Source organism: Lathyrus oleraceus, chromosome 2 (genome assembly GCF_024323335.1).
Source record: "Lathyrus oleraceus cultivar Zhongwan6 chromosome 2, CAAS_Psat_ZW6_1.0, whole genome shotgun sequence".
Classification (NCBI taxonomy): domain Eukaryota; kingdom Viridiplantae; phylum Streptophyta; class Magnoliopsida; order Fabales; family Fabaceae; genus Lathyrus; species Lathyrus oleraceus.
The window spans coordinates 46,349,752-46,493,930 of NC_066580.1; the positions used below are offsets into that span (position 1 = coordinate 46,349,752).

The window sequence follows — 144,179 nt, forward strand, 5'->3', positions numbered from 1 at the left end:
ACAAACAAAGCAAAGAAAGAAAAGCGGATATCGGATGCCAATCAATGGTCTTATACCAATCTCCTAAAACAAAACGGGATATCAGAGGCCACTCAATGGACTTACACTAATCTCCTAAGAAGAAAACAAAAATGAGAAATGAAAGTCAACTGCCAATCTGTCCGGACTTAGGTTAACTCCACAGTATGGTCCTAGGAAATCCAATGCCACATTGCCGGGACTTACAATGGATCCTCACATACAAGAACAAAAGCAACAATATGATCACAGGAATGCAAATGCCAACTTACAGGGACTTATAATTGCAACCTCTCATACAAACAGATAAAACAAACTATGATCACAGGAAAGCAGATGCCAACTTACAGGGACTTATAACTGCAACCTCACATACAACGTCAAACAGATCATATTATGATCATAGGACAACAGATGCCAACTTACAGGGACTTATAACTGTATCCTCACATACCATCAAACAGATCAAATTGTGATCACAGGATAACAGATGCCAACTTACAGGGACTTATAACTGTATCCTCACACACAAACAGAGCAAACAGAAGATATGAGTGACCAATGAGGTCTTACACTCTATCCTTCCATATCACAGGAACAAAGGCCAAAGCAATGGACTTACAATTGTCCTCAATGGGCAAACAACAATAATAGCATCACAAAAGCAAATGAGATGATCATGCATTAATGGCAATTGATGATGATGATAAATGCATAACATACAGGCAAACAAGTGCACATGAAGCAATCAATCAATCAATGAATATCAAAACAGCACACTCTATAGCCAAAACAAGGGGGCTCACACAAGAGGGTTTGACTATGAAAGTCCACTGTAATAGGTAAATGTCGCTCTTAACCTTGCCATTGAGAGGCTAAGGTGAAGCAGATGAAAAGGAGATGAGGGGTGTGCCTCATTGCTTCTATCCCTGATCAGGGAGAGCATATAAGAAAGTGTGGGAGTTCAGAAAGTAGGAACTCTCTCCACATTATTGACTCGATTAGATCTTGGGTATTTATCTCAATGCTTCAACCATGTAATGGGAGCAAAGAGAGGACACACTGAATAGTGGGGGATAGATTACTTATCCCTACCTTCCACCAATTGCCTTACTTGAAGGACTTTTCCTGCTTGGGACAATTTTAAACACACACAGGCATTGCCTCTTAAGGAGGACTTCAGACAGTTTGCCCGGTCAAATAACAGACCGGGTCTCCAGACTACATGAAGAAGAAAGGTTTATACCTCAAAGCAAATGCTAAATAGCAAAGCAAGCAAGTTCAAAGAACTTAAGCAACTAAAGTACCTGAAAAAGTCAAACTTATTAGTAAACAAGTCAACAGTTCAAACCAAAAGAAATGGATAAACAACAGTCAACCATAAACAGAGGTGCCAAGGCACAAAGCCAAACTCATATGAGTCACACCTACAAAACAAGGGTTAGCACAATATATAATCCAACTCAATCAAATTTGAATGATCTTTGAGGCATTGGTGCTTAACCTGAAACAATAGCTCAATTGTAAGCTCAAAAGACCACTAGGACTAGCCTAGGGTCAAAGATGAAAGAAAAAAGTCAAAACAGCAAAGGAAAGTCAACCCAATTCATATTAAAACATTTAAGAAACAATCTCAATTGGATTCATAATCAAATCATGCATCATTGTCATTTCATACTCAAAAGAATGCAAAGCATGGCAAAGGAAGCATACAAAAAGTCAACAGCAAAACTTCATTCAAAAGTCAACCCAAACATTCTCAAAAATTATCAAATAAATCACACTCAATCCTAACATCTAGCATGGCAAGCATGTCAAATTTCATTGCATTAGGATGAGAGGAAGGCAGTCAATAAAAATCATGAAGTCAAACCAAATTCAAGCATGCACAATTAAGGTCAACAAACATGGGTCAACTTCAAAAAATCATATCAAATTGAAAACAGAAGAGAAATGAATGAGATTAACACCAATGCAAAGCTCAAGATGTCTAGTTATCACATATGAAATTTCATGGTCATACAATAAAATTTGAGAATTTCACAAAAGATTTGGCAACATGTAGCACAAAAAGTCAACAAATGACTAAGCATGGAAGAAAATTCTCAAATAAATGGAAAACAGCATCATTAATTCCAGGAAAATTCATACACAAACTAGACATGTAAGAGATCATTCATGCAAAATTTGGGGTCATTTGGATGCCAGGAGACATGTGAACAAAAATCAAGAAAATGCACATCATTGGTGTGACACAAATTGTCACACCCTAGTTCAAAAATTCATATCTAGCAAACCACAAATGATAAATGCACAATCTTTATACCAAAATGAAGATGAATGAGTCTAGTTTCACCACAAAAAATTTCAGGGCCAAAGGATGCATCATGAGTATTTCACAATTGAAATGGCAAAGGGTGTCAAATGTGCATACATGTCAAGAGATCAATTATCAATTAAAATCCAGCCAGTGAAAAATTAATTAAAAATCAAAATCAAATACTAGACATCCATGTGAAGATGATGGAAAAATTTTCATGATTTTTGGATGAAATTTGAGAGAGAAATGAATTGTTGAAGTTGGGTGAATAATTGAAGCAACATGAACAAAATAACATGAAAAGGTTGGTCAAAGCAAAGTCAGCGTGGCAATTGTGTAAATACCCGCCTCACTAATTGAAGCTGTGCGTTTTGGGGGGAGGGAACGAAATGTTCCCATTGGTCCAAACCCAATGGAACAGTAGCACGGCCAATGAACTCAAATGTTCTGGGTTTAAGAAAAACCCTAGGGTTTTAGCAGCATGGTTCATCAATCATCATCAAAAAACATCATCCATCGACACTCAAGCAGCATGGCAGCGAGACAACAAATATCATGCAACAACAGACAACCAATAAACCCAAACACAATTCATGTAACTTTGCTGGAAAACCAATTAGGGTTCATCATAACAGAAGCATATGTTCATCACCTTCATGTAACTCAAAAATTCAACATGCCCAGAATTAAAAAACGAGCATAGCAATAGCATCAGCACACATCAAGCATCACAAATATGGTGTTCATTTCCATTAAAACAACCTAAACAAACCAAATCGAAGGAAAACATATTTATGTGCACAAGATAAAATCCAGATTTCTCATGATATAGTTAACCATTTTGGACGATACAAGTTGCATTCAAACCAGCATTCGAAGACTTACTTAACACATAGCATGGATTGGAGAATGAAGATAGTCGAAAACTTACTTGTTTTGAAGAAAAAATGAGATGCAGTGTTTGTTTTGGTGTTGCAGCCCGATACAGATGTTCACAATGGTGTATAATGATGGATGCTTGATGTAGGTAAGCTCAAGAATGCTTGGAAGCTTCCACAACTCGAATTGCCATTAACGGATGCTTGCAAAAACAGAGCTCAATATGATCTTCCAGTTGGAGTTTAATGCTTGCCAACAACTCACAAAGGTGGTCAGGTCATGGCACAATCAGAGCTAGCTCGAGGGTTTGAAGCTTTTGCTCAGAAATCACCTTTGGCCAAAAATGCAATTGAAAGAAAAGAGAGAATTTGGTCGTGGAGGCTGTAGCTAGTTTTGTCTCTAGGGTTGTGAAAATGAGCAGAAAAGTGTTTATAAAGGTCTGTTTTAGGTTGGTTTAGGGAATGGTAAGCTTGCTTAACTTAATGAAATGCAAAATGCCAATTGCTAAGTTTGGAAAAAATGAACATGGAGGTGCAAAGTCCTGCCACGAAATGGGCCTCAAACAGGCTGCACATGGTCTTCACAATTGCTGTTTTTGGTCTGTACATCAATTGCCAAGTTTGTTTTGCTTATGTGAAGCTATTTGCCAAATTTACTAATTATGAGCATTGCATATGGAGGGTGTATGTTTGTGGTCGAATGGGCCTTAAAACAGGCTGCTAGCAGACCATCCAATGCTGTTTGAACTCTGCTCATGAATTGCTCACTTGGTTTTGCTTAAAATGAAGTTATTTGCAAAGTTTCCAATTTTGTACCTTATGCCAAAATAGTGATATGATGGTGGTATGAACATGAATTTAAGCTTGGAGCAAGTTTCAAATGACATATGAAGCAAATCCCAATTGGCAAAATGGTGAAAAAATCAATGAATCAAAAAGTCAAAGTTTGGTCAAACTTGATTTTTAAATGAAATAGGTCCAAAAATGCCATTTTGATTGGCAAGGTTTTGATGAATGAAATTTATATTTTTGGAAAGAGGAGGAAAAATGTGGTTTGTAGGAAAAAACCCCACCAAATTTGGCCTTATGGTTCATGAGTTATGGCTCTTTGAAGTTCACAAATTTCTGAAATTGAATTGATCATATCTTGACAACCACACATGGGATTTGAGAGTTCTTGGACTTTTTGAAAATGGGAGAACAAGATCTTCAACTTTCATGTTGGGCAAAAATTCATTTGGAGCTTGTATCATGATGTAAGTTTAAGATCAAGAAGTTTCCATTTTTGGCAGTTGAAATTACAGGTCCACTTTCTATTTCTGGAAATTTTCTGATTGACTTGATTTTCTTCCATGATGAGGTTGGACATGATACATGAGGCTTATACAAGCATGAATGAGCTCCTTCAAATCAATTCTATCCATCAAATCACTGATTAAATCCACAGTTGACCAAGTTTGACTTTTTTTAGGGTTTTGGATGATTGATGCATTTCTGATGAATTCCAAACCCTAATTCCTTGAGAACTTGACCTCAAATGATGTCATAAGATGTATGAACTCTTGATTATTGATCATGGTGCCCAAATTCTGCAAGAATGGCCACCATCCATTGCAATGACTGACTGTTGACTGTCTTTGACCTAATTGCTGATGATTGCTTCAACTGCAAGCAACAAGGTTAGACTGACAATATTTTTGTACTTTTTGGTTAATAAACACATGAAAAGCAAAGATATACAAATGCAAAGTATGCTTGGTGATCAAGAAACAAACCACAAGGCAACCTACCCACTAGGAGGGAAACTAGGGCATGCAGTGATCCTTGAGGCCATGATATGATATGATATGGGCCATGAGGGATCTTAGGGCCCAAAATTGGGGTCTTACAGATGCCCCTATTTAAGGTCATTCTAGCCGGAGAAGTGAAGTTTAGAAATCTTCATCTCGACGCGGTAGAATGGGCTTAAATAACAGTAATGAGACAAATTTTGGTCCCTAAGAGACCTCATGATGCAAATGTATGCATGCAGAAGACACAAACTCTGTGGGGAATATGATTCACACAGAAGAAAAGACGATCCATCGGAGTAATACACTCACCAGGAACAGAGACTCTAACAAGACTCTATGGGGATAATAAAAGAAAAAGAAATGTGTGAACAAGACACGACTCCAAACTGGGGAAAAACAAAACTGACACAGCGTGAACAAGACACGACTTTGATTAGGAAATACAGAAAACAGACATAAAGGCCTCACTGGGGAGTGAAGGACTCACACTGGGAAAAAGAATTCCAAAGGAAAATAAATCCATTGGAGAGACACAAACTGACTCCTGGGGAGAAGCCACAAAAAGTTCCACTGAGAAAACACCAAAGAAAACGAGATGTTACCAGGCATACGGGTAACAAAACAACAGGAAAATCTGACTCCACAGGGGGACCGAGGTCATAATAGGGAGCAGAAAGGAGGGAGCACCAAGGATACCGGTTACTGGGTATATAATAGGTGACCGACCAAAGCGTGAATTGGATTTCACTTCCAAAACACTCATCATCCTGAAGAAAGCTAGATAAGCAAACTTGTTTATAGGATGGACATTCAATTCCACAAGGAAAAGGAAATCTTACTCTGAGGGGAAAACAATCAAAAGATTGACTCAAGAGCGCACGAGATATAATATCCATTACCGTCAGAACGTGGATAGAATACTCAGATGAGACATATTATTCATTACCGGCAGACCGTGAATAATATACTCGAAAGGAAAATTATCCTGAACCGGTTACTGGGTTGTTTATAGGATAAAATCCGAAAACGTGAATTGGTTTTCACTTCCAACACACTCATCATCCGAAAGGAGGGCTTGAAAAAGCAAATCGACTTACAGGATGGGCATTCGAATCCACAACGGGAAAACGAATCTTACTCAACTGGGGACACAAACCCAAAGAGTGCATGAGATATAATATCCATTATCGGCAGACCGTGGATAAGATACTCGCATGAGATATATTATCTATTACCGTCAGAACGTAGATAATAAACTCGCATGGTAAGAAACACCAGAGATACCGGTTACTGGGCATATAATAGGTGATATACCGAAACGTGAATTGGTTTTCACTTCCAAAACACTCATCATCCAAAACACAAACTGGTTAAGGATGGCTATTCGATTCTACAAAGAATACGAATCTTGCTCAGTTGGGGAAAATCAACAAAGGATTCCAACTAAAGAGCGCATGAGATATACTATTCATTACCGGCAGACCGTGAATAATACACTCGGAAGGAAAAGACACCAGAGATACCGGTTACTGGGTATATAATAGGTGACTAACCAAAAAGAGAGGCAATCGATACCAAGCATACGGGTAAACGAAAGACAACTCAAAGGGATAAATTGCAAGCATCCGGCAATTATCCAACAACAAGAATATTCGACTCCGCAAAGGGAAAAAACGAATCTTACTCGACTGGGGAAACGCAAAAGGCTTCGACTGAAGAGTGCATGAGATATATTATTCATTACCGGCAGACCGTGAATAATATACTCGCATGGAAGACTATCCACAACCGGTTACTGGGTTAATGAAGGATAAATCAACCGAAAAGAAAGGCATCGGAATACCAGAACAGGCATATAATGACAACCAATCAAAAGGAGCAACAGACATTACCAACAAAAGGGTAAATGAAAGGCGATCTGCTGAGGATAAATTGCAAGCATCCGGCAATTATCCACAGGGACTAGCTGGGGATGCACTGGTAAACAACCAATGATCCGGGGAACAAATCACTAGCATACGGTGAAAAGACCCACTGGGATAAAATTGCTAGCATACGGCAATTATCCACAAAAGACTTGCTAAGGACATAAGTGCTGATCTGAGCAACTTATCCAAGCAAAGGAAAATCAACATCAAATATTGAATGAAGATAACCACAAAATTAGGGTTTACATCTACCGAATACGGGGTAGAAGACCAACAACTCCGCGTGGGGAAAGAACAAATCGCAAATCCGCACGGGAAACCAAAATAGGGTTTATAACAAACCACAAACTGCTGAAGAGCAGGAAAATAGGATTTACGACTACCGGGTAATAGGTAGAAAACCAAAAACTCTGGCTGGAGAATAAAAGGTGTATAACCACAAATTTTGTCAAGAAAGCCAGGAAAGATAGGACTTACAACTACCGGTATGAGGGTAGAGGCCCAAAAACATTCCGCTGGGGAACAACCCGCTGGGAAACACAAGACATTTGACAAATAGCCAATTCGGGAATGATCCGAAAAGACAGACTGAATAAAGACACGTCCTAATGAGGATATAACTCAAATAGGAAAATCCATCCCAATATATGTGTTGGGAGGAAACGGAAGAAACCGTCATCCACGAGGATATATCTCGGTGGGGAACTGCAGAAAGAAAGACAGCATTTTCTGCTTATGGGGCTGACTCTATATGGAGAGATTTATAACACCCGACATCTGCTTGGGGAGATCTGTAAAGAGATCTATATCACCATAGCAGGAGACACGACAAACAAAAGATATATGACAAGAAATGTAATATGAATATCTGAATGTTTTATGAATATGCATGAATATGCGTGATTTATGTTTGATGAATGCTGACAAAACAGACAATTCTAACACAAACAGGTTCAGGAACCAAACGTCCGGTATTATACTTCCAGGGGAAAAACCAGCTGGAGAGCCAATCTGCGGAGATCTACGTGCTGAGAAGCAAAGATCTGCAAGTACTGCTGAGGAAGCAGAGAATCAAAAGATATCAGGAAACAACCCAATCAGGGTACAGAAAGTCACAACGGGCAAAACAGCCACCAAGACGAATCTATAGGGGAACAAGAGAACCCAAGATATCTGCAAGGGATCCCAGTGTCAACTGAGAAACAAAAAGGGTGCACAAGCACAAACTGCTGTAGAAGCAAATCCACATAACTCCGCTGGGGAACAACCCACTGAGGGAGAATGAAATCATCCAAATAGAATCTAACTGCATAAGCAACTCTACTGGGAAAAACTGTCGGCTACTCTCTTGAGGAATAAACCACTGAGGGAGGACAGATCAGGCAAGAAAATTCTGCAACGAACCACTCCACTTGGGGAGAATATGCATAGCAAACTGATCACAACAAGTAGATTCTGCAATATGAGCCACTCTACTGGGGATCACAAACAGTCAGGAAATCAATCCGTTCACTAGAGGCTAGAGCCATCATCCGACCATACTGGGGATTAAAGGCGTATTCAACAGGTAAAAACCGCCACAACAAGCACTCTGCAGACTATGCTGAGGAAAAGATGGTTGAAAATACTGGGATGTCAACCCAAATCAACCACTGAGTAGGAAAATAAATCCTGCTCTGCTGAGAAGAAAAACTCTGATGGAGAGATAGCAATAATGCCGCAGACGACTTCGCCGGGGAAAAGGTAAAGTACCGGGTATCAAACCACTGACTTACCGAATCTTCAAAGAGAAAGCGATCGTGCTGAGGAAACAGACAAATCCTGCTGGCACACTGCATGGGGGAAAAGTGGTAACAACTCCACTTGCAACTCTGGTGGGGATATTAATGACAGCTCTACTCGCGACTCCGAGGGGAGTATCAGTCAATGGCTATACTCATGACTGTGCTGAGGAGACAAATAAAGTCTGGGGCATACGACCCACTGGAGAAAGTGACGGGGCACCAAGATGACAAACCATCAACCGCCGAAACTTCTATAAGGAAACACCCATGCTGGGAAAACTGCTGCTGGAGAAAACGAAGTCTTCAACAACACTCTGCTTGCGACTGTACTGGGGGACGACCCCAACAACAACATTGTTTGAGGAACAACCTCAACAAAGATCTGAAGAAAGAAGATACAACCAAACCAGGAATATGAACAAATGTCTTACCTGTTGGAGATCATGCCACCCTCGGGAGAGCACTGAGATATTCTTGAGTATCCTTTCAATCTTGTGAATGTTCACTTTGTTTACAACAAAGATTTTGAAAAAATTTGATTTGTTTAAAACAATGACATTTTATCAATTTAAAACATGCCAAACATTTGTTGAATTGAAACAAATAGGAGTGCAAATAAATGGATAAAAGCTCAAATTGATTTGATAGAATGGTAGTCTGCGAATGGCAAGACTCCATAGATCTGTACAAGTTTGAAATCAGTGATATATATTGGAAGAGGGCTACATTGAACATAATGATCCTTTCTCTACCAATTTGAATCTCGATGTATCCGAAGCTTCGGTTGACGACGAATCGAGAATCTTCTGACGAAATGACGACTGATGAACCAGAAAGTCTTGTCAGGATGCAGTTACTTGCCAAATCCCTAATTTTTGCCTAGATTGCCCCAGGGTGAGGTACTCAATCTAGCGGGATGCAAATATATCTCTTTTTTCAAGTCTCTAATTTTTGCCTGGATTACCCTTGAGGGTTCTCCACCGAGACGCTCATTTTTGCCTAAGCCGCCCTTTCGGGTTTTCAACTTAGCGAGCTATTCTGTTTTTTCATCTGTTTTTTCATTTGCATATACTTTTTTTTTTTTAGGCAAAGTATCTCTTAACTGCATCTGAATTCACAGGACGAGTGAAATCCTCCCCATCCATTGTTGTAAGCATCAAAGCTCCGCCTGAAAAGGCTCTCTTGACAACATATGGACCCTCGTAGTTTGGAGTCCACTTGCCCCTGGAATCGGGCGCGAAAGACAAAACTTTCTTGAGCACAAGGTCACCTTCTCGGAACACGCGAGGCTTGACCTTCTTATCGAATGCTTTCTTCATTCTTTGCTGATACAACTGACCATGACACATGGCAGTTAATCGCTTCTCTTCAATTAAATTCAGCTGGTCATAACGACTCTGAATCCGTTCAGCATCAGTCAACTAGGGGCTTGAGGGTATAATTCTTCTTTTTTCTTTTGGAAAAAATTTTGAAATTTTTTTTTGATTTTTGATTTTTTCATTCTTTTTCACCCTCTTTTTTTTTTTTTTTTTTTTTAATATTATTATTATTTTTTTATTTTTTTTTATTGCATTTGCAATGCCCCAGTTTGACTGCTTTGCTGATTCTCATGATACAGCTGAATGAGCTCCTCTTGTGCTCAAGAAGGCGGGTAATCTCGTCAGGAATCCCCTTCAACATCATCTTCCTCTGCCTCAGATACAAGGACCTCAAGATTAGGAGATGGCGTTGGATCATTATGTTCAATGGGTTTTAGGATCAACCTGCATAATGATTCTGGATAATGAAAAGCTTTTGTATTTTAAACAAGCAAATCATTTATGCAGATGAAAAATGTTGTTTTTGTTTTTCATGGTTTTTTGTGATCACTGATTTCATGCAAAAAGCAAAAAGTGAAAACAAATGGAAAAACAAATGTTAAACAATGCATTAATTGAATGAAAACATCATTGTATTAAATGCTTTGCCAACAATGCCATCACTTCTCCTTTTGGCATGGGAGAAGGGTTTTGAACAAAGTGAACAAATCACGCTGATCTATGGATGACTGTAGGAACATCCACAGCGACCCAATTGTGGCAGACACCACCAGGAATAACAAAGTTGTTCAAATCTTCTGTTTCCTCTTCAATGATGGCAGCAGCTTCTTCTTCTTCAGGTTGATCAGCATGGATGAATCCTCCACTTGTGAACAAACCTTGCCCATTAAGTGCCCCAGAACAGTGGCCAATGCCAGCCCGGGATTGATTAACCAGGAATAAATCCACCAATAGCACTTAGGCTGGCAAAATCCTCTCTGAATTCACAGCTCTCTAGCTCTAGATGATCCATCAATCTGGCAGAGATGACTCTGGTATAATACCGGCGAGGTGCGTCTTCAAAATAAATGAAGATCGCAGGGTCAGACCACAGGACAGGAGACCGGAACAAAACACCTGCTTATGCAAATGATGCATGAAGTGTTTATGCATATGCTTGTTTTTATATCAAAGGAACCCGAGGGTTTTATTTGCAAACTTTGAAATATTTAAGCATTTTGATCATATATGAAAATATCTCATCAGATATATCAGGTGAAAAAATTTTCCCGGTTTTTTCATGTTTTGAAAATTTTTGCAAATAAACTCCTTTGAGTTCCTTGAAAATTTTCTTTTTTTCCTGATGATATGAATGCAGATGAATGCATGAATGTATGAATGCAACAATCACACTCAAGGATCAAGCAAAGCACACCAAACAAAGGTCGTGGGAAAGCTCTATGTATCCCTAATATCAATCATCCATTTTGGTGGATTTAGGTTTTCACCTTATCGACACCCAAGTTCCATTGATATTAACGGTACATGAACCGGCTCAGACATTCTTAATATCAACCAGCCGCTTTGGTGGATTTTAGGTTTTACACCTGATCCGGGATCCATTGATATTAACAATGTTTGAACGACTCAACCACGAATCACGGGTTTGTTGAGAGTCACGAGCATGGAGTCTCGGTTAAGAACCACCCAAAGGGAGTGTACTAGGGTTTAAACCTGCCAGACATGTTCTACCAGAGGTTCCCATAATCATCGTTCCATCTCTCGAATATTATCGGAGGAACGAATACTCGTATTCCAAGAATATTCTCAAGAGAAACTCTTATGAGTGTAGTATCGCGTAATAATCGCATCAGAACTGACATCTGAACGACCTCCGCACTACGGTCCTAAAAATAGGCCAAGATGGGTTTGGTAAACTAAGGTCCTTGGCTTCTGCGGAACATGATTGAAAGAATAATGCCTAACCACAAATAACTTGTGTGACATTATTAGTTCAACATGACCTCCACCAAGTGAATGGACTCGCAAGTCAACTGGCTAAGGAATACTCCACACCAATCGACAAGACTATGCCATTCTCCTATCCTAGAGAGCACTCGAGTTCGGGTACAGAACTCATCTCACAGATCACCAAAGCAAACAGCAATTGTATATCAAGCAATTCACACATTACAATCAATACAGTGATCCCAAATTGTACAAAAATATGTCACAAAACAAATAATAATATATCATACAACAATGGTGAAAAGTAGGCAATACCACCAAGGATCGATGTTTTTCCCCAGCAGAGTCGCCACTTTTCTGTAGCGGTGTATTCGTCGCTATATGATCTATCGATTAAACCATAAGCTAAGAGATACATTGAAATTTCGAGTCGCCACCGCACTTTTATTTATCCAAAGGACTGGCTAAAAAGCGAACAAAAGCCTAAGAAGTTTTACACGTAGAAAACTAATAAAAAGATCAGAGAGTCTGGGTAAGGGGTAAATTACGCAATGGGAAGGTGTTAGGCACCCACTACGTCCTAGGTACTCCTAGGGAGCCCTTTTCACACTTGTTGTATTAAATTGTTATTTGTTATGACATAAAGATTGTGCAAACATGAGTGGGATGATGAGAAAAGAATGTACAGTTAATTATTTTTGTGTTATTGGGTTTTATTTATTTTTGTGTTCGAACGGATGAACCCGCTGCCTACGTACCTTCCATCAAAGGTAAGGATCAAAACGCCGTAGTTCGGCTAAAAGATTTCCAAAAGTTGGTGGATTCAGTTTTAAACAATAGCACTGAGGCTTTTCATTATCAATGGGAGAACACTCGACCAAAAACAACATCCACCATGCGAGGATAGCTTCGACGTACTAGAGGGGTTAGCCCTGTTTTCAGTACGGAAGTCTTACTGTCGACTCACTAAGGATAGGCAAGTTTTACATCAACCACAATGATAATTGAAGCCTATGGCTAATGCATGAAAAGATTAATGGACAAAGCCAAAACAAGTGAATGAGTGAAGTTAATTGATTGTGATTATGAAAAGTGAAGTCAGAGTATGATTAAGATTGATTTGAAAGAAGTATTATGAAATGGAGTTTGAAAAAAAGTCAAGGACTTGGGGTCCAGGTTTTTAGTTAGAAAACATGAAGATGTTTGCACAACACTTATGTCAAGTTTGAAAGATAAAGTGTGAAAAGGTTTAGGACATAATGAATGATGAATGGATGAGGATGGAAAGTAAAACTTCTTAGAAGGTTCACTTCTTGAAATCATATAGCAAATGATTCAAGTGTGTCCTTTGGAATAGCAATGGATAATAATAAACAAACAAAGCAAAGAAAGAAAAGCGGATATCGGATGCCAATCAATGGTCTTATACCAATCTCCTAAAACAAAACGGGATATCAGAGGCCACTCAATGGACTTACACTAATCTCCTAAGAAGAAAACAAAAATGAGAAATGAAAGTCAACTGCCAATCTGTCTGGACTTAGGTTAACTCCACAGTATGGTCCTAGGAAATCCAATGCCACATTGCCGGGACTTACAATGGATCCTCACATACAAGAACAAAAGCAACAATATGATCACAGGAATGCAAATGCCAACTTACAGGGACTTATAATTGCAACCTCTCATACAAACAGATAAAACAAACTATGATCACAGGAAAGCAAATGCCAACTTACAGGGACTTATAACTGCAACCTCACATACAACGTCAAACAGATCATATTATGATCATAGGACAACAGATGCCAACTTACAGGGACTTATAACTGTATCCTCACATACCATCAAACAGATCAAATTGTGATCACAGGATAACAGATGCCAACTTACAGGGACTTATAACTGTATCCTCACACACAAACAGAGCAAACAGAAGATATGAGTGACCAATGAGGTCTTACACTCTATCCTTCCATATCACAGGAACAAAGGCCAAAGCAATGGACTTACAATTGTCCTCAATGGGCAAACAACAATAATAGCATCACAAAAGCAAATGAGATGATCATGCATTAATGGCAATTGATGATGATGATAAATGCATAACATACAGGCAAACAAGTGCACATGAAGCAATCAATCAATCAATGAATATCAAAACAGCACACTCTATAGCCAAAACAAGGGGGCTCACACAAGAGGGTTTGACTATGAAAGTCCACTGTAATAGGTAAATGTCGCTCTTAACCTTGCCATTGAGAGGCTAAGGTGAAGCAGATGAAAAGGAGATGAGGGGTGTGCCTCATTGCTTCTATCCCTGATCAGGGAGAGCATATAAGAAAGTGTGGGAGTTCAGAAAGTAGGAACTCTCTCCACATTATTGACTCGATTAGATCTTGGGTATTTATCTCAATGCTTCAACCATGTAATGGGAGCAAAGAGAGGACACACTGAATAGTGGGGGATAGATTACTTATCCCTACCTTCCACCAATTGCCTTACTTGAAGGACTTTTCCTGCTTGGGACAATTTTAAACACACACAGGCATTGCCTCTTAAGGAGGACTTCAGACAGTTTGCCCGGTCAAATAACAGACCGGGTCTCCAGACTACATGAAGAAGAAAGGTTTATACCTCAAAGCAAATGCTAAATAGCAAAGCAAGCAAGTTCAAAGAACTTAAGCAACTAAAGTACCTGAAAAAGTCAAACTTATTAGTAAACAAGTCAACAGTTCAAACCAAAAGAAATGGATAAACAACAGTCAACCATAAACAGAGGTGCCAAGGCACAAAGCCAAACTCATATGAGTCACACCTACAAAACAAGGGTTAGCACAATATATAATCCAACTCAATCAAATTTGAATGATCTTTGAGGCATTGGTGCTTAACCTGAAACAATAGCTCAATTGTAAGCTCAAAAGACCACTAGGACTAGCCTAGGGTCAAAGATGAAAGAAAAAAGTCAAAACAGCAAAGGAAAGTCAACCCAATTCATATTAAAACATTTAAGAAACAATCTCAATTGGATTCATAATCAAATCATGCATCATTGTCATTTCATACTCAAAAGAATGCAAAGCATGGCAAAGGAAGCATACAAAAAGTCAACAGCAAAACTTCATTCAAAAGTCAACCCAAACATTCTCAAAAATTATCAAATAAATCACACTCAATCCTAACATCTAGCATGGCAAGCATGTCAAATTTCATTGCATTAGGATGAGAGGAAGGCAGTCAATAAAAATCATGAAGTCAAACCAAATTCAAGCATGCACAATGAAGGTCAACAAACATGGGTCAACTTCAAAAAATCATATCAAATTGAAAACAGAAGAGAAATGAATGAGATTAACACCAATGCAAAGCTCAAGATGTCTAGTTATCACATATGAAATTTCATGGTCATACAATAAAATTTGAGAATTTCACAAAAGATTTGGCAACATGTAGCACAAAAAGTCAACAAATGACTAAGCATGGAAGAAAATTCTCAAATAAATGGAAAACAGCATCATTAATTCCAGGAAAATTCATACACAAACTAGACATGTAAGAGATCATTCATGCAAAATTTGGGGTCATTTGGATGCCAGGAGACATGTGAACAAAAATCAAGAAAATGCACATCATTGGTGTGACACAAATTGTCACACCCTAGTTCAAAAATTCATATCTAGCAAACCACAAATGATAAATGCACAATCTTTATACCAAAATGAAGATGAATGAGTCTAGTTTCACCACAAAAAATTTCAGGGCCAAAGGATGCATCATGAGTATTTCACAATTGAAATGGCAAAGGGTGTCAAATGTGCATACATGTCAAGAGATCAATTATCAATTAAAATCCAGCCAGTGAAAAATTAATTAAAAATCAAAATCAAATACTAGACATCCATGTGAAGATGATGGAAAAATTTTCATGATTTTTGGATGAAATTTGAGAGAGAAATGAATTGTTGAAGTTGGGTGAATAATTGAAGCAACATGAACAAAATAACATGAAAAGGTTGGTCAAAGCAAAGTCAGCGTGGCAATTGTGTAAATACCCGCCTCACTAATTGAAGCTGTGCGTTTTGGGGGGAGGGAACGAAATGTTCCCATTGGTCCAAACCCAATGGAACAGTAGCACGGCCAATGAACTCAAATGTTCTGGGTTTAAGAAAAACCCTAGGGTTTTAGCAGCATGGTTCATCAATCATCATCAAAAAACATCATCCATCGACACTCAAGCAGCATGGCAGCGAGACAACAAATATCATGCAACAACAGACAACCAATAAACCCAAACACAATTCATGTAACTTTGCTGGAAAACCAATTAGGGTTCATCATAACAGAAGCATATGTTCATCACCTTCATGTAACTCAAAAATTCAACATGCCCAGAATTAAAAAACGAGCATAGCAATAGCATCAGCACACATCAAGCATCACAAATATGGTGTTCATTTCCATTAAAACAACCTAAACAAACCAAATCGAAGGAAAACATATTTATGTGCACAAGATAAAATCCAGATTTCTCATGATATAGTTAACCATTTTGGACGATACAAGTTGCATTCAAACCAGCATTCGAAGACTTACTTAACACATAGCATGGATTGGAGAATGAAGATAGTCGAAAACTTACTTGTTTTGAAGAAAAAATGAGATGCAGTGTTTGTTTTGGTGTTGCAGCCCGATACAGATGTTCACAATGGTGTATAATGATGGATGCTTGATGTAGGTAAGCTCAAGAATGCTTGGAAGCTTCCACAACTCGAATTGCCATTAACGGATGCTTGCAAAAACAGAGCTCAATATGATCTTCCAGTTGGAGTTTAATGCTTGCCAACAACTCACAAAGGTGGTCAGGTCATGGCACAATCAGAGCTAGCTCGAGGGTTTGAAGCTTTTGCTCAGAAATCACCTTTGGCCAAAAATGCAATTGAAAGAAAAGAGAGAATTTGGTCGTGGAGGCTGTAGCTAGTTTTGTCTCTAGGGTTGTGAAAATGAGCAGAAAAGTGTTTATAAAGGTCTGTTTTAGGTTGGTTTAGGGAATGGTAAGCTTGCTTAACTTAATGAAATGCAAAATGCCAATTGCTAAGTTTGGAAAAAATGAACATGGAGGTGCAAAGTCCTGCCACGAAATGGGCCTCAAACAGGCTGCACATGGTCTTCACAATTGCTGTTTTTGGTCTGTACATCAATTGCCAAGTTTGTTTTGCTTATGTGAAGCTATTTGCCAAATTTACTAATTATGAGCATTGCATATGGAGGGTGTATGTTTGTGGTCGAATGGGCCTTAAAACAGGCTGCTAGCAGACCATCCAATGCTGTTTGAACTCTGCTCATGAATTGCTCACTTGGTTTTGCTTAAAATGAAGTTATTTGCAAAGTTTCCAATTTTGTACCTTATGCCAAAATAGTGATATGATGGTGGTATGAACATGAATTTAAGCTTGGAGCAAGTTTCAAATGACATATGAAGCAAATCCCAATTGGCAAAATGGTGAAAAAATCAATGAATCAAAAAGTCAAAGTTTGGTCAAACTTGATTTTTAAATGAAATAGGTCCAAAAATGCCATTTTGATTGGCAAGGTTTTGATGAATGAAATTTATATTTTTGGAAAGAGGAGGAAAAATGTGGTTTGTAGGAAAAAACCCCACCAAATTTGGCCTTATGGTTCATGAGTTATGGCTCTTTGAAGTTCACAAATTTCTGAAATTGAATTGATCATATCTTGACAACCACACATGGGATTTGAGAGTTCTTGGACTTTTTGAAAATGGGAGAACAAGATCTTCAACTTTCATGTTGGGCAAAAATTCATTTGGAGCTTGTATCATGATGTAAGTTTAAGATCAAGAAGTTTCCATTTTTGGCAATTGAAATTACAGGTCCACTTTCTATTTCTGGAAATTTTCTGATTGACTTGATTTTCTTCCATGATGAGGTTGGACATGATACATGAGGCTTATACAAGCATGAATGAGCTCCTTCAAATCAATTCTATCCATCAAATCACTGATTAAATCCACAGTTGACCAAGTTTGACTTTTTTTAGGGTTTTGGATGATTGATGCATTTCTGATGAATTCCAAACCCTAATTCCTTGAGAACTTGACCTCAAATGATGTCATAAGATGTATGAACTCTTGATTATTGATCATGGTGCCCAAATTCTGCAAGAATGGCCACCATCCATTGCAATGACTGACTGTTGACTGTCTTTGACCTAATTGCTGATGATTGCTTCAACTGCAAGCAACAAGGTTAGACTGACAATATTTTTGTACTTTTTGGTTAATAAACACATGAAAAGCAAAGATATACAAATGCAAAGTATGCTTGGTGATCAAGAAACAAACCACAAGGCAACCTACCCACTAGGAGGGAAACTAGGGCATGCAGTGATCCTTGAGGCCATGATATGATATGATATGGGCCATGAGGGATCTTAGGGCCCAAAATTGGGGTCTTACAGGAACCCTGCCTACCCGGAGAATTCAGAGTAAAGAAACCCTGAAGGCAGCCCATCTGCACCGAAGCCATCGCCGTCCAATTCCCGCTGCCTAACTTATTCCGATACTACAAGTGGTCAATCCCTTCAACCTTGAATTGGCAAACAGGTTTGCGTATCTCTATTGTTTATGCTTTCAATTGGCCATATCTATATATATAATGCATCATGATTAAATGTTGATATATAATTTGCTTTCGTATGGGAATTTAAATATGCCTGAATACCCTGAATGTTTGACCATGTTATTCCTGTGATAAAATGCCATAAAATTCAAAGTTCCTAACATGGGGCTGTTTTCAAATTCAAAATCTGTGGCCTTCGCTAGGCGAGGCAGAGGCGAACGAGACAGTACCTGATTCTTCTAGTCTGTTTTTTTTATGTTTTTATCATAGCCATGCATTATTCATCCTATCCTATTTATTGTTGTGATATTTCTCCGGTGTAATCTTCGATTGCACCCTGATTTGGTGTTCTGACATGTTTCTTTTTTTTGAGTTTCGTAAAGGTTCACATATCCCAGGAAAAGGTTATTGGCTAGGTATTCCACTTTATTTGTGGGATACCCTTGTGGAGTTTCACCCTAAATTAATTTTTTAATGTATTAATTTCTAATGTATTAATTTTTTAATATATTATTTTTAATAATTTTAATGTGGAGTTTCATCCTAATTATATAATTAATTGTAAAACTTTGCCTTTGAATAAGTGATCTTGGACCTCTCTTTGTTGCCTTACGATTACGATATTACGGTCATGTCCCGCGAACGTGGGGATACCCTTAGCAAAGACCCTTAGGTTAAATCATCATAAAATAAATTATAGTCCCTCAGATGTTGCCTTCGAATATACAACTTTGTCCCTCGATGACCCTCCGATGTTGCCTACGGTTAAATGATGATAGTCCCTTCGAATGCTAAGGTATCCTCATAACTGTTGCCTTCAATGACCAATCGATGACCCTACGATGACCCTTTTACATCCAAAGGATAAAACTACTTATTTCTCAATAATAAGGACAGTTTTACCCTCATAAGGATAGGAAATGCCCGTAAAGACCTTGGGTCGGTATAACTCTTAATTGCTGGCTCACAACTTAAAACATTTTTTTCACACCTCACACCTTTCAAAATACCTTCAGAAAATCACCACTTGGTATACATTCATACTAGAATCATTACCGAGTTATATTTTTCTAAACAATTTTCAAAACTAAACGAGATAATCACTTTGTATACATTCATACAAGAATCATTACAAAGTTAAATTCTCTTTTCAAAACAATTTTTCTAAACAATTTCCAAAACTAAACGAGATAACTACTTTGTATATATTCATACAAGAATCATTACAAAGTTAAATTCTCTTTCCAAAAACAATTTTCCAAACAATTCACAAACACTTTTTTTCAGACAAAAATAATATAAGTGATCGAGCAATTAAGAGCCCATGGATACAAAGGGTGCTAACACCTTCCCTTTGTATAATGTACCTCCCGAACCCAAAATCTAAATTAAGGTCTTTCCTGTTCTTTTCCACCTTTCCTTATTGGATAAAAGAAAAGTCGGTGGCGACTCTTGCTAACCGCGACATTGCGATTAAAACCACAAAAAAGTCCAGTTCACCGTATGACAGAACTGGCGACTCTGCTAGGGACCCTAAATATTTAAAAAGAGAGGTTACCTTAAAAACAAGATCACTTATTCAATTTGTCTGATTTATTTTTAAGGGATTGCTTGGGTATGTTATGCTTGAGTGAAAGATCCTACACCCGGATCTAGTGTACCTTAGGTAAGTAGCAAGAGATCATCGCGACTGTCCGGCGTATACTGGAATGGTCAAAATGATGGCTACGGTTAATGTGGCACTTTGGATGTCCTGATGTTCCTCATGTTAGTTGAGGAAATATTTGGCATTCGCGTGGTGTCATAAAAGCATTAACCAGACCTTTAGAACCCTAATTGACTCATCTTGGCCATTAGAAAGTAGTGAGATAACTGGCTTCGGTTCCGACTGGAGTTGGTTGAGACTCGATACTACACTCTTTGAGATTGGACTTTAGGGAAGCTTCGGTCAACCACTTGGTGTTGCACTGAAGTGGACTTAAGGAAAGGTCAATGATTTGAGATCCTTCTAGAACCCGGTTACTATTCTAAGACAGGTTGAACCAACCAAACTTCAGTGGGGAGGGTATTTACCTATGGAACTCACGCAAGCCTTAAAACCTAGGAATGATTGTTGTGTGACTTGCTTGTGCTTGTTATTTATCTAACAACATGACATCATAACAACATAACATCATAACATCATGGCATTGTATTAACCATTTCAAGGATTTAGGGATTTAACTCTGCTAAAAAAAAAAAACAGAAAAAACAAAAACAAAAGCAAAAACAAAAGAGAAAAGAAAAAAAAAAGCTCTTTTTGTTAGTTTATGCAAAGTTAAATCCCGAAAGTCCTTGAAAACATTTCATACATTGCATTGCATCGCATAACAGGTATTCTAAAGGATCAGTGTTCTCACGATTTTCCTATCAAACAGATTCCAGCAGATTCAAACAGATTGAACAATGGCTCTCGAACAAACTGTCAAAGATCTCCAGGCCCAGAATGCTCAATTCCAGGAAATGATGCTGAGCTTATCTAAGGGGCAGGAAGAACTGAAAGCTCTTTTGATGGAGAAGAAGAAGGACCAGAAACCTGTGGGTTACATCAACCCGGGGAGAAGGCTTAAGGGACAGGTTACAGGAGTCAAGATTAGAATTCCGAAGGATTCAGAAGAAGAGACCGAGAATGATTTGGAAGATGAGAATCCTAATCTCGTCAATTCTGAGGACGACGATGAAGATTATGAACATGAACAGTACTCTCCGAAGGATGATAAGTACAAGTTGCTGGAAGAACGTATGCTAGCTATGGAGGGGCAGAAAGTGCCCGGTCTGGATTTCGAAAACTTGGGTCTGGTCTCTGATGTGGTCATTCCCCGCAAATTCAAGGTTCCCATTTTCACTAAGTATGATGGTGCCTCTTGTCCTCAGATGCATCTAAGGGCTTATGTGAGAAAGATTCAGCCGCACACTACTGATAAGAAACTGTGGATCCATTTCTTCCAAGAGAGTCTGTCTGGCACACAGTTAGAGTGGTATTATCAGCTTGAGAGCTCTAACATCCGCACATGGACTGATTTAGCAACAGCTTTCTATAAGCACTACCAGTATAATTCTGAGTTAGCGCCTACTCGGCTACAGCTACAAAATATGACTATGGGCTCTAAAGAAAGTTTCAAAGAATATGCTCAAAAGTGGAGAGATTTGGCTGGCAGAGTCAAACCCCCTATGACTGATCGAGAGTTAGTGGACATGTTCATGGGTACACTGACTGGCCCATTCTACAGCCATCTACTGGGAAGTTCCTCGTCAGGTTTCACTGAACTTATCTTGACAGGTGAACGGGTTGAAAGCGGCATTCGAAGTGGAAAGATACAGGCAGCTACTTCTGCAAGCACCAAAAAGTCCTATCAGGGAAAGAATGAATCAAATGCTGTGTACAGTGAGAGGAAGCATAACAAGAAGAATCGTGACCATACTGTTGGGGCAGTTACAATTGCCGCACCGCCATCTCAGAACTTCCAACACAGACAAGACAGGTCGAGAATACAGTTTACCAAGATCAATATGACTTTAACCCAAGCACTGCAGAGTATGTTAAAGGCCAATTTGATTACCCTCAGAGGCCCTCCTGCAAATCCCAACACTACTTCTCCTCGTTATAATCCCAACGCCAGATGTGCCTATCACTCCGATAGCCCCGGGCATGATACGAATGATTGCTGGTTGTTGAAGAACAAGATTCAGGATATGATCGACGCTGGAGAAATTGAATTTGATCCTCCGGCGACCCCCAATGTCATCACAGCACCTATGCCTAATCATGACCAGAATGTTAATGTTGTGGACGACAATTCTCACGTTACTGACGTTGCTGATTTAGCATCTCCTCTCCTGATCGTTAAGAAGAATTTATTGCAAGCTGGTTTATTTCCAGGTTGTGCTGAAGATTGCGATCTCTGTGTACTCCGACCCAATGATTGTTTGAAGTTGAAGAACGACATTCAACGGCTGATGGATGATCGTACAATTCTATTTGAAAGGGTTCCTAAGGTGGACAACTCTATTGAAGAGGTATCTGTGATTGCTAGGTCCAAAGCTCCAGTGAAGATTACCGCTACTAGAGTGCCTGTGAAGATTACCGCTGAGCCCAAAGTGGCTCCCCTGATTGTTACCGCACCTGGCCCCGTGCCATATTCCTCCAGCAAAGCTATTCCGTGGAACTATGGAGGCGACGTTTACATCCATGGCATAAAGCAAGTTGGTAGTTCTGCTAATCCTAATGATATTGTGGGGACTAGTAAAGTTACTCGAAGTGGAAGGATCTACTCCCCAGAAATCTCACCTCCCGCTCCCGAAATTCGAGGAAAAAGACCAGTCAATCCTCCTCAGTCAGAGACATCGGTCGAAGTTACTTCTGAAGATATTGCCAAACAGGAAATGGAAGAGATGCTGAAAATCATCCGTAAGAGCGATTTTGATGTAGTGGAACAATTGGGGCATACTCCGTCTAAAATCTCAATGTTGTCCTTGTTATTATCCTCTGAATCCCATGCCAATGCATTGATGAAATTCTTGAAGACCGCTCATGTGCCTCAAGAAACATCCGTCGATCAATTCGAACATTATGTTGCTAATTTGACTGTTGACAATGGCCTAGGCTTTTCCGATGCTGACCTGACGCCAGCAGGAAAGAATCACAATAAAGCTCTGCATATCTCCATCGAGTGTGAGGGGATCACCCTGGCTCACGTGTTGATCGACAACGGCTCTTCCTTGAATGTGCTCCCGAAAGCTGTACTCGATAAATTTGACTACAAAGGCATTGAACTGAAACCTAGTGATGTTGTGGTGCGTGCTTACGATGGTGCGAAGAGTGTTGTCTATGGTGAAGTGGTTCTCCCTATCAAGATAGGACCTCAAGTCTTCAACACTACCTTTCACGTGATGGACATTCGTCCCGCCTACTCCTGCTTGTTGGGGCGCCCTTGGATCCATGGGGCAGGTGCGGTAGCTTCGTCGCTTCATCAAAAGCTGAAGTATCCAATAGCAGGCATGGTTGTCACTATATGTGGAGAAGAAGAGTATATTGTCAGTAGTGTGCAAGCCTTCAAATACGTCGAGATGGATGGTGAATTCTTTGAGACTCCTTCTCAGTCATTTGAAGTGGTTCCTCCACCCAGTCCTGTCCTTAAGCCAACTCCCCTTGTGCCCAAGGTTGTTCGTGCTCCCCCTGTCATGATCTCTCTGAAAGATGCTCAAGCCGCGGTTGAAAATGGTGATCGTGCTGGTTGGGGTCAACTGATCAATGTACCGTACAAGTCTGATAAAGCTGGCCTGGGGTTTAACTCTGGAAAGATAGTCAAAAATCAGATTAATGCTATGGAAAATGCTGATAGTGATTGCGACTTGGATAGCTGGATTTTCCCAACAATTGGTGACGGACTCAACAATTGGAAGACTGAAGACATTATCCCGATTTCCTTTAGTCAGGAGTAATTGTTATTGTTTATTCTAGAATTGCAAATTTTAATTTTCTTTTACAATCAAACTTCTTAAAGCATTGTGTCTATGCCCGAGGCACAATAGCTAATTTGTTAAGGGTTTTGTCATTTTCATAAGCATATTTATATTCAATAAATCAATGGACGTTTTGCATTCAAATATTGCGCTCTTTGTCTTTCCTATTATCTTTCAAACGAGCTATGTTTTCTTACACACACGCACGTAACGAATTGCAGATCCCTATCCACTCTGGATCCTGTTGATAATAGTTCTACTACTGTTCATTATGACTTTGAAAATCCGATCTACCGAGCCGAAGATGGAAGTGAGGAAGATTGTGAAGTACCTGAAGAACTTGCCAGAATGTTACTACAAGAAGAAAGGACTATACAGCCGCATGAGGAGTCAGTTGAGACTGTAAATCTAGGTACCGAGGTGGACAAGAGAGAAGTCAAAATAGGAGCAGGCTTGGAAATCAGTGTCAAAAGAAGATTGATTCAAATGCTACATGACTATGTGGAGATTTTTGCTTGGTCTTACGAAGACATGCCAGGGCTGGATACCGATATAGTAGTGCATCGTTTGCCGACGAAGGAAGATTGTCGTCCTGTTAAGCAAAAGGTTCGTCGCATGCGTCCTGAAATGTCCGAGAAAATCAAGGCCGAAGTCATGAAACAATTCGATGCTGGTTTTCTGGCGGTTACTTCTTATCCTCAATGGGTTGCTAATGTGGTACCAGTGCCAAAGAAGGATGGTAAGGTGCGAATGTGTGTGGATTACAGAGATTTGAATAGAGCGAGTCCCAAGGATGATTTCCCACTGCCACACATTGATGTTCTGGTAGACAACACCGCTCAACACAAGGTATTCTCCTTCATGGATGGATTCTCGGGTTATAACCAGATCAAAATGGCACCTGAGGACATGGAGAAGACTACGTTTGTGACGCAATGGGGCACCTTCTGTTATAAAGTAATGCCGTTTGGTTTAAAGAACGCAGGAGCAACGTACCAGCGTGCTATGGTGGTTTTGTTCCATGACATGATCCATCATGAAATAGAAGTATATGTGGACGATATGATAGCCAGGTCTCATACTGAAGAAGAACATCTCGATCATTTATACAAACTGTTTGAGAGGCTGAAGAAATACCAGTTGAGATTGAACCCGAACAAATGCACCTTTGGAGTAAGATCCGGTAAACTCTTGGGCTTTATTGTCAGTGGTAAAGGTATTGAGGTTGACCCGGCCAAGGTGAGAGCTATTCAAGAAATGCCAGTTCCCCGTACGGATAAAGAAGTCAGAGGTTTCTTGGGACGTTTGAATTACATTGCCCGATTTATTTCCCATTTGACCGCTACTTGCAAACCCATCTTCAAGTTACTGAGAAAAAATCAAGAGATGACATGGAATGATGAATGTCAAGAAGCTTTCGACAAAATCAAGAAGTACCTCCAAGAACCTCCAATTCTGGTGCCACCAGTTGAGGGAAGACCTCTAATCATGTATTTAACCGTTTTAGAAAACTCAATGGGGTGCGTGTTGGGACAACATGACGAGTCCGGTCGAAAAGAGTATGCCATATACTACCTTAGCAAAAAGTTTACCGACTGTGAAACAAGATACTCACTGCTCGAGAAAACTTGCTGTGCTTTGGCCTGGGCTGCTCGCCGACTAAGACAGTATATGTTGAATCACACCACTTTGTTGATTTCTAAGATGGATCCTATCAAATACATATTTGAGAAACCCGCCCTCTCCGGAAGAATAGCAAGATGGCAGATGATTTTAACAGAGTATGATATCCAGTATACCACCCAAAAAGCAATCAAAGGAAGCGTGCTAGCTGATCATTTGGCTCATCAGGCAGTGAATGATTATCAGTCTATGAATTTTGAATTCCCAGATGAGGATGTCATGCTTGTTACTGATTATGAAGAACCTGGACCAGAGGAAGGACCTGAAGTGGGATCCCGATGGACTATGGTTTTTGATGGATCGTCTAACGCATTGGGCAACGGTATTGGCGTCGTGATCATTTCCCCCAAGGGTGGCCATACGCCTTTCACCGCTAGACTATGTTTTGAGTGTACCAACAATATGGCTGAGTATGAAGCATGTATTTTGGGACTCAGAGCTGCTATAGACCTGAGAATCAAGTTTTTGAGGGTGTACGGAGACTCAGCCTTGGTAATCAGTCAGGTCAAAGGAGAATGGGACACTAAACATCCGAATCTCATCCCTTATCGAGAACGGGTGTTGACATTAATCCCATACTTTGAAGAGATCACATTCGAACATATTCCCCGAGAGGAGAACCAGTTGGCAGGCGCATTGGCTACCATGTCATCTATGTTCAGAGTCAGATGGGACAATGAAGCTCCCCGGATTACCATTGAACGACTAGACGAACCAGCATATTGTTATGAACTTAACGCTGATGAAGTAGAAGAGAAGCCTTGGTTCCACGAGATAAAAAGATATTTAGAAGCTCAGGAATACCCTGAAGGGACATCCATCAATGACAAGAAATTTCTGAGGAAGTTCTCCGCTAAATTCTTTTTGAGTAATGGAATATTGTACAAACGTAACCATGATTCGACTTTGCTTCGCTGTGTGGATAGAAAGGAATCAGAGAAGATTATGGAAGACATGCACGACGGTATCTTTGGGACTCATTCTAGTGGACATACAATGGCCAAGAAGATTCTGAGGTCAGGGTATTATTGGTCTACCATGGAAACTGATTGCCACCATCACTCCAGAACTTGTCATAAGTGCCAGATCTATGCGGATAAAGTACATGTGCCTCCTGCTCCATTAAACGTGTTGACCGCGCCGTGGCCCTTTGCAATGTGGGGCATTGATATGATTGGCGAGATTAAACCTACCGCCTCTAATGGACATCGTTTCATCCTTGTTGCTATTGATTACTTCACAAAGTGGGTGGAGGCAGCCTCATTTGCTTCTGTTACTAAGAATGTGGTGGCACGATTCATCAAGAACAGCCTCATCTGCCGATACGGCGTCCCTGAGAGAATTATCACTGACAATGGCACTAATTTGAACAACAAGATGATTACTGAACTCTGCACGCAGTTCAAAATAAAACACCATAACTCTTCTCCGTACCGGCCAAAGATGAACGGCGCTGTAGAAGCGGCTAATAAGAATATTAAGAAGATTATACAAAAGATGACGGTAACATACAAAGACTGGCATGAGATGTTACCATTTGCTCTTCATGGTTATCGTACTTCCGTGCGAACTTCGACAGGGGCAACTCCTTTCTCTTTAGTCTACGGAATGGAAGCCGTTTTACCAGTGGAAGTTCAGATTCCCTCTCTAAGGATCATGAAAGAGGCGGGCTTAGACGAGGACGAATGGATTCAGACTCGACTCGATCAGATAAATTTGATGGATGAGAAGAGACTTGCGGCTGTATGTCACGGGCAGATATATCAGAAGCGCATGACCAGGGCATTCAACAAAAAGGTCAAGAGACAAGTGTATCAAATTGGCGACTTGGTAATCAAACGCATCATCCTACCACAAACTGACCCCAGAGGCAAATGGACTCCCACATACGAAGGGCCATTTGTAGTTAAGAAGGTATTCTCAGGTGGAGCCATGATACTCGCTACAATGGATGGTGAAGACTTCCCACATCCCGTGAACGCGGACATAGTTAAAAAATACTACGCATGAAAGAGACCCGCTAGATCGACGTATCTAGGCAAAAGTAAGGGCATCCCGGCGAACCAAAAGGGTTCGGGCAAAAATTAGGGATATATAAAAAAAAATGTACACCCGGCAAGTCGAAAACCTGAAAAGGCGGCTTGGGCAAAAAAGGGTATCCTGGTGGACTGAAAACCTGAAAAGGCGGTCCAGGCAAAAATTAGGGATTAAAGCGTATGACTATGTCCCGTTCTCAGTCAACTTTCATCCAAGTTCGAGGGACTGACCAAGCCAATCACTTCTATCCGACAGCAAGGGATGAGATGCTCGAAGACATAATGACAGTAGTAGGCTTAAAATCAATAGGACTTCTTCCACATAGCTTTCTCTTTGTTTTCGACAATTTCCTCTTACTAGGATTTCTGTCTCCTTGTACACAAATTGCCTGTTTATAGGCCTCCTTTCAAAATCAATACAACCCTCTTTCAAAAAAAAGATGCTTTTGTTTTTACTTTTCTGTTTTGGTTGCGTAAATGTCCATTGATTTAATTTGAATTAATATGTGCATTTGAATATGACTGATGTTTACCAAAAATACATGCATAGAATAGCAATAGCAATTACTACCCGACTTCAGGATCAAGGAAAAGGTCTAATCATGCTTCCAATGAATCCGCTACCAATTCTCTTCCCCAGCAAGCCTGTTTTTTTTTTTTTTTTCCTCAGAAAATGGCAGTATCCCCAGGCACAGCCAGTTACTCCCCAACAGAGGTCGGCGTCACCAGACAGATTGATCATCTCATCCATCCCCAGCCAGGCTCTGTTGAATATTTCCACCATCAGACAGAAATCAAGCATCCCCAGCCGAGAAAGGGTCATCGACACAAATGTCTCAAATCAGTAGATGGGGATTTATTTTCCCCAGTAGAGTCCCCAAGCAGAACTTCTCATACGCATAACTCATTCATTACATCCTTTCACAGCATACGCATGCATACAACATTCACATTTATTTTAGCATAACACGAAACATCTCATGCATCATGACATAGCATGAAGCTAACTTTTTCTTTGCAGGTTAATTATCCTCCTGATATAGTCAAAGTAGAAGGTTCATTCAGACAGACACCTTTATCAATCACATTCAAGATTCAGATATATATTTCAAATACAGTTCATGGGAACATTCATTCTGACAACACTTCGATATCCTCCTAACGATGGCATCTCTAAGCCCATCCCAGACATTTATTGCAAGTACAACATATACAGGTTATCAGATACAGCCTAACGTACGGTTCATTCTGATTCAGCCCAACATATGACTTCTTCAGCAACTCCAATGCGGTCTAACGTACGACCCATTTGGACCTTCAAATCCTCAGATGCTGCCTAGCGTACGGTACATTCAGGGGTGTAGTCTAGCGTACGACTACTTTCTTTTTCAGATGCAGCCTAACGGACGGCTCATTCTACAACTCGGATACGATCTAACGTACGATCCATTCTGAACTTCAACAACCCCAACGCGGTCTAACGTACGACCCGTTTGGATCTTACAACCCTCAGATGCTACCTAACGTACGGTACATTTCTGAAGTGTAGTCTGGCGTACGACTACCGCTTTCATCATCAGATGCGGCCTAACAGACGACTCATTCTGCGACGGTCTAACGTACGACCCGTTCGGATGTCCATCCCCTCAGATGCTACCTAACATACGGTACATTTCTGAAGTGTAGTCTAACGTACGACTACCCCTTTTCGTCATCAGATTCAGCCTAACGTACGGCTCATTCTGCAACTCAGATACGATCTAGCGTATGGTCCATTCTGATCCTTTATCCCCAACAGCATATGACACACTCCGACTCCCCAGCGAAGTCGGCAGCCTAATGGATGACTCATTATACGGTCTAACGTACGACCCAGTGTGGCACCCATGTCTTCAAATTGGCCTAATATACGGCGCGATCTGAAGCTTTCGTCATCAAACCTCCCGGATGGCATCTTTAAGCCCATCTCCATCAAGACCAACTGTCGATTCTCAAGTGCAAATTTTTGGGGCATTCTAGTGTTCAATAATCTTCCACCTCCAGACCACGAATGGCGTATACACCATTCTAACTCTCTCGGTCCAAGAATATTGAACAGGGGCAGCTGTCATACCCCAAAAATTACCCATCATTTTTCCTAAAAAAAAAAAAAAAAAAAAACGAGAAACGAAAAAAAAAAAAAAAAAAAAAAGAAAAAGAAAAAAAAAAGAAGAAAAAAAAAATTTAATTAATTAATTAATTAATTAATTAATTAATTAATTAATTAAATAATTAAAATAAATATATAAATAAAATATAACAAATTATTTTGGACTTGGGTCTCCCTCATTTCAAGCCCATTACCCACGAAATTAGTCTATAAATACTGAAGTTTCAGTAGAGGAAAGGACGGGGGAGTTAGACTTGGAGTTTACACTGGGAGATTCACTGGAGAAAGAAGGAAGAGAAGCAAAACACTCTGAGGTTTCCTTGGAACAAAACCTTGAGGAAAAAGAAAGAGAGAGAACAGAGAAGGACGGATAGAAACTTTGGCATAGGAACCCTGCCTACCCGGAGAATTCAGAGTAAAGAAACCCTGAAGGCAGCCCATCTGCACCGAAGCCATCGCCGTCCAATTCCCGCTGCCTAACTTATTCCGATACTACAAGTGGTCAATCCCTTCAACCTTGAATTGGCAAACAGGTTTGCGTATCTCTATTGTTTATGCTTTCAATTGGCCATATCTATATATATAATGCATCATGATTAAATGTTGATATATAATTTGCTTTCGTATGGGAATTTAAATATGCCTGAATACCCTGAATGTTTGACCATGTTATTCCTGTGATAAAATGCCATAAAATTCAAAGTTCCTAACATGGGGCTGTTTTCAAATTCAAAATCCGTGGCCTTCGCTAGGCGAGGCAGAGGCGAACGAGACAGTACCTGATTCTTCTAGTCTGTTTTTTTTATGTTTTTATCATAGCCATGCATTATTCATCCTATCCTATTTATTGTTGTGATATTTCTCCGGTGTAATCTTCTATTGCACCCTGATTTGGTGTTCTGACATGTTTCTTTTTTTTGAGTTTCGTAAAGGTTCACATATCCCAGGAAAAGGTTATTGGCTAGGTATTCCACTTTATTTGTGGGATACCCTTGTGGAGTTTCACCCTAAATTAATTTTTTAATGTATTAATTTCTAATGTATTAATTTTTTAATATATTATTTTTAATAATTTTAATGTGGAGTTTCATCCTAATTATATAATTAATTGTAAAACTTTGCCTTTGAATAAGTGATCTTGGACCTCTCTTTGTTGCCTTACGATTACGATATTACGGTCATGTCCCACGAACGTGGGGATACCCTTAGCAAAGACCCTTCGGTTAAATCATCATAAAATAAATTATAGTCCCTCGGATGTTGCCTTCGAATATACAACTTTGTCCCTCGATGACCCTCCGACGTTGCCTACGGTTAAATGATGATAGTCCCTTCGAATGCTAAGGTATCCTCATAACTGTTGCCTTCAATGACCAATCGATGACCCTACGATGACCCTTTTACATCCAAAGGATAAAACTACTTATTTCTCAATAATAAGGACAGTTTTACCCTCATAAGGATAGGAAATGCCCGTAAAGACCTTGGGTCGGTATAACTCTTAATTGCTGGCTCACAACTTAAAACATTTTTTTCACACCTCACACCTTTCAAAATACCTTCAGAAAATCACCACTTGGTATACATTCATACTAGAATCATTACCGAGTTATATTTTTCTAAACAATTTTCAAAACTAAACGAGATAATCACTTTGTATACATTCATACAAGAATCATTACAAAGTTAAATTCTCTTTTCAAAACAATTTTTCTAAACAATTTCCAAAACTAAACGAGATAACTACTTTGTATATATTCATACAAGAATCATTACAAAGTTAAATTCTCTTTCCAAAAACAATTTTCCAAACAATTCACAAACACTTTTTTTCAGACAAAAATAATATAAGTGATCGAGCAATTAAGAGCCCATGGATAACCATGGATACAAAGGGTGCTAACACCTTCCCTTTGTATAATGTACCTCCCGAACCCAAAATCTAAATTAAGGTCTTTCCTGTTCTTTTCCACCTTTCCTTATTGGATAAAAGAAAAGTCGGTGGCGACTCTTGCTAACCGCGACATTGCGATTAAAACCACAAAAAAGTCCAGTTCACCGTATGACACATGCGCGTTCCTACAATGCAAACAAACCCTTCATTGATTTTTCTTCTCCATAGCAACACGTTTACTCCTTCTACTACAGGCGAGTAAGTCTCCAAAGGTCGAGCATCCGGTAGATTGCGTAGTGACGTCGTTCGTCCAAAACCCAATCCATAACCCCGTAGTTAGCCGAACTACGGCTTGCTCTGATTCTCATTCCAGATGAGATACGTAGGCATAAGACGCGATGTCTTAGCGAGCACACATCCCCCAACCCATAGGTCAGTCGAGCTACGAAGACTCTGATTCTCATATTCATATGAGATACGTATGCAGTGGATGCGACATCCGCGCGAGTCATTTCTCTTAACCTTTTAGTAAATAGTACATTAGATAAACTCACACCCTTTAGACAAAAACTACAAAAGTGGATCCCGTAGAGTACTACGGATGCGTAGGGGTGCTAGTACCTTCCCTTCGCATAACCGACTCCCGAACCCAAGATTTGGTTGCGAGACCCCGTCTTGTCCTTTCCTTTTTCAGGTTTACTTCGAGCGTTTCCTTTCCCTCCTTTGGGATGAATAACGCACGGTGGCGACTCTTCTGTCTTTTTCTTTCGCCGGTTATTTTTTTTCGCGCACTGTATTTTTCAGGTTGCGACAGGGTGTGATAAGCATTTTGAGAAGACTTACGAGTCGATCTTTTTTAATTACGATATGAGATTTATTATGACATTTAAATTGGTGTGTTTTAATTGAGTATTTATGTTGCGATGGTACCCTAAGTGAAGGTGAGCATGCGATGCCATATGTTGCATATTTATTTAAATTAAGTGTTACGTGCTCAGCAAGTGTGATTCGATATGTGTAACATGTTAGAATTTCGGAAAGATTAAAGGGATCCATGCTTGAATTGTAACAACCCAATTTTAGTAATTATTTCTTATATTATTATTAATATATTTTATTTTATTTATTTGGAGTGTTAATTAATTAATTGGTTGTTAGGTAGTATAATAATTGATTATATTAATTAATTTGGTGTGTTAATCAATTATTTAGTTGATATGAGATGTAACTAAATAATTATATTAATTAACTTAGTGTGTATGTTGTGTTGGTTTAATTTATTTGAACTAAATATAGATATTATAATACTATGTCTTATTTGGGCCTAATAATTAAAATTAGAAGTATCAGTCCTTAAGCCCAAATATAATAATATAAATAGTAAGAGGTGAGGAGAGTGAGAAGTAGGATTCATTTGCTCATTGACAACAACAAAGAAAGAAAAGAGGAAAAGTAAGGAGAAGAGGGGAAGAACAAGAGAGAAGCTAAGGTTTCCAGAAAATTGAAGAGGTAAGGGGGAGAATCCTTATTATTATGGGTTAGTATGATTGGGTCAATGGGTAGAAATAGGTTTACGTTGAAACCCCTAAATTTCATGGTTTTGGAATGGTTAGGTTTTGATGAGTGTTCTTGATTTGTGGTGAGTTGATTGTGTTAAAACTGCAAATTAACGTTATATACTTAGAGTATTGTATGAGTTATAATTTTCTGAACGTTTGGCTTTTTACGGAATCGAAATCGGAGGTCCGAAAGTCCTCCAACGATGAAAAACGCAGAAAATTCTACATTTTGTTTTGTGTTAACCGGTTACCCTCAGGGCGTTAACCGGTTACTTGCTTAAAAATCTGCGCAGGAAATTGATTCTGTTTTATGTTAACCGGTTACCCTCCGAGCGTTAACCGGTTACTTGCTAAAAACCTGCCCAGGCGCTGATTCTGTTTTGTGTTAACCGGTTACCCTCAGGGCGTTAACCGGTTACTTGGCTGTTTTGTGTTAACCGGTTACCCTCCGAGCGTTAACCGGTTACCATTGTTGAAAAATAAAAAAATTGAGATTTTAAAAGTCGTATTCATTTTGAAATGCAATCTAAGTGTGCGTAGTTGATAATTAGCCTATATTTGTGAATGATATATTGTTATGAATGTGTATATGTACCATTGGTGGATAATTCATAGAGTTGAATGATGGTGATATATGGAATGTTAAGATGGTAGAGATGATCTTAATTGCATATGTGTTGGTATTTGTACATTCATTCATGGCATGGTCGGCTTCATGGTGGAAGCGGTGAAACTGCGGGTTCACATGGTATTAGACATTGATCCTTGAATGGAAATAGGTGTAGCAGACGTTGATCCTTAATCGGAAATAGACGTAGTGGCTTTGATCTTGTCCGGATCGGAAGCGTGGCTTGGATTCTAGATATTGAATCGGAAAGCTGTGAAACGTTGGGTTCACATTGCGGTACCACATGCATAGAGTCACATGTCTTGCATGGAGTCACATTAGAGTTATGTGATAATTGAGTGTATGCATTGTTGTGATTGCGATGTGTGTATGAGATATGGTAATTGAATTTGGAGATGTTTGGATACATAACTTGGCAAAATATGTGATTATGTGCTAATTGTAGTTATGTGTATACTTGGGGAATATAGCATTAGATCTTAATATTGTACCCCTTGAGTTTTGACGTATGCTTGAAACCTGTGAAATAAATATTGGTTAGTATTATTTACATGGTTATACAAGGTGTGATGAATTCCGTTAATTGTTGATTTAATCATTGTGCCTTATTATACTTCTTCATAATGATTTGAATTCTCACCCTTCTGTTTGAATGTTGCTTTACATGGCATCGTGCAGATACTCCAGAGTACTATTGCTGAAGTAAGTGGACGATAGCTCACTCGAGATTAGCTAGAGAATTTCGGTGCTTTGTTTTAGAGACTAGGTAGTGAGTCAATGCTCTGGTCATGTAACACGGGGTAGATTAGTAGTATTGAACTCATATCTGATTTGGATACGTATTATGTTATTACTTGTGAACATGTTTATTTGAAATTCGATGTTTGAGAGGCCACAATGCCAAATATCATGGATATGGTTTTAGTTTGTCTGAAGAGATTATTGAGAGATGATCATGGTATGACACATGAATTATTTTATGAAATGCATGGATATTCATTATTTTCCGCTACGAAAGCATATTCCTGAATATTCATGATAATTGAAATGTGTTATTTTAAATGACCAGGTGTATTGTATATCGATGATAAATGATGTTGGTTTTTGAAAGCTTTTAGTTTTTGAAAACGTCGATGTGACGCCCTTTTGTTTATATGCGTGCTTATTTACTATGATTATATGTTAGGTATTTTGGGGTAGAAAAAGGGGTGTTACATTAGTGGTATCAGAGCATGGTCGACCAGTTGGTCAATAGTCGTTAATGTTTTCCAATCCTGTTGTATTTGATTGTGTATCTGACACGATCGATACTGTTTGTCTGGTGGTTCGGGCTGTCCAGGACGATGGTTGCAGACAGGAATGATGATGCCATTGCTGAGGCGCTGAGGATGTTGGCTGACTCCATTGGTCAGATCCCTCAAGCGAATGCTGGTAACCGAAATGGAGATGATGATGAGTTCCGTGCTTTGGGGAGATTCCAGCGCAACAATCCTCCTGTCTTTGAGGGTGAGCATGAACCTGATAAAGCTCAAGCTTGGCTGAAGGCAATTGAGAAGATCTTCAGAGTCATGAACTGTACTAATGCTCAGAAAGTGAAGTTTGGTACTCATATGCTTGAGAAGGAAGCTGAAGATTGGTGGAGTAACACTCTTCAGAGGTTTGAAGAAGACAACATTGAGGTTACTTGGGCTCTTTTCTGTGATGTCTTCTTGGAGAACTATTTTCCAGAAGATTGTCGTGGGAAGAAAGAGGTGGAGTTCCTTGAATTAAAGCAAGGAAAAAGGACTGTTGCTGAATATACTGCTAGATTTCAGGAGCTTATCAAGTATTGTCCTCATTACAATACTGCTAATGCTAAGAGATCTAAATTCTTGAAGTTTGTGAATGGCTTGAGACATGATATCAAGAAGGCCATTGGTTACCAACAGATTACTCGTTTTGCGGAGTTGGTTAACAAGAGTCAGATTTATGATGAGGATAGTAGGGAAAGTGCTTCTTTCTACAAGAGTTTAAAAGGGAAAAACCAGGATCGTGGGAAACCGTATGATGACAAGAGGAGACAATATGGTTTTGGCAAGAAGTCGAGTGGGGGAGAATCTTCTACTCCACTTAAGTGTTTCAAATGTGGCGTTGAAGGTCATCGTGCTGTTGATTGTAGTAAGGATTCTGTGACGTGTTTCAAGTGTGGCAAGAGGTCCCTCAACCATTCTGCTTCTTGTCCAGCAGACGCAAGAGCCACAAACTCTGATTCCATGGTTGAGAGAGTAATGCATGTTTGTTTCTTCCTTCTCCAAGAAATCGCACCTCCAACTAATGTGAATATCCACCCAGTTGTAGATTTATAATCTCCAACACTTGATATCCAACTTGCGTCGGTATATCCTTCTAGTACGGGAGGAAACTTACCATAATGAAGGCCAAGATTTTTGGTCTTTAACAAATATCCTAAAATCCTAGTTATGGCCTTCCAATGTTCATCATTTGGATTGCTAGTAAATCTACTCATCTTACTAACTGCAAAAGCTATGTCAGGTATGGTGCATTGCATTAAGTACATTAGACATCCAATTGCACTTGCATATTCCAGTTGTGCCACGGTTCTCCCATTGTTCTTTTGAAGTTTGACACTAGGATCGAATGGAGTGTTTACTTCCTTAAAGTTTAGGTGTTTGAACTTTTCCAACATTTTCTCAATATAATGTGTTTGATTAAGTTCATAACCCCCACTATTTCGTTTTACTTTGATCCCTAGTATAGTGTCAACTAGTCCAAGATCTTTCATCTTGAATGTGGAAGTCAAACATTTCTTTGTTTCTAATATTCCATTCATTTCATTGCTGATAATCAACATGTCATCAACATATAGACATAGAAATATCACAACACTTCCGCGCACCTTTGTGTACAAGCATTTGTCACAAGAGTTTGGAACAAACCCATTTGAAATTATGGCGGTGTCAAATTTTTGATGCCATTGTTTTGGTGCATGTTTTAAACTGTATAGAGACTTAACAAGTTTGCATACCTTTTGTTCATTTCCAGGAAGCATGAAGCCTTCTGGTTGCTCCATGTAGATCTCCTCATCGAGATATCCATTTAGGAATGCTGTTTTAACATCCATTTGATGAACAATAAGGTTATTCAAGGAAGCTAGTGCAAACAGGATCCTAATTGTCGTAGTTTTTGCTACCGGTGCATATGTGTCAAAATAATCGACACCTTCCTTTTGTCTAAATCCTTTTCCTACTAGTCTAGCCTTGTAGGTGTTTAATGTACCGTTACTATGATACTTTTTTCTAAACACCCACTTGCATCCAATGGGTCTTGATCCCTTCGGAAGATCAACTAGTTCCCAAGTATGATTTGACATAGTTGAATCCATTTCATCTTGGATAGCATCATTCCAAAAAGAAGCGTCCCTAGAAGTCACTGCTTCCTTATATGTTTTAGGATCATCTTCTACTTGAAGAATAATAGGAATTTTATGAACATCATTCTTGCTATTTCCTTCAACTAAATAAAGAGAAATGAGTTGGGAATTGATTTCATCTGGTCCTAGATCCTTAGTTTTTCGTGCCCTTTTGCTTCTCCTTGGTTCTGATTGTGTTTCAACAATTCGTGTCGAATCTTTGTCACGAGATTCTTCAATTGTGGGATTTTCAGGTCCCTTATCCTTTATGATGAGATTTTCAAAGAATTCCACATCTCTGGATTCAACAATTACATTAGACTCTAGATTTAGAAGTCTGTATGCTTTGCTATTTGATGCATATCCTATGAAGGCACATCTGATTCCTCGAGGACCCAATTTTGTCCTTTTGGGATCCATGTTCTTGTAATAAGCTACACACCCCCACACTCTGAAATAACCAATACTTGGTGGTCTTCCTTTCCATTTCTCATATGGAGAAATACCAGTTGTTTTTAAAGGAATCTCGTTCATTATGTGACATGCGGACAATAGTGCTTCACCCCATAAATTAAATGGTAATTCTGAATGCATTAACATAGCATTTATCATCTCTTGATATGCTCTATTTTTTCTTTCGGCCATGCCATAAGTTGAGATTCGCGACTCCGTTTGGGACTCGGTTCGAAGTGTTGGAAAACTAACGCGTAGTATTATCTTAGGTGACTCCTTAAAAGGCTGAATGTGCACTTAATGATATGAATATACTATTTTACTTAAGGGGTAATGTCGGTGGCTATGTTTCTAGCTGCTGAGTTGGGTTTTATATGCTGTTTTGTCGTGCGATTCATGTTAACTGCTGCTGGTCATGTTTTGGGTGACTTAAATTAATTGATTGCATGATTAAATTGGGTTGTTGAGTGTTAATAATTGGTTTAGAAAAATTATTTTGTTATAATTAAATCAATAATGCTATTTGGTTGTATATGGTGTATGAATATTTGAGTTGTATGGTTATTATATGTGAATATGCATAATTGTTGTTGTGATGGTGGTAGTTCGAGGGGGGAACTACGTTGTTGTATATTGTTTATTTTTTGATATTATTTATGGAACATTGTGTGATTAATTGTTATGATCACTATGTTTGCACAATGAGTTGATTAAATTGATATGTTGTTTGAAATATAATTCTGTTGAGATGAATTATTAGCATGCTTGTGTTGCATTATTGATTGATAATGTGCATTTTATGATTTTGATGTGACGTAATCCATAGAGGGTGTTACTTGAGTTACCAATGCATTTATTTTAGGATCATAGATGGGTCTTAACGTATTGATTTGATGATATGACCATGACTCATAAGAGTTGTATCAAGAGGCATGTCTGCTAGTTTAGAGAGGGGACTAATGGATTATCCCAAGCTCAGAGAGGGGGCTCGGGGTTCAAATAGATTGAAACTCGGTTCGTATGAAGAACCAAATGTTGAGTTGGTATCACATGTATATGCATAGAGTTGCATAGTCGAGTTGCATTACATAATGAGTTATATGCATAATTGTTAAGTTGTGATTGATTGATGAGTTTGGGTGTGGGGTTGTAATGAGATATACTATGAATGAAATTTGCATAGAGTATGTTGTGTCATTATCCTACCTTGCAGTATATGCCTATTATTATTGTTTGTGATTTCTCACCCCTTTGTTGTTGTTGTGGTCTATACTCCTCTCCGGGTATAGATAAGCAGTTAATTGAGTAGCTACTTTAGAGTTGGAGGAAGGAATAAGGTTATTTCTTCATCTTTCTTTCTATGTTTACGTTACGTGCTCTTATACGTAACACTGGGGAGCGGTTTCTTTGTTTTATGTTGAGATTTCTGAGAGACAATGTATGCTCTCGTACTTTATGTTTGGGTGTGATAAGCATTTCGAGAAGACTTACGAGTCGATCTTTTTTAATTACGATATGAGATTTATTATGACATTTAAATTGGTGTGTTTTAATTGAGTATTTATGTTGCGATGGTACCCTAAGTGAAGGTGAGCATGCGATGCCATGTGTTGCATATTTATTTAAATTAAGTGTTACGTGCTCAGCAAGTGTGATTCGATATGTGTAACATGTTAGAATTTTGGAAAGATTAAAGGGATCCAGGCTTGAATTGTAACAACCCAATTTTAGTAATTATTTCTTATATTATTATTATTATATTTTATTTTATTTATTTGGAGTGTTAATTAATTAATTGGTTGTTAGGTAGTATAATAATTGATTATATTAATTAATTTGGTGTGTTAATCAATTATTTAGTTGATATGAGATGTAATTAAATAATTATATTAATTAACTTAGTGTGTATGTTGTGTTGGTTTAATTTATTTGAACTAAATAGAGATATTATAATACTATGTCTTATTTGGGCCTAATAATTAAAATTAGAAGTATCAGTCCTTAAGCCCAAATATAATAATATAAATAGTAAGAGGTGAGGAGAGTGAGAAGTAGGATTCATTTGCTCATTGACGGCAACAGAGAAAGAAAAGAGGAAAAGTAAGGAGAAGAGGGGAAGAACAAGAGAGAAGCTAAGCTTTCCAGAAAATTGAAGAGGTAAGGGGGAGAATCCTTATTATTATGGGTTAGTATGATTGGTTCAATGGGCAGAAATAGGTTTATGTTGAAACCCCTAAATTTCATGGTTTTGGAATGGTTAGGTTTTGATGAGTGTTCTTGATTTATGGTGAGTTGATTGTGTTAAAACTGAAATTAACGTTATATACTTAGAGTATTGTATGAGTTATAATTTTCTGAACGTTTGGCTTTTTACGGAATCGAAATCGGAGGTCCGAAAGTCCTCCAACGATGAAAAACGCAGAAAATTCTACATTTTGTTTTGTGTTAACTGGTTACCCTCAGGGCGTTAACCGGTTACTTGCTTAAAAATCTGCGCAGGAAATTGATTCTGTTTTATGTTAACCGGTTACCCTCCGAGCGTTAACTGGTTACTTGCTAAAAACCTGCCCAGGCGTTGATTCTGTTTTGTGTTAACTGGTTACCCTCAGGGCGTTAACCGGTTACTTGCCTGTTTTGTGTTAACCGGTTACCCTCCGAGCGTTAACCGGTTACCACTGTTGAAAAATAAAAAAATTGAGATTTTAAAAGTCGTATTCATTTTGAAATGCAATCTAAGTGTGCGTAGTTGATAATTAGCCTATATTTGTGAATGATATATTGTTATGAATGTTTATATGTACCATTGGTGGATAATTCATAGAGTTGAATGATGGTGATTTGTGGAATGTTAAGATGGTAGAGATGATCTTAATTGCATATGTGTTGGTATTTGTACATTCATTCATGGCATGGTCGGCTTCATGGTGGAAGCGGTGAAACTGCGGGTTCACATGGTATTAGACGTTGATCCTTGAATGGAAATAGGCGTAGCAGACGTTGATCCTTAATCGGAAATAGACGTAGTGGCTTTGATCTTGTCCGGATCGGAAGCGTGGCTTGGATTCTAGATATTGAATCGGAAAGCGGTGAAACGTTGGGTTCACATTGCGGTACCACATGCATAGAGTCACATGTCTTGCATGGAGTCACATTAGAGTTATGTGATAATTGAGTGTATGCATTGTTGTGATTGCGATGTGTGTATGAGATATGGTAATTGAATTTGGAGATGTTTGGATACATAACTTGGAAAAATATGTGATTATGTGCTAATTGTAGTATTGTGTATATTTGGGGAATATAGGATTGGATCTTAATATTGTACCCCTTGAGTTTTGACGTATGCTTGAAACCTATGAAATAAATATTGGTTAGTATTATTTACATGGTTATACAAGGTGTGATGAATTCCGTTAATTGTTGATTTAATCATTGTGCCTTATTATGCTTCTTCATAATGATTTGAATTCTCACCCTTCTGTTTGAATGTTGCTTTACATGTCATCGTGCAAATACTCTAGAGTAGTATTGCTGAAGTAAGTGGACGGTAGCTCACTCGAGATTAGCTAGAGAATTTCAGTGCTTTGTTTTAGAGACTAGTTAGTGAGTCAATGCTCTGGTCATGTAACACGGGGTAGATTAGTAGTATTGAACTTATATCTGATTTGGATACGTATTATGTTATTACTTGTGAACATGTTTATTTGAAATTCGATGTTTGAGAGGCCACAGTGCCAAATATCATGGATATGGTTTTAGTTTGTCTGAAGAGATTATTGAGAGATGATCATGGTATGGGACATGAATTATTTTATGAAATGCATGGATATTCATTATTTTCCGCTACGAACACATATTCCTGAATATTCATGATAATTGAAATGTGTTATTTTAAATGACCAGGTGTATTGTATATCGATGATGAATGATGTTTGTTTTTGAAAGCTTTTAGTTTTTGAAAACGTCGATGTGATGCCCTTTTGTTTATATGCGTGCTTATTTACTCTGATTATATGTTAGGTATTTTGGGGTAGAAAAAGGGGTGTTACATTAGTGGTATCAGAGCAAGGTCGACCAGTTGGTCAATAGTCGTTAATGTTTTCCAATCCTGTTGTATTTGATTGTGTATCTGACATGATCGATACTGTTTGTCTGGTGGTTCGGGCTGTTCAGGACGATGGTTGCAGGCAAGAATGATGATGCCATTGCTAAGGCGCTGAGGATGTTGGCTGACTCCATTGGTTAGATCCCTCAAACGAATGCTGGTAACCGAAATGGAGATGATGATGAGTTCCGTGCTTTGGGGGAGATTCCAGCGCAACAATCCTCCTGTCTTTGAGGGCGAGCATGAACTTGATAAAGCTCAAGCTTGGCTGAAGGCAATTGAGAAGATCTTCAGAGTCATGAACTGTACTGATGCTCAGAAAGTGAAGTTTGGTACTCATATGCTTGAGAAGGAAGCTGAAGATTGGTGGAGTAACACTCTTCAGAGGTTTGAAGAAGACATCATTGAGGTTACTTGGGCTCTTTTCCGTGATGTCTTCTTGGAGAACTATTTTCCAGAAGATTGTCGTGGGAAGAAAGAGGTGGAGTTCCTTGAATTGAAGCAAGGAAATGGTACTGTTGCTGAATATGCTGCTAGATTTCAGGAGCTTATCAAGTATTGTCCTCATTACAATATTGCTAATGCTGAGAGATTTAAATGCTTGAAGTTTGTGAATGGCTTGAGACATGATATCAAGAAGGCCATTGGTTACCAACAGATTACTCGTTTTGCGGAGTTGGTTAACAAGAGTCGGATTTATGATGAGGATAGTAGGGAAAGTGCTTCTTTCTACAAGAGTTTGAAAGGGAAAAACCAGGATCGTGGGAAACCGTATGATCACAAGAGGAGACAATATGGTTTTGGCAAGAAGTTGAGTGGGGGAGGATCTTCTACTCCACTTAAGTGTTTCAAACGTGGCATTGAAGGTCATCGTGCTATTGATTGTAGTAAGGATTCTGTGACGTGTTTCAAGTGTGGCAAGAGGTCCCTCAACCATTCTGCTTCTTGTCCAGCAGACGCAAGAGCCACAAACTCTGATTCCATGGTTGAGAGAGTAATGCATGTTTGTTTCTTGCTTCTCCAAGAAATCGTACCTCCAGCTAATGTGAATATCCACCCAGTTGTAGATTTATAATCTCCAACACTTGATATCCAACTTGCATCGGTATATCCTTCTAGTACGGGAGGAAACTTACCATAATGAAGGCCAAGATTTTTGGTCTTTAACAAATATCCGAAAATCCTAGTTATGGCCTTCCAATGTTCATCATTTGGATTGCTAGTAAATCTACTCATCTTACTACTGCAAAAGCTATGTCAGGTCTGGTGCGTTGCATTAAGTACATTAGACATCCAATTGCACTTGCATATTCCAGTTGTGCCATGGTTCTCCCATTGTTCTTTTGAAGTTTGACACTAGGATCGAATGGAGTGTTTACTTCCTTAAAGTTTAGGTGTTTGAACTTTTCCAACATTTTCTCAATATAATGTGTTTGATTAAGTTCATAACCCCCACTATTTCGTTTTACTTTGATCCCTAGTATAATGTCAACTAGTCCAAGATCTTTCATCTTGAATGTGGAAGTCAAACATTTCTTTGTTTCTAATATTCCATTCATTTCATTGTTGATAATCAACATGTCATCAACATATAGACATAGAAATATCACAACACTTCCACGCACCTTTGTGTACAAGCATTTGTCACAAGAGTTTGGAACAAACCCATTTGAAATTATGGCGGTGTCAAATTTTTGATGCCATTGTTTTGGTGTCTGTTTTAAACCGTATAGAGACTTAACAAGTTTGCATACCTTTTGTTCATTTCCAGGAAGCATGAAGCCTTCTGATTGCTCCATGTAGATCTCCTCATCGAGATATCCGTTTAAGAATGCTGTTTTAACATCCATTTGATGAACAATAAGGTTATTCAAGGAAGCTAGTGCAAACAGGATCCTAATTGTCGTAGTTTTTGCTACCGGTGCATATGTGTCAAAATAATCGACACCTTCCTTTTGTCTAAATCCTTTTCCTACTAGTCTAGCCTTGTAGGTGTTTAATGTACCGTTACTATGATACTTTTTTCTAAACACCCACTTGCATCCAATGGGTCTTGATCCCTTCGGAAGATCAACTAGTTCCCAAGTATGATTTGACATAGTTGAATCCATTTCATCTTGGATAGCATCTTTCCAAAAAGAAGCGTCCCTAGAAGTCACTGCTTCCTTATATGTTTTAGGATCATCTTCTACTTGAAGAATAATAGGAATTTTATGAACATCATTCTTGCTATTTCCTTCAACTAAATAAAGAGAAATGAGTTGGGAATTGATTTCATCTGGTCCTAGATCCTTAGTTTTTCGTGCCCTTTTGCTTCTCCTTGGTTCTGATTGTGTTTCAACAATTCGTGTCGAATCTTTGTCATGAGATTCTTCAATTGTGGGATTTTCAGGTCCCTTATCCTTTGTGATGAGATTTTTAAAGAATTCCACATCTCTGGATTCAACAATTACATTAGACTCTAGATTTAGAAGTCTGTATGCTTTGCTATTTGATGCATATCCTATGAAGGCACATCTGATTCCTCGAGGACCCAATTTTGTCCTTTTGGGATCCATGTTCTTGTAATAAGCTACACACCCCCACACTCTGAAATAACCAATACTTGGTGGTCTTCCTTTCCATTTCTCATATGGATAAATACCAGTTGTTTTTAAAGGAATCCCGTTCATTATGTGACATGCGGACAATATTGCTTCACCCCATAAATTAAATGGTAATTCTGAATGCATTAACATAGCATTTATCATCTCTTGATATGTTCTATTTTTTCTTTCGGACATGCCATTTTGTTGTGGTGTGCGGGGCGCAGAACATTCATGTATGATGCCATATTCTTCACAATATGCATCAAATTATGCTGAGAAGTATTCTCCGCCTCTATCGCTCCTAAGTACTTTTATAGTTGTACTTAATTGATTTTCTACTTCTGCTTTATATGTCTTAAAGGCATTAAAAGCATCATCTTTATGCTTTAAGAGATATACATGTGTGAACCTAGAGCAATCATCGATAAACGTTATAAAATAACGGTTTCCCCCACGGGTCAACATACCATTAAATTCACACAAATCAGAGTGCACAAGATCTAGCACATTTGTTTTTCTTTCAACACTTTTGAAAGGTTTCTTTATCATTTTTGATTTAACACATATTTCACATTTTCCGAAATCATGAATGTTGCATGATATCAAACCAGATTTAATTAGTCTATTCATAGTACTAATACCAATATGTGCCAATCTAGAGTGCCATAAGGAAATAGATTCAAGCATATAAGCAAAATTAGAAATTTCATTAATAATATTGTCGGTAGTACAAAGTTTGATCATTCCTTCAGCGGAATATCCTTTTCCTACAAATATACCATTACGGGTCAATATTAATTTGCCCGATTCATATACAGATTTAATACCCGGTTTTCCCAATAAGTCCCCACTAACAAGGTTTCTATTCATATCAGGAACATGAAGCACATTAACAAGAGTGACTTTCTTTTCGGAAGTGAAGTTGAGTTCGACGGATCCTGTTCCAACGACTTTAGATCGCACTTCATTTCCCATTTGCACTTCTTGTCCATCATTGACTTCGGTATAGGTTTTGAATGCTGTTTTATCATAAGATACATGCACAGTTGCACATGTGTCATACCACCATCCTTGCACTTTGCCTTTGATTTCCATAATTTCGCTTACCATAGCGATTATGTCGTCATCGGCATGAACAACATTGACCTCATTTTTGGACTTATTGTGCCTGCAATCTCGAGCATAATGTCCGGGTTTGCCACATACATAACAACCATTTTTAGTACCTTTTGGTCCGCCAGAATTTTTGAACTTGTTGTGTTCTTTCCTTGGGCCGAGATGGTTTTTCATGCCATCATATTTTTTCTTTCCTTTAGAGGCAACAACATTTGCTTTAGCAAATCCAGCAGACTCAGTTTTTTCTCGATCCTTCGTTTCCTCCTCGATACGAAGGTGTTTCTGAAGTTTCTCCAAAGAAAAGTCCTCAGAACTATGCAGCAATTTCTTTCTATATCCTTTCCACGAAGGTGGCAATTTTGCTATTATTACACCGGCTTGGAATGCTTCAGGAATGTCAATTTTCACGGCTTTTATTTTATTCACGAGAACCTGTAACTCGTGTACTTGTGCCAGAATCGGCTTGGAATCCAACATCTTAAAATCAAAGCATTTAGATATTAAAAACTTTTTCGTACCTTCTTCTTCGGCCTTGAATTTGAATTCGAGTGCATTCCAGATTTCCTTTGCGGATGCAGTATTGGTGTAGAGATCATAGAGATGATCAGATAATGTGTTCAAGATGTGTCCACGACAAAGCAGTTCATCTTCTTTTCGTTTCCTTCTCTCCTTTTTTACTTTATCAGTGTCATTCTCAGTTGGTTCTGGAATTGCCTCCAGATCAGGATCCAAGACATATTGAATTTTCAGGGCGGTCAGGAGAAATGTCATTTTGTCTTGCCAGCGGGTATAGTTTGTTCCATCGAAACGATCTAACTTAACAAGGTCCTGATTCATCAGTTTGATGCTTGAAACAGAAGCGTCGGTGGCCATGCTTTGAGATACTATAAGACTGTTAGAATTTCGGAAAGATTAAAGGGATCCAGGCTTGAATCATAAACGCAACACTTTCCTTATAGTATTTCAAGCACTCTCGATTGTCTTAGAGTTCTGATGCAGGAATACCCAGGATAATTCAGCCTTATCGAGTTTGTGCAAGACCGACGAAAACCTGAATGCAGCGAAGAGCGTCTGGAATTATTTAGAGGATTTTCGGATTTTGTGTGTTGTATTCTGAATCCGGATTTATGCTTTTATAGGCCATGTTGATATTGTTTCACAAGGTAGCGACCCTTGGTGAAGCAATGTCTTTTTCCAATAATCATAATGGTTGGCTTGCAACATGTTTCACTAACAGTTGCATAGTTTCGCCTTTGCAACATCTCATGAAGAGTTACAATCTCCGAATTCAAAATTCAAAATTCAAAATTCAAAATTCAAAATTCAAAATTCAAAATTCAAAATTCAAAATTCATGAAGAGTTATCTCATGCATTTATTAGCATTAACTCACTTCCACCATTTGTCATTTTGGAACACACTTGTATTTAATAAATTACAACATAACATCCTATGTGTTAGTATTGTGAAAAATATTAGATTTAATTATAACTATGCGTTAGGAAAATAGGGTGTTACATACGACACATGGCATGTAACAATACAATGACAACAACACAACAAATGAATGCATCCCCACATCTGACTATAAACAATTATGTAACAACAATAACATAACAATGAATATAGTCCCACTTATGACTATAAACAATCATGCATTTAATTTATCACCAGTATTTCTCACTCTGAACTACTCATCTCATAAACTAATAAGCAAGCATGCAACATAATTCACATAGTTATACTTACATTACACAACATATATTCACACATTGAACATATATCCACATATCACTCAAACTTATAAATTTATCTCACAGGGAACTACCAGGTGGTAGCTCTGCGTGTTAGCTTTTCAACGCTTCAAACCACACCTCATTTGGACTTACAGAAGTAAAGTTACGGAAAAAACAACTGGTTAAAAAATATGTTTCAATTCAACAATTTTTCAAAAAACAACTAGCATAAATCGATTGAAATATGGGTGCAATCGATTAACATCAATTCCTATTGTATTCTGCCTTTTCAATTGATTGTCATGATTCAAATTTTTCAGATTTTACACCATACAGTCGATTGACACAGGATGTCAATCGATTGACGTCTGACAAAATTCCGAGAATCCCAGTTTTTCACACGTTAAATTCATCTTCCCCAATTCTTACCCCTCATACATCATCTCAACTCTCATTATAACATTCAAATGCATTATGTGTTGGTGTAAGCCCTAGAGGCCAATACTTTTTGGTACTTGTATCGAATTATTTATTAATAATAAAAGGCATTTCCTTTATTATGGTTGATTAATAAAGTCCCTGGAATAGATAGTCCGTTTAATGTATTAAGTGTGACTTAATCATGAGAACACATTAAACATAAGGACACTATTCTTAAAGTATCCGTAGTCAAGCTTTATTGTGAAGTGGGATAACATTAAAGCATTAAGACTATTATGTTTGTAGACTGATGATCACATCTCATGGATCATGGATAAAAAGTTATCAAGTCTTAAACATAGGTATGAATATTAGGAGTAATATTTATACCGGATTTACCCGCTATGAGAATACTATATAGAAAGTTATGCAAAGTGTCATAAGTTATTCTCATGGTGATAATGGTGTATACCACTCTTCGACCTGAAACCACTATGGACCCTAGATGTGGAGTCGAGTGCTTTATTGCTGATCCAACGTTATCCGTAACTGGATAACCATAAAGACAGTTGATGGGTACTCCACGAAGCATGTTGAGGGACATGAGTGACCTAGATGGAATTTGCCCATCCTGCATAACAGGATAAATGTCTATGGGCCCAATATTGAACTGGACAAGGATGACACGGTCTATGCCTTGTGTTCAATATAGACATAAGGGAAAAAGGGTAATTATACACATACGTATTATCACAAAAGGTTTTGTCAGATCACATGACATTTTCGTGTCTTGGGTAGCAGTGATGTGTTGCTAGATACCGCTCACTGTTTATTATGTTAAATGCGTCATTTAATATAATTGCCAACGTCACGAAAACCTACAGGGTCACACACAAAGGACAGATTGATGAGAGATAGAGTAACTAAGGAATACCGTAAGGTACGGTGCCCTTAAGTGAATTATAGAACATCGTAAGGTACGGTGTACTTGAGTAGAATACGAAATATGGTAAGGTACCATGGGCTTAAGTGATTTTGGGCATATTATAAGATATGGGCCAAAATACACTTAAGTGGGCCTTTTAGCTTGAAGCCCACACAAGTGGTTCTATAAATAGAACCCTTGTGCAGAAGCATTATTTTGCGGTTGCATTATTTTCGTTTTCTCTCTCTCTCTCTCTCTCTCTCTCTCTCTCTCTCTCTCTCTCTCACTCAAAGCCTTCATTCGTACCAGCTAGCACTGAGATTGAAGGAATTCGTTCGTGTGGACTGAGTAGAGACGTTGTCATCGTTCAACGTTCGTGATCGTTCCGTGGATCTGCATCAAAGGTTTTGATCGTCACAAGAGATTTGCACCAAAGGTTTCAATCATCACAAGAGGTAAATATTCTATCACTGATCATGACCATTCGTAAGGATCTCTAAAGGAGAAAATTTTAATTTCCGCTGCGTTTTGGACCGCAATTCTCCTTCAGTGGTATCAAAGCCACTTACGAAACCATGAATCGGATAGGTGTTTAATTTCGGTATTAATATGATTAAAAGATAGAATGAATCAATTAATTAAACGGGTAATTAAATTTGGCATCATGAGTGTACGAGTTGGATGATTGATGTTGACTATGCTTCGGTACCGACATTAGTATGGTGAAGCAGCGATACATCGATCGTCCATATGTTACGCAATTGAGACCGATCAACTTATATATGATATAAGTAATCTTAATGCAAAGTACGGTATATGTGATATACTGTTTCTGTTTCGTTCATTCAAACACTAAATGGTTGTTTTCCTTTGAGCGATCAATGGTCATTTGCTTCGGAATCCGACATTAGTATGGTGAAGCAATGACCTGTTGATCAATCATACTGAATCAACAATCGAGGTGTGTTTGACGGTCTGAAATTGGCGCATTAGGGTTGGTGACGGCGCAAGGGTTGTGCCGTCAAGGAGTTGTGAATTTAGGGCTTTTTGGATGAGGTATGTAGACTGTTTCAAAGTTCCGTTATTTTGGCCGCGTGACGTTCGTCACGAGCTTGTGACGAGCGTAACAAACTGGGTGTGACGGTCGTAACAAACTGGCTGTGACGGTCGTAACGTGCCCTGTGACGGTCGTCACACTCACATGGCCTGTGACGGTCGTAACGTGCTTTGTGACGGTCGTCACACTCACATGGCCTGTGACGGTCGTAACATGCCTGTGACGGTCGTTACACTCACAAGGTCAGAATTCTCGGGGTTTCTGTTTTTGACTACGCAAGGGTTGTGTTGATGCAAAACAATGTCCATTTCAAATGAATTGTTCATTAAAATTTTTGGAACCACCGTCCGCTGACCGGGCAGCGGAACACCCGTTCCCGCTGTCCGGGCAGCGGACCCCCGGCTAACTCAGCGTAGTATGATCGGTCTCCGAAATTTAATTTGGTTTTAATTAATTAAAAGAATTAAAATTAATAATAATAATAATAATGTGTTTATTATTATTGCCTTGTGATGATCAGTTATGGCCTTAGTCTTCCTTCATTTTGTTTTGGGTTTTAAATACGACCTGCGTGTCGTGCCTCTCCCTTTGATCTCTTAATGTAACTTCTTTTCTCATCTCAAACCCTCGTATGTAAAACGAGTTTCTTCTGGAATGTAATGTTATGAAGAAAGAGAAGAAGACAATGTTATGAAGGAAGAGAAGATTTCAATATCAAAGGAGGACAACCTTGAAGATCAAAGGAGGACAACCTTGAAGATCTTGCTTGGAGAAGCTTAGAGAAGAATTCAATATTAAAGGAGGACAACCTTGAAGATCTTTCTTGGAGAAGCTTAGATCGTTGTAGGTTAGCTTAGGTTCTCTCATTGGCTTGGGAGAACAATTGCGCTAGGGGCCATAACTGTTTCATTTTGTTTGTATGTATGTTGATGCATGTATATGTATGTTGATGCATGTGAGAGATGATTTATATGATAAATAAGCCGGTTAGATCATATCAATTACAATTCCCTCAAAATTAAATATTAAGTTTATGCTTTCCAAGTTTTAGCACTCATCAAGACTAGTATCGGATAATGTAGGTTTCGCCTACGCGAGGTGCATGTTCTATATTAGTAAGGTGCGATGGGATAATTGTAATATCCAACTGCTAAAACAGTGGGTCAAACTTAACTAAACAAATTATGTTTGCTTTCCAAGTTTTAGCCCTCATCAAGACTAGTATCAGATAATGTAGGTTTCGCCTACGCGAGGTGCATGTTCTATATTAGTAAGGTGCGATGGGATAATTGTAATATCCAACTGCTAAAACGATGGGTCAAACTTAATTATAATAATATTATATATGTTTAGAAGCAAGAGTTGGGAATGATCCATATGATGGATTGGAATAAGGAGTTATTCACCCAACTGAAATTTTTGAGAGTTGTATGAGATACAATTGGAAGGAGTTCCTACCTAAATAACCTAGTTTTGTGTAATCCGCCTACGCGGACTTAGAACGAAGTGAAATATGGATCTCGACCCACTAGAAAATCTTCCAACGGGATTTTCCGAATCAAATGATGAGGGTCATTTGTTTTGAGTAAAATAGTGGGAGCATATTTAATTAAAGGCCTAATTAAATATGTCAATGATACTTATATTTTCATTAATCCTTGTGTAGATTACCATGACAGCAAACACCTCTAACAACATCTTGCGATCAATCCTTGACAAGGAAAAATTGTCTGGGACAAATTTCCTGGATTGGCACCGAAACCTGAGGATTGTCCTCAAACATGATAAAAAGCTGTATGTCTTGGAGACTCCTGTTCCTGAAGAGGAACCTCCTAGTTCTGCACCTAAGGCAGAAAGAGATGCTTATAAGAAGCATGTCGATGATGCCAATGAAACTGCTTGTCTCATGCTAGCTACCATGAACTCAGAATTGCAAAAGCAACATGAGAACATGTCAGCGTTCGATATGATCGAACACCTGAAGTTGCTCTATCAAGAGCAAGCAAGGCATGAGAGGTTTGAGGTTTCAAAAGCCCTTTTTCAAATCAAGTTAGCTGAGGGAGCCCCTGTAAGTCCCCATGTGCTCAAGATGATTGGGTATGTGGAAAACCTTGAAAGGTTAGGTTTTCCCCTCGGAAACGAACTTGCGACTGATGTGATCTTGCAATCATTGCCAGATGGATTCAGTCAATTTGTCCTAAATTTCAATATGAATAATATGGACAAATCTCTTCCTGAACTGCTAGCCATGTTAAGAACAACTGAGCAGAATCTGAAGACAAAAGGGAAGTCCATTCTGATGATCGGAAATGGAAAGAGACAGAACAAAAGGCCCACTAAGCAGGGTGATAAAGGGAAAGGCAAGGAAGTTGCCAAACCCAAACCCACCGTTGCTGCTTTAAAGCCTAGTGGAGGCATAGCAAAAGAAGGCACCTACTTCCATTGCGGTAAGACCGGACACTGGAAGAGGAACTGCCCAAAGTACCTGGAAGATACGAAGAATGGAGTAGAGACTTCAACTTCAGGTATTTTTGTTATTAAATAAATTTATCTACTTCTGCATCATGGGTATTAGATACTGGATGCGGTTCTCACATTTGTACAAATGTGCAGGGGCTGAGAAGGAGTAGAGATTTGGCAAAAGGTGAAGTCGATCTACGAGTTGGCTATGGAGCAAAGGTTGCTGCTTTAGCCGTAGGAACTTTTGTATTGACTTTACCTAGTGGTTTTATAATTCAGTTAGAGAACTGTTATTATGTACCTGTAATTAGCAGGAATATTAATTCCACTTCTTGTTTGGACAAGTTTGGTTTTTCATTTATAATAAAGAACAATTGTTGCTCAATTTATTTGAATGATATATTCCATGCTACTGCACAAAGGAGAAATGGACTACATGTCATTGATCTCGAAATGCCTATTAATAACATTAATACTAAAAGGGTGAAACCTAACGAGTTAAAACCAACTAGGTAAGAATATTAAAACTCTTCGATCAGATCGAGGTGGTGAGTATTTAAGCCTAGAGTTTGATGACCATCTGAAAGAGTGTGGGATCCTATCCCAGCTTACTCCTCCTGGAACACCCCAATGGAATGGTGTATCTGAGAGAAGAAATCGAACCTTGTTAGACATGGTCCGATCCATGATGAGTCACGCCGATCTTCCAAACTCCTTTTGGGGACATTGACAACAGCTTACACACTTAACCGTGTTCCATCCAAAAAGGTTGAGAAGACACCATATGAGATATGGAGTGGTAAGAAACCACATATGTCTTACATAAAGATTTGGGGTTGCGAGGTTTATGTGAAACGACAAATTTCAACTAAGCTTGAGCCCAAATCTGACAAATGCTTATTTGTGGGGTATCCTAAAGAAACAAGAGGGTATTACTTCTACAATCCTTCTGAGGGCAAAGTGTTTGTCGCTCGAACTGGAGTTTTCCTAGAAAAGGATTTTATTTCCAAAGGAACCAGTGGGAGGAAAGTAGAGCTTGAAGAAATTCAAGAATCCCAAAGCATCGACACACCTATGGAGGAATTGGAGCAGGAAACACAAGTAGTTGTGTAAGAGCAACCTGCTCAAGTAGAACAAGACCAGCGTAGGTCAGGCAGGATACGTCACCTACCTGAGATATATGGATCAAGGTGATGTATTACTCATGGATCAAGATGAGCCTGTGACCTAATCATGGAATCATCGTTTTGATGAAACAGTAAAACAATATGGATTCATCAAGAACGAAGATGAGCCTTGTGTCTACAAGAAGGTTAGTGGGAGCATGATCGTATTCCTGGTATTATATGTAGATGACATATTACTTATTGGAAACGATATCCCTACCCTGCAACAAGTAAAGTCTTGGGTAGGGAAATGCTTTTCTATGAAGGACCTAGGTGAAACAGCCTATATATTAGGAATCAGAATCTATAGAGATAGATCATAAAATGCTTGGCCTAAGTCAGAGTACATAGACAAGGTGCTGAGACGCTTTAATATGAATGATTCCAATGGTTATGTGTTTTGCTAAAATGGTGGCGCTGTGAGCTTGAAAAGTTTAAAGCAAGATACAGTTGCTGATTCTACAACCGAGGCCGAGTATATTGCTGCCTCAAATGCAGAAATGGGAGTTGTTTGGATCAAAAAGGTTCATTAGTGAACTTGGCACAGTCCCTAGCATTGTGGATCCCATTGGTCTCTATTATGATAACAATGATGCTGTCGCACAAGCTAATGAGCCTAGATCTCACCGACGATCCAAACACATACTCAGGCGTTATCATCTCATTCGAGAGATAATAGATAGAGGAGATGTGAAAATATGTAAAGTACCTACACTTGACAATATAGCTGACCTACTAACAAAGCCTCTTGCGCAGCAGAAGCATGATGGCCATACTAGATCAATGGACATACGGGGTATGCCTGATTGGCTCTAGTGCTAGTGGGAGATTGTTGGTGTAAGCCCTAGAGGCCAATACTTTTTGGTACTTGTATCGAATTATTTATTAATAATAAAAGGCATTTCCTTTATTATGGTTGATTAATAAAGTCCCTGGAATAGATAGTCCGTTTAATGTATTAAGTGTGACTTAATCATGAGAACACATTAAACATAAGGACACTATTCTTAAAGTATCCGTAGTCAAGCTTCATTGTGAAGTGGGATAACATTAAAGCATTAAGACTATTATGTTTGTAGACTGATGATCACATCTCATGGATCATGGATAAAAAGTTATCAAGTCTTAAACATAGGTATGAATATTAGGAGTAATATTTATACCGGATTTACCCGCTATGAGAATACTATATAGAAAGTTATGCAAAGTGTCATAAGTTATTCTCATGGTGATAATGGTGTATACCACTCTTCGACCTGAAACCACTATGGACCCTAGATGTGGAGTCGAGTGCTTTATTGCTGATCCAACGTTATCCGTAACTGGATAACCATAAAGACAGTTGATGGGTACTCCACGAAGCATGCTGAGGGACATGAGTGACCTAGATGGAATTTGCCCATCCTGCATAACAGGATAAATGTCTATGGGCCCAATATTGAACTGGACAAGGATGACACGGTCTATGCCTTGTGTTCAATATAGACATAAGGGCAAAAGGGTAATTATACACATACGTATTATCACAGAAGGTTTTGTTAGATCACATGACATTTTCGTGTCTTGGGTAGCAGTGATGTGTTGCTAGATACCGCTCACTGTTTATTATGTTAAATGCGTGATTTAATATAATTGCCAACGTCACGAAAACCTACAGGGTCACACACAAAGGACGGATTGATGAGAGATAGAGTAACTAAGGAATACCGTAAGGTATGGTGCCCTTAAGTGAATTATAGAACATCGTAAGGTACGGTGTACTTGAGTAGAATACGAAATATGGTAAGGTACCATGGGCTTAAGTGATTTTGATCATATTATAAGATATGGGCCAAAATACACTTAAGTGGGCCTTTTAGCTTGAAGCCCACACAAGTGGTTCTATAAATAGAACCCTTGTGCAGAAGCATTATTTTGCGGTTGCATTATTTTCGTTTTCTCTCTCTCTCTCTCTCTCTCTCTCTCACACACACACACACACACACACACACACTCAAAGCCTTCATTCGTACCAGCTAGCACTGAGATTGAAGGAATCCGTTCGTGTGGACTGAGTAGAGACGTTGTCATCGTTCAACGTTCGTGATCGTTCCGTGGATCTGTATCAAAGGTTTTTATCGTCACAAGAGATCTGCACCAAAGGTTTCAATCGTCACAAGAGGTAAATATTCTATCACTGATCATGACCATTCGTAAGGATCTCTAAAGGAGAAAATTTTAATTTCTGCTGCGTTTTGGACCGCAATTCTCCTTCATTATATACATATCCTACTATGATCAATACATCAATTACCTACTGATTAAACACTTAGTCCATCACTTTCATCATGAATTAACTCAATGATTTTCATACCCTAAAACACCCAATTTCAACACAAATTCATCATTAAATCAATTAACTCATGAACATAAAGCACCATAACCTTAAATACAAATTTCCCATCAATTCATGGTATAAAAACATAAGCATAAACATCATTTATCATATTAACATCAAACAATAGAGAAAAGAGAATCCTATTGGAGGTTAAGGGAAACCTTTCTACCCTTTCATGATTAAGGCACCCTTAGATGAATAATTTCCCCTACTTGGTAAATCTCGCAAAAGAAAACACACAATCTCCATGGGGTCTCCTTCCTCAAGCCCCAAATCCCTTCCAAAGCTCTCTAACTTTTCTCTTTTCACATTTACAACAAAACTCCATAAAACCTTTACTTTTCTATTTCTCTTAAAAATATATACTAACCTAATTAAATTATCTTTAATTCAATTTTTGGACCAACTAAAACATGAGTCCTCTCCACTAACCACTTAATATCTATTATTTACACATCCAATCCAACTCTTAGTATTCTACCAATTTCCTATTAATTAATTAATTAAATTTCACTAAAATCTAATTAATTGGTACAGTTTCTCGAAATCGCCACTAACCGCCCAAAATCACACAAGATAATATTTAAATAAATAAATTAAATAAATTCAGAAATAAATAAATAAACAACTAATTAAATTGGGGTGTTACAACTCTCCCATACTTAAAGAATTTTTGCCCTCGAAACTTACTTGACGGGAAAAGCTATGGATAAGATTCTTTCATCCTACTCTCGAGCTCCCGTCACAATGCCATCAACAGGACCTATCCAAAAAACCTTCACTAAAGCGACCTCGTTGCCTCGCAATTGCTTCAGCTCACGATCCGCGGTCCTCAACAGCAAAGTCTCAACTATCAAGAGTCGTGATGTGAATCTCAGATATCTATCTAAAACAATGAGCGACGAAATTCCATGCAAGCTAACAACCTTCTCAATATACAACTCAAAAAACTTATTAATGAATAATTGATCTTAATCAGAATGAAATGAGTCGATTTAGTCAATATATCCACTATAACCCAAACTGAATCATTCCCTTGAGAAGTCTTAGGAAAACTCGTCACAAAATCCATGGAAATGCTATCCCACTTCTACTCAGGAATACTCAATGGTTGCATTAACCCAGACGACTTATGATGTTCAATTTTCTACTTCTAGCAAGTCAAACACGCATGAACAAACTCAGCTATATCTTTCTTCATTCATGGCCACAAAAACATTTTCTTCAAGTCTTGATACATTTTAGTAGCACCGAATACTCAGACCACTCTTATGACCTTCCTCAAGAATACTCTTCTTAATCTCTGGCATATCAAGTATGCAAACTCTATATCTGAATCTCATCACAACATTCTCATCTATTTTGAATTCACCTCTGTTACCTTGATTGATTAACACTAGCCGGTCAACTAATTCCAATTTGATTTTTTGACCTTCTCTGATTGTTTCAAGATTACCACTAGTCAGCCTCAACATACCCAACTTCACACTGTTAGATGTCCTATCACACAATAGACTCAAATATCTGAATTGCTCGATTAACTCCGATTCTTGAACCATCAACATCGACATATGCAATGACTTCCTACTCAATGCATCAACTACAACATTGGCTTTACCAGGATGGTAACTCAAGAAAAAATCACAATCCTTCAGAAATTTGAGCCACCTCCTCTACCTCATATTCAACTCTTTATGATCGAAGAGATACTTCAAACTCTTATGGTCACTAAACACTTCAAATCTGGAACCAAACAAATAATGGCTCCAAATTTTCAACATGAACACAACGACTTCAAACTCTATATCATGTGTAGGATAATTTCTTGTGTGAAATTTCAGTTGTCTAGAAGCATAAGCCGTAACCCGACCATTATACATTAACACACCATATAGTCCCATCTTCGAAGCATCACAATACACAACAAAGGATTCACTTGGACTTGAGAAAATCAAAATTGGAGTTGATGTCAGCTTCTTCTTGAGGAATTGAAAACTCTCTTCACAATGAAAACTTCACACATAGGTTTGACCCTTTCTAGTCAAATAACTCAAAGGAAATGCCAACTTCGAAAAGCCTTCGATAAATCTTCTGTAGTAACCAGCCAAACCAACAAAACTTTTGATCTCAGTAACAGACTTCAGAGTCTCCCACTACAACACTGCATCTATCTTTGATGGATCTACTGCGATACCCCCACTAGATATCAAATGACCAAGTAAACTCACTTCTTTCAACCAGAAATCGCCCGTAGACAACTTCATATACAACTTATTTTGTTTAAGGTTTGCAACACAACTCTTAGATGCTCTGCATGCTCTTCACTAAACTTAGAATATATCAAAATATCATCGATGAACAAAATAACAAACTGATCTAAGTACGAATAAAACATTCTATTCATGTACTCCATGAACACTCCAGGCACATTAGACACACCAAACGGAATCACAAAATACTCATAGTAACCATATCTCATTCTGAATACAGTCTTCGGAATATCGTCTGACTTCACATGAATCTGATGATAACCCGAACACAAATTAATCTTGCAAAAAATGGAAGCACTAACCAACTGATCCATTAGATCATCAATTCTCGGAAGTGGGCACTTATTCTTGATAGTAACCTTGTTAACTTGTCGATAGTCAACATATAACCTCATGCTATCATCTTTCTTCTTAACTAACAGATCCCAACATTCCCCATAGTGAAACACCCGGTCAAATAAACTTCTTATCAAGTAGATCCTCTAATTGTTTCTTCAGCTCACTCAACTTTAAAGCATAGATTTTATACAGAGCCATCGACACATGACTAGTACCAGGTACTAAATCTATGGCAAACTCAACTTCGCGCCCCGACGGCAAATCAATAATGTCATCTGGGAACACCTCAGGAAATCACACACAACAAGTCAATTTGTAATCATTCTCTCACTTCCCCATATCAAGGATGTGAACACCATTAACACTAGAGCACTCTCTCTCAAGGACATCCCTACAAGTCTTCAGGTCATGAAACCTGACTCTGTACTCTCCTCAAATTCAAGAAACTTTACTGATTTATCAAAACAATTGCAAAAACGGTTGAACTCTAACCAATTCATTCCAAGAATAACATGAAGATAACTTAGAGGCAAACAAACCAAGTAAATCCTAAAATCTCTTCCATAAATTGTCAAAGGACAATTCAAAAACACCAATGAAGTAGTCACTGAACCATTAGCTGGGGTATCAATGACCATGCTACCACTCATAGCAGACACTTCTGAATTCAATCTTGACATACACTTAGCAGATATAAACAAATGTGCCCCACCCGTATCAATAATAGTAATCAAGGGAATACTATTAATTAAGCATGTACATTGAATCAAGTTGCCAAATGCAATAATCTCTGCTCCAAACTGTAATACCCCAATTTTGTCCGAGCATTTTAAAATTTTAAGCAACCGAGTTATTGTATTTTGCTTAGAATAAGATTTTGGTTTCACAGACAAACGGGTTGAATCGATTTCTTAACCATACGTGAAATCAATGAGCAGTTTTTTTAGGTTTTGGCCTCCAAGTGTTTGTTTTATTGATTTACATTACATGTAGTTTAATCAAGTGTGCTTGTTTTATTTCTTAGCGCCTTTGTGCGGTCGCATATTGATTTGTCTGAGCCTTTTAATCAGAGTATTTTTTACTAAGAGGTTTGGTCATCGACTGTCTGTTTTACTAAACTATATTTTGCGTAGATTATTTTTATGCGTTCATCTTATTTTTTTGTGCATTTTCGTGTTTGATTTTTATCCATTTTAATTCCTTTTATTTTTTAATCAAAATATTAAGAAAAAATAAATAGAGATAAATAATTAATTAGTTTAATTTTTATTTTCTTTGTTAAAAATATTTGAATTTTATTTCATTTAATTTTTAAATTCAATTTGTTCACTCAAAGTATCTAAGGGTAGATTGGGGATAAATTAAAAATCAAAACCCTAAAAAACCTAGTATAAATAGATAATGCATTTGGCCAATTGAAAGCAACACATCGACGCACTCCCTCTCCATGTTATGATTCTCTCACTAATTGAAAAAAAAGAAAATAGAAAAATAAATAAAAGAACTCCCTCCTACATAGATCAAACACAATTAACTGTTGAGTTCAAAACAAATATCAGGAAATCACGCTAGCATAACATCCAATCAACTTTTGACCAGAATCCTTGTGATAGATAAAAATCACAATCTTCACGCGTTAATCATGTCACTACACTCTAGCAAATCATCTTCAGGTCACCATGACCTAATAACCACTAAAGTTGGGGTGCTCTCTTGAACAAATATGCAGCTTGCCAACATCAGATCAAACTTGTGGCACCAAGAGCATCCATGTTTTCCTTCCGTTCACAACATCATCAAAATCTAGAGTGTTAGGAAGTCCAACCCTTTCACCAACCAAAAGTCCAATCCTTCGTTGGCACCCTTAAAAAACCAAAATCCAATCGTCATTGGTACTGAAAAGTAAAATTTGCATTGGCATATCAAACACCAACTAACATTGGTATTCCAAAACCCATTTTTGCTGAAGCTTTCTGAGGAAAGAAAGTCAAGCCCCATAAAATCACAATCATCCATTTGCATTCCTACATGCATTAATCATAACATTTCATGCATTATTCATGCATAACATATCCCCCAAGATAAAGCATCACATAATACAATCATAAGACAGGTATTCGTAGCATATCCCCCAAGATAAAGCATTACACAATATAATACAACATGCATACATATCATAAATCAGGACCCATGACCTTTCATGAGAGTCCAGGTTAATCCTCAGCCTAGTCGGTGGTATTTCTTCGAGTAAGTTTTTACCCGACATGTTTTCTCATTGGATATCCATAGTGAGCTTATTTGATGATGATATTCTCCAACGATTCTGATGAATTTTTCTCCCCAGACAGAGGTTATCCTAAAAAGTCTCCTTTAGAACTTTTCCTTTGCAAAACTTTCCTCAGTAAATCTTCTCCTGAGGGAGTCCTTTCTGGAATGTTCCCACAGCTGGCTATTGTCTTTTAGGATACGTGTCGACCCCCGAGATGACGTTGGTTTCTTTTCCTTGACAATTTTGATATGAATGTCTCCCCCCTCCCCCGAGTTCACGGAGATAATCTTATCTTCATTTTTGATCTGAATGTCAACCCCGAGTTGAAGATGACGATCTAGTATTTTGATTTGAATGTTGACCCCCCGAGTTGATGATGACAATCTTGCCTTTATATTTTTGATATGCTCTCGACCCCCTGAGTCGATGTTGTTGTCTTTATATTTTCTCAACCCCCGAGTTGATATGTTCCCGAACCCCCAAGTTAATGTTGTTTCCTTTATGTTTTCTCAACCCCCAAGTTGATTTTTTCTCGACCCCCAAGTTGATGTTGTCTTTATCTTCTCAATCCATAGTTGATTTGTTCTCGACCCCCGAGTCGATGTTGTCTTTGTTTTCTCAACCCCCAAGTTGATATGTTTTCTACCCCCGAGTTGATATGTTCTCAACCCCTGAGTTGTTAATATCCGTTCTTTACACTTTCCAACCTCTAAGTTGATTGAGTTTTGTCTTTATTTTCGACCCCCGAGTTAACACCGATTATTGTTCTTTTATACTAAGTATTAACCCCCCGAGTTGATGTTGATCTTATCTCCTATCATATTTTATTTATTTTCCTAACTTCACTGCTTTTCATCTTCACCTTTTAGGACATAATTTGGGGTCTTTTCGTATCTAATCATCTTCCACTATGAATGTACGAAGACCGTTGTCATTCATACTTTCGGGTTCAAGGTAGTTAAATTTGGCAGCTGTCATACCCTAATATTGTCCGGGCATTTTAAATATTTAAGCAACCAGATTTATTTTGTTTTGTTTAGAATAGAATTTTAGTTTAACAAACAGACCGGTTGAATCGATTTCTTAACCACGCGTGAAATCTATGAACCTTTTTTTTAGGTTTTGGCCAGCTACTGTCTATTTTATTGATCTATATTACACGTAGTTTAATCAGGTGTGCTTATTTTATATGTAGTCCCATTTTGGCCTTCACGTAGTCACATTTTGGCCTTCACGTAGTCACATTTTGATAAGTCTGAGCCTTTTCATCAGGGTATTTTTTACTGTGAGATTTGATCAGCGACTGTCTGTTTTACTGAACTATATTTCGTGTAGATTATTTTTATGCGCTCATTTTATTTTTTCGCCCATTTTCACATTAAATTTTTATCCATTTTAATTCCTTTTTTTTGTTTTTTATCATAATATTAAGAAAAAATAAATAGAGATAAATAAATAATCAGTTCGATTTTTATTTGCTTTATTAAAAATATTTGAATTTTATTTCATTTAATTTTGAATTCAATTTGATCACTCAAAATATCTAAGGGTAAATTGGGGATCAATTAAAAATCAAAACCCTAAAACCCCAGTATAAATAGATAATACATTTGGCCAATGGAAATCAATTGATAATATGTTAAGATTCTCTCACCAATTGAAAAAAAAGGAAAACATAAAAAATATTAAAAGAACTCACTCGTACATAAATCAGTTGCGCCCCATTTTAGATTCTCATCTCTCTCTCCAATTGAAACCAAAATTGAAATGTAAAAAATAGAAAAGAAAAATGAAGAAAACGGAAAGAGAAAAAGAAAGGAAGGAATGAATCTTTTTCAATCACCATCATACCACAAAAAAAATGTGAACCTGCATTTTCTTCCCCACTCACGTACAACCAAACACACCACCTCATATTCCATCCACCACCTTTTCCTTCTCCTACAACCATCATTTTCCCCATCTTCATAAACTCTCCATTACAACCATGGTTCACAAAAAAACCCACCTTATATTCTTCTGTTCACGCATACACATAACAAACCGCCACTATTCATACTTCTTGCTTCATCACCACCTTCAAATTCTCCTCTTCATCTTTCAACATCACACTTTAAAAAACATCAACCACCCAATCTCTTCCAACCTTAAACTCTCACACAACCACCATAACAACACTTCCATATCACACTTCCTCTCTCCTTTCCAACCATACCATGTCACTGTTCAACCTCTCCTCACCAAAAATGCATCACCACCGTTCATCCAAGCACAATTCCAGCTACCACACGACAAAAAAGACTTTGTCTAACACCATACAAACTCTCATTCCTATGATTCGTACGCCATCACTGATTCAACAACAATGATAACTTAGCTTCGATCCTAACAAACTCCCGCGAGCAGCAACGATTCAACATTCGAAAACGTTTCGATTCAAAAGTGTTATTGTGTCTTTGAATGTATTCTGGTCCGATTCACATTGTATACATGTTATTACGATTATAATTTCGATTTTAGTGTATATTCTGTTATGATTTCATGTCGTGTATATTGGTTTCAATTGTTGTATGAGTGTTGGTTGTGATCTATATGCATGTGCATATGTTTTTCTTATTTGTTACATTGTCGATGTGATTCATTTGTAAACATTCAGCTTTGTTGCGTTATCATTTTGTTTGAATTAGATCAGATCCGTATATTTGACATGATGTGTGTGATGTAACCCAGTAGGACTTTTGTTTAAATTCCATAACTATGTTGTATTGATGTGATATTTTCAATTTGTATGTGTTGTTGTTAGTTGTTCACTTCTTGCATTGAAATCAGATCAAATTCGCACATTCGACACAATTTATATGTTGTGACGTTGCTGGATTTTTGTTTGATATAAAAATGTAAAATGTTAAGTATACATGTTGTTGTTTGTTGTTTATCAGCATTGCGTTAAGTGCAATTCATTTCAATTGCGATGAACTCGTTTTGCATTAGCGAGTTGCCGGCTGGTTTTCTTTTGATTACGTGCGACATTTAAATTTTGTTGTTGTTCCGTTTAACTCTAATTTGTACACGCTTTTTGGTAGTTTAGCATAACATCAAATCGCGTTTTCTTTTCGCTACTTTGAGTTTTGTACGTTGGTTTTGTTATGATATAATTCATGCATTTAATTGATTTGCGATGATCACGTTTTGCTTTAGAAACTTGTTCTATATTTGGTAGCATGCAACATTTCGATTTTATTGCATTCAAATCTTTTTGTCAAATAAATAAGATGAAAAAGGACTAATTGGGTGCAAACCTCTTTTTTCCCCGGGTGTTTGGACACTGGCTATAGAGCTTGCTGTTTGAAGACTTGCCATCCATATTAAAATACGATAATCAACCGAATGTGATTCATTTTTTCATAGAATAAAAAGGATTAATTGGGTATAGGCCTCTTTCTTTCCAAAGTATTTGAACACTAGTTGTAGATCTTGTTGTGTGAATACTCGTCTTCTGTTAAGGAAATGTTACTTAATTCACCTTACATCTTTTAGAGTAAATTTGGACGACAAAGGATTAATTGGGTGTAGACCTCTTTTCTTCTCGAGTATTGAGACACTGGATATAAAGCTCGTTGTATGGATACTCGTCTTCCACTAAAAGACACAAACCAATCAAATTGATATTTTCTCACCCCGCGCGATCAAAAACCTTTTACAAACGAACAATGTTCTACCATTCTACAACAATACAAACAAACACTTAAGCCTCCGCTACGAGCATACAAGCAACTTTTAACCGCTAGAATGCGACCTAAACATTCGTTCTCTAAAATCAATCAACCAACACTCATTTGCTACTAAGAACTATGTAGGTTTGAGTTCCCCATTGAATATGGGGATACATAGGAGCAAGATTCAATGTCTCGTCAAGCAGTTTAACAAAAAAAAAGCCAAAAACATATTTTGTATTGCCAAAACTACATCTATTTGAATACCCTATCGAACCTGAGGATACATGGGAGCAAGACTCACAATCTTGTCAAGCACTCTAATAAAAAAAAATTGCGGCCTTTTCTTTTTTTTCCTTTCGAACCTTTAATAATCAAAAGAAAATAAATAATATAAGATAACATTCTAATCACAAATCCAACTAAATGGTTCCCGTTAAGTACAACGGATGTGAGGGCTGCTAATACCTTCCCCTTGCATAACCGACTCCCAAACTCGAATTTGGTTGCGACGACCTTTTTCTTTTTCTTTTAAGGGTTTTATCAATATTTTACCTTTCCTTCTGGAATAAATAAAGTTCGGTTGTGACTCTGTTATCACCCTGAATATGCGAAAACTCCAGGTCATATATTTCACGATGCGACATAGACAACGCAAAAACTTTCCCTTCATACTGAGCCTTCTTAGGTTTCTCACACTAAATACTAATATGACCCTGCTCTCCATAATTAAATCAAGTCAGATTATTACTCCTATAGTCAGCAGCTCGGTGACATGGATTCCCACACTTTAAGAAATTTACAGTTGTGCTCTTGCACTCAGAAACACGATGTCCAAACTTCACATTTGAAACATCTCACAGAAGTAAGATTCCCTCCCCCACTTCTCTCTTTCCCACTTGTAGCCTTCTCATTAGCCTTTTGTTTCCTTATGTGTAATTCCCCATTTTTTCTTCGTTTTGGATCCAAATTGCTTCGTTTCTTCGCGCATGGCTCCTAAACAGTCAAATACCTGAAATGCAGACAAAATACCCACATAACATTGGAAATGTATGTTAGAGTATAATAAAACAAGTACAAGACGAGTCAAAATAATGGTGTAATTTAATGTTATCAAACTCCCCCATACTTGAACCTTTTCTTGCCCTCAAGCCCACATTTATAAAGAAGAAAACAGTGGTGCCTTTGTAACTCTACTAAGCTAAAGACTCTAATCACTCAAGGTCATATTGATAGGTATTAACTCACAAACTAAGGGTATCGTAACAACATATTCCGCGTTTGCGGTCATAAATCTCCTTCCTATACAAACCAATTCGCATCATGTCATTATGCTCAGGCCTAACTTACTCATCCCATTTTTTTGTTCTTTTTCATTCAGGTGAAATCACGTTAAGCCCGTTTTCTGTTCACACACGAAAACCAAACCTGTTAGTGACCATGATCCATATTATGTCAAAAGTTCTGATGAATATGCAATATTGTTAGAGGTTTCACAGTCGTTAGGCTAAATGAGCGGGTGAAGGTCACCTAACTTAGAAGGAGGATTCCTTTCTTTCTTTTCTTACTTTTATAGATTTTGCTTCTCTTTTCTTTCTTTTTACCATGGGATCATTCACCTATTTTCATCGGCCCGCTTACTCGATGGTAATTCAGATGATGCTGACTGCTAGGACAAACTACTCAAAGACTTATTTAGGGGCGAGATTTCAAGGCCGTGACATAACAAGTATCCAAATCGATCTCCATAACCAGAAGACTTACGATGTTAAGACGATACTGATCTTTTGGTGCTTTCTCAAGTCTCTATAACCTATTCGTAACTTGTCTAATAGCCATGAAATTTCAAATAACACTTGTTTTCTTAAAAAGAATTTTTTTTGTATGGCTCATGAAATAGAAGAATCAATAAACAACAAAAACCACGCATAAAGACTCGACAATACATGCAATGACTAAAAAAAATCATCTAGAAAGTAGGGGAAATAATTAAAACATGCATTAAATATTAGAAAAATGAGCAAAAATCCAAAGGTGCGTAATGGAAATGAATAAAATAACTGCAAAGAAATAAAGGTAGAGTAAATCTAATGACGGTAAAAGTAAGTTCCTCCCCCACAAAAGAACTAAGCATTGTCCTCAATTCCTAAATATATGTGGATGGAGTAGAGTTCTTGATAAATATGGTCTATTTGTTCCTGCATAGAATCCATGAAGTGGTGTAGAATTTTATTGAGAGTTGAGATATCAGTTTTTATGGCAGTAAGTTCAGCGGTAAGTGGGTTAAGATTAATGGGTTCAACTAGAGGTGATGAATGGGCTTCTTCAGTAGAAGATGAGTGGTACTATTGGAAAAAATAGGTAAAAGTTGTTATATTTTATTCGTCAGTCTTAGGCTGGTTTATATAGTGAAGATATAATTATTACAATTGATTTTCTCCTTAATGGAGAATGAAGAAAAATAAAGGTAGTATTAAAGACAATAATAAAACCGGAAATAGTATATTTTCCAACACCCCCTCAAGTTGGTGCATAGATATCTATCATGCCCAACTTGTCTATCAAATACTCAAAAGTAGGCCTTGCCAAACTTTTGGTCAGGATATCCGCAGTTTGTTGACTTGAAGTCACGAAGGGTAGACATATGATTCCCGCATATAACTTCTCCTTTATGAATTATGGATCAATCTTGATATACTTGGTTCTGTCATGTTGAACTGGATTATAAGCTATGCTAATAGCAGCTTTACTGTCAGAGTACAATTTCAATGGAAGCTCAATTTTCATCTTAAGTTCTTCTAGGACTCTAAGGATTCATAATCCTTAACAAATACCTTGAGACATAGCTCTAAACTCGGCCTCTGCACTACTCCTTGCTACAACTCCTTGTTTCTTGCTCCTCCATGTCATAAGATTACCCGAAACATAGGTACAATATCCATAGGTTCATCTTCTATCTGTGATTGAACCTGCCCAATCGACATCGGTGAAGATAGACACATTTTTTTCACTAGTCTTCTTAAAAAATAATCATTTTTCCAGGATTTCTCTTCAAATATCTCAGTATCCTATAGACTGCCTCAAGATGTTCCTCGAAAGGAGAATGCGTAGACTGACTCACTACACAAAATGAGAAAGCAATATCAGGTCAGATGTGTGACAAATAAATCAGTTTCCCAACCAATCTCTGATATCTCCCAGTATCAACAGAAACATTACCTTTTCCCCAAAGTTTAGCATTAGGATCCATAGGGGTATCTGCAGGACGACAAGTCTATAATGTATTTCTGTTGTGAAACCACAATACCATTTTTTGACTGAGCAACCTCCATACCTAGAAAATATCTCATGAATCCCAGGTCCTTGATTTCAAAGTCTACTGCCAATTTCTATTTTACTCTTGACATTTCCACTCTATCGTCTCTAGTAAGGACAATATCATCAACATAAACAATCAGGACAACAACTTTCCCATCGTGGGAGAATTTTGTGAATAAGGTATGGTCATCATGTCCTTGGATGTGCCCTTGTTTCTTCATGGACTGAGTGAATTTTTCAAACCAAGCTCTAGGGGACTGCTTTAATCCATACAAAGACTTATTTAGTTTGCACACATTTGATCCAAATTTGTTTTCAAATCCAGGAGGAATGTCCATATATACTTCTTCTTCTAGATCGCCATTAAGAAAGGAATTCTTAACATCTAACTGATGCAAAGGCAATCCATGTTAGCAGCAAGAGACAAAAGAATTCTGACAGTGTTCAATTTTGCAACAGGAGCAAATGTATCTGAGTAATCTATACCATAGGTCTGAGTAAATCCTTTAGACACCAAGCAGGCCTTGTACCTTTCAATTGACCCATTTGAATTATACTTCACAGTAAACACCCATTTACATCCATCTATCTTCTTGCCATTTGGTAGTGACGTAACACACCAAGTTTTGTTCTTTTCAAGAGCTTTCATCTCCTCAACTACAACTTCCCTCCACTTTGGAATTTCTAGAGCAACCTGTACACTTTTTTGGAATTTCTACACTAGACAATTTTGAAGTGAAGGCAAACATAAATGAATACAAATTTGAATATGATATAAAATTGGACATGGGATGTTTAGTGCAAGACCTGACATGTTTTCTAATGGAAACAAGATCATTTATATCTAGATACAAAATACGACTCTCAGAAATAGAGATAGACTTACCTTTTCTTTTGTTAGGAAATTGATCATTCCCCAGTTCAGATTCCTAGTAGTGTTGAGATGTGGACTTGTCCTTTCCTTTATGGTGTTTTTTCACAAAAACCTTTCCTTTCCAAGTCCTGTTTCCTAATTCAAATTTGTTTTGTTGAAGTGACTCATTATTTTGTGTCATTTCAATTAGATCATCATTATCATCATTTTCAGGATTCTCATTATTTTCTACAAGAGAAAATGTAGGCTCGGATTCACAAGGTTCCTTACTCATGACAGGAGTAGGATCGGATAAAGAATCATGGCCATTTTCTGTTGGTGCAGGTGTAAAAATCTTAGAATTTTATGATATTGGCAAAGATAAGTTATTTAAAAAACTCATGTCCTCAATTTGAAACGAGTCTTTGTTTATCTCCCACCCCTTCAAAGAATGTAACATCCATAGTGACAAACATTTTCTTATTTTTTGGATCAAAACATTTATATCCCTTTTGGGTTGGGGAGTATCCAACAAAGACACATTTTATAGCACGTGGCTCAAGTTTTCCAACATTTTTATGTTCATGAACAAATGTTGTGCAACCAGAGATTTTTAAAGTCAAATCAGTTAAAACACGAGTACTAGGAAATCATTCTTTGAAGACATTAATAGGCGTTTGAAAATTGAAAATTTTGGAGGGCATTCTGTTAATTAAATACGCAGTAGTTAAAATAGCTTTACTCCACAAATAATTTGGTACTTTATTTGAAAAAAGTAGAGCTCTAGAAACCTCTAGTAAATGTCTATTTTTCCTTTTGGCCACTCCATTTTGTTGAGGAGTATTAGGACATGAACTTTGATGTACAATCGTATTTTTTAGAAAAAAATCACCCAGGATAGTGTTAAAATATTCTTTGCCATTATCACTTCTAAAGACTTGGATATTTGTTTGAAATTGGTTCTGCACCATTAAAAAAAATTCTTTACAGCCTGACAAACATCTGATTTCCCCTTTAACAAGTACACCTAACATACTCTTGTATGGTTATCTATAAATGTGATAAACCATTTTTTGAGAGAGAGTGTACTTGTATTGTTAGGGCCCTAAACATCATTGTGTATAATAGAAAAAGGCTTTGATGATTTATAAGGCTGTATTGAAAACTGGGAACGATGATGCTTTGCAAATTCACATGCTTCACATTTAAACAAAGAAAAGTTCTTATTGTGAAATATCTTAGGAAACAAGTGTTTTAAGTAACGAAAACTAGGATGACCTAATCTTAAATTCCATACCATAATGTTGTCATCTTTATTATTCAAAACAGAAAAAGACTCAAAGCAGAAACTTATTGTTTTTGAAGGTAGTTGTGATGCAGGTCCAATGTCAAGCTAGTAGAGTCCTCCACTCTCCTTAGCACTGCCAATCATCTTCCCCGAGTTCAAATCCTGAAAGACACAGTGAGATCGGAAAAAATTAGTTTGACAATTTATATCTTGGGCTAATTTACTTACGGATATTAAATTACAAGATAAATTTGGAACATGAAGGACATTTTTAAGAGTTAACATTGGAGACAACACAATTGACCCTTTACCTGCAATGGATGGAAAAGAGCCATCTGCGATTTTTATTTTTCGATTACCTGCACATGGACTATATGAAGAGAACAAAGTAGATTCACCTGTCATGTGATCGGAGGCTCCTGAATCTACTATCCAAGTATGATTGGGACTGACACTAAGAAATGCATAATTACCTTTTGTTGCTATAGAGCAAGAAGGGGTTGGAGACTCGAGGAGTTTGTACAGTCTGTCCAGTTGCTCCGTAGTGAGTGGAAACTGAGACGGAGGAGGTTGCTGCCCTTAATCAGAATTACTAGCCTGAAATGCACAACCACTTTTCTTCTTCCAATTAGGAGGCTTTCCTTTGAGCTTCCAACAAGTTTCACGTGTATGCCATTCACGCTTGCAGTGATCACACCAAGGAACTTTATCTAACCTTCTTCCCTCGTCAAGGTTCCTAGTAGCCAGAGCTGAGCCTTTAGATTCATAATTTCGTGGTGTCTTGCCCATCATAATTCCTTGTTGTGCCTTTTCCCTTCTTATTTCTGAAAAAAAATTCACGAAGAGTTAGCAATGGTACTTTTCCTAAAACTCTACCTCTTACCTCATCAATATCTTTATTGATCCCAACGAGAAACATGAATACACGATCATTTTCTTTCCTCTTGAGAAACAAAACACTGTCTTCTCTACACCTCCAATTGTCATCATAATAGAGATCTAACTCTTGCCACAATGTTAACAGTTCATTGTAATAAGCAGTTACACTCCTGTCACCTTGTTTCACATGCCATAACTTTGATTTTAAACCAAAAAATTGAGAGGAGTTTTGAATATAAGAGTATGTTTCCTTAACAGCTTCCCACACATCCTTTGCAGAAGGTAAAAACATGTAAGGCTTGCCTATTCCAGTTTCCATATAGCTTACCAGCCACACAATAATCAAGGAGTTTTCCGACTTCCATTGTTTGTAACGAGGGTCTCCTGTTGCCGGTTCAGCTACTGCTCCTGTTAAGAATTTAATTTTTCCTTTGCTATCCAATACCAATCGAACGGTTTGAGCCCATTCATTATAGTTATTCCCATTCATTTTAGGGATATTGACCTTGAGGGAGTATGAGGAACCCTCTTGATCATTACCGCCTATGTTGGAATAACCATCACAAAAAACAATTGCGTTCCTATTTCCATTGTTGCCGTCATTACTGCAATTATTTATGACCACCGGCGATTCATCATGTTCTCCGTTTTTGCAACCACCGTTGTTTCTGCGGCCGACGCACGATTCAGGTTGTGGTTGGTCTCCATGGTTGCATCTAGTGTAGGCCTGTGATGGGGAAGGCCACCTGGTGTTGTTATTCGCCATAGGAGGCTAAACGGATATGTGAATCGGGTCGAACAAAAATATGTTGAGGAAAATTTTATGGTTACCCCTAACCCAACAAAAATATGTTGAGGAAAGCTTTATGGTAACCCCTAACCCAACAAAAATAGTTTGAGGAAAGCTTTACGGTAACCCCTAACCCAGTACTCTTGATACCATATTGGAAAAAATAGGTAAAATCTGTTATATTTTATTCGTCAGCTTTAGGCTGGTTTATATAATGAAGATATAATTATTACAATTGATTTTCTCCTTAATGGAGAATAAAGAAAAATAAAGGTAGTTTTAAAGACAATAATAAAACCGGAAATAATATATTTTCCAACAGGTACTCTACTTGATTTCCCAAAAGGTATCGCCAATTGTCACGGTTATGTACGTTAGTCCTTTCCGGGTTTGGGATAGTGAATTGGTGAACTGGTTCTCGAAGGACTAGAATCTTATAGGTATTGGATCCTTCTTGCCTCACTAATCCTCTATTTAGGAAATGTTAAATGTTGATCAGGTTATTACCAGAGAAAGGTTCTAGATGCGCGACTCGGTTACGAAGGCCTAATGATATGGCGATATGGGTGACCATACCGCTTACATAGATGTTCTCGACAACCTGGGCGGCTATTTTGGCTAAACCTGCCATCAAGAAAGCAACAAAGTGTACGGAGTGGGATTGATAAATACTGAATATGAGAAATACTTCTTCTTTATTGACATGTCCAATATATTCAACTTTTTCGAAAAAGGTTTGGGCCGCAACCATCTGGAAATACCTGATGGCAGGGTTATGGATTAAAGGGGGGTTCATTCTTTCATAATCAGGCGGATAATCTTAAGTGATGCTACCCAAGAAAAAATCTAGTTCCCATTGCATATCATCACCTACTGGTACTTCAGTGTAGGCTTGGGGTTCACACTGAAAATCTAAAGGTCTGGCTAACTCATTATGTGTGAGTCAGTATTCCTTCCCAAAGAGTCAGAAGGTAGAAAAGCCATGAACTCAACCTATTCCTATACTAGGGATGTATCAGTAGGAGCTTAGGAATTCAAATGTCATGTTCTTATAAGTTGTGTAAATACCTCTTTTCTCCTCGAGTATTGAGACACTGGATGTAGAGCTCATTGTATGGATACTCATCTTCCACTAAAAGACACTCAACCAATCAAATTGATATTTTCTCACCACGCACGATCAAAAACCTTTTACAAACGAACAATGTTTTATCCATTCTACGACAATAAAAACAAACACTTTGTAAGACCCTAATTTTGACCCTAAGATCCCTCATGGCATCATGTTATTGCACAAGTGCATTGCCTCAAGGATCGTAGCATGTTTGGCTCCTTAACCCTAGGGTGGGACTTGTGTGAGTGATTTGAGACCACCAAGAATGCTTGTATTGTATATTATTGCTTTTCTTATTTGATTACTAACCAAAAGCACAAAAATATGTCACTAACTCTTTTTGTTTTGAAGCTCAAGTGATCATGTGCTCTAATGCTCCTAGGAGGCTCCTAAGCCCAATGAAATGGCTAGATGAAGATAAGAAAAAGCATGACAATGGTCCAAAAAGTTCCTAATCATCATATATGTCTCCGAAGCATCTCAATTTGCCAATTTGATCAAGATAACCCAAAGGGCTTGAAGATTGTTTCCCAAGGAAACCCTAATTCAACTGTGATTTGATTGTGCCTTGCCCATGAAGCAACCTCAACCTCTGATCAAATTTAATCAATGGAAGTTTTTTCATTCATCATTTTATGAATATGTGAGCCTATTTGAGGCCCCTCAATCATTCATTCATCAAGATTGGAAGTTTGGCCTTGAGAAGTTGACCAGTTAAGTCATCTGACTAAACTGAGGTCCAATGAGATATAACTTTTGATGTATTTGTCAAATGAAGATGACCCTAATATACAAAATGTTTCTAAGAACCATATGAACAACTTTCATGTTCATCAAAAATCCATTTGAAACTTGGAAGGTCATCATCCATTTCAAAACATTATAGGTCATTTTGACTGAAACCCTAATTTTGGGTCAACTTACCAAGGGCATAACCTCCTTAATTTTTATGATTTTGAGGTGTGACCAAATGAATTGGAAATCTTGAGATGTATAATTCAAATTTTATTTTGGACAAAATTTCATAATCCTAAAAGAAATACATGTGATAATACAAAACATTATAGGTCATCTTGGACCTAATTCATTGAATTTGAAAAAGTACCCAACTTCAAATGCCCATAACTATGTCATAGAAAATCCAAATTATGCAAAATTTGAGTCTAAATTGACCATATTGAAAACTTCTATAACTTTGATGTTGGAGGTTTTTCCATTTGAAGCTTTCATCATGCAAACAGAGGGGTTTGATTAAGCTTGCTTTTGGTGAAATTTTTTAAAGTATTTTGAATATGTTTTGCACTTGGATTTTCACAGCCAGTTTTCATCAATTTCCAAATGCCAAATGAATTTTTTCCCAACATGACTTTTGTTCCTTATTCCAAGAGCTTTCCAACCATTACTCACATTACTCATTTGGATGTACCATTTGGGAGTTTCGAATTCATTTCCATTTATGTGTATTTTGGTATTTCATGATGAAATTTGAATGTGCAAGCTAGTTCCCTCCAAAGTGCATGTTCAAATCCTTTCCACATGAACTCAACAAGCTTTTGCATTCATCATTGGGCCTCCCACACGCCTGTACAGGCCCATGCACATCCAAGTTCAATTTGCCATGCACATGAAAGAAGCGTGTGACCTGATGCTTTTAGCTATAAATAGAGGTTCCCTTTCATTCATTTGGGAACCTTTTTGCAGATCTGAATTGCTGCAGCATTGAAACCATATCCATACCAAAGGAATTGTTCAGAAATTTTTCTCACTTTCGAGCTTGAAATTCAGCATCATTAGCTGAACTTCAAAGCCTAATTCCTTAGCCTTTCACTTCCCTTACATCAATAGATCAAAGAGGAGCAAGAAGCTTAGAAGATTCGTGGCCATAAGTGTTTCAATTTAGAGGTATACATTCAAACTTTTTGGATCTAGAACTCTCATTTCAATGTAGCATTCTTGTGTTTGTGTGGTTTTCTGAAGTCCTCACACTTGAGGAAAGCTTGTGGTGCTTTCAATTTTCCATTTCATGAACTTTCAGTTTGAACACCATGATCTTCTCCTTCACATTTCTCTCAATATAGGAAGAGTGAGGAAGATCCATGGATACAGTGATGATCTCCATCACACGAGCTTCATTTCCATGTCCTTATTTTCCATTTTCATTAAACTTTTTTTCTCTATAACTGGTGGCCGGATTCTGTTGACTCGCCGGAGAAGATGGTGGTTTCCACCACCACCACTACGTGTCTTATCTCCTGGCCATTGGATCTGGATACCACGTTTTAATCTTGATCCTCCATTGTGTTTACTTCATTTAATACCTTATGTGGCACGTTTGACTTGGATGTACCGTGTTCCTCATGATCTGGACCATCTATCCATGCCACGTCAATTAATGAGCTTCATCATGTGGCGCTGGTTTTTTCCATTTATTCTATTTTCTTTTATTTTCAGTTAATTCATTTGATTTTCAAAAATTCATAAAAAAATTCATTTGAAGTCATAAAAATATGAGACCAACTCCAAAAAATTTCTTGAAAAATCTAGTTTCATATTTTGATTTTTAATTATTTTTGTGACTTCATTTGATATTTTTTTATGGATTATTTGATTTTTAATAGTTTTAATTCATTTTAAAATACTTTCTGACTTTTGAAAAATCCAAAAATATTTTCCTAGCATCTATGGATCATGATAAATCAATGAAAAATAGTCTCATCAATTTCTTATTTGATTTGAGATTTATTTGAGATTTTAATCCAATTTGTGCTATTTTTAATTGTTTTTAATTGTTTTTAAATACTTTCTGGTTTCCAAAATTGGTGAGAAAATTAGTCAAAGCTTGTTTGACTATGTTGAACCTTTGAGAATTATATTGGACTCTTTGAAGTTGTTTTGAATTTAATTTGAGGTTTGACCTTATTTGTTTTTTTTTGTTTGCATTTTATTTTAATTCAAAAAATACCAAAAAAATATTGTTGACTCTTTGACTTGTTATCTTCATTTCTTTTCTATTTGGTGTTGGTTGATGTTGATTTGATTCACATTTGATAAATTGTATTTTGGTTGTTGTCTTATTTTCCCCTCCCTTTCATCTTCATCCCTTTCTTTCCATTAATGGTCAATGAGTTAAAGTCTTATGGTTGGTCTTAACAAATGAGGAGTTTAACCTTCTTTGATCCAAACCAAACTCAACTTGATCCATGATCAAGAGAGTTGTTTTGTGTCCATGATAGGTTGCTTATTGGTCAAGCAAATAACCTAAAGTCAATACAAGGCCCTTCCCCTTTTGTTTTGGCATGGCAAGTTTGAAGGAGATTTGCCATCCAAGGCGCAGCGGAATATAAAATTTTCTCCTTTAATGATCCTTACGAATGAGCATGATCAGTGATAGAATCGTTACCTCTTGTGGAGATTCAAACCTTTGGTGCAGATCTCTGACAATGATCAACCTTTGATACAGATCCACGGGGCGATCACGAACGTTGAACGATGACAACGTCTCTACTCAGTCCACACGAACGGATTCCTTCAATCGCAGTGCTAGCTGTTTGTGAGTGAAGGCTTTGAGTGAGAGAGAGAGAGATACGAAATTCCAACTCTTCAGTTGTGTTGTCTGGAGTATGAATTTCCTTACAAAGCTTCTGCACAAGAGCTCTATTTATAGAACCACTTGTGTGGGCTTCAAGCCAAAAAGCCCACTTAAGTGCATTTTGGCCTATATCTCATAATATGCCAAAATCACTTAAGTATTTGGTACCTTACCATATTTCGTATTCTGCTTAAGTACACCGTACCTTACGATGTTCCTCAATTATTCTATCTCTCATCAATCCGTCCTTTGTGTGTGACCCTATAGGTTTTCGCGGCGTTGGCAATTATATTAAATCATGCATTTAACATAATAAACAGTGAGCGGTATCTAGCAACACATCACTGCTACCCAAGTCACGAAAATGTCATGTGATCTGACAAAACCTCCTGTGATAATAATTATGTGCATAATTACCCCTTTGCCCTTATGTCTATATTGAACACAAGGTATAGACCGTGTCACCCTTGTCCAGTTCAATATTGGGCCCATAGACATTTATCCTGTTACGCAGGATTGGCAAATTCCATCTAGGACACTCATGTCCCTCAGCATGCTTCGTGGAGTACCCATCAACTGTCTTTATGGTCATCCAGTTACGGATAACGTTGGATCAGTAATAAAGCACTCAACTCTACATCTAGGATCCATAGTGGTTTCAGGTCGAAGAGTGGTATACACTATTATCACCATGAGAATAACTTATGACACTTTGCATAACTTTCTATATAGTATTCTCATAGCGGGTCAATCCGATATAAATATTACTCCTAATATTCATACCTATGTTTAAGACTTGATAACTCTTTATCCATGATCCATGAGATGTGATCATCAGTCTACAAACATAATAGTCTTAATGCTTTAATGTTATCCCACTTCACATTAAAGCTCGACTACGGATACTTTAAGAATAGTGTCCTTATGTTTAATGTGTTCTCATGATTAAGTCACACTTAATACATTAAACGGACTATCTATTCTAGGGACTTTATTAATCAACCATAATAAAGAAAATGCCTTTTATTATTAATAAATAATTCGATACAAGTACCAAAAGTATTGGCCTCTAGGGCTTACACCAACAAAGTTTATGGAGCTTGGCTTACTAGTCATGATCTCTAACTTGTGTTCTTTGCCTATATTTTTATTGACCAGCCTCAGATAAGTGTAACTACTACATTAGTCCACTTACAATTGCTTAACATAGAGCTACATTGTCCTATGACAAGCTAACATAACTTTACTAACTACTAACTTTAATTTGAGAATTTGATTTCTTGTCATTTACTTTTAATGTCATATATTTCTTGCTCATTATTCATATTGATTTTCACTTTGCTCACTTGAGCACATATTTTATGATTATGTCATTTTTCTTTTGCTCATTTGAGCCCATTATTGTATATAAATATATTGCTATCTTGTGTTTGCTTTGTGTTTGTTTTGTGTGAACAAAATGCAAAAGGAGAAAGGACTTAGAATTAGGACTTACCTATGCTTAAAGGAGTTCAAGAGCAACTAGGCCTCATGCCTTTAGAATGCAAAATTTGTTGAAGAGCAACTAGGCCTCATGCCTTTAGAATGCTAAAATCTAAAGTTGACTTCAAAGGACTTCTCATCCAAACTTATTCTTTGTCCATTCCCCTTAATGTGTTGTGAACTTTTTGATGTTTGCTCTTGTGTGATAGGGATCCCATCTTGAGATTGTGAAAGGAGGACCATTGTCATGAGTAGCCAAGTTAAGAGCCAAGCCAAATGGAGATCCTAGGAGCTTGAATTCAAATTGTTTGATTGCTTGTTTTTGTGCTAAGTCCAAAGGAAAGGAGCATCTTGAGTCATCTCTATGACTTCAAGAAAAGGAACTCCAAGGGTTTTATCTTTCCCCTCTCATCTTTGTATGCTTTAGCACTAGCCCTTCTCTTCTTCTCCCCACTCTACCCAAGCCAAAAATCATTTTTCAAAACTTTGACTTTGTTTTAAATTAGAAACCTAGGCCTTAAGCCTTTGACTTTTCAAAACTCTTTTCATGAATACTCATTTTGAATAAACATTAATTCAACTTTGACTTTATTTTTGTGAATAAATGTAACTTGTAAATATAACTCACTTCAAGTTGTTTTGTGGTTCCAATGGCCACCTTATTAAAACTTTTCAAAAACATTAGTCATAGGTTTGAGTTATCATAGTGGTTGATGTAAATCTCACCTCATCCTTAGTGTTGGATTATAAGTCTTCCATGCTTATTATAGGGTTAACCCCTCACTAGCATGTTGAAGCCTTCCTCACATGGTGGTTTGTTGGTTTAGGTTGAGTTTTCTCCCTTTGATAACAAAAGACCTTAAGGCTTTTGATCAAATCAATTCACCAATCTTTGAGATTTTTACCCCGAACTACGAGGTTTTGATCCTCCTTTGTGATGGTACGTAGGCAATGGGTTCATCCATTCAAACAACAAAATTTGTAAATATAATCTATTCTCTTCTCATCCCTACAATCTTTTGTACAAATCTTTTCACAAATACCAACCTACAACACATATTTGCAAAAAGGGTTCCCTTAGAGTACTAAGGATGTTTTGGGTGCGTAAAACCTTCCCATTTCATAACCAACCCCCTTACCCAGATCTCTGACATTTTTATTAGTTTTTGATTTGAAAAACTTCTTACTTGGCTTTTGTTCGCTTTTTAGCCTTTCCTTTGGACAAATAAAAGTGCGGTGGCAGCTCGAATTGTATGTTGACTTTTAGTTTAGTCAATAAACCTAAGGGTAACGAAAACCCCGCTACACACTTAAGCCTCTGCTACAAGCATACAAGCAACTTTTAACCGTTAGAATGCGACCTAAACATTCGTTCTCTAAAATCAATCAACCAACACTCATTTGCTACTAAGAACTACGTAGCTTTGAGTTCCCCATTACACCTGGGGATACATAGGAGCAAGATTCAACGTCTCGTCAAGCAGTTTAACAAAAAAAATCCAAAAACATCTTTTGTATTTCCAAAACTACATCACTTTGAATACCTCATCGCACCTGAGGATACATTGGAGCAAGACTCACAATCTTGTCAAGCACTCTAATAAAACCTTTTTGCGGCCTTTTCTTTTTTTACTTTTGAACCTTTAATAATCAAAAGAAAATAAATAACATAATGTAACATTCTAATCAGAAATCTAACTAAATGGTTCCCGTTAAGTACAACGGACGTGAGAGGTTCTAATACCTTTTCCTTGCATAACCGACTCCCGAACTCGAATTTGGTTGCGACGACCATTTTATTTTTCTTTTAAGAGTTTTATCAATATTTTACCTTTCCTTCTGGAACAAATAAAGTTTAGTTGTGACTCTGTTATCACCCTGAGCGTGCGAACACTCCAGGCCGTATATTTCACGATACGACATAGACAACGCAAAAAAATTCCCTTCATACTGAGCCTTCTTAGGTTTCTTACACTGAGTACTAATATGACCCTGCTCTCCATATTAAAGCAAGTCAGATTATTACTCCTATAGTCAGCAGCTCGGTGACATGGATTCCCACACTTTAAGAAATTTACAGTTGTGCTCTTACACTCAATAAAAAACGATGTCCAAACTTCACATTTGAAACACCTCACAGAAGTAGGAGTGCCTCCCCCACTCCTCTCTTTCCCACCTATATCCTTCTCATCAGCCTTTTGTTTCCCTTTGTCAGTTGGAGAACTATATGGATTTCCATGACTCTGATCCTTCCCTTTCTTCCCACTAAGACTCTTATAGTGAGTAGATCAGCCTCTACTATCTTCATCATATATTCTGCACTTTTTACCAGCATAGAAAACTGGAGGATCTCTTTATACCCATACCTTTCTTGATCTTGGGACGTAATCTTCTCTTGAATTTGATACACTTTGATCCCTCAGTAGTCGTACCATTACAGTAAGGACAAAACTTCACAAGTTCTTCAAACTTAGCAGCATACTCCGCAACTATCGGATTTCCTTGTTTCAGCTCAAGGAACTCAATCTCCTTCTTAATACGTGTGTCCTTAGGAAATTACTTCTCTAAAAATAAGCTATGATAACAACCTAAGTAATATCAATACCTACAACCTCCAGTCTCTGACGCACATTATCCCACTAGTTTTTGGCTTCCTCTGACAACATATGAGTACCGAACTACACCTTCAGGACTTCAGTGCAAGCCATCATTCGAAAAATATTCTCAGTCTTTCTGAGTCATGCCTGTGCACCCTCTGGATCATATCTTCCCTTGAAGCTTGGCGAGTTGTTTCTATGAAACTTTCCCAATCCACAGAACTCATCGCCAGCCTAACTCTACTGGCCATGCAGCACCTGAGCCATTGCTTCAAAAGCATCATCAATATATAGGTCGTTTCTTTTAGCTATTACTCTGCACACATGTAAATAGACATTAGTAGAAACGACACATCAATAATATCCATACACATGTCGCATACTAATGAACAATCACATTACAAAAACATGTCCGGATGGACTGACCGGATCTGATACCACTAATATAATACCCTACTTCCCGACTCGACAAATAATTACATATAACATGTATAACACATAAATCCTTCAAGTAGGATGCTACTCACACAACAACAAAACGTGCATCAACCACATAATTGAAAATTAAATCATTTGATAAGTAGCAGGAATTATAAAATAGTTGGCATAAAAAGCCTCAACAACAATAAGTTTGAAAAGTGGTTTAACATCAAAATTGAAGGAAATATATGCAACGTGAAAAAAATAAAGAACAACTCGTTCCCCTCGTGTTACATATTAGAGCGACTCTAACTATAGACTCGATCGATAGTCAACTAAAGAGGCACACTACTATCCTCTACTTCAAGCTCCTACTGAGGTACCCGATTATCTATACTCCAGAGGAGCACATATGAAAAAACATAAAAAAGGGGTGAGAATATGTTCAAATAATAATCGGTGCACAAAACAATCAGGGTAAATTCAAACATCATAAATTATACACATATCAAACATGCACCATAATATCATATGTTCGTATTTCATCCACATCATTATCAATCACCAATCATAATGTTATTCATCATATTTAAAATCACACAACTTCATATGAGAGTATTCAACAACACTCAAACATCTCATCTGCTCAATCGTTATGTAATGCAATGCAACATCGACTCGACTCATGCATGCGCTATCGAATCAACAATGGTTCTCGACATGAACTAGGTCCTATATATGAACCCTGAGCCCCCACTCTAAGCTCCAAGTCCCCACTCTGAGCTTGAGACAAGTCACTAGTCCCTTTTCTGAACTCGTGGCTCGCCTCTTTCATAACACGATAATATATGATTCATGGCATGTAACAATGCAATGACAACAACACAACAAATGAATACAACCCCATACCTGAATGTAAACAATTATGTAACAACAATAACATAACAATGAGTACATCCTCACTTTTGACTGTAAACAATCATGCATTCAATGCAACACCAATATTTCTCACTCCAAACTACTCATCTCATCAACTCATCAACTCATCAAAAAGCATGTAACATAATTGACATAGTTATAATTGCATTACACAACATATATTCACATATTGAACATACATCCACACATCCCTCAAACATATCAACTTATCTCAAATGGCATTACCAGACAGTAGCTCTGCGTATTATCTTTCTAACACTTAAAACCACACTTTATTTGGGCTTACGGAACTAAAGTTATGACAAAAACAATCGGTTAAAAAATATAATTCAGTTCAATAATTTTTCAAAAATCAACTAGTATCAATCGATTGACATATGGGTGCAATCGATTGACATCAATTTAAATTACATTCCTCTTTTTCAATTTTTCACATTTTGGCTGAGAACAATTGATTGATTCAGAATATTAATCAATTGTCATGATTCAATTTTTCAGATTTTACATGCATGTAATCGATTGACGCATGATGCCAATCGATTGACATCAGACAAAATTCCAAAAATCCAGTTTTTCACACGTTAAATTCATCTTACCCATTCCCTACCCCTCATACATCATTCCATCTCTCATTATTACATTCAAATACATCATATAAATATCATACTATGACCAATACATCAATTACTCACTGATTAAACACTTAATCCATCACTTTTATCATGAATTAACTCAACTATGTTCATACCCTAAAACACCTAATTTCAACACAAATTCATCATTAAATCAATTAACTGATGAACATAAAGCACCATAACCTCAAATACGAATATCCCATCAATTCATGGCATAAAAACATAATGACAAACATCATTTATCATATTAACATCAAACAATACAGAAAAGAGAATCCTATTAGAGGTTAAGGGAAACCTCTCTATCCTTTCATGATGAAAGCACCCTTAGATGAATAAGTCTCAACCCTTTACTTCTTAAATCCAACAAAAGCAAATAAACAATCTCTATGGGGCCTCCTTCCTCAACCCCAACTCTCTTCCAAAGTTCTCTAACTCTTCTCTTTTCATGTTTACAACAAAACTCCCTAAACCCTTACTTTTCTATTTTTCTTAAAAATATACACTAACCTAATTAAATTATCTTTAATTCAATTTTTGGCCCAACTAAAACATGAGTCTTATCCACTAACCACTTGGATTCTATTATTTACACATCCAACCCAACTCTTAATATTCTACCAATTTCTAATTGATTAATTAATTAAATTCCACTAAAATCTAATTAATTCGCACAGTTTCCCGAAATCTCCACTATCCGACCAAACCATCCAAAATCACACAATATAATATTTAAATTAATTAATTAAATAAATCAAGAAATAAATAAATAAACAACTAATTAAATCGGGGTGTTACACCTACTTTTGCATCTTTTCCATTTAGATTACACCTTATCATATTTTTTCAAGAATTATGATTTGATTCAAATGGTGTATGTTTCCATATAAATAACAAGTATTTTTCTGATTAAAATACATCTCTTTCAAAATTCTTTCCTGAGTATTTCATTGCATCTGCCAATTTTCATTTTTCAAGAACTGTACATTATTTTTCATATTCAAATAAAGTGATAGTTCTTGAGCACTCAAAGTTATACATTGTGATCTACCATATTTTGAAAGGGAAGAAATTCTACTGTTAGGATTTATATTACCCTACAACACAAAAACTTATCATTATCAAATATAAGTAAAGTCAATTATTTGTGTCTGTAACTAGTTGTCTAAAATTGTTGGAAACAAGAAGTTTGGAAAAAGAAAGTGACTTTCTTTTTCTGCATTGTAAAATTACAATGTGGTTTGCCTTGGTGATTAAGTTAGAAGCTTGTATAAAGAAATTAGGATTAGGATTCTTCAAAGATCTAATAATAAATGAAATCTCTTACAGACTTTAAGGGGACTAGACACACTCTCAAAGTGTGAGAGGAGCTAATATAATTTACGGTGTTCTTTACTTTATGCACTTTACTACTTTCATCACCTAACCATAAACCATAAAATAAATAAACACTTAACTCTAAAAACCAAAAAAAATTAAAGTACCTAATTCACCCCCTCTTAGGTGCACTTCGTACTTATAATTTGTATCAGAGCAGGTTAAGGTAACATGTTCCTAAAAGATTTCGAATGGCTTTCACAAATCCTATTTTTTAAGATGGTGATAGCCATAACAAGCCTCCATTGTTTTGTGGTGAATACTTTGATTTCTGGAAAATACGCATGAAGACACATCTAGAAGCACAAAGAGAAGATATTTGGGACGTCGTAGAGAATGGTCAGTTTGTTCCTACAAGTGTTGTCAATGATGTTGGGACATCAAATATAAAAATTTTGTGGGATGAAGATGATAAGAAAAAGGTTCTCTACATCAAGAAAGCAACCAACTTACTCCAAGTGGCTCTAAGCATGGATGAATTCTTCTGTGTCTTTCAATGCACAACGGTGAAAGAAATATGGGATACATTGGTAGTCACTCATGAAGGAACCGCTAAAGTAAAAAAGATCAAGATTGAATTCTTTATGTCAAGAGAATGAGTTATTTAGAATGCAGTCTGGAGAATCAATCTTTGAGTTGCAAAAAAGATTTGTACACTTGACAAATCACTTGATTTCTCTCCGTAAGACTTTTATTAATGATGAACTTAATCTTAAAGTACTTAAATCGTTAATCAGGGAATGGCAGCCAAAGGTAACGACAATATCTGAAAAAGAAGAGTCTATCCACTTTTTCATTCACATCTTTATCCGGAAAACTTCAAAAATATGAAATTGAACTTGGGAGACTAGAAAAGCATGAGATTCAAGAGAAGAAATCCAAAGGTCTTGCTTTAAAAGTTGACTCAAGAGAAGGATTAGAAGAAGATGCTCCGAATGAAGATGAGAACTTTATGATTCTTGTAAAAAGGCTAGGTAAGTTTTTCAAAATGATAAATCTTTAAGCTCTGCAAAAAGAAAATGTGTTTCTTTTTTTGTGTTGTAAAATTACAAGGTGGTTTGCCTTGGTGATTAAGTTAGAAGTTTGTGTAAAGAAGGTAAGATTAGGCTTGTACAAAGATCTAACAATAGTTAAAATCTCTTATAATGTGTAAGGGGACTAGACATACTCTTAAAGTATGAGACTGTAGCGGTAAATCCATGATCATCAAGCTATGGATAAGCAAGACATCAAATAATAAGAGTCGCCACCGCGCTTTTATTGTTTCCAAGGGAAAAGGGAAAAAAGTACGAACAAAACCTAAAAGTTAGAAGTTTTCAAATCAAAACTAATAAACTGTCAGAGATTACAGGTAACGGGGTTGGTTACACAGAGGGAAGGTGTTAGCACCCAAAGTGTCCTACGTACTCCTAGGGATCCCTTTTTGTGTGCATATGTATTTGGTATAAAATGATGTTTACAAACAAATAGAATGGGGGGATGAGAAAAGAATTCATTAATTATATTTTTTGTTTGACAAGATCTTCAGACTTGTGCCTACGTACCAACATAAAAATGAGGGATCAAAACCTCGTAGTTCGTGAAACAAATTTCAAAGTGGATGCATTGCTTTTAACAAAAATTAAGTTTGAAAGACACAGAGGCCCAAAAATGGTTTGAATGAGTTAGTTCTTTTTGGATTTTTGAATATTTGAGTCAAGTATAATTAAGTCTATTTACAAGTTTGATTAAGAAAAGGAAGTTTGAAAATTCAATGGCATAAGGCCAAAGTTTTTATCTTTTTGCAAAGTGGTCAAAGTTTAGAACAAAACTAGTTCAAACAAAGAAAGTTTTAAAAAATGAGGGAGAGATTTTGAAGTTAAAGAAATGGGGGGAGATGAAGAGACTAATCCTATGCACAAAATTAAAAGTTAAGGGTTGAAAAGATCTGAGCAATGAGTAGCAATCCAATAGACAAGAATGTCAATAGAAACCCAAATTCCCTTGGACATTTAGAATCAAGAAACACACAAATGCACAATTATATCAATCTTGAAGAGAAAGGCATCAAATAAAGACAGGCACATCCAAACATGGTCACTCTATGATCTTCTTCAAGATAACCCATGTAATAGATGAATTCACAAGTCATAGGTTCAAAATAACAGCTTCACCATGATCATGTTGCAGATGAACTCAAATGATCTTCAATGATGTATCAGATGAAGTTTTAAATCACAAGCACTTGGTTACATGAAAATTGGCATTGGCCAAGTCCTTTAGCATAGGAATGTTGCCTAAATTCTAAGTCCATTTGTCCAAGATCAAGTCAACACTCCACACAAAAGTTTTTTAGGATTTTTGTTGTTATTATGTACATTAATGGTCAAAGACCACACAAACAAACAAAGTATCCACAAAAATGGAAAATATCACACAATATGGTCCAAGTGGAAAAAGTGAAAATTACATTAACATAAACAATTAGAATGGTATGAATAATGGCAAATGAATAAAGACTAAAATTAAATGACATTAAAATGAATGGCTTGAAATTAAAAGTTAGTTGTTAATGAGTTAGGAGTTAGTATTGTTTTTCTTTTGCTTTTTGTTTTTCTAGTCATTCTTTGGAGAACACTCAACCCACTTATCACAAGCATGGAATCCTTGAACCAAGACATCTTCCAAAAGGAAGGAAAAAAGGCCAAGTTTCCACATAATACCATGAAAGAGGGGAGACTTACAATCTCACTAACTAGAATGCTATGCCTTTTTGTGTCACAAATTTAGCGCTATGTTAAGCAATCGTAATTGGACTTATGTAGAAGTCATAACTATTTGAGGCCGGACAATGGAATTTTGGTGTTAATGCATGTTAGAGACATAGTATAATGGACTATGCTCATGAAACATACGACACAAAAAATATATGCAAAAGAGGTGGCCTAATCTCATCCATACTTTATGTTGATTTTTCAATCAACTAGCCTTAGGACTTTGAGATATCATAGGTCAAATGAGATGAATGCATAAAGAATGGGAATGAGATGAAGAGGGAGGGGAATGGATCAAAACTCAAATTGGTCAAAGGATGACTTTTAGCAAATTAATATCATCCATTCATTTTGGGAGATGGAATGTACATTCCATCAATCCCCTAAATCCAATGATATTAACTTAACAAAATCAAATCAACCTTGACCAAGGCCTAACAATAAGAGTTAAACTCAAATAAGTCATCACAATTGGTCAACACAATTAATTGACATTTATTCAAATTAAAAAGACTAAAATAATACATTTAAATTAAATATGGTTTGTCAAATTCCTAAAACCTCATCAAAACACCAAAGAAATGGCCATGAGATTTATCATAGGTCAAAGGACCTTGGAGAAAAAATTTCAGAATTTTTAAAGACTTAAAAGTATTTTTAAACAATTAAAAACAAACACAAAATCAATTAAATCATGAAAAATATTAATAATGATCCAAAAAATAATTTTAATTCAAAATATGAAAGAGATTATTTGAAATTTTTTGGTGAAACTCTCATATTTTTTGGATCAATATTAAAATTAATATGAATTAATGAAAATAAAAGGAATAAAAGAAAATCAGAAAATACCAAAAAAACGTGAGCCACTTGATCTCCCCCATTAATTGAGGTGGCAGATCAAGTGGCCTGAAACGCGCATTCCACCAAACACACGAGTCAACGCGCTGCAGGGATGGTAATCACAATGAGCGCTCAGGATTAAAACAAATTGGATGGATCCTATGGCTGGGAGACGTGCCAACGCACCGCCGGAGCTGTAACTCCGGTCTTCTTCTCCGGTGGACCTCACCGGACTGGTCCACCCTCAACCATCACCAAAATAAAAAAGGAGGACATGATCTGAAAGAAAAAATGGCGTAGAGCACGAATCTGACCTCAATTTCAACTAACTCCAAATATATAAAAAGATATGAGGAGTTGAATTTTGAGGTGTATCAACTGAGTTGCTTCGATTTGACCTCTAAGCAACTCAATCTTCTTGCCTACATTGGTAGGACTTCAGACAACCAAAGATCCAAGAGAATTGAGTAGAATTGAGTGAGAATCGAAGAGATGAAGTTTTTTGAAAATTACCTTCAATGCTATGCAGAACTTGATGTGTCTTACATCAAACACGATCTGATCACACTTGAGAAGCTAGCAGGAAGTGATTGGAGAGGTTGGAAGGCTGTGGATCCTGGATTTCTTGAATCTCCAACAGTTGAGATTCAAACTCAAATTTCAAATTGAAATTTCTCAGGTTTTCCTTTAGAATGTGAGGTTTTGAATTGGGGGGCAAAGCTGGCGCACAAGGTGTGATTCAAATGAGCTCATAAGCCTTCTATTTATAGCCAAAGGGAATGATATTTGCACACTTTAAAATATGTCCAAAATTGGCAATGTGAATGGCACGAGTGCATGGGCATGTACAAGCCCATGATGCAATGCATTAAGGTCCAAAATGATTCATGTTGAAGTCTGAATGAAGCTTGAATGGCAAGGAAATGTGAACTGAAGTTTGTTCATTTGATTCCTTCCAATGATGCAGCCCTGTTAAAGCCATGCACAAACCTAGCAATCTTCATCCAAAATACATGAACTTGGGTTCTTTGGAAAACTTGGATCAAGGGGAACAAGTTTGATGTTCAACACTTTTTCATTTGGAGCTTGGAACATGGAGAATTTTGAGGTGGAAGTTTGGAAATTTCAACATGATGAAACATTTACTAAGTGTCAAGCTATATACTTCAACATTCCACCTTGCTTAACTTTTTATGTGAGCTTCAAATGAGAAATATGTCTTCATCAAAGTTGTATATCTTTCAAAGACCTTTGAAAGAGTCACCAATTTCATGCCATTTGGATTTAGAATGATAGAGTTATGCATTTTTGAAGTTTGGAAAAATCACTTGTTCAATGGTATAGGTCAAAAATGACCTATAATGTTTCCTCATATCACATGCTCATAAAAGTTGAGTTTTCTTTCACTCCAAACCTAAAAGTTGAAGTAGATATCTTGAATTTGATTTTTAAACTTGGAAATATTTCATCTCATAAAAATTGAGCAAGATATGGCCTTGGGAAGTTGACTTTCAAATTAGGGTTTAGACAAAATGACCTATAATGTTTCAACATAGAAAATGATTTTCCAAGCAAAACTAGCTCTAGGTATCAACATAAAAGTTGTTTGTAATGTAATTTAGAGTAACTTTTCTTTTGAAATAATTTTAATATGGTGAAAATTGTAGGAGATAGGGTCTAGGGAGACCCAATTTTGATCAGATGAATTCATCTGGCCAACCACCATCAACCAACTTGCTAACCTTCAATTCTCTTGACTTTCTTGGCTCATGGTAGATCATATATGTATAAGATGATGAATTTTGAAGTGTCCCTTTAGAAATTTGATCAATTGGTGAGATAGCTTGTTGGAGAAGTTACTTAAGATACCCATTCAAACTAGGGTTTCCAAGGCAAATCCTAGTCATGAGGGTCTCAAATCCTAGATATGAACTTGATAAATCAATGGGATCATGCCTTACCTACAAAAGAGTTAGGCAAATTCAAAGACATATTTTTGGTATTTCGGTTAGTAAAATGATTATATACGAGTATGATACAATCACATAGTGCTTAATGATCTCTCCCAAAATAAACCCAATGAAAGGGGGGGAGGGGGGGGGGGGGGGGGGGTAAGGAGGATGCCAAGGTATGATCCCAATGCTAATGCTTATGAGATGAAATTGCATGAGGGATCTTAGGGTCAAAATTGAGATCTTACATAGAGGAAGAGAAACTAATATAATTTTCGGTGTTCTTTACTTTCTACACTTTTATGCTTTCATCACCTAACCATAAATAAAAAATAAAGAAACACTTAACTCTAAAAATAATAAAATATTAAAGTATCTAATTCATCACTACAAAAAAAAAAATTGATTAAATTGGATTTGATTCTTGTAATATCAAGAATATTTGATTTTAATAATAATGGAAGGATTAATTCAAATATTACATATATGTTAGAATGATCAATTTTAATATGTACCAATTTTGCAGAAACAAAAAAAAAACATAAATAAAACCAAAAAATATATATATTTACAAGGATAAATTATATATCTAAATTTAGAAAAAATATTCAACTATCTTCTTCATCATACATTGATCATGTGGAATAAAACTAGTATGTTCACTACTTACAAAATACAAAAATAGTTGCAATCTAATCTAATGAGAAACTTTTCAATAAAAACTAAATAAATTTGCTTCTAGGATATAAATTAGCATTACTTTTTTTATTATAAGTCTCCACATTATTTGAGATGTTAGCTTAATAGCCAGAATTTAACCTTGTAATGTTAAAATACTCGGTTAAAAATTTCTCAAGAACAATTGTGGAATGATCTTTAGTGTCACTTTATTTAATAATGTTTTTCTTTCTCCAATTTAAAAAAAAATCTCGAGAATAAGAAATGTAATAAAATAATATATAACTCTTACACAACTAAAATGTAATAAACCAATATAAAACATCAAAAGACTTTTTAAAATTAAATGATTATTATTATATTCTTTTACTTACAGAGTAATATGGTCATTAAAAAAATGTAGGAGTGTCGAGTATAATTTTAGAGATGTTAGATATAATTCTCGATGTACTAGTGAAGATGGGCCTACAGAATGAACTAGAGCTTAGAAACCCATGAGAACATTTTTTTAATTTTAATTTCTCTATTTTAAAATTCAAATTTTTTATCCATAAATAATATTTTTTTTTTGGAATTTTAATTCTCTTTTAATCTAAGATTGAAAGTATCACTCTATATTTTACAAAAATTAATTCCACATCATTTAAAAGTGTAATTTATCATATTGAATACATTTCAATATAAAAAATTTATGAATTAATAATTATCATTTTTATAATATTAAACTTTAATCCTCTCTTCCCATATGAAAACCCATTTAAGAAATTTGAGATCATGTAGAAGAAGTAACATATGTAGCTTCTTAATTTTTAAAAAACATGCATCATCAACGCTTCTGCTACAAAGAAGAAAGGAGGTGAAGCAAACAGTATAAACAATGGAAAAGAAGAAGTAACATATGAGCACATTTGATTATATTTTTGTTGCTGATGAATTTATTATGAAATTCAATGCTAATGAATCAAATCAAATATTATTTAATTTGGTAATTTATTATTTTTCTTTTTCAAATATACTTTTTATTTTACTTTTTTTAACTAAATTGAAAAAATTAATTCTTTCAAAAAAATAAAAGTTTAAAAATTAATGTTAATTTAATTTAAATTATTAATTTTTTATTTTAAATATAAAATTTTATATTATTATTATAATAAAAAATAATTATAAATGACATATTAAATCATGACAAATTATCACTGCATCTGCCATGTCATTAAAATTGATACAAAGATGAGACGGGGGACAAAAATCCTGAAAAAATTATATAATTTAAGGATTAAAAATTAAAATTTTAAAATAAAAAGATCAAAACTAAAAAAAAAAAATATAGGGATCAAAATTGCAATTAAACTTTTACCCCACTATTTTCAACCTATTTTCATCTAAGTTAAATTCACCCCACTATTAAGACTTTTAAAATGTTTATTGAAAACTTAACATTAAGTTGTTGGGTATGTATTTTATTTAAATAAATGTTTTTTATAGATATAAATATGTATATATTATGCGATAAAGATCAATCATGTTTAAATATTATTGATGCATTCACAACTTTACAAAAATTTGATACCCTAAAAATTGTAGTAGTATGAGTTAGGGAGATCAAAATTAAAAATAAAATGAGTCTTACCATTACTTGGTCAAATACAAAGACAAGAAAGAAATTTTGGATGGTAATAAAGATGAAAAGTATAAGGAAGCTAAAAGTTAACACAAAAGTGCTATTAAAGAGTGTGCATATTCATTCAAAACTAAATCAACGTCATCTAAAGATAGCTTGAAATGGTAAATTAAATTAAAATATGAATTTCACAACAACAATTGACTTGATAGATTGAAAGGACATGTACTTGTGGGACGTCTAAGAGAAAATGAGCGGAAACATGTTGTGGATTTGAGAAAATCTCATGTTTTACTTAGACACATACTTCTATTATTGCAAGAACGATACCCAAATAATGTCGCTTGACTTGGCCGAATATTTAAGAAGAAGAGTATTTACCAAAAAGATGTGAGATGTTATAGAACAAAGATACAACATTGGTTTAAGTTGACAGAGGATGGGAAATTATATTTGTTGGAAAAGAAGAAAATATGAATTAGATGTTATGAGAGATATTGTTGGGGCGCATCCAAATTCATTCAACTGATGAACATGTTTATGATTGTGTTGATTATAGGCATCAATACAAAACAAACAAATAAAAATTGTCACTATTTAAAATTGTAGATATGACGTCAAATGAATTGACATCTTTTGTAATATTTTTTTATTTGGAATCGGAGTGCGCACAAAAATTTTGTTGGCAATAGAGAAGTTGAAATACTTGTTAATTAAGGAAGGGTTATATCTCCGAGTGATTTTTACCGATACAAACCTTTATTTGACGAAAGCAATTAATGTTGTATTTCTACACACAGATAGTTCTCTTTTTTGATTTTACACAGACAAGAGTTTTAGTGCAAAATGAAAATAATATGTCTTTAAGAATATGCAAGAATCAACAATTTCAATGTGGAGAGATGTTGTATGGTTGTTTGATGGGTTGGAGTATCAACACTAATTGCAAATGATTAAGCAAACTTATATAGATTGTATCCTATTTGTTGATTATGTAAAAGATTTGGTTGGCTTCTTGTAAAAAAATATTTGTTTGAGCATGGATAAATCAAGTATTGTATTTGGGGAACATAATGACTAATATGTATGATTACAAATTTTTTCATTTTGGTATTTGAGAATTCTTTTTTATAGGGCATTAAATTCAATTTTATGTGATATTATTTTTTATAATAAAATTGCATATTAAAGACCGAAACAAATGATGAAACCTAGTAAAATCGACTTATGCAAATGTTGGAAGGACATGCATGAAAATATAAAGTTATAATTGTCTAACACGAAAGCTTGATTCCATAATAAATTTTATGAAGTTTAGCACACATACACCACTTTTTTATAAGAGAAATTGCATGGATCTATATCGAGAAATATTTTTGAAGAGTTTTCGAGGATCGGATGTACCCTCTAAAAAATATGTGGGTTGGGTTGTGCTTGTAATTTAACATGAAATAAAATAAGTGGTGTGTTGATACTAATAGTATTAGTTCATATCTAACGAGGAAGTTAATCATGGAAGGTCAATAGGAGGTAGAAACAAAAACTGGATATGAGTTGGACGTGACTGATACAATTGAAGTATCATAGATGAACTTTGGATCACTGGATATTGTTTAGAAAACAGTGTTAAAAGTTAAGGTGTATAAACTTGGTTACCAAACCATAATTTTAATGTGTATATTTCCTCAAAAAGTTAAAATCAAAGGAGGAGTTAAGAAAGGTAAGGTGCCAAAAGAATATGATGTCTATGGAGACCCTTTGTATCATGAGTATGTTGGTGAAGCATATTTTAATTCTAAAAGATTTTCAAATAGGTAATCTAAACCACCATCTCAACCATTTCAGAAGCTACTCTCTCAAAATTAACTCTCTCAAAAGAAATTATTTTAGAAGAAACTATGTCAACAAGCTTAAAGGTGCTTAGTTCAATTTCCTAATCATATTGAGTCATATCTTTTGATTCGGATGAAAATTATGGATTAAGAAAGCTTACATCATTACTCATATAGGATCAAGATCGTTGCTTTATATTATACATAGATTTGTATTATGAGATTTGAGCTAGAGTTACTCTCTACAAAACTTTATTTGATACGTGTCTATATGAAATGAAAGATTCTTTGAAAATATTAGGTTTGGACCACTTTCTTTGAGATTGATTGATGACCATACTAGATATGAGTTACGTGATAGAAAATTAGTAATGTTATTATAGCCATATTAGGATTCCCTCCATTACTTTATTTCATATGATGTCTTTACATTTCTCTCTGACCTCCATTCTTTACATTGATTTTGTAAAAAAAAATTACTGGGTTCGAGTAATTATGAATACTAACTATTGGTAATTTTAAGTTTTAATTAATTTTGTTTAAAATATTAGTTTGACTTTTTTTCCAATTAAAATAAAGCAGGGGTTTCTGTTTCCCGAAATTGCATTAGATTTGAAGAAATTTCGTTCATCGGAAGCAACGGCTTGAATGTTAAAATATATTGAAGTTCTAGGACACTTGTAGTGTCAAATATTACTAGCTTAAATAAAAAATAATTATATTTTTATTGATGTTATTGATGTTATATATTGGGTGTTATTGATGTTATATTTTAAATAAATTTTATCCATGTTATATTTTTAATTTATTATTTACTATTCAAAATAATTAAAATAAACAAAGTCAACATAGTAATCAAATGTCTATAATACTAAATGATAAACAACATAAGTCTAACTCTCTAAGTAAACATGGATAATACATAATACAAAATCATCTAAGATAACTAACCTAAAGGTCCATATCGAGCTAAGTATCATCCTATAGAGAATGTGATTAGAGATCTCAATGAAGAAATCATCGCCATATCCAAAGAAGTGATTGACAACATGTGTTTTATTTTTAAAATTGAGCCTAAAAATATCAAAGAAGACATAAATGATGAACATTGAGTCAAGGTAATGCAAGAAGAACTTGTTTAGTGTTAGGGACCAATTAGTACTACTTTTTATACCATTTTATTGGTCCCTTTTACCAAGTTTTGATGTAATTACACACTTTTATCTTCATTAATTTGTATAAATGCAATTAGGTTTAATTTATTTTGTTTCGAATAGTTATTTCACATTTTTTGTTAGTTGTGTAGAATTATGGATAAGCAAGACCTTGGTTTCAACATGGCATTTTGGAGGAAGCTTGCCAAACAAGGAAGCTGGGAAAGCAACAGTTCGCGCCGCGAACTCCCTTCGCGCCGCGAAGGCTGCGAATCCAACAAGCTGACCAAGGGTCAAATGTGCTGCTGTGCAGAAAAAGTAATTGCCATTTTGATGTCTGTCTGGGAAGTGCTTTTCTGCTGCTGATGACAATGTCCAATTAGGGAAATGTCAACCTTTTTGGTGGAGACAAAATAGTTTAACCTAGGGTATTGAGACATGATTCCATTGATTCACACATTGTGCTGTAGAGCTTTTGTAATAGAGAAAAACAGAGTTTTTCTTCTAAACCCTTCTGCTTTGTAACAATGGTGATGAGGAGCTAAACTCCCTTTTGTCAAGATTGGAGGTAGTAGCTATTCTCATCTATCTATGTATTCACTTTGATTTATATATGAGATAGAGATTGTTGATGTATTGATTACTGTTTTTGCTTTAAGTTGAAAACCAGATTTGAGTAGTTGTCGAGAGAGATTACTCGAGTTTAGACATAAAACAGATTTTCAAGTAGTGAATAAGTTGTAGAGATAGATTTATTCATTACTATTCTTTGATATTGAACATTAAAGGTTGCTATATTGATAGTTAGGTGGAGAGATCGTCTAAGGATCAATATAGTAACTATCACGATATCATTTAGACATAAATGACTTTGAGAGGATATTTGAACATCATCAATAATCTTGAATCTAATTATTTATCATAGGGAATCATAGATATTTGAAATAGTGAACTCCAATCTTGCCAAGCTTTTATATTTGACTAAACCACTTTATAGTTTTTGTTAACTTTCACTTACAAAATATTTTTCCAAACAAAACAACCCTGTTACTTTCTAACTTATAACATTTGAATTAAAGAACGGCGGTAATATTACCCAATCTCTGTGGATACGATACAAAAATATTTGCCAAAGATATACTCTTTCAACAAATTGGCGCCGTTGCCGGGGATTGGTGTCGATATTACAAGCATTGCAATAATTCTTTGTTTTAAGTTTTGTTACTTTTATTGTTATCCCTCTTTTGTTTCACTTGGCTTGTTAGTTTTGTAGATTCTAGTGCATGCGAGGAAAAGTGACCGAGGAGCAACTTCAATTCGATCCTGAAATTGAAAGAACACTTCGGAAGCTCAATAGCAAAACACGAAGAAGAAGGAAACTAGCCGAAGAGAGAAACCGGAGAGAAGAAGCATCTACTTCCGCACTTGTTCAAATCGAAGAAGTGGTTGTAGAGGCTTGTAAAGGAAACATGGCGGATGACAATCGTACCGAAATGTCCGCTAATAGTCCAAGAAGGAATTCTCAATTTGCCCGTGGAGGAAGAAATACGGAGATGAAGACCGGAATCCTCCAACTTCTCTATGCAAATCCATTCACCGGAATGGATCATGAAGATCCGTACTCCCATCTCATCAAATTCTATGAGATTGCGGGTTCGACGGGAATTGATGAAGCGGGTGAAGAAGCATTATTCAAGAGGATGTTCCCACACTCCTTAGTGGGAAAGGCAAAAGAGTGGTACCTTGATCAAGCAGCAAGAGTTATGACGGATTGGAATTTGTTAGAAGAAAAGTTCTTAGAAAGATATTTCCCTCAATCCCGATTCATGGAAGCCAAAACGGCTATCGCGGTATTCACTCAAGGAAGCAACGAGTCTTTAAATGAGGCTTGGGAAAGATTCAAGTCAATGTTGAGAAAATGCAAGGGTCATGGTTTTGATGAGCTCACTCAAATCCATATTTTTCTAAATGGGCTCCAATCAACTCACAGAACACTTTTGGATGCTACCGCAGGTGGCTCTCTTATGTCAAAAACTGTGGAAGAAGCTAACGTTATTATTGACCGGATGGCACTCAATGATCATCAAAGTCAACATGACCGTAGTCCTTCACAACATAAACCGGGAGTTCTTGAATTAAATACCAATGATGCCATCCTTGCTCAAAACAAGCTACTCTCTCAACAAGTGGAGCTTCTCACTCAACAAATGGCCAAGCTTCCACAGCAAATGAAGGAGATTCAAAGTTCTCAAGTTCGACATCAAGTAGCATGTTGCGAGTTATGCCAAGGAGATCATCCTACTGGTTTTTGCCCTCCGCTAGAAGAAGTGAGCTATGTGAACAATCAAAATCAAGGCTATCAAAGGAACAATCAAGGTTACCAACCAACAAGGTTCAACAATCAAAATTTTCAGCAGCAAAGTCCTTATCAACACCCCAATTCTCAAGGCCAACAATCGCAAGGAGGAAGTTCCAAGCTAGAGGACACTCTTCAACAATTCATGCAAGCTTCCATGGCAAATCAGAAGAGTAATGAAGCAGCAATCAAGAATTTGGAAAATCAAATAGGTCAACTTGCGAAACAGCTGTCGGAACAAACTGCAGGATCTTCTTTCTCCGCTAATACTCAAACTAATCCAAAGGAGCATTGCAAAGCAATTTTTACTAGAAGCGGTAGAGAGTTGACAAGTAAAAAAGGTGAGGAAATTACAGTTGAGAATGATACGGATGCTGTGCTGGAAAATGAGGATGTGGCTTGTGGGAAGAAGAAAGTGGTAGAAACTGCTCAGTTCGCGCCGCGATCTCCCTTCGCGCCGCGAAAACAGCAGAACCAACAACTGATGGAAGAGCAGCGGTGTGAAGCGGAAATGAATAAGGAAATCGAACCAAGAAATAAGAAAAAAGGAGACAAAGGAGTGAATGTCATTCCAGTTCAACATCTACCATATCCGCACGCACCATCAAAGAAGGATAACGCTAGACACTATGCACGGTTTATGGACATCTTCAAGCAGCTTCAAATCAACATTCCATTTGCTGATGCATTAGAACAAATGCCACGGTATGCCAAGTTCATGAAGGACATTCTTACAAAGAAAAGGAGACACGTGGAAGACGAGACCATACTGCTTGATGCACGGTGTAGTGCTATCATCCAAAAGACTCTCCCAAGGAAGGAGTCCGATCCGGGCCGGGTTGTTCTACCGGTGACCATTGGAAGCACATACACTGGAAATGGTTTGATTGACTTGGGCTCTAGTATAAATTTAATCCCTCTCTCCATTGTTAAAAGATTAGGGAATGTTGAGATTAAATCGACGAGAATGACTTTACAACTAGCCCACAAGTCTACCACTTTACCATACGGAATTGCTAAAGACATGTTAGTGAAGGTGGACAAATTCTTGTTTCCGGTAGATTTCGTAATAGTGGAGATGGATGAGGACCGTGATGTGCCCCTAATTCTTGGAAGACCTTTTATGAAAACAGCTCGGATGATGATTGACGTAGATGATGGACTAATGAAGGTGAGAGTGCAAGACGAAGAGGTGACCTTTAATCTTTTTAAAGCTATGAAGCATCCGCATGACAAACATGATTCATTCCGAAATGATGCAATTGAAGAAAAATACCATGATGGAAAGGCCCGTCGCAAGGAGTTTCATGTCGGACAAATGGTACTGCTTTTCAAATCAAGGTTCAAGTTATTACCGGGTAAGCTGAAGCCAAAAGGGTCAGGACCGTTCGTTGTCAAGGAAGTACGGAATTGTGGAGCCATTGTAATCGAGGATCCAAAGTCACAAGAGAGTTGGACCGTAAATGGTCAAAGACTCAAAGTTTACCATGGTGGTGACATAAATCGTGATGTGGATGTCGTGTCTCTATTTAAACCGGGCTAATCAGTGGACCGTCAAGCTCAAACGACGTTAAACAAAGCGCTTGTTGGGAGGCAACCCAACGTTGTAAGTCCGTATTTTAATTTTTTTCTGCTGTGTGAGTTTTTGCTGTGTTAAATTTTGAAAAAAATTGGGTTCTGGTTTTTACAGTTCGCCCCGCGAACACTGTTCGCCCCGCGAACTGAATTCACAGCTTCAGTTCGCGCCGCGAACAAAGTTCGCCCCGCGAACAGTAAATAACAGAACTAATTTTTTTTTAAATTTCCTTCAGTTCGCCCCGCGAACAAAGTTCGCCCCGCGAACTGAAAATAAAAAAATAAAAAAAATAAAAAAAAAAAAAAAAAAAAACTTTTGTTTCATTTCATTTTCGTTTCATTCCTATTTTCACGAACTTAGGAGATTCTTTCAACAACCTCGCTACTCCACGTCCAAACCTCCAAATTTCAAAACTTCCCCTCTCCATTCCCTTCCTAAGAGGATTTTGTTGATTATGCTAAGTGGCCTGAGGGCAAGCCAATTTTTTTTGGGGGGTGCAGGAGGTGGTGTAAACCATGGCGATGAGTTGAAGGAAGATTGAGGAGTTTGTTGAATTTTAGAGTGTATCTTGATAATTGCATGAATACTTTTTGAAATTTAAGTGTGTTTTAATCAAATATTGGTTTGCCAACATTTTTGTTTAATTGTTCTTACTCATAAGTCAAGCTTTAAGCAACCGAGAAATGATCGCAAAGAAAGAAGCATAGGACACTTCGAGTGGTGATGATAAGAATTAGTGTCGGCATTTCAAGGTACACTTTATCGCTTTCTAGACTTAACATGAGTAGTTTGATGGTGTGTGCAAATTCCATGTCATAAATTCATTGAAGTATATGTCATTTTTGAATCAAAATAGGACTTAGCCAGTTGTGAGGAGACTTTCCATTGTACACTAAAAAGCGGGAAACCGAGCATTGTTTTAACTCATTCTTATCATGCTAAATCATGCATCAATCCATTTTTGTGTGAAATTTTTGAAAATGATAGAGGCATTGTTTGTGAGAAAAACCACTTGACCAAAAAGTTTGAATCAACTAACCTTGTGAGGAATAATCCTTAGTTAACCCCCTTTGAGCTTAATTTAGGATTCATTTGATTGATCATTGTAAAATCAATTGAAAATTGTGGAATAAATGAATCCTAATTTCTTTCGTATCAGTTGAAACCTCAAACCGAGTTGTTTGCAAAATTTTGCCTTTTGCTTATGTCTAAGTAGGGAGCATTATTGAATAAATTTGGTTTTGGAATCTAAAGTTGGGGAGAGTAAAGTGAAAAGTTGATTAGAAACTTGGAAAAGTGAGTTTCTATGAAAGGGTAAAAATATGAAAAGAAACAAGAAAAAGAAATCACCCTTGAAACCATAGAGCATAGAAAAAAATAGAAAAAGAAAAGCAAAGGAAATGCTCATGGTTGTGTGGATTTGAAAAGAAAAAGAAAAAGAAAAAGATAGGGATCAAAGAAAGGGAAATTGTGTAGAGTGAATCTTTGGGAATGCTCCCTTAGGATAGGCAATTTGGTTGAATTGTCTTAATCATATCCTTTCTTGTAACCTAAGCCACATTACAACCTTTGAAAGACCTCTTGATTCTCATTTTTCACATGATTTGGTACTTGTTGTGATAACCGCATGATTTGAGTTGTTGTTGATTTAATTGCTTGGATGAGTGAAAGTAACCCTTCATGTTATTCATCATTATTATGATGTGTGTGTAAGCTTGATTCAATTTTGACATATATGGCTTTGAATTCCTTGGAATGATTTTTGCACTTTACCATTTCCCTTATTCATATTTTGTCTAGAATTGAGATAGGTGAATTGAGAAAATGCCAAACACTTTTGAACCATTTGAATGTTCTTGGTAAATCCTTGTTTCAATCTTTTGTGTCATTGCTTTGATTGTAAGGGTGGAAACTTTTGTTTAGGGACAAACAAAATGCTAAGTTGGGGAGAGTTGTTAGGGACCAATTAGTACTACTTTTTATACCATTTTATTGGTCCCTTTTACCAAGTTTTGATGTAATTACACACTTTTATCTTCATTAATTTGTATAAATGCAATTAGGTTTAATTTATTTTGTTTCGAATAGTTATTTCACATTTTTTGTTAGTTGTGTAGAATTATGGATAAGCAAGACCTTGGTTTCAACATGGCATTTTGGAGGAAGCTTGCCAAACAAGGAAGCTGGGAAAGCAACAGTTCGCGCCGCAAACTCCCTTCGCGCCGCGAAGGCTGCGAATCCAGCAAGCTGACCAAGGGTCAAATGTGCTGCTGTGCAGAAAAAGTAATTGCCATTTTGATGTCTGTCTGGGAAGTGCTTTTCTGCTGCTGATGACAATGTCCAATTAGGGAAATGTCAACCTTTTTGGTGGAGACAAAATAGTTTAACCTAGGGTATTGAGACATGATTCCATTGATTCACACATTGTGCTGTAGAGCTTTTGTAATAGAGAAAAACAGAGTTTTTCTTCTAAACCCTTCTGCTTTGTAACAATGGTGATGAGGAGCTAAACTCCCTTTTGTCAAGATTGGAGGTAGTAGCTATTCTCATCTATCTATGTATTCACTTTGATTTATATATGAGATAGAGATTGTTGATGTATTGATTACTGTTTTTGCTTTAAGTTGAAAACCAGATTTGAGTAGTTGTCGAGAGAGATTACTCGAGTTTAGACATAAAACAGATTTTCAAGTAGTGAATAAGTTGTAGAGATAGATTTATTTATAACTATTCTTTGATATTGAACATTAAAGGTTGCTATATTGATAGTTAGGTGGAGAGATCGTCTAAGGATCAATATAGTAACTATCACGATATCATTTAGACATAAATGACTTTGAGAGGATATTTGAACATCATCAATAATCTTGAATCTAATTATTTATCATAGGGAATCATAGATATTTGAAATAGTGAACTCCAATCTTGCCAAGCTTTTATATTTGACTAAACCACTTTATAGTTTTTGTTAACTTTCACTTACAAAATATTTTTCCAAACAAAACAACCCTGTTACTTTCTAACTTATAACATTTGAATTATAGAACGGCGGTAATATTACCCAATCTCTGTGGATACGATACAAAAATATTTGCCAAAGATATACTCTTTCAACATTTAGTCTGAAAGAAACAAAGTATGAGAATTGGTTCCCAGACCTAATTTAGTCGACATCATAGGAACTAAATGGATCTACAAAAACAAGTATGATGAGAATGGTAACGTGACAAGAAATAAAGCTCAGTTAGTGGCTCAAGGATACATGCAAATACAAGGTATTGACTTTGATGAGACTTTTGTTCCAGTTACTCGCCTTGAATCCATCATATTACTGCTAAGAATGTCATGTCTCTTAAAATTCAAGTTATATCAAATGGATATCAAAAGTGCGTTCTTAAATGAATTTTTGAATGAAGAAGTATATGTTGAACAAACAAAAAGACTCATTAACCCTGGCACACCAAATCATTTTTATAAGCTAAAGAAGGCTCTCTATGGATTAAAACATGCTCCAAGGACTTGGTATGAACAACTTACAAAATTCCTCCTCGCAAATGGTTATAAAATAGGTGGTATTGACAAAAATTTATTTGTCAAGAAAGAAGAATGAAAACTAATGATTGCTCATTTTTATGTGGATGATATCATGTTTGAAGGAGTGTTAGACAAGATGGAAGAACATTTTTTGCAATAGATATGAGTTTGGTAGGTGAACTTTCCTACTTCCTTGGATTTTAAGTCAAAAAATGAAAGAAGGTATATTTGTGTCACATAGCAAATATGTTAATAACATTGTGAATAAGTTTGGGCTTTAGAGTGCAAGATACAAGTGTACACCTACTGCAACTCATATCAAGCTAACCAAATATGATCAAGGAGTTAATATGGACCAAAGTCTTTATAGAACCATGATTGATAGTCTTTTGTATCCCATAGCCACAAACCTTGATATTACTTTTTTACCTTGAGTATGTGCTCGTTACCAAGAAAATCCAAAAGTTAGTCATCTCACACAAGTCAAAATAATCATTAAATATATAAAAGAATAATTTTTGCTCCATTTATTTGAATGATATATTCTATGCTACTGCACAAATGAACAATGGATTATATGTCCTTGATCTTGAAATGCCTATTTGTAACATTAATACTAAAAGAATGAAACATAATGAGTTAAATCCAACTTACGTTTGGCATTGTCGATTAGGTCACGTAAATGAGAAACACATTTCCAAAATCCATAAAGATGGACTCTTGGACTCTTTTGATTATGAATCATATGAGACATGCAGATCTCATTTAATTGGAAAGATGACAAAGTCTTCATTCACAGAAAAATGTGAAAGAGCTAATGATCTTTTGGCCCTCATACATACTGATGTATGTGGACCATTAAACATACCATCCAGAGGAGGTTTTCAGTACTTCATCACATTTACTGATGATTTCAGTAGATATGGTTATATGTATTTAATGAAACACAAATTAGAGTCCTTTAAAAAGTTCAAGGAATTCAAGAATGAAGTACAAAACCAAATAGGTAAGAACATTAAAACTCTTCTATCAGATCGAGGTGGTGAATATTTAAGTCTAGAGTTTGATGGCCATCTGAAAGAGTGTGGCATTTTATCCCAACTTACTCCTCCTGGAACACCCCAATGGAACAGTGTATCTGAGAGAAGAAAACGAACCTTGTTAGACATGGTCTGATCCATGATGAGTCACGCCGATCTTCCAAACTCCTTTTGGGGACATGCACTATTGACAAACACTTACACACTTAACTGCGTTCCATCCAAAAAGGTTGAGAAGACACCATATGAGATATGGAGTGGTAAGGAACCAAATATGTCTTACATGAATATTTGAGGTTGCGAAGTTTATGTGAAACGACAAATTTCAACTAAGCTTGAGCCCAAATCTGACAAATGCTTATTTGTGGGGTATCCTAAAGAAACAAGAGGGTATTACTTCTACAATCCTTTTGAGCGCAAAGTGTTTATCACTCGAACTAGAGTTTTCCTAGAAAAGGATGTTATTTCCAAAGGAATCAGTGGGAGGAAAGTAGAGCTTGAAGAAATTCAAGAATCATAAAGCATTGATACACCTATGGAGAAATTAGAGCAGGAAACACAAGTAGTTGTGGAAGAGCAACCTGCTCAAGTAGAACAAGACCATCATAGGTCAATCAGGATACGTCACCTACCTGAGAGATATGGATATCTCAAAACTGATCAAGGTGATGTATTAGTCATGGATCAAGATGAGCCTGTGACCTACCAAGAGGTCATAATTGGTCTAGAGTCTGAGAAGTGGCTAGAAGCCATGAAATCTGAAATGGATTCCATGTACACAAACCAGGTTTGGACCTTGGTAGAGCCTCCTGTTGGAGTTAACCCTATAGGATGCAAGTGGGTCTTCAAAACGAAGAATGGCATGAATGGTAAGGTACATACCTATAAGGCAAGACTGGTTGCAAAAGGATATAAACAAATTCATGAGGTTGACTATGATGAAACCTTTTCACCAGTTGCAATGCTTAAATCTGTTCGGATTTTACTTGCTATCACTGCATATCATGGTTATGAAATAAGAAGATGGATGTCAAAACTACTTTCCTTAATGGAAATCTTCTTGAGGATATGTACATGACACAACCTGAAGGATTTAACATACCAGAAGAAGCCCAAAAGATATGTAAGTTACAAAGATAAATCTATGGATTGAAGCAAGCTTCCAGAAGCTGGAATCTTAGTGGGAGCATGATCGTCTTCCTGGTATTATATGTAAATGACATATTACTCATTGGAAACAATGTCCCTACCCTGCAACAAGTAAAGTCTTGGTTGGGGAAATTCTTTTCTATGAAGGACCTAGGTGAAGCAGCCTATATATTAGGAATCAAGATCTATAGAGATAGATCATAAAAACTGCTTAGCCTAAGTTAGAGTACATACATAGACAAAGTGCCGAGACGCTTTAATATGCATGATTCCAAGAAAGGATTCATACCTATGCAATATGGTATGTGTCTATCAAAAACACAATCCCTTCAACTAAGGAAGAAAGGGATCGCATGAATAAGATTCCATATGCATATGCAATGGGATCTATCATGTATGCCATGTTATGTACTCGACCAGATGTCTCGTATGCTTTAAGTGCAACGAGTAGGTACCAATCTGACCCCGGTGATGCTCATTGGGTAGCTGTCAAGAATATCCTTAAGTATTTGAGAAGGACTAAGGACTCATTCTTGATATATGGAGGTCAGGAAGAGCTTGTTGTAATTGGATACACCGATGCTAACTTCCAGACAGATAAGGATGATTTTAGATCGCCATTTGGTTATGTATTTTGCTTAAACGGTGGTGTTGTGAGCTGGAAAAGTTCAAAGGAAGATACAGTTGCTGATTCTACAACCGAGACCGAGTATATTGTTGCCTCAAGTGCAGCAAAGGAAGTTGTTTGGATCAAAAAGTTCATTAGTGAACTTGGCATAATTCCTAGCATTGTGGATCCCATTGGTCTCCATTGTGATAACAACGGTGTCATCGCACAAGCTAAGGAGTCTAGATCTCACCAACGATCCAAACACATATCACCTCATTCGAGAGATAATAGATAGAGGAGATGTGAAAATATGCAGAGTACCTACTCTTAACAATATTACTGACCCACTAACAAAGCCTGTTGTGCAGCAGAAGCATGATGGACATACTAGATCTATGGGCATTAGGGGTATGCCTGATTGGCTCTAGTGCTAGTGGGAGATTGTTGGTGTAAGCCCTAGAGGCCAATACTTTTGGTACTTGTATCGAATTATTTATTAATAATAAAAGGTTGTTTCTTTATTATGTTTGTTTAATAAAGTCCCTAGAATAGCTAGTCCGTTTAATGTATCAAGTGTGACTTAATCATGAGATCCCATTAAACATAAGGACACTATTCTTATAGTATCCGTAGTCGAGCTTTGTTGTGAAGTGGGATAACATTAAAGCATTAAGACTATTATGTATATAGACTGATGATCACATCTCATGGATCATGGATAAGGAGTTATCAAGTCTTAAACATATGTATGAATATTAGGAGTAATATTTATACTGGATTGACCCGCTATGAGAATACTATATAGAATGTTATACAAAGTGTCATAAGTTATTCTCATGGTGATAATGGTGTATACCACCCTTCGACTTGAAACCACTATGGACCCTAGATGTAGAGTTGAGTGTTTTATTGCTGATTAAACATTGTCCGTAACTGGATAACCATAAAGACAAATGATGGATACTCAACGAAGCATGCTGAGGGATATGAGTGACCTAGATGGAATTTGTCCATCATGCATAACAGGATGAATGTCTAAGGGCCCGATATTGAACTAGACAAGGATGACACGGTCTATGCCTTGTGTTCAATATAGACATAAGGGCAAAACAGTAATTATACACATAAGTATTATCACAAAAGGATTTGTCAGATCACATGGCATTTTCGTGTCTTGGGTAGCAGTGATGTGTTGCTAGATACCGCTCACTGTTTATTATGTTAAATATGTAATTTAATATAATTGTCAATGTCGCAAAAACCTACAGGGTCACACCCAAAAGGACAAACTAATGATAGATAGAGTAAATAAGGAACACTGTAAGGTACTGTGCACTTAAGGGAATTGAAGAACATCGTAAGGTACGGTGCACTTAAGTAGAATACGAAATATGGTAAGGTGTCACGCACTTAAGTGATTTTGGTATATCATAAGATATGGGTCACATACACTTAAGTGGGTTTTTTAGCTTACAACTCACTCAAGTGGTTCTATAAATAGAACCTTTATGCAGAAGCATTCGAACAGATGAAAATTTCGTTTCTCTCTCTCTCTCTCTCACTCAAAGCCTTCATTCGTAGCAGCTAGCACTGAGATTGAAGGAATCCGTTCGTGTGGACTGAGTAGAGGCGTTGTCACCATTCAACGTTCGTGATCAGTCCCTAGATCTGCATCAAAGATTTCAATCGCCACAAGAGGTAACGATCCTATCACTAATCATGCCCATTCGTAAGAATCACTAAAGGAGAAATTTTTTAATTTTCGCTGCGTTTTGGATCGCTATTCTCCTTCAGATTTCTCCTAAACGGCTTACCGACTAGGTTAGAATTAACTCACAGAGGTATTTTTCGCAAAAACGCTAATCTGCTTTGTTCTTTGTGTTTGCAGGAAGTGGAATTTTTTATCTATTTATTCCTCAGTTGTCCGATGGCAATTGAGGTGTGGAGTCACGTTAGTGTTTGGTTGGGCGTCGATGCTTCTCAAGTTAGAGACTCGATTGATGAACATCATTTGGATTTTTGCAGGTAAGTTAATGTAAAATTCAAGAAGAATCTGTTTTGTTTCTTTTGGATTGCAGTTTGTTGGGTGATTTGAATTTTTAGAAACCATATTTTGTTTAACGATGGTGATGTAGGAGGATTAGATTTGGTTTGGTAGATTAAGATTCTTACATGAGATTGATTTTTGACCAAAATTAAGGGTGTAGTAGATTGATCTTAGGATGATTGGAATGTCAATTCATTCTCTTGTTTCTTGTAATTGTCTGTTTTGTGAATTTCGTCCAATATTTTGAGTGTTTCTTGTTCAGGTTGAGTACGTGTAATACTCAATTTTAATTCATACTTATAAAAAAGATTAACAAACCAAAATTAAAAAATATAAATAATAAAAAAAACTAATTTTTTCAATTTAATAAACATTTACTTTTACGAAGTAGAGAGTAACGTTTTGCTACCTCCGGTCATGGAGATAAATGGCTTATAATGATCTAATCCATTAAATAATAGTATAAACATGTTATTTAATATTTTTGATATATTATTTATTATTTTAAAGTCTCATATTAATTCTATTAAATCATTGAAATTTAACAAAAATGAGCAACATCAACAAATCAAAAGACTCCAGACGCAGATTTCAAATACATGGTTATTCTCGAATTGTACATTAAATGTAATATCTCTTCTTAAAAATCATCAAACAAAAAACTCTTTTTATTTTATAGCTAATTTTATCAGTTTCATAGTTTATAAAATGAATCAAGATCAAATAATCAAAATATAAAATTTAATATTGTTTAATATTGATCCAATGTCAAAGTTAAAGATTGACTTAATTTTTCATTTATAAACTAAGTAAAGCAAAAATCAGTATAGCAAATAAAATTATAAACTTTCTCTGCTAGACAAAACAATGCTTTTTATAGCTTTCTTGAATTTCTCTTAGCCTCAAGAAAATAATCAAGACTAATCTACATTCTCATTGCTCATGAATAAGGAGCACAAAAACAAAATAGTAGAAAGACAAAGACACATACATCTTAATATACTATATATAATATACTACTTGATGATTTTTCTTATCTTATTCTAAAAAATGGAAGTAAAAGAAAAAGAAAAAGAAAAAGAAGAAGAAGAAGAATTCCTTTGTTGCTTCAATGCATTGAACAAGTTCATCACCTTTTTCTATTTTATTATTCAAAACGCTTTTCTTCAGATTCACTTTCACTAGCTAATGAAAGGAAAAACCCAGTTTAGCATATTACTTTTTTTTGTGACTGTTGTTACCTCTTCAAATATGAAAATGGTATAGGTAAATGCTTCAAGCTTGAAATATCAAACAACTCTACAAACCTCTGATCCGAAACTCGAGCTTTCGCAGCTGCAAACCGTTGGTACTCGTCGAAAACAGACGACAAGCACCATTTTTGGAGCTTTCTATAGCATCCGACTAAACAACCTGTTCGGTGCTGTATATAAAAACAATTGAAAATATTAACTATTTTAACGAGAAAATATAGGGTTCTGTTCTTATCTAACAGAACCCTATTAGTTCAAATCACATAGACAAACACTAGAAAAAAAATGGTTTTTCTTTTTCCCGGATGAGAATGTTACTTGATCCAACTTCGAATAAATCATTGGTTAGAGTAAAGAATTCGGTTGAGTCTTACCTTTCCTCGCTTGCAGTGAATTATAACCGGGTGGTTCTTTACGTCTGCATTATTTAGAACATCGCGTGAAAAATTAAGAGTTAAAAACTTGAAATTGCAATTATGATTGGACTAAGTAAAGAGCTATAAGCATACCAAGAAGAACTTTTAGGGCTTCCCGAATAGTGTCGTCCGGGATGTTTACAAAAGGCTCCTGGATTCACAAGCTCATGAGGTTACAATTTGATTAATCATATATAAAACATGCTAGTAAACACACAAAAAAAATGATGAATTCGAGTTAGAAACTCAAGAATACGCGATTCGCTCTTCAAATCTAGTAAATTGGACTCAAACAAGACCCGATTTACTAGACTGCAGAGAGAATCAAAACCCGACTTTTGAACCTATGTTTTTCTCGATATTTTCCTTCTTTACTTTCCTAGGGTTGATCATGACTAGATGCTATTTCTTTATCATGATGGAAAATTTATGGTTCTTGAACGAAATCGGTTTTCGACAAATTCGTAATGGTCCCATTATCCAGACAAGAAGAATACTCTATGATCTCCTCTTAGCCATTAAATATTCACACAAAAAAACAAATAATTGTGATAATTTGATTTAGAAATAGCCATGGAAAAGACATCACAAGCCAGCTTAGATTCCATCCACAGTGATTTCCATTTTCCATATTATAAAGTTGGCATACAGCTGAAGATTGATGAGGATTCTTTCACACAGAAATGTCAAATATGCTCAAGAAAAAAACAGTGGATTCAACAAGAATCAATTATAGACCATAAAATAACATAACAATAGAATATCGATATCTAAAAAACTATGATCATAGAGTTGACACCATGATTTTGTTGAAACTTCAAAGTGTAATTTTGATCAAAGTTTCGGCGAGTCGTCGTAATTCTATCGATCTCGGAGTGAATCCAAACATACACAAAATCAATCTAGAACAGAAGCATGTGAATAAGAAATAATAATGAAAACAACAAGCTTTATGACCCCTTTTCTCCTCCAATACCTAACATAACAACTCTTTGGATTAAACACTAGCATTCATATAAAGGTCCCATTGGCAAGGTTTTAAATAATGGTCGTGGTTGTGTAAAGACTTCTGCGATTTCAGTGGATACAAGTATTGTGATACTCATTTTGGTTGTAGCGGTCGAGGTGTGAATTAATCACAATTTTTTCTTTATCCTAAAAAAAGATAAATAACAACTTCAGTATCGACACCGACACCGTTTAATATTGTTTTGTTTTGTCGCGACCATTTTCACTGTTGACCTGTTTTTTAAAACTTGCCCTTTGGTTTCACCATATGTCACAAATTATCCACACATACACCAAGTTGAAGAAAATAATTGGAGACCACATGAGACTATGAGAAAGACAAGTGAATTGAATTAGATATATCCATTGATCTTTATTCAATTATCTATTCAATTCATTTGATCACTTTGTGCATTCATATAATTGATCTTTGTGATAAATTAGTAAAAAAGCTTAATAGAATCACAAACCTTATGACCCTCAATTCCAAAGTGAAAAAGCTTGATTCCATTTGACTTGAGAAACTCCATGTTAGCTTCTGGATATGGTTCAGGGCACAAATATCTATACAAAAAGACCCATCAAAGAAAAACACAATAAAATCAGAAAAAGTTAAATAATTTACTAATAAATCATGAATTGGGTGACTGAAAAAGTGTTGAAAAGATAGAACAAAAGCAAAAGACATGCAAAAGAAAAACATGTATATATTACATGATGGAGCGAAGGCCAAGGGTTTGAAGGAAAGAGAAGTTGGAAGGTTCAGGGAAACCAGAACGGAAAATGCCGTTATCAACCATAGAAAAATTGAGAGGTGGAATGAAGAGATCCTCGCCGTCAATTTTGTCACAAACATCATCATCATCGACGGTGGTTGTGAGTTTGAGGTTGTTGTGATCAGTGATACTGAGTTTGATTTTTCGACACATCTGTGTTTCTTGGTTCTTTTTCTTGAGTTGGTGGTGTTGAACTTCTGATGCCACTTGTTGTTGCATATTAAGAGAGAGAGAGAGAGAGAGGTGTTTGGAGGAGTGTGTGTTATGTAAGAATGAATGGATATTTAATAATATAATAATAGAAAAGAGGGAGAGAGTAGAGAAAGGGAAAGGGGGAAGGTTTTGGGATCAAAGGGTATATTCCTTGTTGAGAGAGAAAGAGAGAGGGAGTGAGAGAGAGAGGGGGAGAGTTTGAATGGTGTTTTGTTTTGTGAGAGTGAAATTTGAAGGAAGGAAAAAAAATGGGATTGCTTTGAAGAGAGGAAAGAGTGGTGGTTAAGCAATGGAGTAGAGGTGAAGATGTTAGCTATATATATACAAATTTGAGAGAGTGGTCACAAACAAGAAAATGCCAATTAGAGAGTGAGAGAGTACTTGATCTATGGTTTTTCTTTTGTATCTTGTTGTCTATCTTTTGACAAATGAAATGGAGAAGTGTTGATTAAAATATGGTAAAATGTTTAACTAGTGGGTTTAATTAGGTTTATTTTCTTAAGGGTGTTTGGATTACTTTATCTATCTCTAATTATAATCATGTCCTAAAATATAAATTTAAAAAAATGTTTTTTTTTCACATTTAGCTTTTTTAAGTATAGAATTTACTATCTTTCTTTTTTTCTCTATCATCAATAATTAATTAAAATTGTTTTTGTATTCTTTTGTAAAAGTTATTTTAAGAAAATAGAAGAGAAAAACCTAATTTAAATTACTATACTATACCTTTAATTTTTTCTCAATATTGTTTTTCTTATATATACTAAAAAAGTGGACATTCAATTATTTGATATTATTGACTTGAATAGTTTTGTTTAAATTCAAACTCAAGTCATAACAAAATTACCCTGTATTGAAAAAATCAAATTCTATATATCATTAATTTGAGTCATCCTCAATTTATATTCGTGCATCAAATACAATAGTGCTAATCTTAAAGGATATATTGGAAAATTGTAAATTCCACAATGACTAAAGATAGAGTCTAATAAATATTTATATAAAGTGATATTTCTTTTACTGTCATATCAATTTTGCAAAAATGAATTTGCACCAATTATATTCTAAGTATGATATTGATATTAATAATCTACCCCATATATATATATATATATATATATATATATATATATATATATATATATATATATATATATATATATATGGACAATTTGGACCACACATGCTATACAATAGTGGTGGTGGTGAGATGAGTATATCATTCATATTATAAATCGATTTATATGAATCAATTAGATTAAACTCTAACTTTCCCAGTATGTAGAGCGATGTTAATCATCTATACAAAAAATATTAATAATGAAGTTAATAAGATTTTATTATTTATATTTAAAAATAATATATGGAGTGGAACACGATGGATTTCATTTCATTTTGAATGTTTGTAATGAAATGAAATTTTATATTTTAAATATTCAAACAATTAAATAGAACTTTTATTTCATGCTATTCTATTTTACATTCATTTCGCTTCGATTTGTTTTAATCATGTGAGATTGTAATTTTTTGTGTTAAAAGTAACATTTTTTGACAGATTCTATTATCGTTGAAATGATTTATGTTAACGAAACATCGAAGTAGTATACCTCGACGGAAATTTCGACTTAGGTCGAATTTTGTAGTGTTAGCGGAATTAGGTATTTTGGGTTTTGCTTAAGGAGCAAACAAACTTAAATCTATAAATAGGGAATAACCCATATCATTATAAGAAGAACTAGCAGTTGCAAAGAATAAAACTTCAGTTTGGAAGCAGATAGAAGCTATGCAGAAAATCTTTTCCTCTTCGCTTGTTTTGTCTAAACCCTATTTCTTTCTTCTCCAATTTTCATCTTTTCTTTCTTCTTCCATTAAAAATTGTGTAGTGAGAATCATCTTGTAATTAAGGTTGGTTGATTCACTCGAGTGAAGAGTGAAGATCAATAGGGAATTCAATCGGTGTGATTGAATCTTGTCCATCAAGGTTGCAGTGGAATTCTCCATAGATTTTGTTGAATTTCTAACATTTGGTATCTGGAGCACTGGCTGAGCGATTCTTGCAAGAAAAAAAAATAGCGTTGAATCATCCGAATGGATATTTTCCGGTCAGGATTAGGAGAATTGGTGTAAAGAGATGAATGTTGTTTTCTGCTGTCAGGATCTTTGGGATCTTGTGAAGGAGGAAGTGAAGCCGCTTGCACAAAACGAGTCGGATGAAGAAAATGTTGCACACAAAGAATTGAAGAAGAAAGATTATAAAACTCTCTTCATAATTCATCAATGTGTTGATTCCGATAATTTTGAAAAGCTGAGTGATGTTGATTCAACGAAAGAAGCATGGGAAATTCTAGAAAAATCGTCTGGATGCACTGAGAATGTGAAATAGGTGAGGTTACAAACTCACAAAAGAATGTATGAATTGCTTCAGATGGAAGAGAATGAAAGCATAACTGACTTTTTCACTAGGGTTACAAAAATGGTGAATCAAATCAAGGTATATGGAGAAGTGTTGACATCAAGATCAATTGCTATAAAGATCTTGAGGTCATTGGCTCCAAAGTTCGACCACATGGTAGTAACCAAAGACGAGTCGAAAGATTTGTCAACATTGACAAAGGAAGAGCTTCAAGGGACGCAAGAATCTCATGAACAAAGAATGGATGAAAGAGTTGCAACCAAGTCAAAGAGTGATGTGGATTTACAGGCGCAATCAGTAAGAGAAAAGAAAGGTAAAGGGAAGTGGTTCGACAACAAAGGTAGATGAGGCTACAGTAATTCGACTGGTCAAAATTATCAAGAAGGAGGATGGTTGAATTAGATAAAGTCCTTATACCAAAGCAACCAAAGAGGTGGTGTTGTCGGTAGAGGAAGAGGCGGTGGTCGAAAACCTGACAAAAGTCACATTCAGTGTTTCAATTGTCCGAAGTATAGTCACCACTCAAGTGATTATCCTGAAAAATAGAAGAATCGGGAAAATAATGTTAATTTGCAAAGCATGAAGAAGAAGATATGTTGTTGATGGTCACAAAAAAAGATGAAGAAAGATTCCGGGACCAATGGTACTTGGACTCAGGATGCTCATCACACATGACTGGTAGGAAAGATTGATTTGTCAACATGAAACCCTCAATGAAGAACATGATAAAATTTTCAAATGATTATACTCTAAAAGCTGAAGGTATTAATGATGTTCTGATTATGAGGAAATATGACAAGAGGTCAATAATTTCCAATGTATTGTATATACCATGCATGCAAAGTAATTTGCTTAGCATATGGCAGTTGGTCAAAAGGAACTATAAAGTGTTTATCAAAGATAAGATGATGAGAGTTCTCGACTCAGGTGGAAAGTTAATCTTGAAGGAACCTATATCTCATAATAGAACATTCAAGATTGAACTTAATGTGATGGAACATAAGTGCCTTTCAACTTCACCTAGCAGGGAAGAATAAATATGGTACTATAGACTTGGCCATCTCAATTTCAAAGACATTAGAGATCTAAAGATAAGAAATATGGTTTCAGGGTTACCAGAAGTTGACATTCCAAACAAAGTGTGTGAAGAATGTGTGTAGGCGAAGCAACACAAGAACAACTTCAACAAGGATGCATGAAGCATGTTGAAGGAAATTCTTGAAATCATATACTTTGATGTATGTGGTTCTATCCAGATGGATTCGATTGGAGGTAACAAATACTTTGTCACATTCATAGATGATTTTAGTCGAAAAATTTGGACTTACCTGATCAAGAATAAAAGTGAAGTGATTGAGGTATTTTCCAAGTTTAAATCTATTATTGAAAGACAAAGTGGTCGAAAGCTCAAGATTCTGGGGACTGATGGCAGTGAAGAATATGTGTCGAAAGACTTCGATAAGTTATGTGAGAAAGAATGGATTATGCATGAGGTGGTGCCACCCTACACTCCACAGCAGAATGGAACTGCATAAAGGAAGAATATAACCATGATGAATATGGTGATAAGTATGCTGAAAGGAAAGCATCTACACAAAAAATTATGGGGAGAAGTTGTGTCAACTGTAACATACATCCTGAACAGATGTCCAACAAAGAAGCTAGAATGAATCACGCCAGAAGAATATTAGTCCAGTGTCAAGCCTAGCTTGAGTCATCTAAAAGTATTTATATCTATGGCATATAGACATGTTCCTTATCAGTTGAGAAGAAAACTTGATGATAAGTCGAGTCAAATGATTGTAATAGGATATCATTCGGCTGGAGGATACAAGTTGTTCGACCTAGTGAACAAGCAAGTAGTGATCAGCAAGGACGCGATCATATATGTGTTTAAGGAATGAGATTGGACTGAAAATGTAAACAAGGATTCAATGAGAATCCAATGTGAAGAACCAGCAAGTGAATTCAAAATAGAAGTTTGACATGAAGAAATTAGAGGTCAAGCAAGCACAAGCAGAACTAAAAGAACAAGACACATGCTTGAAAAGTTGCAAGAATGTGTGATTACAACAAATGATGTAGTCAATAATGAAGATGAGTTGGTACAATGTGATTTCTATGCAGATGTCAAACCAGTCAATGCAGTTGAGGCATTGAAGGATTCAAAGTGGATGAAAGCGATGAATAAAGAACTAAAGTCCATCGAAATCAATAACACTTTGTCACTTTTTGAATTTCCTCAAGGCAAGAAGGAAATCGATGTGAAGTGGGTATACAATTTGAAGTTGAATCCCAAAGGAGAAACAACATGACACAAGGCAAGACTTGTGGCGAAATGATTTCTTCATAAAAAAGGAAATGACTTCGACGAAGTTTTTGCACCTGTTGCTAGGATCGAAACAATTAGGTTGGTTATTGGTCTAGCAAACATGAACAATTGGCACATATGTCAGATGGATTTGGAATGTGCATTCCTGAATGGTCCCTTAGATGAAGAAGTTTATGTTGCAAAACCAGTTGGGTTTATGAAACATGGCGAAGAAAGCAAGGTATACAGGTTGTATAAATCTCTGTATGGACTTAATCGAGTTCCAAGAGCTTGGAATAAGAAGATAGACAATTTCCTAAGGGAAAAGGAATTTGTGAAGTGTACAACTGAGCATGAAGTATATGTAAGAAGAAGCAATAGCGAATTGCTTATACTATGTCTCTATGTCGATAACTTGTTGATAACAGGAAGCTGCAAGAAGAAGATAGCAGATTCAAACATGAATTAAGTAAAGAGTTTGAAATGACAGTCTTGGGAAATCTCTCATACTTTATTAGTATCGAATTCTATAAGAATAGTAGAGGTTTGATGATGCATCAAAGAAGATATTGAAGGAAAATTACGATCCAAAACGCAGTGGAAATTAAAATTTTCCTTCAGTGATCCTTACGAATTGGCATGACCAGTGATAGAAACTGTTGCCTATTATGGCGATTGAAACCTTTGATGCAGATCTAAGGAGTGATCACGAGCGTTGAATGGTGACAACGCCTCTACTCAGTCCACACGAACGGATTCCTTCAGTCTCATTGCTAGCTGCTACAAATGAAGGCTTTGAGTGAGAAAGAGAGAGAAACAAAATTTCATCAACTGAAATCCTTATGCACAAGGGTTCTATTTATAGAACCACTTGTGTGGGCTACAAGCTAAAAAGTCCACTTAATTGTATGTGGCCCATATTTTATGGTATGCCGAAGATCACTTAAGCGCATAGTACCTTACCATATTTCGTATTCTACTTAAGTGCATTGTACCTTACGATGTTCTACAATTCAATCAAGTGTATCGTACCCTACGGTGTTTCTTATTTACTCTGTCTCTCATCAATCTATCATTTTGTGTGTGACCCTGTAGGTTTTCACGATATTGGCAATTATATTAAATCACGTATTTAACATAATAAACAGTGAGAGGTATCTAGCAACACATCACTACTACCTAAGACACGAAAATGTCATGTGATCTGACAAATACCTTTTTGTGATAATACTTGTGTGTACAATTACCCTTTTTCCCTTATATCTATATTGAACACAAGGCATAGACTGTGTCATCCTTGTCCAGTTCAATATTGGGCCCTTAGACATTTATCCTGTTACGCAGGATGGGAAAATTCCATTTAGGTCACTCATGTCCCTCAACATGCTTCGTGGAGTACCCATCAACTGTCTTTATGGTCATCCAGTTACGGTCAACATTTGATCAACAATAAAGCACTCGACTCTATATCTAGGGTCCATAGTGGCTTCAGGTCGAAGGGTGGTATACACCACTATCACCATGAGAATAACTTATGACACTTTGTATAACATTCTATGTAGTATTCTCATAGCGGGTCAATCCAGTATAAATATTACTCCTAATATTCATACCTATATTTAAGACTTGATAACTCCTAATCCATGATCCATGAGATGTGATCATCAGTCTATATAGATAATAGTCTTAATACTTTAATGTTATCACACTTCTTAACAAAGCTCGACTACGGATACTTTAAGAATAGCATCCTTATGTTTAATGGGATCTCATGATCAAGTCACACTTGATACATTAAACGAACTAGTTATTCTAGGGAATTCATAAACAAACATAATAAAAAAAGCCTTTTATTATTAATAAATAATTCGATACAAGTATCAAAAGTATTGACCTATAGGTCTTACACCAACAATCTCCCACTAGCACTAGAGCCAATCAGGCATACCCCTAATACCCATAGGTCTAGTATGGCCATCACGCTTCTGCTGCTCAAGAGGCTTTGTAAGTGGGTCAGCAATATTGTCAAGTGTATGTACTCTGCATATTTTCACATCTCCTCTATCTATTATCTCTCAAATGAGGTGATAACGCATAAATATGTGTTTGGACTGTTGGTGAGATCTAGGCTCCTTAGCTTGTGCGATAGCACCATTGTTTTCATAATAAAGATCAATGGGATCCACAATGCTAGGAACTATGCCAAGTTCACTAATGAACTTTTTTATCCAAACAGCTTCCTTTACTGCACTTGAGGCAACAATATACTCGGCCTCGGTTGTAGAATCATCAACTGTATCTTGCTTTGAACTTTTCCAGCTCACAGCGCCACCGTTTAAATAAAACACATAACTAGATTGCGATCTAAATTCATCCTTATTTTTTTGGAAGATATAATCGGTGTATCCAATTACAGCAAGCTCTTCCCGACCTCCATATATCAAGAATGAGTCCTTAGTCCTTCTCAAATACTTAAGGATATTCTTAACAACTACCCAATGAGCATCATCGGGATCAGATTGGTGCCTACTCGTTGCACTTAAAGCATACGAGACATCTGGTCAAGTAGATAACATGGCACACATGATAGATCCTATTACAGATGCATATGGAATCTTATTCATGTGATCCCTTTCTTCCTTAGTTGAAGGGGATTGTGTTTTTGACAGACACATGCCATGTTGCATATGTATGAATCATTTCTTGAAATCATGCATATTAAAGCGTCTCGATACTTTGTCTATGTATGTACTCTGACTTAGGCCAAGCAGTTTTTATGATTTATCTCTAGAGATCTTGATTCCTAATATATAGGCTGCTTCACCTAGGTCCTTCATAGAAAATCATTTCCCAACCAAGTCTTTACTTATTGCAGGGTAGGGACATCGTTCCAATGAGTAATATGTTATCTACATATAATACCAGGAAGACGATCATGCTCCCACTAACCTTCTTATAGACACAAGGCTAATCTTCATTCTTGATGAATCCATATTGTTTTACTGTTTCATCAAAACGAAGATTCCATCTTCTGGAAGCTTGCTTTAATCCATAGATTGATCTCTGTAATTTGCATATCTTTTGGGCTTCTTCTGGTATGTTGAATCCCTCAGGATATGTCATGTACATATCCTCAAGAAGATTCCCATTAAGGAAAGAAGTTTTGACATCCATCTTCCATATTTCATAATCATGATGTGCAGCGATATCAAATAAAATCTGAACAGATTTAAGCATTATAACTGGTGAAAAAGTTTCAGCATAGTTAACCCCATGAATTTGTTTATATCTTTTTGCAACCAGTCTTGCCTTATAGGTATGTACCTTACCATCCATGCCAGTCTTCTTTTTGAAGACCCACTTGCATCCTATATGGTTAACTTCTATAGGAGGCTCTACCAAGGTCCAAACCTGGTTTGTGTACATGGAATCCATTTCAGATTTCATGGCTTCTAGTCACTTCTCAGACTCAGGACCAGTTATGGAGTCTTGGTAGGTCACATGATCATCTTGATCCATGATTAATGCACACCTTGATCAGTTATAAGATAACCATATCTCTCAGATAGGTGACGTATCCTGCTTGACCTACACTGGTCTTGTTCTACTTGAGCATGTTGCTCTTCCATAACTACTTGTGTTTCCTGCTCTAATTCGTCCATAGGTGTATCAATGCTTTGTGATTCTTGAATTTCTTCAAACTCTACTTTCCTCTCACTGATTCCTTTGGAAATAAAATCTGTTTCTAGGAAGACTCCAGTTCGAGCGACAAACACTTTTCCCTCAGAAGGATTGTAGAAGTAATACCCTCTTGTTTCTTTAGGATACCTTATAAATAAGCATTTGTCAGGTTTGGGCTCAAGCTTAGTTGAAATTTTTCGTTTCACATTAACTTCGCAACCCCAAATCTTCATGTAAGACATATGTGGCATATCTCATATGGTGTCTTCTCAACCTTTTTGGATGGAACATGGTTAAGTGTGTAAGCTGATGTCAATAGTGCATGTCCCCAAAAGGAGTTTGGAAGATCGGTGTGACTCATCATGGGTCGGACCATGTCCAACAAGGTTCAATTTCTTCTCTCAGATACATCGTTCTATTGGGGTGTTCCATGAGGAGTATGTTGGAATAGAGTCCTACACTCTTTCAGATGGTCATCAAACTATAGGTTTGGATATTCACCACCTCGATCTGATCGAAGAGTTTTAATATTCTTACCTACTTGGTTTTGTAATTCATTCTTGAATTCCTTGAAATTTTCAAATGACTCTGATTTATGTTTCATTAAATACACATAACCATATCTACTGAAATCATCAGTAAATGTGATAAAATACTAAAAACCTCTTCTGGATGGTATGTTCAGTGGTCCACATACATTAGTATGTATGAGGGCCAAAAGATCATTAGCTCTTTCACCTTTTCCTGTGAATGGAGACTTTATCATCTTTCCAATTAAACAATATTTGCATGTCTCATATGATTCATAATCAAAAGAGTCCAAGAGTCCATCTTTATGGAGTTTGTAAATGTGTTTCTCATTTATGTGGCCTAATCGACAATGCCAAAGGTAAGTTAGACTTAACTCATTAGGTTTCATCCTTTTAGTATTAATGTTATAAATAGGCATTTCAAGATCAAGGACATATATTCCATTGTTCATTTGTGCAGTAGCATAAAATATATCATTCAAATAAATGGAGAAACAATTGTTCTTTATTATGAATGAAAAACCAAACTAGTCTAAACAAGAAATGGAGATGATATTCTTGCTAATTGCAGGTACATAATAACAGTTCTCTAACTGAATTATTAAATCACTAGGTAAAGTCAATACATAAGTTCCTATGGCTAAAACAACAACCTTTGCTCCATTGCCAACTCGTAGGTCAACTTCACTTTTTGCCAAATCTCTACTCCTTTTTAGCCCCTGCACATTGGTATAAATGTGAGAACCACATCCAGTATCTAATACCCATGATGCAGAAGTAGATAGATTAATTTCAATAACAAAACTACCTAAAGTTGAAGTCTCTACTCCATTCTTGTTATCTTCCAGGTACTTTGGGCAGTTTCTCTTCCAGTGTCTGGTCTTACCGTAATGGAAGCAGGTGACATCTTTTGTTATGCCTCCACTAGGCTTTAAAGCATAAGTAGTGGGTTTGGGTTTGGCAACTTCCTTGCCTTTCCCCTTACCACCCTTCTTGGTGGGCCTTTTGTTCTGTTTCTTTCCATTTCTGATCATCATAATGGACTTCCCTTTTGACTTTAGATTACGCTCAATAGTTCTTAACATGCCTAGCATTTCAGGAAGAGTTGTGTCCATATCATTCATGTTGAAATTAAGGACAAATTGACTGAATCTCTTTGGTAAAGATTGCAAAATCAAATTAGTCGCAAGTTCCTTTCCGAGGGGAAAACCCAACCTCTCAAGGCTCTCCACATACCCAATCATCTTGAGCGCATGGGGACCTACATGAGCTCCCTCAACTAACTTGCCTTGAAAAAGGGATTTTGAAACTTTAAACCTTTCATGCCTTACCTGCTCTTGATAGAGCATCTTCAGGTGTCCGGTCATATCGAGTGTTGTCATTTTCTCATGTTGCTTTTAAAACTTCAAGTTCATGGTAGCTAGCATGAGGCAAGCAACTTCATTGGCATCATCAACATGCTTCTTATAAGCATCTCTTTCTGCCTTAGGTGTAGAACTAGGAGGTTCCTCTTTAGGAAGAGGTTCCTCCAAGACATACAACTTTTTATCATGCTTGAGGATAATCCTCAGACTTTAGTGTCAATCCAGAAAATTTGTCCTAGGTAATTTTTCTTTATCAAGGATTGATCGTAAATTGTTGTTAGAGGTGTTTGTTGTCATGGTAATCTACATGAAAAATATGAAAATATAAGTATCATTAAATTAACATATTTAATTAGACCTTTAATTAAATATGCTCCCACTATTTTACTCAAAATAAATGACCCTCACCATTTGATTCAAAAAATCCCGTTGGAAGATTTTCTAGTGGGTCGAGATCCACATTTCACTTGGTTTTAAGTCCACGTAGGCAGATTACACAAAACTAGGTTATTTAGGTAGAAACTCCTTCCAATTGTATCTAATACAACTCTCGAATATTTTAGTTTGGTGAATAACTCCTTATTCCAATCCATCATATCAATCATTTTCAACTCTTGCTTCTAAATGCATATAATCTTATTATAATTTGTTTAGTTAAGTTTGACCCATTGCTTTAGCAATTGAATATTACAATTATCCCATCACACCTTACTAATATAGAACATGCACCTCGCGTAGGCGAAACCTACATTATTCGATAATAGTCTTAATGAGTGCTAAAACTTGGAAAGCATAAACTTAATATTTAATTTGAGGGAATTTGCAATTATTTTGATCTCACTGGCTTATTTATCATATAAATCGTCTCTCACATGCATCAACATACATTCACATGCATCAACATACATAAAAAATGAAACAGTTATGGCCCCTAGCGCAATTGTTCTCCCAAGCCAATGAGAGAACCTAAGCTAACTTAATAACGATCTAAGCTTCTCCAAGCAAGATCTTCAAGGTTGTCCTCCTTTGATATTGTATTCTTCTCTTTCTTCATAACATTACATTACACAAAAGAAACTCGTTTTACATACGAGGGAGTGAGATGAGAAAAGAAGTTACATTAAGAGATTAAAAGAAAGGCACGACACGCAGACCGTATTTTAAAATCCCAAAAACAAAATAAAGAAAAAATAAGGCCATAACTGATCACCAAAAGACAATAATAATAAACACATTATTATTATTAATTTAAATTTTGTTAATTAAATAAACCAAATTAAATTTCGGCGATTGATCACACTACGCAAAGTTAGCCGGGGGTTCCGCTACCCGGGCAGCGCCCCATGCGGGGTTGTAGGGGCAGCGCCCCGATGCAAAATTTTAATGAATAATTTATTTGAAATCAACGTCATTTTTCGCATCAACACTTGATACTTTAAAGCACAAATCTTGTGCAGCCACAACCCTAATCACATAACTCTTTGACAACACAACCCTTGTACCGTCATGAACCCTAACGCAACAATTTCATACCGTCAAACACACCTCGATTGATAATTCAGTATGATTGATCAACACGCCATTGATCACTCAAAGCAATAAAAATCATTAAGTGTTTGAATGAACGAAATAGAAATAGTATATCATATATACCATATTTTGCATCATAATTACCTATATCATATACATAAATTGATTGATCTCATTCGTGTAACCTATGGACAATCGATGTATCGCTGCTTCACCATACTAACGTTGGATTCCGAAGCATAGTCAACATCAATCATCCAAATCATACACACATGATGCCAAATTTAATTACTCGTTTATTATTTAACTCATTTTGTCTTTTAATCTTATTAATACACAAAATACAGAAAATAAACAGATATCAAATACATTGTTTCGTAAGTGACTCTGATACAACTGAAGGAAAATTATGATCCAAAACGCAGCGGACATTAAAATTTTCCATTAGTGATCCTTACGAATGAGCATGACCAGTGATGGAAATGGTTACCTCTTGTGGTGATTGAAACCTTTGATGCAGACCTAAGGAGTGATAATGAGTGTTGAATGGTGACAACGCCTCTACTCAGTCCACACGAACGAATTCCTTCAGTACCAGTGCTAGCTGCTACGAATGAAGACTTTGAGTGTGTGTGTGTGTGAGAGAGAGAGAGAAATGAAATTTCATCAAGTGAAATGCTTCTGCATAAGGGTTCTATTTATAGAACCACTTGTATGGGTTGCAAGCTAAAAAGCTCACTTAAGTGTATGTGGCCCATATTTTATGGTATACCGAAAATCAAGTAAGCGCGTGGTACCTTACCATATTCGTATTCTACTTGCATCGTACCTTACGATGTTCTACAATTCACTTAAGTGCATCGTACCTTAAGGTGTTCCTTATTTACTCTGTCTCTCATTAATTCGGCATTTTGTGTGTGACCCTGTAGGTTTTCGCGATATTGGCAATTATATTAAATCACGTATTTAACATGATAAACATTGAGAAGTATCTAGCAACACATCACTGCTACCCAAGACACGAAAATGCCATGTGATCTGACAAATCCCTTTTTATGATAATACTTATGTGTACAATTACTCTTTTTCCCTTATGTCTATATTGAACACAAGGCATAGACCGCATCATCCTTCTCCAGTTCAATATTGGACCCTTAGACATTTGTCCTACTACGCAGGATGGGCAAATTCCATCTAGATCACTCATGTCCCTCAACATGCTTCGTGGAGTATCCATCAACTGTCTTTATGGTCACCCAGTTACGGACAATGTTTAATCAGCAATAAAGCACTCGACTCTACATCTAGGTTCCATAGTGGTTTCAGGTCAAAGGGTGGTATACACCACTATCACCATGAGAATAACTTATGACACTTTGCATAATATTCTATGTAGTATTCTCATAGTGGGTCAATCCAGTATAAATATTACTCCTAATATTCATACATGTGTTTAAGACTTGATAACTCCTTATCCATGATCCATGAGATGTGATCATCAGTCTATATACATAATAGTCTTAATGCTTTAATGTTATCCCACTTCTCAATAAAGCTCGACTACAGATACTTTAAGAATATTGTCCTTATGTTCAATGGGATCTCATGATCAAGTCACACTTCATATATTAAATGGACTAGCTATTATAGGGACTTTATTAAACAAACATAATAAAGAAAAAGCCTTTTATTATTAATAAATAATTCAATATAAGTACCACAAGTATTGGTCTCTAGGGCTTACACCAACAGATGTGCAGGTGAAGTACTCAAGAGATTTAAGATGCAATATTGGAACCCAACTTCGAATCCAACTGAGTCTAAATTGCAACTTTCGGAAGAAACATATGAAGATGATGTCAATCACATGCATACAGAAGACTCGTTGGGTCACTTTGAAACCTTTGTCACACAATGCCTGATCTAGCATAAAGTGTAAGTATGGTTAGTAGATTCACGAAGAAGCCAAAGGTATCACACCTAACAGCGATGGAGAGGATACTAAGGTATCTGAAAGGAACACTCGACTATGGAATTTTGTTTCTTGTAGCTGATGAAGAAAAAGACTGCAAGCTAGTGGATTAAATTGACTCAAGTTGGTGTAGTGATGTTGAAGATAGAAAATCCACAGCTAACTATGTGTTTATGCTAGGTGGTGCACCAGTTGCTTAGAGTTAAAGAAAGGAACCAGTAATGACACTATCGTCATCTGAAGCATAATACATATATGCTTCTCTCTGTGCATGTCAAGCAACATGGATGGTGAATTTGGTCGAAGAGATTACAGGAAATAATCATGGAGAAATTACCATGAAAAATGACAACATGTTTACTATCAATCTGGAGAAGAATATGATAACGCATGTACGAAGCAAGCACATCAAAATGAGGTTCCACTATCTTCGAGATCAAGTTGCAAAAGGGAAGTTGAACTTGAAACACTGCTGAGCTGAGAAACAGGTTGCAGGCATCATGACGAAAGGTGTGCTAGTCGAAGTATTCAAGAAACAAAGATATATGATGAATATAGATAGTTTAGACACAATGAATGAGGTGGTGTTTTGAGATTGCAATTCTTTGTGTCAAAAGAAACATTTCGATAGAGTCTATTGTCGTCTAAATGCTTTATGTTGTCGAAACGTCGATGTAGTGTACCTCGACAGGAATTTTGACTTAGGTTTAATTTTGTTGTGTTAGTAGAATTAGGTATTTTGGGCTTTCCTTAAGGAGCAAGCAAACTCAAATCTATAAATAGCGAGTAACCCCTATCATTGTAAGAAGAACTTACAGTTGTAAAGAATAAAATTTCAATTTGGAAGCAGAGAGAAGCTATGTAGAAAAACTTTTTTCTTCTCTTATTTTGTCTAAACCCTAATTTCTTTATTCTCCAATTTTCATCTTTTCGTTCTTCTTCCATTAACAATTGTGTAGTAAAAATAATCTTGCAATCAAGGTTGGTTGATTCACTCGAGTGAAGAGTGAAGAACAAGAAGAAATTTGATCATTGTGATTGAATCTTATTCATCAAGACTGCATTAGAATTCTCCATAGATTTTCATAAATTTCCAACAAATCCATCTATAAACATAATATTAAGAAATTGAAACTCAATATCTTTAAACTTTGATGCTAAGGTTTTTCATTGACTTAACCTCTCAGTATATTCAGACTTATTTGTTTAAGATAGATTAAACAAAATTAAGTCTAATTAAAAATATTAGATTTATAATAAGAGAATTAACATTTGAATATCCTATTAGAGAGGGTGCCCACACACATATGTTGCACCATAGTAACTCAATTAAGATTAACTTTACGAATTATTAATATTTTCACTATTAATCTACATACCAATATACATGTACAATATTAATTAGGAACACAATTAAAAATAATTAAATTAAATTTCAAAATTATTTTATTTTTATCTCATTTTAAATGTAAATATGAATGTAGTACATTTATGGTGCCAATATTAAGGTATCTAATCTTCTTAAATTGTTAATTTATAAATATCAGTATTTAATCTTTTTAAGTTGTTAATTTATAAATATCAAGAACTTATTTATAATATTATTATTTAAAAAATACAAACAACTCTTGTCATGAGTTCATAGTACTATGGATCAACAACCCACAATCATTTAGTTAATTAACAAATATAATACATCAAATATAAATAGTCATTTATTTGATATCTTTTTTATACAATTTTTTATGCACTTGAATTTTGATTAATTAATCGAGGGTAACATAATGTTTAATTGATATGGTTTAAATTAAACGAAGAAAATAATTAAAAAATATATTATTTTTTATTAAACAACTGCATTTTCAATGTAATCGAATGAAGATGAAAAAAATGTAATTGAATGAAGTATTATGAATATCATAATTTTGTTTTAAACACATGCACCAAATTATTAAAATTAAGTTTTTTTAATTTAATTTGAACCACATTTGATTTTGTGGTTCAAATTTTTATCTCAAGCTATTTAGATATTAGTGATAAATATGTGTCATAATATTTTATAATTATAAAAAATAAAAGTTTATTTAGTAATTATTATATTTATCAATTACATATTTGTCATGTATATTTTTTATATTATTAAATGGCAAATAGTTGTCACTTATTTTTATTATATAGTAGTTTATTTGATTTGTGTTGTTCGATTTAATATATTTGATTAAGATTAGCATACAATTAGATAAAATTATATTAACTATATATAAAAAAGACTTAATACTCCTCTTCGTCCCGTATGCTTAGCTTTAGGTTCATTTTGGTCCCTTAATTTTAAAAAGTATCATTTTGATCCTTCGGTTATTCAAAGTGGTTCACGTTTATCCTTACCGTCCAAAACGTTAGTCAAAGTCAATTGAGATGCACAGGTGACACACACATGTATTAACTTATGTTGACTTGACAATGTAATACATAAAAGGCAACACCTTTATCCTCACATGTCTCTCAAACCCAGCTTTCTCATCTTTCTCACAAATCTCTGAAGTTCTCTCAAACCCAGATTTCTCATCAATCTCAAACTCAAAATGAAGAACGAAGAACGAATAGAGCACGAAGAACGGAGAACGTGGAAAGAACGAAGAAAGCATCCAGATTTCTCATCTTTCTATAATACTGGTAATGTTCGTTTTCTTCTTTTTAATCTTCGTTCAATTTTATTTTAGGGTTCATTTGGGTTTGCATTTTAGGGTTTTATGTTCCTGATTTAAGATATTGTAATTTTTAAGTATATTATGGATGAATATGTGCATGTTTTTTTTTGGAAGGTGATAATGAGTCAAGTTATGGGGGTTATGTTTTTAAGTATACACCATGTTTTTTTTGGAAGGTGATAATGAGTCAAGTTATGGGGGTTCAGTTGATGAGGTGAAGTGTGATGTTGATAAGTGGAGTTATTTTGAGGCGTTAAGGATTGTTAAAGAACTGGGATATGAGGAATCTAGAACAATAATATACAAGGACCCAACAATTAGTTTATTTACTTTGAATGATGATAAAGGTGCCCAAGACATAGTTGATTTATGTAAGGTACATAAGAATGTTCATTTGTATGTGCAACATCCAGTTTCTCAACCTGATTACTATGATAGACCTATAGAGGATGAAACTGACAACATTGCTAAGGTTGTAGTTAATGTTGATGAAACTGAAGATGTCATTGGAAAATTGGTTGAAGATGTTATCAATGGTAAAGCATATGGTGTAAGTGACTTGAATAAGGCAGAGGCTGGAGGCACAAATGTTGATGTTAATGGGGTTGGGCATATGAGTGAGGGTGAGGTAGGAGTTATTAATGTTGATGTTAATGGGGATGAGAATATGAGTGAGGGTGAGGTAGGAGATAATAATGTTGATGTTAATGGGGTTGAGGATATGAGTGAGGGTGAGGTAGAAGGTAATAATGTTGATGTTAATGGGGCTAAGGATATGAGTGATAATGATGATGTGAGTTTCCAGTATGACAATGCCTTAGATGTTTCCTTTCAAGACTCAGATGAAGACAATGATAGTTTAGTGGAAGAGGATATTACACATCTATTGGGTTATGATAAGGAGGCAGAAGGTAAAGGAAAAAAACATAGTGAGGAATGTGAAGGTGCTAGTAAGGAGTGTGAAGATGCTACTGATGAATTGGAGAGTGGGTGTGAAACTGATGATGAAAGTTACTGTCATAGGAAAAAGTATCTTGTTTTCAAAATTCCCAAAAATATGTCATACTAAAAATAGAAATTAGGAACCTATTTTGCAACAAAGAATGATTTTAAGGAGACAATTACTTCATATGCAATTCAGGCAAGAAGAGATTTGAGGTTCTCTAAAAATGATAAACAAATGGTAAAAGTGATATATAAAGAAGGGTGTGATTGGAATGCATACTGTGGGAAGTTACCATATGTAAATTCTTGGCAATTGAGGAATTTGGTGGATAAGCATAACTGTAGTAGATCATATAATGTAAATCTCATGACTACAAAATGGTTAAGTAAAAGAGTTCAAAACTCTTTGAAAGATAATCCAAATTTGAAAATCAGAGACATCAAGGAAAAAGTCCAAAGGAAATGGAATGTTGGTGTAAACAAGACTAAGGTTTTGGAGCAAATCTTAATTCAAGACAACCTCTAAGTGTGATAGCTTGTTGAACAACATGTCGGAGGCCTTCAATAGTGTTATCATTGAAGCAAGAGCTAAGCCTATAGTGATAATTCTAGAAGAGATCATAACATACATAATAGAAAGGTGGGCAAAAAATAGAATGAGATTTGTAAACCTTACTGATGATGAGATCTTGCCCAACATTATGAAGAGGTACTTTACAAACTATTATGTTTTGATACTTTATAAACTGCTATATTCTGATACTTTATAAAATGCTATGTTCTGTATACTCATAATGTTTTGGTTATTAGGATTGCAAGGATTAGTGAATACACCAACATGTGGATTGCAAGGTATACTCATAATGTTATGTTTTGTTTTATATACTCATAATGTTATGTTTACTGAGATTATATCTTGTTTTCCATAATGTATGATGAGCATATAGTTGAGGTTAGGCACCTTGAAAATGATGGAGATAAGTTCAATGTCAACTTACAAGATCAAAGTTGTACATGTAGGAAATGGCAATTAGCAACCTTTCCATGTGTGCATGCAATTTCTTCCATGAAAAGTAAAAATTTCAAGGTAGAAAGTTACATACCAGATATGTACAAAGAGACAAATATCGGGAGGTATACAATCATGTAAATTTACCCTGTTAATGGCTCCAACCTCTGGGAAAAGAAAGTCTATAATGATGTGCAGCCACCATATTTAGAAAAATGCCATGAAGGCCAAAAAAGAAAAGGAATTTGGAGAAAGGTGAAGTTGATGCCATTGGTCGCAAACTGAGTAGGATTGAACTACAAATTAAATGCAGTAAGTGCAAAAAAACTGGTAATAACAAGCTTACTTGCAAGTATCCACCAACTCAGTCTCAATCTCAGACACAACCAACTCAGTCACAACCAACTCAGGGAACTCAAGCTCAATCTCAGACACAACCAACTCAGTCTTAAACTCAGGGAACTCAAGCTCAATCTCATACACAAGCAAATCGGTCTCAGACTCAGGGAACTCAATCTCAGACACAACCAACTCAGTCTCAGACACATGAACCTCTGGCTCAGACTCAAGCTCACCCAAAGGCTAAAGCAAGTGGTTCTAGGACTCCAGTCAAGAATTTAAGCATTAGGATGCCAATAAGAAATATGGGATCATTAGGCCCTACAACTAGGTTATCTGCATCAAGGAATGTGACAGGCCCTACAACTAGGCTCACTTCATCTCAAGCAAGCAAGAAAAAATAAATATTTTAGGCTCACTTATGTTATGATGTTTTAGGTCATAATGTCACTTATGTTTTGGTACAATTGATGTCTTAGGTATGTGATGTCACTTATGTTTTGGTATAATATGTTGTGTAGCGTTAAATTCATGATCATCAAGCTATGGATAAGCTAGAGGTCAAATAACAAGAGTCGCCATCGCGCTTTTATTATTTCCAAGGGAAAAGGGAAAAAGTACGAACAAAACCCAAAAGTAATAAGTTTTCAAATCAAAACTAATAAAATGTCAGAGATTATAGGTAAGGGTTGGTTACACAGAGGGAAGGTGTTAGCACCCAAAGTGTCCTAGGTACTCCTAAGGAGCCCTTTTTGTGTGCATATGTATTTGGTACAAAATGATGTTTACAAACAAATAGAATTTGGGGGGGGGGGGGGTGAGAAAAGAATTTATTAATTATCTTTTTGTGTTTGGCAAGACCTTCGGTCTTGTGCCTATGTACCAACATAAAAATGAGGGATCAAAACCTCGTAATTCGTGATACAAATTTCAAAGTGGATGCATTGCTTTTAACAAAAATTAAGTTTGAAAGGCACAAAGGCCTAAAAATGGTTTGAATGAGTTAGTTCTTTTTGGCTTTTTTTTGAAAGTTTCAGACAAGTATAGTTAAGTTTATTTACAAGTTTGATTTAAGAAAAGAAGCTTGAAAATACAATGGCATAAGGCCAAAGTTTCTATCTTTTTGCAAAGTGGTCAAAGTTAGAACAAAATAAGTTCAATCAAAGAAGATTTTGAAAAGGGAGGGAGAGATTTTGAAATTAAAGAAATGGGGAGAAGATGAAGAGACTAATCCTATGTACAAAATTAAAAGTTAAGAGTTGAAAAGATCTGATCAAATGGGTAGCAATCCAATAGACAAGAATGTCAATAGAAACCCAGAATTCCCTTGGACTTTTAGAATCGAGCAACACACAAATGCACAATTATATTATCTTGAAGAGAAAAGGCATCAAATAAAGATAGCCACATCCAAGCTTATTCATTCCACGATCTTCTTCAAGATAGCCCATGTAACAAATGAATTTCACAAGTCACAGGTTCAAAATAACAGCTTCACAATGATCATGTTGCAGATGAACTCAGAGGGATCTTGAATGATGTATCAGATGAAGTTTCAAATTGCAAGCACTTGGTTTCTCAACAAGTTGACATTGGCCAAGTCCTTTAGCATAGGAATGTTTCCTAATTCTAAGTCCATTTGTCCAGGATCAAGCCAACAGTCCAGACAAAAGTTTTTTAGGGTTTTTGTTGTTATTAAGTACATTGATGGTCAAAGACCACACCAACAAGCAAAGTATACACACACAAAATATATCACACAATATGGTCCAAGTGGACAAAGTGAAAATTGCATTAACATAAACAATTAGAATGATATGAACAATGTCAAATGTATAAAAGCTAGAATTAAATGACATTAAAGTAAATAGCTTGAAATTAAAAGTTAGTTGTTAATAGGTGTAATACCCCAAAATTTACCCTTCATTTTTCTTGGAAGCATGGGATTATGTTTCACACTTCATTAGCATCATATTAGGTCATACTCATTGCATACTGCATTAGTGACTTGGAAATCAGGGTTTGATTGGTCACTCCTTAACAGAAGGAGCCCACAGAAAACAAGATTGAGAATTGGACTTCATTTTCTAAGTATACAAGTCTCAGGGGTCTCAGGGGGGTCCAGGTATCTTATTATGGTCCTCAGTTCATTAGTGAAGGATTCAAAGCTATCAGAGTGTTCATCTGGATTTAATCAGAAATTAGGGTTTCATGGCTACCTGCAACAGGAAATGTTTGGTTGGAAGTAGAGGAGCTCATCCATGTCATGATTAGAGAGGCATCTTGGCCTAGGAAGATTCACAATTATCTCAGAAAGATCCTTTGGCAATCAGTGCAATCAGTTCCTGATCATTTTGCCCTAAAATTAGGGTTTGGTATAAAATCACTTTATTTCTGATTCTTTGGGTGAAACTCTTTTCCATGGCCCTCCATATGTCCACAAGGGTCTACATACAAAAAATCAGCTCTTTATTTGAGCTAGAAGTGCTTCAATTGATCAATGGAATCGGGAATCAGACAGTTTGGGAAAAGTCAACTGTGGGGCCAGAAAAGTCAACTCCTGACATTTTGAGAGTGGAATCTCAAAATACATGCCTAGGGGATCCTACATGTGAAATTTGATCAAGTTTGGATCATGGATTCATCATTTAATCAGGAATTGGAAAAGTTACTTAATTTGGAAATGGTTGACTTTCCATTTAGGGCAAGTTTTCATGATCGTTGCACTCACTTTAAGCCCATTTTGCATCAAGATAAAAGCTCCATTTGAAAATTTATCCAACATGAAAGTTGTTCCTATTGTTCCAAGCTTTCTAGAGATATAAAGTTTGCTCCATTTGGATTAGAATTGAGAAAGTTTTCTAGTGAAGGATTCAAAGCTATCAGAGTGTTCATCTGGATTTAATCAGAAATTATGGTTTCATGGCTACCTGCAACAGGCAATGTTTGGTTGGAAGTAGAGGAGCTCATCCATGTCATGATTAGAGAGGCATCTTGGCCTAGGAAGATTCACAATTATCTCAGAAAGATCCTTTGGCAATCAGTGCAATCAATTCCTGATCATTTTGCCCTAAAATTAGGGTTTGGTATAAAATCACTTTATTTCTGATTCTTTGGGTGAAACTCTTTTCCATGGCCCTCCATATGTCCACAAGGGTCTACATACAAAAAATCAGCTCTTTATTGAGCTAGAAGTACTTCAATTGATCAATGGAATCGGGAATCAGACAGTTTGGGAAAAGTCAACTGTGGGGCCAGAAAAGTCAACTCCTGACATTTTGAGAGTGGAATCTCAAAATACATGCCTAGGGGATCCTACAAAGTGAGAAATTTGTTTAGGACACTTAGAAAAATTTCTAAGTCCAAAATCTTCAAAATTTGTCAAGACTTCTTGGCCAGTTTTCTTGCACTTCAAGGCATTATTTGAAAATACTTTCTTCACAATAATTGTACCTTGCCATGTCCTCTTTCACATCCTTTTGGAATCATCTCATTTGGATCCATGGTTTGAGAGATACATTCATTTAAAGTGGGCACCATGACTTGATTTTCTAGGCAGATTTTAGGCCTGGCTGGCCCAATCAGATTTTCTAAGCATGCTGCACAAACCAGTCACGTTTTTTACCTCTTTTGGCCATGCATTGGACATCCATTCACTTAAGTTTGGCCCAAAGTAACAACATTTTACACCTCACATCACACTTTTATTCTTATGGATAAATCACTTATTAAAAAGCCCAGGAGAACACCTAATCCACCCTATTTAAGAAGCTGAAGCCCTAACCCTAAAGGAGCATTGGAATTTCGTGGCAAGGAGGAAAAGCTTCATCATATATCAGATTCCATTCCACTTCTATTTTCGTATTTTTTTTAATATTAATATTTTATTTTAATTATTTATTCTAAATGGTCCATTTCAACACACTTATTTCTATTGATTTTATTTTCATGACCTAAAATTATTTTTAGCTTTTGATTTTTGGGATGAAGGTTTAACACTGTCTCATGGTCAACCTGACCTTTTCTTGGAATTTTATTTCACATTTTCAATTTATTTTGGATTTATTTTTGACCTAGTTTGGTTGGTTGACCTTTAATTTGACTTCTGTTTTATTTTAATTAATTCATGTACCAATTTTCATTATTTTTAAAATCTTTTTGGGGGATGATGAAGTCCTGACCCCTCCTTATTTAGTTTAATTTTTCATAATTTTCTTGATTAATTTACTATTTATTCTTGATTTATTTATAACCTAGTCTTATTAATTGACTTTTGGTTTGACCTATGTTTTGTTTTAATTAATTCACGTGCCAATTTTCATTATTTTTAAAATCTTTTTGGGGGGATGATGATGTCCTGACCCCACCTTATTTAGTTTAATTTTTCATAATTTTCTTGATTAATTTGCTATTTATTTGTTATTTTTTAAGTTGACTTGAATTTTCAGTTGACTTCTGTATGATCGATGTTTGACTTAGGGATTGCTTATGGAAATTGAAGATATCTTTTGATCCTTCCTTGTTCATATCATATGCCATGTATTAGAGGCCTTTTACCTTGATTTTATTTGGTCCTTACCTCATTTCCTGATTAAATTATTCAGTGGACCCTTCATGTGCATATTTTCATCTGTTTGATTCATCTGTTATCTTTTATACTTGTTTCTCTCATTCATGCTTTCTATTGCTTGATTATTTAACATGTTCATACTCCCATGCATTGTTTAAATGCTCCATTATTTGATTTTGTGGCTTGATTATATATTGTTTATTTATCCGATCTGATTGATAACTGTTGCCTACTTGTATGATGTATGAGGCATATATTCTTATTGTTTGTTTGCCATGAACAATCCCCATTCATAACAAATGTACCCCTCTCCCATAAAGTGTATAATATTTATTTCTTTATTTCTTTAATCACCTGTTAATGCAAGAATTAAAACGAACATCTGATAACCATTTCAAAATAAGATCAAAAGCTCGATCCAACGTCGAGTAATCATTTTCAAAACTTAACAGAACCAGCACGCATTCATCCATCCTCTTGTTAGTCGATTGCCTCAGGTATCGCCATCTACCTGTAAGTCAATTGCCTCCGGCATCGCCATCTACCCTTATCCGTAATTCCTCTCCGCGCTCCATCCGTCGACTCTTGTTCCGTTTAGGTAGCACCCATTAGGTAGAACCCTTTGTATTATAACATAGGTAGAATTCCCCTATTCTTTGCATGCTAACATTAGGTAGATGTTCCCCTTTGTAAATCCTAACACATAGGTCCATATTGCATGACAACTCTAGAGCAGAGCTTCCCCACTTTTAGACCTTCTGTGCGTCTCCGATCTTGTGGCATGTCAGTCCGTTCTATTGCAAAGAGGTAACTGCCTAAGACTCGATTCAGCGAGCTGCGACACCTACTGCTAGGACGTTGAACACACTGCCCACCCTCCTTTGACACAGCTGGTGTCCTCTTTTGTAAGTCCATGTTCAGATGGCAATCCTTAACCCCTAGTTAGCCGAACTACGACAACTCTGATTCTCATGTTCAGATGAGATACGTAGGCACGAGACGCGATGTCTTGCCGAGTTTGACTGACGACTAACAACTAATCCTTGCTTGCTTTCGCCCTTGCTGCGATTCTTTTCTCTCGCCCTCGTTGCGATCGAGACCGTCCCTTTCCCTTGCCCTAGTTGCAATCGAAACCCTTGTTCCCGTAGTTAGCCGAACTACGTTTTGCTCTGATTCTCATTCCAGATGAGATACGTAGGCATAAGACACGATGTCTTACCGAGCACACTTCTCTTTAACCCATAGGTAGCCGAGCTACGAAGACTCTGATTCTCATACTCAGATGAGATACGTAGGCAGTGGATGCGACATCCTTGCGAGTCATTTTCTTTTAACCTTCCTTTTAGTAAATAGTACTTTAGATATACCTACACCCTTTAGACTAGAACAACACTTATGAAAAGGGTTCCCTAGGAGTACCTAGGATGTTTTGGGTGCTTAAAACCTTCCCATTGCATAACCAACCCCCTTACCCAGATCTCTGACATTTTTACTAGTTTTTGATTCGATAAAACTTTTAGGTTTTTGTTCGCTTTCTAACCATTCCTTTGGATAAATAGAAGTGCGGTGGCGACTCGACTTGTATGGTTTACCTTAGATTTAATCAATATCTCTAATGGTAACGAATACCCCGCTACAAAAAAGTGGCGACTCTGCTGGGGACTATCATTTGCCTAGTGGGATTTGCCTACTTTTCATATTTGTTGTATTGTATGGTATATTGCTTTGTGACATATTTTTGTGCAATTTGGGATTACTGCATTGTATGTAATGATTGAATTGTTTGAATATTAATTCCTTGTATGCTTGGTGATCTTTGTGAGATGAGTTCTATACCCGAACTCGAGTGCACTTAGGATAGGAGAATGGCATAGTCTTGTTGACTTGTGTGGAGTTATTCCTTAGCAAGTTGACTTGCAAGCCCATTCACTTGGTGGAGGTTATGTTGGTATCAATAATGTCACACGAGTAGTCGTGGTTAGGCATTACTCTTTCCAATATATGCCTTAGAAGCCAAGGACCTTAGTTTACCACGCCCATCTTGGCCTAATTTTAGGACGTAGTGCGAAGATCGTTCAAGTGTAAGATTTGATACGATTGTTACACGATACTACACTCATAAGAGTCTCTCTTGAGAATATTTTTGGAATACGAGTAGTCGTTTATCCGATAATATCCGAAAGATGGGATGATGACTATGGGAACCTCTTGTAGAATATGATTGTCAGGTTTAACCATAGTACACTCCCTTTGGGTGGTTCTTAACCAAGACTCCATGCTCGCGACTCGCAACAAACCCTTGATTCGTGGTTGATCCGTTCTTGTGTATCCTTAATATCAATGGAACTTGGGTGTTGATAAGGTGTAAACCATAATCCACCAAAATGGATAATTGATATTAAGGATGACTTGATCCATCCCATGACCTTTGTGTGGTGTGATTTGCTTGATCCTTGAGTGTGATTGTTGCATCCATGCATTCATGCATTCATACACATCCATATCATCAACAATGAGAAAATGGGGATAGTGATTGCGACATTCACAACTGGGTGCATCCAAGAGTCCCGGGTGAAGTTCTCCGCAACTGGTCTTCTGAAGAGATTATCCAAGTCACTCTTCTTGAAGAGTAATTTTCTTTGTTTATTCATGCATATCCAAGTCTTAGGTTCCGCCCAGGGCGTGATGACTCATTGTAGGGCTTATCTATGTGAATACCTGCATTTTTTATCATAAATAAAGGACGTCGTTTTGCATTCAAATATTTTGTTCACTGTCTTTCTATTTTTGCAGTTTTCAAAAAAAATCAAAAAAAAATATTTTGGCAATGTTTTGTTTAGTTTTCACTTCTTGTTCACACTCATAAGCACATACCATCACTCATGCAGATGCACGTCACCGGATCCTATTGATAACGGTTCTGCTATGGCTCGCTTCGACTTTGAAAATCCAATCTTTCAAGCTGAAGAAGAGAGTGATGAAGACTGTGAACTCCCTGAAGAACTTGCCAGGTTGTTAAAACAGGAGGAAAGGGTCATTCAACCGCATCAATATTCTATTAAAGTGATTAATCTTGGCACCGAGGACGTCAAGAGAGAAATCAAGATAGGGGTTGCTTTGGAAGATAATGTGAAGAAGGGGCTGATTGAATTGCTGCAAGAGTATGTTGACATCTTCGCTTGGTCTTATCAGGGCATGTCAGGGCTTGACACAGACATTGTGGTACACCGTTTGCCTCTCAAAGAGGATTGTCCTCCGGTCAAGCAGAAGCTCAAAAGAACAAGACCAGAGATGGTTGTCAAGATAAAGGAAGAAGTGCAAAAACAGTTGGATGCAGGGTTCTAGCAGTTACAAATTATCCGCCATGGGTTGCAAATATCGTTCCAGTGCCTAAGAAGGATGGAAAGGTACGGATGTGTGTTGACTACCAGGATCTGAACAGAGCTAGCCCTAAAGATGATTTCCCATTACCTCACATCGACATTTTGGTGGATAACACGACTCAGTTCTCGATATTCTCCTTTATGGATGGCTTTTCTGGCTATAATCAAATTAAGATGGCACCATAAGACATGGAGAAGACAACTTTCATAACCCCATGGGGCACCTTCTGCTACAAGGTGATGCCGTTTGGTCTGAAAAATGCTGGGGCAACATATCAACGAGCTATGGTAACTCTTTTCCATGATATGATTAATCATGAAATCGAGGTTCATGTTGATGATATGATTGCCAAATCTCAGACGGAAGAAGAACATCTGGAGAATTTGCAGAAACTGTTTGAGCGTTTGAGGAAATTCAAGCTGAGGCTTAATCCGAACAAGTGTACTTTCGGGGTGAGATCTGGAAAACTGCTGGGTTTTATTGTTAGTGAAAAAGGGATTGAGGTGGATCCGGCCAAAGTGAAAGCAATACAAGAAATGCCTGAGCCAAGAACAGAAAAACAAGTCCGTGGTTTCTTAGGGAGGTTGAACTACATTGCAAGGTTCATCTCTCACCTGACAGCCACGTGTGAGCCAATATTCAAATTGTTAAGAAAAGACCAGGATATCAGGTGGAATGATGATTGCCAAAGTGCTTTCGAGAAAATAAAAGAGTATTTGCAGAATCCTCCAATCCTTATGCCTCCAGTCCCAGGGAGACCGTTGATTATGTATTTGACAGTACTTGATAATTCCATGGGTTATGTTCTCGGTCAACACGATGAGACAGGTAGGAAAGAGCATGCCATCTACTACCTGAGTAAAAAATTCATAGATTGCGAGTCGAGATACTCAATGCTTGAAAAGACATGTTGTGCACTTGCATGGGCTGCTAAGCGATTGAGACAATACATGCTGACTCACACAACCTTACTGATCTCCAAAATGGATCTAGTCAAGTATACATTTGAGAAGCCAACTCTCACCGGAAGGGTTGCTCGTTGGCAAATGGTACTGATAGAGTACGACATCCAGTATACATCCCAGAAAGCCATCAAATGGAGTATTCTGTCAGACTATCTTGCTCAGCAGCCGATTGATGATTATGAGCCGATGAAGTTTGATTTTCCGGATGAAGACATCATGTTCCTCAAGATGAAAGACTGTGAAGAGCCAGTTGTTAAGGAGGGACCTGATCCAGATGAAAAGTGGACTTTAGTGTTTGATGGGGCCGTCAATGCCAAAGGAAGTGGAATTGGTGCTGTCATTACCACCCCGAAAGGTGCCCACATGCCTTTCACCGCACGTCTGACTTTCGAGTGCACCAATAATGAAGCTGAGTATGAAGCGTGTATCTTGGGTATTGAGCAAGCCATTGATTTGAGAATCAACACTCTGGATATCTTCGGAGATTCAGCTTTAGTGATCAATCAAGTGAATGGTGATTGGAATACTCTCCAGCCTAATTTGGTTCCATACAAAGATTACACGAGAAGACTGTTGACTTTCTTCACGACAGTAAAGTTGTGTCATATACCTCGTGATGAGAACTAGATGGCAGATGCTCTTGCTACTCTATCCTCCATGATCAAGGTGATTCAGTGGAACTATGTCCCTGGGATCAATGTTATGCGCCTTTATAGGGCCGCGTATGTGTTTGCTACTGAACTGGTAGTTGATGACAAGCCCTGGTATCACGACATCAAGTGCTTTCTAAAGAATCAAGAGTACCCTGCAAGGGCATCCAACAATGATAGAAAGACTTTGAGAAGATTGGCAGGCAGTTTCTTCTTGAACAAAGACGATGTGTTGTATAAGAGGAACTTCGATATGGTCTTGCTCAGATGCGTGGATAGACACGAAGCGGACATGTTAATGCAGGAAGTTCATGAAGGCTCCTTCGGTACTCATGCCGACGGACATGCAATGGCTAAGAAATTGTTGAGAGCGGGTTATTACTGGATGACCATGGAATCTGATTGTTTTAAATATGCTCGGAAGTGTCATAAATGCCAGATTTATGCTGATAAGGTGCATGTGCCGCCAAATCCTCTGAATGTGATGTCTTCGCCGTGGCCATTTGCTATGTGGGGAATTGATATGATTGGAAAGATTGAGCCGACTGCTTCCAATGGGCATCGTTTCATCCTTGTTGCCATCGACTTTTTCACCAAGTAGGTCGAAGCAGCGTCATTTGCGAAGGTCACCAGACATGTGGTTGCTCGATTCATTAAGAAAGAAATCATTTGTCGTTATGGGATTCCCGAAAGAATCATTACTGATAACGGTTCTAATCTCAATAACAAAATGATGAAGGAGTTGTGCAAGAACTTCAACATTCAACATCACAACTCTTCCCCTTATCATCCTAAGATGAACGGTGCTGTTGAGGCAACAAATAAGAACATAAAGAAGATTGTGCAGAAGATGGTCGTTACATACAGGGATTGGCATGAGATGCTACCCTTCGCCTTGCATGGGTACCGTACTTCAGTACGTACATCGACCGGGGCAACCCCTTACTCCCTTGTGTATGGTATGGAAGCAGTCCTACCTGTTGAAGTGGAGATTCCTTCTCTAAGAGTCCTGCTGTATGTCAAGTTAGACGAAGCTGAATGGGTTCGGACAAGGTTCAATGAGTTGAGTCTTATCGAAGAGAAGCGAATGGCAGCCATTTGTCATGGGCAGTTGTATCAAAGTCGGATGAAGAGGGCCTTTGATCACAAAGTGCATCCTCGATTCTTCCAAGTCGGAGATTTGGTGTTGAAAAGGATCCTTCCTCCTCAGACAAATCACAGGGGCAAGTGGACTCCTAACTATGATGGACCGTATATTGTCACCAAGGTTTTTGATGGTGGAGCCTTAATGCTTGCAACTATGGATGGTGAAGACTTCACTTCCCCTGTGAACTCAGACGCAGTTAAAAAATACTTCGCATAAAATAGACCCGCTGGGCGATAAAAAGAATAGTCCATGCAAAAAATGGGCATCCCGGCGAACCAAGAAAATGAAAAAGGTTCGGGCAAAAGTTAGGGATTAAAAATAAAAAGATTGTACACCCGGTAAGTTGAAAATCTGAAAGGGCAACTTAGGCAAAAATGGGTATCCCGGTGGATTGAAAACCCGAAAGGGCGATCCAGGCAAAAGTTAGGGATTAAACGAATGACTGCGTTCTGAGTAGCTCTAAATATCATCTCGTGTCGATAACCGGAAACTTCCGAAGGATAGGAAACATTCCAATCACCTTTTTCAGAAAGCTGATCATCTAGAGGATCTTGAAGATGAGCGAATCATAGCAGAATTGGAACCCGATAGAAATCCATTTCACATTGCCATTAGATTAATTTCTGTTTTTATCTGTTGTGCAATTACCTCTTTCCAGGGATTGCTTCCTGATGTAAATACCTATTCAGAGGCCACTCAATCAATAAAATCATGTTATTCAGTACATCTCTGTGTTCATTTTCATTTTACTGTTTTGTTTGCAAAAACGACGTCCGAATTTTTGATAAACATTGCATCATGAAACATAAGAGCTTTACATGTACGTGCTTAAAATTGCTGTAAATTTTAAGTGCTTTGGATCGTCTATTCAGAACAGGTACACTCGGGGCATTTCCTTAAGATCCCCATCAAATGATCGCGGATGTTTTTCCTCAACAGTTGGAATTTGGTATCTTATCCCTGCAGAGCTGGTCCGAGCGTTGGATTCTTCAATCCCCAGCAGCCTCTCACTGTTGTACTTCCCCAAGCATTTGTTTCAGATTATACATTCACCAGTAGAGTCGACAGTGTCAGACTGTATATCCCCAGCGGAGTTGACAGTGCCAGACTGTATCTTCCCAGCAGAAGCGGCTGCTCCTCAGAGTTCGATGCCAGATCGATGATCTCGACGCTAGACCCATGGTCTCTTTCCTTGAAGCAGAATCTCGGTACCGCATCGGTGTTTGCTTCTTGTTAGATGCCCAAAAGTGCTTATTTGAGATATCATATGTGGGCATCTTTCACTCGTTTTTGTTGCTAAAGTGTTCGAAACCGCCTTTGTTTTAGATGAATTGCAATACAATGATAAACGATCTTGGTACCTTTAATGTGTGCGTTATTGTGCAGGAATTAGGCATGAAATAATAGGAAATGAAGGCACAAGAAAGTTGGCAAAGGGACCAAGAAAAGATTGCATTCTTCAGCCTGCTCGCTAGGCGAGTGCTGTGGCGAAGTGCTCGCTAGGCGAGCACCCAGCGAGCTGCTAGCGAGCATTCCCAGGATTTTACAGTAGCAAACATCAACGTGCTCGCTAGGCGAGCACCCAGCGAAGGAGGTAGCGAACACTCCCAGACTTGGCCAAAAGAGCAGCCAACACTCACTCGCTAGGCGAGCCTCTAGCGAGGTTGCAGCGAGCATTCCAGTAGCAAAACCACCAAAACTCGCTGGAGCGAAGGTGGAAGCGTGGGTTTCGCCTAGCGAAGGTTTCTTCGCCTAGCGAACATGTGAAGTCTGAAGTTAGATATTTCTGGGCGCAGGTGCCTTTGGTGCCTCATTTGGGGGCTCGCTAGGCGAACCATTCTGCTCGCCTAGCGAGCATGACAGCTCAGACCATAGTACTATAAGTAGCAAGGGCTACTTTTTGGACAAGATACTTAGATTTTCTTAGATATTTTTCTGCATTGCTCTTGGGATATTTTTGTGACCTAGAAACCCTTTTTCTCATATTTCTTCATCTCTTAACAATCTTTCACAAAAAGAAGGTGGATTCCCATCCAATCTCGATTCTTCGACTAAGACGTTCATCAACCTTCTTTCGAAACTTGTCGACCAAGCTACCATGAAAATGAGTAGCTAAGTTCTTCATTTTGTCAAGGTTAGATGTAGATAATCATAAGCTTTGTGTGTAAATGGGATGATCTTCATTTGTAAACTCTTTAATGGTGAATATATGATGAAAACTTTGTTTTATCGATAACTCTTTGTGTTGGTTTATGATCGAGAGATGTTTACCAACTCTTTACCTAGGTTTTCATCCAATCTTGTTTGTTAGCTAGAGATAGTAATGAATGATTTTGTTCACCATAAAGTTGAACCAAAAAGTTGTCATTTTGATAGATTGTGTTAGAGATAAACAATGGATCAAAAAGGGAAAACTCACAATGTGTGTTAGAGATAAACACATTGAGAGGACTTTGTGAAATAGTTTATCATCTAAAGGAGTTTATAAGTTATGTTGATCGAACATATGCATGCAAAGTGATTGTCGAACCCTAACTTTGGCAATATTTCTCAAATATTAAAACCAAATCTTTTACCGCATTTTCTTACACTTTTATGCAAGATACCGTGACTAAAACCAAAACCCATTGTTACCTTAAGCTAAGAATTAAAAGAACTGTCGAAAGGCGGTGATATCTCACAATCCCTGTGGAGACGATAACAAAAACCCGACACTCAAAACTACTACTAACAAAATGGCGCCGTTGCCGGGGATTGTGAATTGATATTGCGAGCATCGCAATAGTTGATTAGTTTTTAGCTTTCGAATTTTTTGACTTGTGCTTGTTAAATTGTTTGGTTTAGTGTGCAGCTATCGTTTTATGCGAGGGCAGATTCCTGAGGACCAACTTCTTTTTGATCCCGAGATCGAAAGAACCGCAAGGAGACTGAATAGAAAAACGAGACGTAGGAGGCAACAAGCTAGACAACGACAAGAACAAGGAGAAGGTTCTTCTACAACACACACACCACCACCTTTCACACCTATCATGGATCAACCACCACAACCACCGCCCATTTCCACACCATGTGTCAACAGTCCAAGGAATACGGCTTAGTTTGCCAACCACACGGGAAGGCAAGCCGAGATGAAGACGGGAACTCTTAACTTGCTATATGGAAGTCCATTCACCGGAATGGACCATGAAGACCCCTTTGCTTTTCTCACCAAATTTTATGAGATAGCATTGGCGGCCGAAGTTGATCAAGCTCAAGAGCTACCGTTGTTCAAAAGACTATTTCCTCATGCTTTGCTCGGCAAAGCCAAAGATTGGTACTTGGATCAAACACCTGCAGTCATGACGGATTGGAACGTGTTGGAAGAGAAGTTCATTGAAAGATTTTTCTCCCACAACCGTTTCATGGAATCCAAAACGGCTATCTCCATGTTTTCTCAAGGAACCAACGAATCATTGAATGAGGCATGAGAGAGATTTAAATCCATGCTTCGGAAGTGCAAAGGGCATGCTTTCGACGAATTGACTCAAATCCACATTTTCAAAAATGGCCTTCAACCAAATTGCAAGACTTTGTTGGATGCTACTTCAGGTGGTTCTTTGTTGTCTGAAAGCACCGAAGAAGCTACTAATATCATAAATCGTATGGCTCTAAATGACCTCCAAAGTCAAAGTAGAGGCAACTCTTTGAAGAAACCGGGAGTGCTTGAACTTGGGACGAACGATGCTATTCTTGCCCAAAACAAACTCATCTCACAACAAGTCGAACTCTTAACTCAACAAATAAAAGAGTTGAAAGAGCCTTCTAGAGCTAAACAAATAGCTTGTTGTGAGCTTTGTAAGGGTGAGCATGACACCGGATTTTGTCCACCTCCCGGGTTCGAAGAGGTGAATTACATGGCAAACCAACGAGACTACCAATCGAGGCAACAACAACAACAACCGTATCAACAACATACTCAAAATCCACAACAACACTTTCAAGGGAATCAAGGGTTCCAACCAAGGGGTAACTATTACCATAACCAAGGTTATGGGGGTGGTGCTTCTAACCGTCAAAACCCTCCCCAAAATCCTTACCAACCTCAACCG

General features: G+C 36.6%; 1 protein-coding gene across 2 annotated transcripts; it reads right to left on the reverse strand.

Moving 5' to 3' along the window:
• Positions 1-107,763: 107,763 nt before the first annotated feature.
• On the reverse strand, positions 107,764-110,992 carry LOC127118015 (probable tyrosine-protein phosphatase DSP4). 2 transcript variants are annotated; one of them, XM_051048148.1, is made up of 6 exons: positions 110,299-110,992; positions 110,055-110,148; positions 108,670-108,727; positions 108,535-108,578; positions 108,215-108,330; positions 107,764-108,092 (listed from the first exon to the last, which is right to left on the reverse strand). In XM_051048148.1, the coding sequence occupies exons 1-6, from the start codon at positions 110,577-110,579 to the stop codon at positions 108,089-108,091; spliced, it is 597 nt and encodes a 198-aa protein (XP_050904105.1). In that variant the 5' UTR covers positions 110,580-110,992; the 3' UTR covers positions 107,764-108,088. The 2 variants fall into 2 exon arrangements, with proteins under 2 accessions (XP_050904105.1, XP_050904104.1); XM_051048147.1 differs by having other exon boundaries at positions 107,764-108,330.
• Positions 110,993-144,179: the final 33,187 nt, after the last annotated feature.

Bases quoted from the DNA above. Each gene is read 5' to 3' on its own strand.
- LOC127118015 (XM_051048147.1), bottom strand. From the start codon at position 110,579: ATGCAACAACAAGTGGCATCAGAAGTTCAACACCACCAACTCAAGAAA. The intron at 110,149-110,298 runs GTAATATATACA...CTTTTTGTATAG, and splicing joins CTTGGCCTTCGCTCCATCAT to ATATTTGTGCCCTGAACCAT. The intron at 108,331-108,534 runs GTAAGACTCAAC...TTTTATATACAG, and splicing joins TTCACTGCAAGCGAGGAAAG to CACCGAACAGGTTGTTTAGT.